The sequence below is a fragment of the Lissotriton vulgaris genome, chromosome 1_1 (assembly GCF_964263255.1).
Source record: "Lissotriton vulgaris chromosome 1_1, aLisVul1.2, whole genome shotgun sequence".
NCBI classification, from domain to species: Eukaryota; Metazoa; Chordata; class Amphibia; order Caudata; family Salamandridae; genus Lissotriton; species Lissotriton vulgaris.
The window spans coordinates 73598871-73743049 of NC_141685.1; the positions used below are offsets into that span (position 1 = coordinate 73598871).

The window sequence follows — 144179 nt, forward strand, 5'->3', positions numbered from 1 at the left end:
GGGTACCTGATAGAATAGTATCTGTGGTTGCCTCAGCGGAATTATTGACATTTCCACAAGCTTTAATTTGGGAAGGTTTAGATGACTGAGTCTTTGGTCTTAAACTAGAACTTGTTTGGTTTGACGTAGTTCTCATTTCCTTCTTGGCTTATATTTTGATTACTTTGTGGGGAGTAAATATTTTTATTAAGCAGCCCTGAGTAAGAGGATAGCGTATGCTCAATTTGACTCAGTCTGTTTTCCATTTGGTCCAGCCTTAACCTAAGATACATATCCAGCCTTTCTAGTACTATAGTAAGGGACTTAATATCATTATTTACACTAGCACGGCCCTTGTTGTGTGCCCCCTGAGCGTGTGTCGATGTTTTAGATATCCCTCCTTTCCGCTTTTCTTGTTTGGTGTGTTTCTTTCTAGGGGTTACTGCTTCTGTCTCGCTGTCTAGAGGAGGGGGATGTGCGCTTGTGTCGCTTAGGGGGTTCGTCTGGAGCGTATTGGCCTGATGACCCGGATTTTTCTGTTTTTTCTGTGGGGGTTGTTCAATAGAATCTGAATCGCTTAAAGTGATTCTATCATCGTTTTGCTGAACACAACCATTTACAAAGGGTTTTGTTGGTACTATCTGTCTTTGGTTCGATGACCTGGCCGATGGATGAAGTTCCAAAGAATTTGCCTTTATCTGTTCCTCAGCTGTACTAATCTGATTTTCTAGGGTGCCCATTGCTACCGTTAGGTAGCTTAGCAGTGTTTTTTGTGTATCCGCAACGGCCCTCCCCCTGTCCTTAGCATTGGGGCTGACATGCTTCGTTTTTAGGTCTCGCCTGTCGATGCGCATGCGCATCGAGCTTGCGAGACTATGGGGGCTTAAACACTCTTTAACTAACTTGCAAGGAATCGTGGCGATTCCTTGCAGTGCCCGTGAAATTCAAGCTCAATGCGCATGCGCATTGAGCTTGAAAGCGCGTGAACATGCCCCCAGCCGCCTGCCTTGCATGGATTTTCCCTCAGGCGCACTCCTCCCACACCCCCGCTCCGCCCCCTCCCCTGCCTGCCGTGTCGCATTTCGTCACTTCCCTCAGCCGCACTCCAGGCCCCTGCTCTCCTCCCCCCTCCTCCTCCTACTCTCCTCCCCACTCTCTCTCTCACAGCCTCCACCACGCTGTAAATAATTCTTTAGAAAGCTTCCTTTTAATTTGCGGGTCTTGCTTTATCTCCCCCAGCTCCGCCCCCTCACTTCTTGGTTGCACGGCCGCTAGGCCGTGCCTCCCCTACTCTCTTCCCCCCTCCTCCTCCTACTCTCCTACCCCCTCCTCTTCCTACTCTCCTCCCCACTCTCTCTCTCCCAGCACAACCTTGCCGCAAATTTAAGTATGTGAGACAGCATAAACAACCAGAAAGGGTGCAGACGCTTTGGCCAGCAGATGAGATGTTAACTACAGAAAGTGAGAAGTCATCAGTTTTAAAATGTCAACGCACCAAGAGCCTATTTACTGTTTTTTTAAAGTCTATATTTACAGACCCTCAAATCTTACTACATAGCAGCCTGCATTTTTTGAGGCAACTGTCAGTGCTCACAAAGTTCCCCGCCAAGATTATGTGGGTGCAAACAGCCCACCTGGGCCCATATTGCCCCCCTCATGCTGCACAATGAAATCCATTAACTTCAAAAGAACTGGCACTTTATCCAACGCGTGTTACAGTGTCTACAGCGTGCCGCTTCACCGAGCAAACAGGCAGTACAATTAGTGAAAGGTCACACCTAGCATCTGTCGAGGGTTCACGCCGGGCGCCTTCCACGCTGTAAATAATTCTTTAGAAAGCTTCCTTTTAATTTGCGGGTCTTGCTTTATCGGAAACGGAGGAGCTGTCGCAAACTGAATACTTTGCTTTCTGTGCGCAAGTTAATCGTGTAAAAAGGGTTGTTCTTTGTTAAATCCACCTTTATGTTTAAGCTGATCGAATTTCTTACAGGTGAAAGTAATCTGGATACGCTAAGTCTAGAAGTCATGATTACAAGGCTATCTGTGTGCCACTTATGGGGGCGCCTTGTCACTGCCAGGTTGGAGCCTGTACCACGGCCTTGCAGCTGGCAGCCTTATCACAACTCCCAGAGGCAGTAGCATCTCTACCACAGCGTTCACCCCCACCCCCGCTACTTTCACATAACATCCACCACCCCATCCACCACCACCACCACCGCATCCACCACCACCACATCCAACACCACATCCACCATCACCACCACATCCACCACCACATCCACCACCACATCCACCACCACCACCACCACATCCACCACCACATCCAACACATCCACCACCACACCCACCACCACTACATCCACCACCCCATTGACCACCACCCCATCCACCACCACCACCGCATCCACCACCACCACCGCATCCACCATCACAACATCCACCACCACCACATCCACCATCAACTCCAAATCCACCTCCACATGCACCACCATATCCACCACCACATCCACCATCACATCCACTGCCACATCCACCGCCACATCCACAGCCACATCCACCGCCACCAGATCCACCACACCCACCACCACTACATCCACCACCCCATCCACCACCACCACCACCGCATCCACCACCACCACTACATCCACCACCCCATCCACCACCACCACCGTATCCACCACCACCACCGCATCCACCATCACCACATCCACCATCACATCCACCACCACCACATCCACCATCAACTCCACATCCACCTCCACATCCACCACCACATCCACCACCACATCCACCACCACATCCACCATCACATCCACTGCCACATCCACTGCCACATCCACCGCCACATCCACAGCCACATCCACCGCCACATCCACCGCCACCAGATCCACCACACCCACCACCACTACATCCATCACCACACCCACCACCACTACATCCATCACCCCATCCACCACCACCACCACCGCATCCACCACCACCACATCCACCACCACATCCACCACCACCACATCCACCATCACCACCACATCCACCAACACATCCACCACCACACCCACCACCACTACATCCACCACCCCATTGACCACCACCCCATCCACCACCACCACCGCATCCACCATCACAACATCCACCACCACCACATCCACCATCAACTCCAAATCCACCTCCACATGCACCACCATATCCACCACCACATCCACCATCACATCCACTGCCACATCCACCGCCACATCCACAGCCACATCCACCGCCACCAGATCCACCACACCCACCACCACTACATCCACCACCCCATCCACCACCACCACCACCGCATCCACCACCACCACTACATCCACCACCCCATCCACCACCACCACCGTATCCACCATCACCACTGCATCCACCATCACCACATCCACCACCACATCCACCACCACCACATCCACCATCAACTCCACATCCACCTCCACATCCACCACCACATCCACCACCACATCCACCATCACATCCACTGCCACATCCACTGCCACATCCACCGCCACATCCACAGCCACATCCACCGCCACATCCACCGCCACCAGATCCACCACACCCACCACCACTACATCCATCACCACACCCACCACCACTACATCCATCACCCCATCCACCACCACCACCACCGCATCCACCATCACCACATCCACCACCACATCCACCATCACCACCACATCCACCGCCACATCCACCGCCACCAGATCCACCACACCCACCACCACTACATCCATCACCACACCCACCACCACTACATCCATCACCCCATCCACCACCACCACCACCGCATCCACCACCACCACATCCACCACCACATCCACCACCACCACATCCACCACCACATCCACCACCACATCCACCGCCACATCCACCGCCACATCCACCGCCACATCCACCACCACATCCACAAAAATAAAAGCCATTGTTATTTGTAATATCAATACATCTAAGTCACATAAATACAACAAACATTGCATTACAAATGCTATAGGTGTCACATTTGCGAAAGTTAAAACTATTGACATTGTAACTGACAAAGCTATTAATTTTGCTATTTTCAAAACCAACACATAAATAAAAAAGTGTCATTTACAATAACAATCGCTCAAACTTTCCTAATGCGAGACCTATTGCATTTCCAATGCTTGTTCCCATTCCTATGCTCTCTAAGTGTGGTCCTACCGTCACAAATTACATTTAGGGTAAGGTACAGGAAATAAGTATTAGCCAAGGGGAATGGACCAGCCCAGCCCCGGTCGGCCACTGACGGGCACAGACGGGCCCGAACTTGGCCCAGGCTTAGCCTGGCGCGGCCCGCACGCGGTCCCATGGCGCGGGGCTGTGCTCGATTTTAAACGCCTCCAGGCGTGGGAATGGCGATGGTGGCTTCCGCCGCGTAGGGTCCTGGGGGTTGTGGTCCCCCTCCACACTGCGGCCGCGAAAGAATGGAGGCTGCTGCGGCGGGAGGGAGACAGCCAGCGGCAAGGGCAGGCAACAAGGTCAGTGTCCAAATGCCCCCAACAGTCTAAAAACAAACACCCGCTCCACCGGGGCTGTGCTCGATTTTAAACGCCTCCAGGAGTGGGAATGGCGATGGCAGCTTCCGTCGCAAAGGAACCTGGGGGTTGTGGTCCCCCTCCGCCCTGCGGCCACGAAAGAATGGAGGCTGCGGCGGCGGGAGGGAGACGGCCAGCGGCAAGGGCAGGCAGCAAGGTCAGTGTCCAAATGCCCCCAACAGTCTAAAAACAAACGCCTGCTCCACCGGGGCTGTGCTCGATTTTAAACGCCTCCAGGTGCGGGAATGGCGATGGCAGCTTCCGCCGCAAAGGAGCCTGGGGGTTGTGGTCCCCCTCCGCACTGCGGCGAATTGAACCTTAGTCTTTGTCATAACTATTGGATTTAACTTTGGATTCTTTTTTATTCATTTTTCCCTCTTTCACTTGAGCACTCACTCTTTGCACTATCTACTGCTCCTGGTAGAACTCTCCCAACCTTTCGGATTTACTGAATTATGTATATATGAATATGGATTAAATTGCGAATTTATATTACTAAACTGAAATCTGTTATAGGTACTTTTTTGACAAAACCGTAAACGCATTTGGCTTGTTGTTTTTCTTCCTTTTTTCTTTCAGGATTAAGTCCTAAAATGACCATTCAGATGTTAAGATGAATATTGCATCTACATGTGTTAGATAAATTGTGTCTAGGACCACCTTACTTTCTATATCATACGATACCTGGGTCCTTTGACCCTCTCTGGGTTATACCCCATTTTCTTAATGGCCCCCTCCGCACTGTGGCCGTGAAAGAATGGAGGCTGCGGCAGCGGGAGGGAGACGGCCAGCGGCAAGGGTAGCTAGCAAGGTCAGTGTCCAAATGCCCCCAACAGTCTAAAAACAAAAACCTGCTCCACCGGGGCTGTGCTCGATTTTAAACGCCTCTAGGCGCGGGAATGGCGATGGCGGCTTCCGTCGCGAAGGAGCCTGGGGGTTGTGGTCCCCCTCCGCACTGCGGCTGCGAAAGAATGGAGGCTGCGGCGGCGGAAGGGAGACGGCCAGCGGCAAGGGCAGGCAGCAAGGTCAGTGTCCAAATGCCCCCAACAGTCTAAAAACAAAGGTGTCAATAGAAAAGGCGCCAGGATACATCCCTGCCTCACACCTCTTGAACAAGGGAAGTGATTTATTGTGTTCCCCTCTTCATTAAATCTGACCTGTGCAGCGGTGTTCTGGTGGAGCACTCTCAAGATATTTATCACGCCTGGGTCGACACTGAGCTGCCCTAAACATTCCCATAGTTTCCTCCGATTAACCCGGTTAAAGGCTGCCGTCAGGTCCATGAAGGCCAAGTACACCATCCCTTTACTTGCCAAGGTGTACTTGGCCACCAGGTGGTATAGATTAAGGCATTGGTCCGTTGTGGATCGGCCATTTCTAAACCCATACTGGGTTTCCGAAATGATGTCATGTTCCTCCGCCCAATCTGTCAGACGGTTAAGGATAACCCTTCCCAGGACTTTCACAGTCACGTCTATTAACGAGATCGGACGGTAACATTGTGGGTCGCTCCTATTTCCCTTTTTAAAAATCGGGACTATAGTGGCCAAGGACCATGACCTGGGCATCCCTGCTTCCACTGCTGTATTAAGAACTCTTGTGAGTATAGGGGCCCAGAGGTCTGTCTGGCTATTAAAGACATCTGGCGGGATCCCATCGGGGCCTGGTGCTTTGTTACAGGTCAGCCCGTCTATTCCTGCTTTGATCTCTCCCAGGGAAAAGATGATCTGCGTGCTGATTGTGTTTTCTACATCTGGGCTCATTGAGTCTTCCGAGCCAGCATAATTGTACAGGCCTTTAAAATGCTCCTCCCACAATTACGGGAGAATATGACAGACCACTTTTGGTTTATTTGATTCCTGGAAGCAAGGATCGTTAATTACTCTCCAGAATTTGTTCGTATCCCTGCGCTCTGCAGCATCTTTTAGTGTCTCCCATGCCTGATTCTGAAGCCTGGTCTTACGCTGTTTAATGCCCCTTTTACAATGTGCCCTGCACTCCACCACTTTACTCTTATATTTGGGGATGGTTTTAAGTGCTAGCTTCAGTTCTCTCTGAGCCAGGGTGCATTCATGGTCAACCCATCTAGGGAGCAGTGGGCGGGGTGATGCAGCAGAGATAGTTCTGGGGGCTGTAGTCTCCCCCCTCGGCGGTCACGTGGTGTTTCTGGCAGCGGGGGAGACCAGCAGCCGATGGCCAACAGTGTTGGCGGCGCGTCAATGCAGGTAGGAGGTCACCAGTGATCGAGTGCTTGCCCCAAAGAAATTAGAAACAGAAGCTCCCGCTCCACCGAGGGAGCACCGCTCCTTTGAGCACCTCCGGGCGCGTAAGTGGGCGGAGGTGGGCGGGGTGATGCAGCAGAGAGAGTTCTGGGGGCTGTAGTCTCCCCCCTCAGCGGCCGCGTGGTGTTTCTGGCAGCGGTGGCGGGGGAGACCAGCAGCCGATGGCCCACAGTGTTGGCGGCGCGTCAATGCAGGTAGGAGGTCGCTAGTGATCGAGTGTTTGCCCCAAAGAGATTAGAAACAGAAGCTCCCCCAGTTAGTAAAAAAGTAGCATTAGTCTTGGCTGCTTCTGCTGCACCCAGAGTCTTGTGGGTCTTTTCTGTCTAATTTTTCTGTCTGGAAAAAAATTGTGTCCTGTTTTTCTGCACCCGGTAAATCCAGGTGCAGAAAAGCCTAACAACTGATAATCAGGTGGGATATAATGAACACATGAAAGTACTCCTTAATTTCACTGCCCTTGATTCAAACTCTGTACCATAGTTGAGGGATAGGTCTAGGCATAGTCCTCGCAATACACAATAGATTTGTGTGCGGCAGAGGACAGAGCTCAAAAGTCAGGATACCAGATACAAGTAGGTGGTAACTCAGGGCAGGGGGAAACGCCTGTTGTCCATGGAGGGGAAATTCCCATCCTAGAAATCTACATTAAAAAATAATTAATAGTATTCTATTTTAAATATCTGTTTGGTGCCAGTCCATATGACTTTAATTTCTGCTTTTGGGATTCTATGTTACAAGTCCATAGGCTACATGTATCCTTTCTGAGCTTAATAAAATGTTGGAAATTCTTTACATCCTCACTCCTACATCCAAGTACTCTCAGGCTACCATTCTACACTCTACTCTGTCTGAGGAACAGCTCAACATTTTCAAAATTCTGCAATTCTGCATTGATATGGCTTGCAAATTACTTTTGGGGAAATGTACATGTATTAACTATTTAATTTTAATACTATAGGTGATTGAAATTACGGACGAAGAAAGCAAGATTGAATGTTAGTGCCATAAGAAGGATTATTTTGAAAAACTAAAGAACATCCAGCATTCTAAGTTTAAACAATTTCCAAAATCTAGATGTGGCGAGGAAGTGGGAGCTGAGGAAAGTACTATGCCTGTAAGTGAAGTCTCTAATTTTGCATTTCATTAACCCAGAGCAAAGTCATATATGTCCACACAGCATCAGAAATAATGCCAGAAAGACCAATCACCACATCCTCATCTGAAATATTATCAGAAAGACAAATTGCCTCAGCATGACAGAATAACGTTCATCTAAAGCACGCATGATCTAAAGCACCATGTAATTCCAGAGTGACAGCACACACTGCATAAAAGAAAGATATAACAAAAGGTTTCTTCTGCAAACCATCAAAGAAAAGAAACTGAAAGAAGACTCCGAAGCTGACACGCTAACAACCAAAAGATTGGAAAATCACATTTGTTCAACAACCGTTTTTAGCCAGTTACGCAAGTTTGAGGCTATCTGCCTCGGGATATAACACCTCGACCCACTCTGCTCACTCTGGTGAAAAACTTAAAAATTCACCACTTTATTGTGTTCATGACCATCTCAAATTGTTTCCTTTTTATTGTGTACTGTTCTGTAATTCTATGTAAATCGCCTCAAAATTATCTGTTGTGCAGGAGTGATATGTAAAACTGTTAAATATAAAAATGGATTGAGAGCACCGTTGCTCTATAGCTAATGTAAATAAATCCTCGTCTTCAGACATACAATCCTTAACCTTACACCAAACATAGAAAGGGTAAAAGGAACTGATGTTCTGCGACTGGTGAGCCACAATATTACTGTGCATGTTCTAATGTTCTCAGTTACTGCCATTACGCCAGTGCAAAAAGGTACTTCTCAGTTTAATCATTAAATATCAGACTAACACCTTATCACTGCATTGCTAAGAACCTATGCAAATAGATTTGAGAAAAACTTATGTCACAAAATAAGTTGCTGCCGGAGAGGCTATAACCAAAAGACTGTTATCTGCTAGTAACATTTCGACAGGTTTTAAAGGGCTACATTCAGACATATGTTGCTCAATTCAAGTGTTAAGAAGATTACACACAATTTCTTTTAGAGATAAATGCTGAACATTATCTAAACAAGCCCGATTCTACAATTGGGTTCACTCTTACCGTGGCATATAAGCAAGAGAAAACTAAATGTAGAGATATTAACTCTAGGAATACACCTTATAAAAACAAGGGCTGTGAGAACAAATTCAGTGTTAAAATCCACCTCAATCAAAGCAAAATAACCCAACTTGGGGAAAAAAGTTACCTGTGCCAAAAAAGATTCAGCCATAAATCTCATCTCACTGAATTTGAGAGAATGCACACTGGGAAAAACCTCTCTCAGTGCTCTGAATGCCAAAAAAGTTTCAGAGATAAATATTATCTCACTGAGCATATGAGAATCCACACTGGGGAAAAACCTTATCAGTGCTCTGAATGCCAGAAAAGGTTTAGTTTAAAAGCGAGTCTATATCGACATGTGAGATTCAGCCATAAATCACATCTCACTGAATTTGAGAGAATGCACACTGGGAAAAACCTCTCTCAGTGCTCTGAATGCCAAAAAAGTTTCAGAGATAGATCTTATCTCATTGAGCATATGAGAATCCACACTGGGGAAAAACCTTACCAGTGCCCTGAATGCCAGAAAAGGTTTAGTTTAAAAGCGAGTCTATATCGACATGTATTAACCCACTCTGTGGAAAAACCTTACCAGTGCTCTGAATGCCAGAAATATTTCAGTGAAAAAAGAGACCTTACTGTACATACAAGGACCCACACTGGGGAAAAACCTTATCAGTGCTCTGAATGCCAGAAAAGTTTTTGTAAAAAACAAAGTCTTTCTCAACATGTATTAACCCACACTGGGGAAAAACCTTATCAGTGCTCTGAATGCCAGAAAAGGTTTTGTAAAAAAAAAAGTCTCACTGAACATGTATTAACCCACACTGGGGAAAAACCTTATCAGTGCACGGATTGCCAGAAATGTTTCAAAACCAAAACCTGTCTCACTCGGCATAGAATAACTCACACTGGAGAGGAAGCTTATCAGTGCTCGGAATGCCAGAAATGTTTCATTGACAAAAACACTCTCACTCATCATATAAGAACCCACACTGGGGAGAAACCTTTTCAGTGCTCTGAATGCCAGAAATGTTTCAGTGTAAAATTCAGACTCACTGAACATACGAGAATCCACACTGGGGTAAAACCTTATCAGTGCTCTGAATGCCAGAAAAGGTTTTGTAAAAAGCAAAGTCTTTCTCAACATGCAATAACCCATTCTGTGGAACAACCTTATCAGTGCTCTGAATGCCAGAAATGTTTCATTGAAAAACGCTATCTCATTCTGCATATAAAAAAGCACACTGGGGAAAAACCTTATCAGTGCTCTGAATGCCAGGAATGTTTCAGTATAAAAAGTAATCTCACACGGCACATGAGAATCCACACTGTGGAAAAACCTTATCAGTGCTCTGAATGCCCAAAAGATTTCAAACGTAAATCACTTCTAACTGCACATGTGAGAGTCCACACTGGGGAAAAACCTTATCAGTGCTCAGAATGCCAGAAATGTTTCAGTGACAAAGGAAGTCTTTCTCGACATACAAGAACCCACACTGGGGAAAAACCTTATCAGTGCATTGAATGCCACAAAAGTTTCAGTGAAAAAATCAAGCTCACTCACCATATAAGAACCCACACTGGTGAAAAACCTTATCCATGCTCTGAATGTCAGAAATGTTTTAAAAACAAACTCCGTCTCACTCTGCATATACGAACCCACACTGGGGAAAAACCTTATCAGTGCTCTGAATGCCCAAAAGGTTTCAAAATTAAATCACTTCTAACTGAACATGTGAGGTTCCACACTGGGGAAAAACCTTATCAGTGCTCTGAATGCCCAAAAGATTTCAAACTTAAATCACTTCTAACTGCACATGTGAGATTCCACACTGGTGAAAAACCTTATCAGTGCTCTGAATGCCAGAAATGTTTCAGTGAAAAAAGAATACTCACTCGGCATACAAGAACCCACACTGGGGAAAAACCTTATCAGTGCATTGAATGCCACAAATGTTTCAGTGAAAAAACCAAGCTCACTCACCATATAAGAACCCACACTGGGGAAAAACCTTATCAGTGCTCCGAATGCCAGAAATATTTCAGCCGTAAATCTAATCTCACTGCACATGTGAGAATCCACACTGGGGAAAAAACATTATCAGTGCTCTAAATGTCAGAAAAGAATCAGAGGTAAATATAGTTACATGCACAATAAGAAAACACACCATCAAGAATACTTCAGGACTCCAAGTGCCAGAAAAGCATCAATTTTAAATGCAATCTCGCCTACATGAGCAGACGCACACAGGGAAAAAATATTACCAATGCTGTGAATGCCAGAAATTCCTATTTGATAGGCACAGCCTCACTAACCATAAGCAACTCTATACTGATGAAAACCTTATGAGTGCTCTGAATGCCAGAAAAGCTGCAGAGAAAAACGCTATCTCACCATGAGAAACTCCACACTGGAGAAAATCCTTATGCCATAAAAGCTTGAATCTTAAAGACACTGTTATGCTTCACGAGAGATCCCACTCTGGGGAAAAACCTTATGAGTGCTCGAAATGCAAGCAAAGTTTTGGTCACAAATGACTTCTCACTTGACATGAGCGAACTCACACGGGAGAAAAAAGCCTTATGTGTGTTCGGAATGTCAGATAAGGTTTAGTCTTGAATACAATGTCACTTCACATGAGAGAATTCACACTGGACTAAAGCCTTATACAGGAGGGGAAAGCCAGAAACATTATACTCAGAAAGGAGATCTCACTAAACATGAGAAATGCATCCACACCTGGTGAAAAGTAAGGTATATCTTGAGTTGCAGAAAAGCTTCTAACAACCTGACTTTACATGAGAGAGCACATATTGTAGTTGCAATAGGATTAATCAAAAAATTCTTGCAGGATAACTTAGGCTGCCCGCATGCAACCTCCAAAGAAATTTCAGGCCCTGAAAATGTTTTAATTGCATCAAAATCCACAATTTGACTATCTGAAAGTTACAAAACTCTCAAGGTTTTTACTTGACACAGAGAAGTGTTAGTACTTGCAAAAAACAACTAATTACCAAAAAATTCACAATATTAATGTCTTAAATTTTCTCCGCCCAAAAGGTTTCTACTCACCCTTGTTTCTTAACATATGACTTGAATCTAGATTTTCATGATAAGATTAGGCCTAGGCGGTGTTCCTCAATGAAGAACTCCGCAAAGTGTCAAAAAAACTCAACCGAGGGGGGCGTGGCCAAGATGGCGACGGAGTGAGTCGCTCTCTGCGTTCCCTCCGGCGCCGACTTCAACAAAGCACCGAATAGCACCCCCGGGACCGTGCTCTGACCGGTGGTTCTGCTGCCAGGGGGCACCGGAGCATGGTGGCTGAGTTCTGGTGGCGGCGCTAGTCCATTGGAGCGTCCAGCGAGGAGAGGCGCGCTCTCGGAGCGGGAGCGGTGGAGGGCCTGTCCGACGCCGGACTGGCGTAGGAGGGAAGCCGACAGGAAGTGCAGGAAGAGCGGACGCCGTAAGGAGATGGAGGTCGGCCCGATGCCTGGAGCGGCACCTCAGTAGCCGGCGGGATCTCCGGAGGTCGGCGTTTGCCCCGCTGCCCCCTCCCCGTGAGTCGAGCTGTGTGGAGCGGCGGCGGAACCAGGGGCTGTATGCGGATCGGAGGAGCGGAGGCCCTGCAGTACGGAAGGAGGTGAGCGCCTGGTGGCAGCCGGAGGGGGCTCAGGTCCGCGATTTGGCACGCGGAGGTCGCCGGCAGAGCCGGGCTGCTGGACAGGACCTGCGAGGAGGCGGCATTGGGCTCTGGCCGAGTGCGAGGACGGCCTGGTGCGGGATGGGCGGCCCCCCCTGAGTGGGCCCACTGAGGATTGCAGCCACACGTAGCCTACGTGTAAAGGGCACACTGCACGGCGGCGGCCTATGGAGGAAGGGGAGGCGAGGCTGCGGCCTACGACCTGAGTGAGGCTCGGCTCGGAGGGCCTGTGCCGAGCAGCGAACCTGGGCGCCATACCATCGGGGAGCAGTGGCCCGGGCCTGTGAGGCGCACTCTGGTCTTGGGGGACACGCGCACCACTGACCTGTGACCTGGTGGGGGCTATCGCAAGATCTGAAGGGCTGGCAGTGGAGTGGAGCGGACCTGCTATAGCGGCCCCGGCACCTCGGAGGAGGACACAGGGAGGTCCGCGGTGTGGAGCGGGGGAGGAGGGGGCCCGCCTCGGCCACCTCACCTCGCGGACGGCTATTGCGCAGTGGGTTGTGGTCGCCGGCGAATTGTGGACTGCTTGGGGAGACGCACACGACCGACCTTGTGATGGCGAACAACCAGAGGAGGGGGAAGACTAACAAGGATGGCCTGACCAGGGGCTCCCAGCTCCCGCCATCGCCTGGGGCGAGTTCCTCCTCCGCGTCGGGGGACGGTGAGGCGCCGGTCACAAAAGCATTCATGACTGAGCTGTTTGCCTCCATCAAAGATGACATCTCAGAGCTGCGGTCCCAGCTGGCGTCGGACCTTAGGGAGGTGAGGAGAGACCTGGATGGGGTTGGCGAGAGGGTAGCCACCCTAGAGGACCGTGATCTTAATTTGGCTAATGATGTCCATCAGCTGCAACAGGATGTGCTGTGTCTTAGGGAGCAGAATCTGAACCTGCAGTCCCATGCGGAGGACCTGGAGAACCGCTCCAGGCGGAACAACGTCCGTATTAAGTCGGTGCCGTGGGACGGGGAGTCCGGCGATCTGAGAGGCTATGTCCTGGCGCTGTTCCAGCAGATCTTGGGCGACGACGAACTCACTGATGTCAAGATGGACAGGGCCCATAGAGTTGGTCTTCCTAGGCGCGGGGGGGGCCCTCCGCCAGACATCCTAGTCTGCGTCCACGATTTTCAGTTGAAAGAGCGCATTCTGAAGAAGGCCCGGGAGGCTTCGTCTATCCAGTTTCGTGGGCACCACCCGCAGTTGTACCAGGATTTGGCGGCTTCTACTCTACAGAAACGGCGTGAGTTCAAACCGGTGACTGCCTTCCTGCGGGACCGCAATATTGCTTACTCCTGGGGCCACCCGTTTCGCATCATATTTCGTTGGAACAACAGGCTTGAACAGATCAGGTCCCTTCAAGTGGCAATGGATCTGCTGGGGATCGACGGACCGGAAGCTTCACATGGCGATAGGAGTCCCTCTACGAGGGGCCGGCGACGGTCCCCCTCCTGGCACAGGGTGGGCGGGGAGGGGGGGGGAGGGTGCCTGACAGGTCCACCAGCATGCAAGAACGGAACGACGCGGTGGCCTCGGTTGCCACCGCCACGCTGTCTGCCTCTCAGCTTGGTTCCGGGGCGGCGTGATTTCTGAAAAAGGATCTGGCTGGCGCCGGAGGGGCGCACCCCTGCAGGTATCGTGGGTTCGTATGTACTTTGTGAGAAGACGCCCAGGTACGAGATTTCTGGGGGACATCGGCCGATGTCTCCTCGCTATCCCATGGAGGACTCTTTTGGACTTTCGTTGGTTTGTGAGGGGGTTTCCGGGGGGGGGGGGTCTTGGGGGGGTTGTTTGGGGTGTTGGGATTGGGGGCGAGGGGGGGTGTTGGTGGTGACGCGGACGTGTTGTGGATAGTGTTGTGTGGTGGTGAGAGGGAAGCTGGGAGGTGCTGTTGGTATGGGAGATGCGAGGCGGGTAGGCATGGGACTCGAGGTTGGGACAGTGGGGCGGAGGGCTGGCGGGAGCCTGATCTTAACACGTGTTGTCACCAGGGCATCACTCGGCAGGGGTGGAGGGCATGCCCCCGAGATATAGAGGATTCTGTTTTTTTGTCTCCCGATGCCTGTTAGCATAGGGACCTGGAATGTTAAGGGACTGAACTCTCCGCAGAAAAGGCAAAGGGTGTGGAAATATATAACGGACCACCAATTAGATGTAGTGGGTCTGCAGGAAACTCACCTTACACGCACAGATGAGCTGCGTTTTAAGCATAAGGCGTATCCCCTAATTTACAGATCCTCTGCGTCCACAAAGCACAAGGGGGTGGCCCTCCTCTTCCATGCTTCGCTGCGCTTCCAGCCTGTGGCGATACGCACGGACAGGGAGGGCCGCTGGTTGATGGTGAAGGGGCTGGTTCAGGGGAGGCTCTGTACTTTTGTTGTGCTGTATGCTCCTAATACTGGCCAGAATAAGTTTTTGCAAGGTTTACTGCATAAAGTGGGGGATTTTGTTGAAGGGCAGTTGTTCCTCATGGGGGACTGTAATTTGGTGTGGGACGGGGCGCTGGACTGTTCTGGAGCTCGCAGGGCGGATACTGGTGTGTTCTCAGAGTTGTCACGGCAGAAAGTTACGGAAATGGGGTTGGTTGACGGGTGGCGGTTTCTACATCCAACGTCCAGGGACTACACGTTTTTTTCTCATGTACACCACTCATATTCACGAATGGACCACATATTCCTTAGCCAGGCTCTTAGAGGAGATGTCCTTGACTCCACCATACTGCCCCTCTCGGTCTCGGACCACAGCATGCTAGTACTTACTTTGCGCTGGTCGTCGGCGGGCACCGGGCAACGGAAATGGTATTTCCCGGCTTCGGTGCTTCGGGACGAAACCTCTAACAAGGCGCTGCGGGTGGCCATCAGGGAGTTCTTTGCCCTCAATCCGCCGTCTGATACCTCGGTACCCAACACGTGGGATGCCTTTAAGGCGTCCATCAGGGGCACTTGCTTGGGCCTTAACGCACAACTCAATAGGATGAGACGCAAGGAGAGGGAGGCCCTGGAGGCTGAATTGGCTTCTCTCGAGCAGGCGCATAAACTCAACCCCTCGAGGGTGACCCTCCGGCCTCTCACGGCGGTACGGGGGAAGCTGAGGGCCCATTACAGTAACAGGGCGGAGTTCACCCTACTGAGGTTGGGCCGACAGTCCTACTCTTGTGGCAACAAGGTGGGGAGGCACTTGGCCCGACAGCTTCGTGACAGGCGGGAACGTGAGTACATTGGAGGGATCCGCGACTCTGCTGGACAACTGCAGCATCGGGACGAGACAAAGGCGGCCATCTTCGGTCACTTTTACTCGGACCTCTACAAGGGGGAACAACTGGACGCGGCTGCCCAGAAAGAATACCTGGGACGTCTGCCCCTTCCGCAGGTGTCTAGAGAATGGAATGAGCTCTTAGGGGCACCGATTACCAGGGAGGAAGTGCTGGCTGCTATTAAGAACTTGAAGCTTCACAAGGCGCCCGGCCCGGACGGTTACACTGCTGTGTTCTATAAATCTTACGCTTCCGAGCTCTGCGAATTCTTGGTCACCCTGTTTAATGACGTGGCCGCCTCTGGTTCTTCCACTGGCTCCCTGGCAGAGGCGATGATTACGGTCTTGCCAAAACCGGGGAAGGATCCGGCACATTGCGCCTCCTTTCGCCCGATAGCGCTTCTTAACTTAGACGCCAAACTATATTCGGCGATCCTGGCACGTAGGCTACAAGACCTTATGCCGGCGCTAATCCATCCGGACCAGTCTGGCTTTATCAAGGGGCGCCAGACGCATGATAACACTCGTCGGGTGGTGCATCTCATAGAAAAAGCGGAACGATTTCGTATACCGGCAGTCCTAGTGGGCCTGGACGCCGAGAAGGCCTTCGATAGGGTGGACTGGGGGTTCCTATTCAATACCATGACTGCCTTTGGTTTTTCGGAGACCTTCATCACTATGGTGAGGGCTAATTACTGCTGCCCCCGGTCCCGGGTTGCGGTGAATGGTCATATGTCAGCGTTCTTTGCTCACACTCGAGGCACTAGGCAGGGTTGCCCTCTGTCCCCCCTGCTATTCGCGCTGAGCATCGAGCCGCTGGCGGTAGCGGTGCGGGAGCATGGCGGGATCCGGGGTCTGCCATTCGCGGGGGAACAGCATAAGATTTCGCTCTTCGCGGACGATGTCTTGTTCTCTATTACTGATCCGGAGAGCTCGCTCCCTTGCGTCAGGGAGGTCTTGTTGGAATTTGAGGGGGTGGCAGGCTTTAAGGTCAACTACAGCAAGTCGCACATCCTGAATCTTACCCTGTCGCAGGTCGAGAGGGACCGGGTGCGCCCACTGACTCCGTTGGCCTGGGCCACAGGTTCGATTGTCTACCTGGGGGTCCATCTGACTCCGACGGTGAGCGGGCTGTTCCAGGCCAACTTCCCGTCTTTGCTGGCGAAGTCCCGGGCGGAATTGGATAGGTGGAAGCCAAAATTTCTGTCATGACTGGGCAGAATCCACGCCGTGAAGATGGTCCTCCTCCCTAAATTCTTATATTTGTTCCAAGCCTTGCCTATCCCCATGGGCAGCGATTTCTTTCGACGGCTCAAGACTTCTTTATTGCGCTTCGTGTGGCAGGGGGGTCAGGCGCGGGTCTCCTATGCAGTTCTTCGTCGACCGAGATCGGAGGGTGGGGTTGGGCTCCCGGATCTGCAGTTATATTACAAAGCGGCGCAACTGAGAGTTTTGGTGGAGTGGTCGCAACAGACCTCCGAGAAACACTGGCTCCATATGGATCGATGCGTTGCCGGTAGGTCAATCTGGGACCTAGCCTGGAAACCGAAGAGGGACCGCCCTCTCAATGCATATATCAGCACGCCCACTAGCACGGTGTTGAAGGTGTGGGACTCACTAGCGGGAGATGACCGTTGGACCACGTTCCCTTCACCGTTTACGCCCTTGCATTACAACCCAGCTTTCCCACCGGCACTACATGAGGGGCCGTTTACGGTGTGGAGGGAGGGGGGATGTCGGGCGTTGACCCATTTGTTCCACGGCCTGGACACCCTCACTTTCGCTAACTGTATGAGAGATTATGGGGTCCCCCAGACTGAACGTTTCCGGCATGTTCAGCTGCTTCACTGGGCTACGTCACCTGGAGTAGTGGAGGCGGCTACGAGACCACCGACGCCGTTTGAAGCCTTTATATTGCGGGCGTCTGCCATGAAGGGGGCCATTTCCTTCATTTACCAGCTGTTGCTTCAATCGACAGTAGCCCCTCGACCTCGTTATATGGGGCAATGGGAGGAACTGCTGGGGCGAGATGTCTCGGACGCGGAATGGTCGGCGCTGTGGCGCGATTTGACGACCTTTAACCATTCCTTGCACTTGAGGGAGGCCCACCTCAAAACGATCATGCAATGGTATATGTGCCCGGCTAGGCTTCACCGCATTTTTCCGGGGACCTCAGATAGGTGCTGGAGGGGTTGCGGACTTCTGGGGGACTTCCGCCATATCTGGTGGGACTGCCCGGTGATCCGTCCGTACTGGGAGGAAATCCTCTCCCACATGAAGGACATATTGACTTATCCCATTGATGAATCTATGGCCTGTGTCCTGCTAGGGCTGCGAGACCCTGGCCTCGTTTATCAGACCAGGGCAGATAAAAAGATTATGTGGCTATGCCTCGGCGCAGCGAAGCTCACACTGGCTGCGGCCTGGAAGAAGAAGGAGGCCCCGGCGGTCTCATTGTGGCATGCGCGGCTGTGGAGGTTGCTCAGTCTGGAGAGAGTGGCGGACATCTTCCTGGGCCAGTATAAGAATTTCCGATATCAGTGGGGTCCTCTGGTTACGTTTCTTTCTAAGGGGTTACCCTCGGCCGTATGTCCGGCTTCTTTGAGGTCGATGCACCTCTTTCAAGTGTAATGTGGATATGATTGAGTGTTGAGTGAATGGCGTCACCACCGGGGGGGAGGGAGGGGGTGGGATGGGGTTGTTGGTTGTTTTGGTTTTTTTGGGCTGTGGAGGACCCGCGAATGGATTATTTGCACCGCCTGTATGGAACTTGGAGGTCTGGGGTCCGGCACATTGCGGCACTGGTCATCTTAGCTGGACTGACCTAATGATAAGCTGGTAGAACACTGTGTACAGTGGCCCTAATTGATATGTTGGCTCGAGCCTGGACTGGATATGCGTATGATATGATATGGTTTGGGTCATTGCTGATGTGCGTACAAGGAGTTTACCTTGCTTTTGTGCACTGTGCGGTTCCCCCGCAGCCCTATGTTTATTCTCCTATGCAACTCAAAAATAAAAATTTTACAAAAAAAAAAAAAAAAAACTCAACCGCTCTACGCGGAGTTCTGCGAGCAGCGGAGTGTGTTAGGGTCATGCCGTTCGTGGTGATTTTGATCTCCGATTGTTAGTCCCGCCCTGTAAAATTAATTGTGAATGGCACCATGTGCAGCGCAAGAGGGTGCAGCTGCTTCTACTCGAGCGGCAGCTTTGTCAATGCGAAGGAAGGTTTCTCAACGCGAGTGCTAGTGACCTGCCGCGACTACTCGCATTGAGAAATCCGACAACGAATCTCGCCAGGAAGTTGATTTTTGCTCGCCAACTAGACCTTGACAAGCGCGAGCAAGGAAAAATCCCATCAGGAGGTGGATTTTCCTCGCTCCAGTACATGGCGTTGAAGAGCAGGAGCGTGGAAAAAAACCTCGCTACGCTCCACAGCGCAGAGTTTTTAGGAACTCCGCAAGCTCCGCTGATTACAGGTAACTCTGCTAGCGGAGTTCACCACCCGGAATTAGATAATATACGACAGCAGGAAAACCTAACAAACCAGTTACTTGCCTTTCTGGTAGATACTCCTTTACCTGCAGATTCCTCACCTTGTGAGTATTTCCCACATGCCAGGATGGATCCACAAACTTTACAGCAGTCCTGCTGCACGGGGGCTCTCCCTCAGCAATGGGTGCCCTGCACAGGCAGGCGCCAGCATTCTCCTTCAGGCGGCTTCTCCGGCGGCGGCGAGCGCAGGACTTCTTTTCGAAACCGAAAGTCCCACCCGCTGTCAGTACGGTGCCTGACTTCCTGTTTTGCCGCGGGCTGCGGCGGTGATCTTTTCCAGCAATAAAAGGGGTAGGCTCCCTCATAAGTACAAATATACAGCGGGGTGGGCACCCTCATAATCAGGCAAAGTCGTGGGGTGGGCACCAGCGCATAAATTAAAAATAGCACGCTATGACGCAGGGTGGGCACCTGCACACCATAAATAACAAGATAAACGGGGTGGGCACCCACAAGGCTGAAGAGGAGAGGGGAATCCCTACGAGGGGGATTCCCTCAGCCCAGGCTGCAGCTCCACGCTGCTTAGACCCCAGGCTCTCCCTCGCTGGGGGCACTAAATCAAAAGCACGCCCAGTCTTCATATAAAGCGCAGGAAGGCTGTAGCAAGCCTTGGTAAAATCAGAACACAGAGCAATAGGTACAAGGAGTCCTGGGCATCAGGGAGGGCAGTGTAGGGCCCATGGGCCAGCACACAGGGCACTCCAGCAAGGAGACAGCCCCCATGGGGTCCCTCCTGGGCCCCACCAGCAGCAAGCCCCTCTCTGTCAGGATCCAAAAGTAGAAGGGTCCCCAAGAAGTCCTCCAGGAATCCAGGGGCAGGGCCCAGGGAGGCAAGTCTTCCCTTGGGCCCCAGCAACAGCACGCCCCTGGTAGATTCAAGTAGCAAACAAGAACATTTTCATGGGGTCACAGCCCCTTATTTATACAGCTAAATCCCTTTGTGACACTGCACAGGTCTAGGAGAGAACCAGTTATAACTGGTTCAGGAGCACTTGAGCACTTTGTTTTGCTCAGCTCCTCCCCTCTAGTCACAGGACAGGCCAGGGACATCAGACGCACCACAGGAGGTGGAGCCAGCATTGTGACGGGGAGGCCCAGCCCTATTCAGGTCCCAGATGCAACTCCTCCCTCCCATCTACATACAGATCTCCCTATTCACCACCGGGCAGACCCATCCTAGCTCCTGGAGCCAAGCACACCAGCCAGCTCGTGTCAATCACAAGCCAGACAGTCAATTCACATTCACTGCACACAGAAATCCCAACTTCTAAAAGTGGCACGTCTCCACTAGTCGCATTAAATCAGCGCACACCATTGCGTAGCATTTAATCTCTCGAGTCCGCACATACCATAACTTGCCCCTACACTCCTCTCACATCAGGAATTATCATGGACATTCATATCCCCCATGCATTCCTATGGGAGGGCAGGCCATTCTCACCACACGCACTCAGAGAGCGCACACACTTTACACTGGGCCACAGTGCTAAAGTGCGCAGAGGCCGCAAATCTACTAACATCAGGTCAGAGTTCAAGGCAAAAAGTTCAGGGGTGAACCTGCTTAAAGGGCCAAGTCCAACAGCTTGGCAATAGGGACAATGGTAGAGCAGGGGTCAGTTTGGGTGGGGGTGGCAGGATAGAGGGCAGCGCTATGGCAGAAGCAGACAGTGTAGCCATATAGTATTTTGAGGGTAGGTTGCAGTGTGGGGGATTAGTTTTAGGGCGAGCAGAAAGGGACAGTGTTTTGTGGGAACAGATGATGGCGGTGTTTTGGGGAAAGGGGCTATGGTTTTCAAGGTTAGTGTGGTGGGTTGGTGGCAGTGCTGTGGGGTAGGGTGACATGGAAAAGGGCTAGGCTATTCTAACTCCTATTTGTTCTTGTGTAGAGTCGTGGATGCTAGATTCTGCTGGTTATAGAGCTCTTGGGCTGTAACTACTATACTCTTGTTGCTTCAAGACTCCGGTCAGTCTGGGGTTCAATACACTTATGGGAAACTCAGAACCTTGTGGGCTGGATCCATATTTTTGAACTCCCACTTGAAAAGGGTGGAAGTAACATGTGCCCTCTCCCTTTCACAATTTGCATCATGCCTATCCTATGTTTCCTAGACAATTGTTGCAAGTGTAAAAATAAGCCCCCTTTCAATTGGCCCAATGGAAACTCTTTGTTTTGTAGCACATTTCTGTTTTTTTTGCATTTTTCAAATTATTTGATTTTGGGGATATTAAGGGCCCGATGTAGGTGATTCCGATTTCCCTACTCTTAAATACCGAATCATACCGATTCGGTATTTAAGAGTAGGTAAATTGGAAGGAGGCAGATGTAGGTGATTTTTATTTACCAATTACCGAATCTGTAAGATACGGTATTTACCGATTCGGTAAATACCGAATCCATATTTCCCATTGATTCCTATGGGCCTTGAAGCCCATAGGAATCAATGGTAAATACCGATTCGGTATTTACCGAATCGGTAAATACCGATTCCTGCAAGGGGGAACGGGGTGTCACTTTGACACCCTGTAGCACCCCAATTCCAGGCTTGTGTGCCATGTAGCACACATACATGCCCTAAGGGTATGTCTGTGTGTCACATGGCACAGGTGTACATGCACAAATGTGCAAGTACACCTGAATTCGGTATTTTACCACCCAATAGGATTGGGTGGTAAATACTGACTCCTAAAGGGCCTGTGGCACTCTTTGAAGTGCCAGCTACATCTGGAATTACAGATTCAGTAAATATACCGAGTCGGTATTTTACCGAATCTGTAAATTTACCAAATCGGTAAATTTACAGATTCGGTAAAATTCGGGCCCCCTATATCTAAAAAACCAATTACCGGTCGGTAACGGCCGAAATCGGCCATTACCGACTGGTAATTGGCGACCTACATCTGGCCCTAAGTGTTTACAACAGGGGTCTTCAACCTTTTCTGAAGTGAGAGCCACTTCTGATCAGTGAAAGTCTTGAGCTACTTAAGGCTAATCATCTCGCACATTGTTACCAGACAGTTTGTCAAGTAGGGCCTTTAGATTGAAGATTAACCATATGTCTGCGCCTTCCGCACCATGGTACTCCTATGATCTCGAGAAATGTAAAAGAAAATGTAGGCACCAATGACAATTTTGGAGGAAGAGTAACAGCCTATTGTTCAACACAGTTAAATCACTTTCATCCTTTGGTTATAAAAATTTAGTAACTCCCAGCCAAAAAGTTGTGATGAAGTAGCCAAATTCTTTTTTCCAAAGTTAATAAAATATTCCTAGATTTTACAATAACACCAGATAATCTTTAAGGACAGATACAGTGGAGGAACGTACGGTGAATAAACTAACTTACCATTTCCTGGTAATGAGTACATTCACCCCACTTTCTGAAGAGAAAGTATCTAATCTTATCAACTCTATGAAATGTGGAGCCCCTGCAGATTCTTGCCCTCCATCCGGTCTCATCTACCATTTCTGCTCATCTCATTTTGTTACTAACAATGGTGCTGAAGTCCGTCTTTTTTCCAGTTGCTTGGAAAAAGGCATCTATTTTGCCACTTCTAAAGACTCCTTCCCTCGATCCCTCAGATGTAAAGAACTACAGATCCAAATTGGTTTCCTCTTCCCGATGAAATTTTAGAAAAGGCCATGAATCAGGAGATCACCACCTTCTTTGAAAATACTGACTGTCTGGATCCTGTTCAACATTGGTTTAGACCTTACTACTGTACAGTCAACCTTATTGGCAGTAACTGAAGAGATCAGATCCATTGTGGATAGAGGAGATTAATGCAGCCTTGATCTTATTTGATCTTTTTGCCACATTTGATCAGGTTAACCATTTCTCTTTGGTAAGCCGTTTAGAAAGTATAAGCATCAACGGTACTGCTCTCAAACTGACCAGGTTGTTTTTGTCAAACAGAGGACAATTGGTACCTTTGGAAGATTTTACCTCTGCCCCATTTTCCCTTCCTTGTGGGGTCTCGGGGATCTTCAATAAGTCTGACTTAGTCTAATGCCTACAGCACTCCATTAATTGAACTAGTTCAACCTGTTGGTTCTCTGCATTCTTTTATCCCAATGATACCCAAATAGTGGTATCGGTTACTGCAGAACCTGAAAAAGTGGCAAAAGATTTTAAAACGAATATGACTAGCATCGCTTATTGATACAGAAGAATTTCTTAAAATTGGATACAGAAAAAACAGAGTTAGTGCTATTTTGTAAGGATTCCTCCTTCTGGAACACCTTTTGGTGGCCTCACAATCTCGAGCCTTTTCCACTCCCAGTCCAGAAGGCTAGAAATTTGGGTATTCGTCTTTGACTCAAAACTCACTTTTGTTGACCACTCCAATCAGGTAACCTCTTCCTGTTTCCCTATAATAAAAGATTCAAAGAAAATCTTGCCCTTCCTTCCCATGGAGCTTAGGAAAAGTGTCATCCTGACTCTTGTCGTATCTAAAATGGATTATTTTATTGATCTTTATATGGGCTCCCAGTTGTCTTCTCACTAAGTTGTAAACAGTCCAAAATGTGGCAGCAAGAGTGCTGAAGAACCTCCCCAAATTCTGCTCAGCCTTTGAAGCCATTTAAGACCTCCATTGGCTGCCCATTAGGACAAGAATTAAATTCAAAGCCTCATGCTGCGCCCATAAGGCACTGCATCAGGTTGGCCCTCGACTTCCTACAAGATGTTTAAATGATATTCCCCTTCTCGTACTCTATGGTCCAGCAATACTAGGCAGGTATGTTTACACAGAATAAAAAGTGTCCATTGGGTAGGAAGATGTTTCTCCTACTCCACCTCCAAATGGTGGAACTCTATCCAATCATTTGAGGTCAGCCTCAACTATTGAAGTTCAGGAAGGAACTTAAGACTTTTCTTTCAGCCCATAGTTTAATGTTCTCATCTAACTGCTAGGCAAATGTTTAGGTATTTTATATCCCGTACTGTCAGGTTTCAAATGACACTAGTGCCAAGATGCCTTTTTGGTAATCGTGCGCTTGGTTAAAAAAATTAACATTTACATTATCAGACTCTGCTAGCTGCAGCCTGATGATAATAATATAAATAAACACAGCCTTCCCTTAACTTTGAAAGGAAAACAAGACCTTGTTCTTATTTAAAAATTAACTCAAACCTGTGAGTTAATCCAGTGGTGTCTGGGAGCTACTGGTAACTCACGATTGACTGGTTGAAGACACCTGCTGCACATTTTATAAAATTAAACCAAAAGCCATTCCAAAAATGTAGGTGTTTGTTGTTTTGGGGTGAGGAGTCTGTTGTGATTTTGAGCCCATACATTCATGTTTCATCCTTTTTACATCAGGAGTTCTTATGCGTCCACTGTATTCCTGTTTACACTGTATTCCTTTTTTGGTGTTTTTAAAAACCTTTTCTAAGAACGTCCATTGACGAGGTTTCATTTTTTTCTCCCAGTTGATTTATTTTCTCCGTCCTTTGTGGATTTTTTGCAAACTGTTCAATTTTTTCCATTCTATGGCACCACCAGTGTTGCATAGTGCATAGGTTTCAGTATTTATTTCCCTTTTTTGCTGAGGGTGATTTTAGTATGAATTCGGACTTTCCTTACGCACTTTTGCTCTGACTTTTTCCTAATCCAGTTGGGTTAGCATAAGGCAGACATTGTATTTGAAATTCATTTTCCCCTTGTCACCTGATCTTATTCTCTGTTTTTTTTCTGACCGCAATGAACATCTCTGTACCTATATTTATACTCGGTGTGTACAAATTTGCTTCGAACATTTTTAGTTTCCCTTTCTTTGCCGGTGGTTGATCATCCCCTTTTTTTCATTTCTCTGTGTCTATGCAGCCTCATTTGAAAGAATGTAAAGGTTTCCATTGTGATTTCATATCTGTTGCTTTTTTTTTTTTAGTTGCACGTACTTTAGAGCAGACTTGGTTGCTTTTTAAAATAAGTTTTACCAGCAAACACAAGGAGATGATGGACGGAGTGCTGATACTTTTCAGAAACTCACCCCCAGTCACAGTTCTGGGTTGAGTCCGTCATCGTTCTTTAGCTCACTTCGCCACCCCCAGTTCAGACCGGGCCATATGCAAATCAGTCTTGACCCTGTGCCTCATGGGAACAGTCCAGACCGTACTGCCAAGCCAGGTCTTCCATGGACCGGAAACCAGCATCCTGGGACCGGTTTCAGATTAACACCCGTCATCAGCCAGGCTAGCTTGAATCCCAGGATGCTTGTTTCCAGTCCAGTTGAGACCTGACTTGGCAGTTCGGTCATGACTGTTCCCATTAGACACAGGGTTAAGACTGATTTTTATATGGCTGGGCTTGAACTGGGGTGGGGAAGTGAGCTTAAGAACGATGATGAATTCAACCCAGATCTGTGACTCGGGGTGAGTGTCTGAAAAGTTTCAGCCGTTCGTCCATCATCTCCTTGTGTTTGCTTTGTTTGCTCTAAGTTGGCAGAGTACGCCCAGACATGGGTCCCTGGCTTACTTTGCCACTGGATTCAAGCTAGCCTGGCCGATGAGGGGTTTTACCCCGAAACTGGTCCTAGGATGCTTCTATCTGAATGAGAGACTATTAGTTATAGATTCCTTACCTTAGAATTACCCCCAAGCTTCAGACTGGATCCAGAGAAATGTTTTCTTAGCAGTACACCTGTGCTTCAGTAGGTGGGGTCGGTCGACTCCGTGTCCGGCGGCGTAGTCGCCGGGATGATGTCGCAGCGTCTACTTAGACGCCACACTTGCGCGCTGACGTCCGTCTTTTTCCGCGCCAGCCAACCCAGATTGGGAGAGGGCGTGCCTTTTAGTCAGTTTTTGACTAAACCCTTTTTCGACTTTGGTCAACCTTTTTTTTCAGTCTTTGACTTCTGGTAGCATGAGGGATGTTCCATCGTCGGACCGGTTTCAAGCCCTGTGACTCTGGACACAAGTTGATGTCGGTCACTGCTCCGCATCTCTTGTGCCTTTGGTTCCTGGAGCGCGACCACAATGCAAAGTTGTGCTTCGACTGCCCAGCCATGAACCTGAAGGCTTTGCCCGAGCGGTCCCGAAGGCATTTGGAGGCCTGGCAGTCCACTCCGCGCAGCTCGAAGTCCCCACCGAGAAGAAGGTCGCTGAGTCATCACCATTTCTCTTCGAAGCCTTTGCACTCCTCAAGTAAGTTGATGCACAAAAAGAAGGCAAAGATGCATCATCGCTCTTCGCCTTCTCTCTGTCCGTTGGCCTATGCGTCTGCCTACGCGTTTTCTGGGTTTACTCTAAAGCGCTATAATAAACATATTCAATCCTTTTAGATTTGATCTGTTTGTACTGGTTTCTATTGCAGACAATAATCTAGATTTAGACGAAGGATCAATTCCACCCATGGCTTCTATTTTTCGAGGACCGCGTGCTGGGTCTGTTTGAATTCTTTTAAAATATGACATTTAAATGTCCAAAAGTTCAGGAATTCTAGTTTCAATCCTGGTCAAACCTAAATGAATGCTACACCAAATGATGCCCTTCTGTTCCTACATTTTATTGTGCACCATGATTCAGAAATGGTATGTTTTTGCTTTCGGAGGTAACATTCTAAACATATTTATTGTTGTTGCCATCCGAAAAATTATCACTAATTAGGAAGATAAAAACAAGTGGTCCTGTGATGCTTGCTGGAATGGAAAGTGTTTGATTAGAAGGTGGATTGAATTGAAGTTTAGGTGATAATTTCACAAAAATGTATGGATTTTGTATATATTTAAAATTGTTGATTTCCAAAAAGGCCTAAACCAATAAATTGAATTGAAATTCAAGTTTATCATTTGAATCCTATTGTTGGAAAAGATGTGATTTTGAACCCCAGGAGGCTGTTCCTTTCCAGAAAGCATTCAGGTTGTAATCATGAGTCAAATAATGCTGAGGAGGTTAAAATATTCAAATTGAATTCAAATTACACATAAAATGTTCGTTGTTCAATATATTCTAGTGTGCAGACTTTATTGCTTAAAAAAATAATTAGTATTTCTTGTTCTTTATGAACGTTTCTATTGTTAAACTTTAAAGATTACCCGAAAAATAATATTTGTGCTCTACATAACTTTGCTGTGTTACAGTATTTTGATTTTTATGTACAACTTTTGTCTCTTATGTGTATAGCAACTGATATTTTGTTTTGCTTTAATAATCGGCTTATGCTTATTAGGTTTTATTATTCAATAAAATGTTTCAAACACAACAAATGGTAGTTGATATGTATTTACAACTGCAGCATTTTTATTGTATGGGCAGTTTCAAAGGGGCCAAAAATATTGTCTGCTGGATGACGGAGGACGACATTGGCATCAGCAGGGAGAGGTTTGGGCAGGTGATTGAGGGTATATGTAAGGTTGGAAGTAAGGGGAACAAAGCATGTACATTGTGGAGACTGTGACTCCTGGAGTTATTGTGAGGGCTACCATGCTACCCTGTAAATTAATCCCCTAGTGATTATTATCAACAAACCTTATTCAGTTTTATAAAAGAAAATGATAAAAGTCATTTACAAAATGATAAACCATCTTCCAAGTTACAGATTTACAAATATAATATGTCTATGTTAATCAAAACCCAAGATAAAAATTTATGAATTACAGTACAGAAGTTTATCTCAGCTTGACTTGAGGCTAACAGCGACCAGTAAAAAGTTAAGCATATGCAAAACAGTGTCATTAGAGAGTAGTTATAAAAAGAAAAGAAAGGTCTTACCCACCGAAAACCCGCTTTTAATGTCTCGGCCTGGCGAAGGCTGCGCTTGGGCAGTCTCGCTGTCGAGATTTTATGTTTTTTAGTATGGGGGCTTGAACCCGCCCCTCTTCTACATTGGAAGGCTTCCTAAACGGAGGCCAGCCAATGGAGGAGAGGGGCATCACTCCGTTTAAGCCCCGTCTTTTGGGGATTCGGGGGGGGGGGGGGTGTTTTTTTACATCCTTTCTCTTTTCTTTCTTTCCTCTTCCCATTGGCTGGAATTTTATTTTCCAGCCAATGGGAAGAGGAGAGAACGAAAAACACGCCTCTGAGGCATTCCTGCTTCGCCTTGGAGAAACGTGGTGGTGTCATGGCGGAGCTCGCCCCCCCCGTCGGAAAACGACGGGGCTTATCCGCAGCTGCTGCCACCATTTTGCTTTTCTCATTTCCTGTTTTCCTATCTCGTTGCCATCCTTTCTTTCGTTGATTTCCCCTCTCCATATTTGCAACATTTTTCTCCTTCTGTCTATCCCATTACCATTGCCTTCATTCTCCCTCCATCCCAGGCTGCCCTTTCCTTTAGCAACGCACTATCCTCACCACTCATCTCGCTGCCCGTCCCCGCCCCCTCAGATCAGCACCTAATCAGCTGCCGCCAAGGCCACGGAGTGACAGGCACAGACAGACTCATCATCTTCCTCCAGGAAGGCTACCAGAGGCTAGTATCACCTCGCGACCCTGGGAACGCAGTCTGCCGCCCGGCGAGCCCTCGCCTGCACCCACACACTGCCGTCAGCCTCTATCCAGTACCCCCAGCCTACACAGACCCCCACCCTCTATGGAGGAGTGGTTTCACTCGCACCCACCCTCCCTGACACAGGCGCCCTGACTTGCACCCACATCACAAGTGAGACCCCCACTCCCCCTGGAGTCAAACCCTTCCAAAATCGAGGAAGGAGTCGCTCGCCTTCAGTCCATGGACTGAGTTTGGGAAGAAAACTCTCTCTCTCCTGAACAACATGTTGGTGGTCACGCACCAAGAAAAGCCCAACCGGATTGGCTACACGCAGGTAAAAAAAGACACACAGCACCAGACCGCAGCGTGAATACGGAACTGCACGTCATTTATTTTTTTCTGAAGTTTTTGTTGGTTGGCGCTATTTACGTTAGTTTGTGATTTGTGATTTGCTTTCGTAAAAGGTCGTAAGTTGATAGGTGTTTGAGACCAATGGGAACCGTGCCTGATGTTTCTGAGTGGTGCTGCGGCTGGGGTGACTGATGCTGGACGCTGGGGCTCTGGTTCCGGAGACAGGTCAGCCCAGCCCAGCACCATGCGACTCTGGGCAATAGTTTACTTAATCTTCCCGTGGCCCCCAGCACCAGGATGCCTTCGGGTAGCTGTGCGCTTTACAAAAACTCGATTTATATAACTACGTAAGACTGTCTGTAGCTAACCAAATGATAACAAGCATTGGCATAGCCAATAGGTCTCGCCTTTGGGACCTTATAAGTGTTTAGGCATGCAACACTTGATGTTGTTGCACCAAGGATATTGTGCTGCGTACAAAGGCTAAGACCAGAGCCACTGGAATTATACGGCAGAGCTAAGCAAATTATGTGGCAAGAGAAGGCTAAATTTCATCACGCACCACAACTCAAATAGGCTAGGTATTAAGAAAGGTTGATAAGCACAAGACCTCAAACACACATACAGTCGCATATCACAGCCTAAACAAAAACCCGAACAACACACACACATCTATGAAGGTAAACCAACCAAAACACAAATACTGTAATACAAACGCTCTCGAAGATAGACAATTATACATAAACGCACACACAAAAAGTTAGACAGGAAGACATACTTATGGGCACATAGTTGGACACAGACATATGTATGCACAGGGAGAGGCACCCACATGGGTGCCACAAAAGAGATAGTTGGGCACACAGCTATTCTATTATAAGTGCTTTAATTCTGACGTTAAAAACACATGCACATGTGCCACCACACATTTAGACAGGCTACAGATTTAGACAGGCTAATCACGTTGCCAACAGCTGTACATAGATGTAAATACACAGTTACACAACACACACCAGAGGCGCAACTAGTGCCAAATCCCGGGGGGCGGGTAATAAAAGATTTTGTGGGGGGGCTGAAACTAAACTTTAACAATAGGCAGAGAGTAGCTGCAGGGGCTATTAGAAGAGGTGAAACAACAACAAAGCCTCATTAACATGAAAATAGTCTTTTGAAGCCCAGTGAAGTGCTCGGGTGCGGCTGTGTGTGTGCCCGGGAAGCTGTCTTACCCCGGGCTGCCACACACGACGGGGGGGGGGGGGTTGAAGCCCTTTGAGTCCAATTGGTGTACGCGCCTGACACATACACACATGCAAGCCGTCTAACATTGCTCTTTGTAACCTGTTGTGTAGTAGGAGACCCCAACCACTCACACACGCACCCTGCCCGTGAACCACCAGATTGATAAGACAATTTGCTTTTCCAAACTGCTTAGGGTTGGGCCCAGGAGGGGCCAGCTGATGCAACATGGTGCAGTACAGCACCTCTCTGAAGGAAGCTTATATCAAAGGTGATTACTGAGTCAGGAGAGTTTAACCCCTGGGTTACCAGCCAGAGACAGGTGGGGGCAGGAGGGGTAGGGAAGGGCAACAAGATAAGGAGAGGTGTTTGTGAGTGTCGAAGAAAGAAAGAGGCAATACAGCATGTGGGACTGACAGAGCCAATAAAACGAAAATAAAGAACCAAGAGCGGGCAGCGGTAACAAGCACAATATCTCCAGCCAGGCGAAGGCGGCCAGGAGATTGCAGTCAGGGTTCACGTGCCTTGGAGGGGCGCCAAGCTTTTTCCAATCCATAATGCATTCACCTCAGAGGGGCGATATTTACTGTAACCTTTGGAGAGCGGCTCCTCCTACCTCAGTGTGATCTACTACACACAAACACCTTTTTGTGGGGTGTGTTCTCATATGAATACCAGTGAAAGGCAAGAGAACAGAAGGAAAACATGATAGGAGAAAGGAGCAAGGGCAGAAAGAGGGCGAGGAGCCACGGACGAGGAGAGAGGGAGGGTCAAATTGGAAAGATGAGGAGAGAGACAGGGGACGAAGTAAGGGTGGTGAGGCGTAGGAGGGAGAATGTGCGAATGAATGAAGTGACGCAGTATGACTGGGGATAGAGAAAAGAGGAGAAATGAAAGAATGTGTGAATGGTATAGGGGCGGGGTTTGGGGGGAGGGATGGGGCAGTGCTAACGAGAGAATATAGAAGGGGACAAGGGATTGGGGGTGGGAGCAAAATGCGAGAATACAAATATTAAATGTATCCAAGCAGTGCGTCAAACGCAGTATTGTTCCCTTTAAGTGAATCAGAAAAATAGGGAGTAAGAAGAGAACATGTGAAACTACCAGACATAAGGAGGCAGTAGCTAGAGAGGGGGAGAGGCAATGGGTGGAAAACAAGAGCGGAAAGGCGGGCGGGGAGCACAAATTGACAAAGGAAAGTAAAAGAGGCGAAAGAGAGTGGGTGAAAAGGAGGGGGGTGCGAAGAGAGGCTGTGCAGAGGAAGGAGGGACTCAGAAACGGGGGAGAAGAGAGAGAAGAAGGCAGGGAGGGTTAAGGAAAACAGAGTGGCGCTGGCTGAAAATACAACAAAGCCTGCAAGTGGTGCGCGCGTGAGAGAGAGGAGGAGCAGGAGATGAGCAGCAATGCAGGGGGAGGTATTTAAGCGGCAACCTGGGAGTGGTGGTGGGGCAGTCAACTAGCAAATACGTGCTTCTGTGGTACTAGAGAATTTCAGCACAGTGGGTAACACCCAGTACCTGAGATGGGAGCCGCTGATCCAGCCATTGGTGAGCCGTACACACAGAGCTCGTGGTCCTGGAGACGGGGCTCGGCTCCTGAGATGCAGAGGGGTTAGCTGTGGCAGTGTCGGTGGCCTCCCACACGGAGCTGATTTGAAAATAAAAATGCAAGTAGCACGCTGCTGTGTGGCACACGGGTGCCGGGCATAATTTTAAAAAGGCATGCATGTAAATAGGATTACATATGTGAGTTGCCGGCCACCAGCTTGCTATTAGGCGCACAAGCGCGCGCGATGTGCACAGCAAGCCAGATGGTAGCTGTGCACGTCACGTGCGTGCTTGTGCGCGAGATAGTAAGCTGGTTACCGGGAAAGTAGCACTTTTCAAAGCAGCTACTAAATGTCTCGGCCAGACTAGCACATGTGCTGGATCAGGCCGAGACCTAAAAAGTATCAGCTACCTGTATTTACTTTGGAACGGTGGAACTGAGTCTGCTACTGAAGAATCCTGCCATCCTATTTGTGTGTCCTCCAAGGCGCAGTAACACAACAGGACACAGTTAATTAGTCTGAATAGTTTAATCGTGGGAACAACAAGCCACTGCTCCTCTCACGACAGAAGAGAGGCACCAACTGATTCTTCATGGAACTTAGACACAGAGTAGATCCATGACAACACATGGGATTCTGTATGGAATCCAAAACAAGCATATCTAAGCATAACATATTACCTCTTTTTGTAAAGAAAACAAACAATAAAATGCATAGCAAATAATGAGAGAAAGCGGTAAGCATAAAAAAAACATTTGAAAAATACAAGAGTACAAGAAAAATCTTAATGCAGATTATGCACAAAACATAAACATGAGAAGCATGAAAAATGCCACAAAGTTGATCATAAACATAAAGAAGATTGCAAGTGATTGCTGAAAAGTTCAACGCAGCTTCCAGGAAAACCGTCTAACACGCATAGACATCCTTGGCACCCGACTTGTCGCATTGGTTTCAGATATCCAAACCACATACATTAAAGGGGACCCATGGGCAATTTAATGACCGGCTCTGAATACATGCCCACCTAGCATTAATCACAAAAGAGTAACAGAGGGTCAAGAGTGAGACAGGCTAATTATCAAAGACAGAGAAGGTGTAACGCTCCCACTAGCCATATGACTGAGAGAGGAGTGATGTAAAACATGCCAGATCAAGATCAGTGTCTGGTCTCTGGCTCCCATCAGTCACCACTCGGAACCGCCCTTCATCATTTGGGGCTCCGAGGACCAACATTATACTAGATCTTGGTTCTCTAGCAGAAAGGAATTAACCTTCCTGTTAGTTAGTAAGTGTTGGTGTTATGGTTAAGACCATATGTGTTGCTAAAGTAACTGACAGGGTTAAAAGGAGTGTGGTGTGCAGTGCAAGGAAAACCAGGAAGAGTATAAGGGGGTAAGTAAAATTGGTTTTAAGGAGCAAAAAAATAATAATTTAATAGGGTATAGCTCCTAGCACCAATATTAAAAAATAGCCAAGACAGGGTAAATCTATGACCTGTCTAGTGGTGTAACGTGGTCGACATGTTTCAGCAAAAACCGGCCAATAGCCTTGCTTTCTTCAGGACCTTAAATGTACAGCTACTGCAAACAAAGAAACCAAATGTGACAAATAAGTGAAATATCGTGTAGGAACGACACAGAAAAGTCACCTGAACCTCCAGGTGTGTCTGTTCCAGATCTTCTCACATAACCAGCAGTGGGCTGAAATAAAAAAGCATGGCATGAGCTAATCCCCCCATACCTGTCCGAAATAAGCCTGTTTGTTACACCTGTTGCAATCATCAACATAGGTGTAGTCCATGTCTCGGGATCTGAACAAACACACTGACCAGACTAGTGCAAAACAAAAATCGTGGAAATTGAACCATTTCAAGTTTCACAGGATGCTTCTTACCTGATTAGTAAGAAGTGTACACCTCACCCCGCCTGGCTACGGCTCAGGACTGGTGAAGCACCGCTCTAAAAAAGGTGAATAAATTCAAAAACAAGAATCATCCACCATATCGTGCCTGGACTTAATCAATGAGAGCTTTGCCAAAGACAGTTGTCAAGACTTCCTGGGGTGGCTGAATAGCAGGAATGCTTTTTTACGTTTCACCGTTGAGATTGGCGAAAACAAGCTAGCCTTTCTTGATCTTATGATTAAGGCAATTTCCACGGGTTTACAGTCCGAACTATACAGGAAGCCTATGTCCAGGAACTCTCTGTTGTTGTATGACAGTCACCACCCCAAGTCCTTGCGGGACAATCTTCCGTTTGGACAGTTCCTGCGAGTCCAAAGAAACTGTTCCACTGACACTGCTTTCAGAACACATTCCTCTGCACTTAAACACCAGCTTGTTGAAAGGAAATATCCTCCCTGCCTGGTACATCGAGCCATGAAACGTGCCAGCAACAACAATAGGGCAGCACTATTAGAACCTACCACTCCTAAAGCACCTCTTGAAAGGCTGACCTTTGTACATACCTTTGGCACATTGTCCCACAGTATTAAGAAAGCGGTCAAGAAACGCTGGTCCATTTTAAACTCAGGACCGCATTCCATTTCACAACCGTTATTCTCCTTTAAAAGGGGACCCAATCTGCGGGACAGAATGGTACATACCAGACCCTCTGATGAGACTCCGAGAGCAATAGGTACCCTTTGGGATCTACCCCCAGTGTCTGGCCACCATCCTTGTGGCACATGCCAATCATGTGCCCAAACGTCCAGAACAACAGAGATAGACATCGGGACTTCTAGGCCCTGGAGACAGCTGAAGTTCACGAACTGCAACAGCGATAAATTAATCTATCTCATAACCTGCCCATGTAAGCTTAGGTATGTGGGTATGACCACCCGTAAAATAAAGGTGCGACTATCTGAACACAGGAGTACCATCAATTGCAGGAGACAGGCCACCAAACTCACCAACCATTTCATTACACAAAATCACTCACCCACGTCTTTCAAATGGACGGTCTTGGAGAAACCGTTCATTCCATCTCATATCACCAATGTGAGTGATTTTTTGCATAAGATAGAACAGAAATGGGTACTGAGACTGGGGACCGATCGAACAGGGCTGAATGATGACATTCCCTGGTCCTCGTTTTGAATCATCTCCCTTAGGTGCACTTAACATAGCGTGGTAACTAAACTTTGATAATATGCCCCAGTAGCTTTTACATCCAGCAGATACACCTCTGTGAAACTGTGCTGTATATATTGATGCCAATACGACACTTTTGGCCTTCCATGCCTTTTACCGCATGACGAAGTAATGACCATGACCATATGACTTCCGATATGGTCGTTACAATCCTTGTTGCATGAGCGATACTACACATTCCGCTAGTTTGGCTAGTTTCTTACATCATGAGTTTGTAAGATGATGACCAGAACGCTGCATGCGCGGTTGCACCACCCCGGCTTTCAGCCGTTAATACATATAAATATAAAAATAAACTTCTATTACCGAAGGCTCACCCCACTGTTAGAGTTTACTGTTTACAATTGATCAAGCATGCCATTGGATAGTCGGCCTGGAAGCTGATCCAATCAGTGACTCTGTATTATTATGGACGCATGACGTATAGAATGGAGCGTCACGTGAGTGGCTGTGACCAATGAGGGCAGGCGAGATATAATCTAAACAGCAACAGACCGCCGGTACCTCCCCAGACGGCACAGATGCCGCTAGGAAGTACCGACGGATAGGTGAGTGCGCGCTGCAGTATCTGTTAATTCTTCCGAGCTGCAATACGCTATTTCGGCATGCGATCCGTTTTAAAACGGGATGTTGGTTTTTTGTTCTGCTGTTTGGTGGTCCTTCATCCACGGGGCACGTAGTCTTACTTGTCTGGTTAACGACATTAGATGGTCTTACTTGATTGCACAGCTCATTGGGCACTAGATTCTGCAACTGAAGGAAGTATGTAACAATAGCTTAACAACGTGATAAATCTCAAGTTTACAAGCGGATATGACATCTTCCACCGCTTTACACTAATTGCTAGCATCTATATATGACAAAGCTCTCATTGATTAAGTCCAGGCACGATATGGTGGATGATTCTTGTTTTTGAATTTATTCACCTTTTTTAGAGCGGTGCTTCACCAGTCCTGAGCCGTAGCCAGGCGGGGTGAGGTGTACACTTCTTACTAATCAGGTAAGAAGCATCCTGTGAAACTTGAAATGGTTCAATTTCCACGATTTTTGTTTTGCACTAGTCTGGTCAGTGTGTTTGTTCAGATCCCGAGACATGGACTACACCTATGTTGATGATTGCAACAGGTGTAACAAACAGGCTTATTTCGGACAGGTATGGGGGGGATTAGCTCATGCCATGCTTTTTTATTTCAGCCCACTGCTGGTTATGTGAGAAGATCTGGAACAGACACACCTGGAGGTTGGGGTGACTTTTCTGTGTCATTCCTACACTATATTTCACTTATTTGTCACATTTGGTTTCTTTGTTTGCAGTAGCTGTACATTTAAGGTCCTGAAGAAAGCAAGGCTATTGGCCGGTTTTTGCTGAAACATGTCGACCACGTTACACCACTAGACAGGTCATAGATTTACCCTGTCTTGGCTATTTTTTAATATTGGTGCTAGGAGCTATACCCTATTAAATTATTATTTTTTTGCTCCTTAAAACCAATTTTACTTACCCCCTTATACTCTTCCTGGTTTTCCTGGCACTGCACACCACACTCCTTTTAACCCTGTCAGTTACTTTACCAACACATATGGTCCTAACCATAACACCAACACTTACTAACTAACAGGAAGGTTAATTCCTTTCTGCTAGAGAACCAAGATCTAGTATAGTGTTGGTCCTCGGAGCCCCAAATGATGAAGGGCGGTTCCGAGTGGTGACTGATGGGAGCCAGAGACCAGACACTGATCTTGATCTGGCATGTTTTACATCACTCCTCTCTCAGTCATATGGCTAGTGGGAGCGTTACACCTTCTCTGTCTTTGATAATTAGCCTGTCTCACTCTTGACCCTCTGGTACTCTTTTGTGATTAATGTTAGGTGGGCATGTATTCAGAGCCGGTCATTAAATTGCCCATGGGTCCCCTTTAATGTATGTGGTTTGGATATTTGTGAGCAGTCGCTGGACTGCGGACCCTTGTTTGTTAGTGTATTGATCTTGAACAGACTACACTGTTTCCACCCACAGCTGGGTGGTTTTTTCGCTCTGTTAAGTGCCTGGACACGGTCTTTTGTTGAGCACATTTAGTCTAGCAATAATGGCGGAAAATCATGGTCTGTCATTTGATGATGCAGATCTCCAGTTGGCCTTGGCCGACTTTCCGGACTTACTAGATGTCACACCCCAAACAGTTGTGACTAGTGAAGAGGAATGGGGTAAGCTGTTAGGCCTTAAAAAATCCATGACTAGAACATCTTTACATGGAACCATCATGGCCCAGTACCTACGCAACGATTGTGCCCCCACTGGGCTTATAGTTACCAATGCCCCCAGGCTATTTCTAAATGACAAAGAGTTCTTGAAGAGCTGGGCAATGATTGCTTGGCGCTGCACGAGGGATTGGCTGATCTTGATCATCAAGACTTCCAAATCCGCAGCTGATGCCATATTGATCGAAATACAGATCACCGAATCTAAAATTAAAGCTACCCTCTCAGATAAAATCTTTCGGAAGAAAAAAGAGGAGTCTGACAAAAGCAACAGCGATTACAAAGACCATATCCTTTTTACCAAAATGGAAAAATTTAAGAAGGACCTTGAGAAATTCAAATTTGAACGAGTATATCCTTACACCAGCAAGTCTTATGTTCCGCCAGTGTACAATTCCAATAGTCGCAAAACAAGCTCCAACTATGGTACTTCTGATTCAGATGGTAGCACCACTGGTAGCGATTCTGGCAGTGATAATCAATCTAGACCAAGTAGAGGTCGAGGTAGAAGAAATTTCAATCAGTTTTGGCGAGGTAACCAACACAATCAGGGCCCACAGCAGTGGTGGCCACCGAACCCGTGGCAGTATGGGGCTCCTAATTTTCCTCCCAACCAACAGAATCCCTTCCAACCTCCTATGGGTCCCTTCCCTCCCAATTTCCCACCAGCCTTCCCCACCAACTTCAATGGGCAGCCTTTTTTAGGGTATGGCCACGGCAGGTCACGGGGCAGAAGGAGAGGCCAGTCCACAGCCAAAACACCAGCACAACCACAACCCCAAGTGCAGTTCAACTCTCCGCCGACAACGAGCTCGACTCGGAATTTACGGAGCACCACGGCCAGGAACAAAGAACAAACCCCCACGGAGACAGCATCGTGATTAATCTAAGTAGCCGCATTCTCACCCAGATTGAGCAAACGGCTCTCAATAGAGGATTGGGCTTTGTTCCTACATACAGGAATGAACATTTTGAAACCCGTGTGGAACTGGCCAAATTCATCAGAAAGGTGCGACTACACTTCTTCTTTATGGACAAAGAGAAATCGGACCAAGAAGAAGCAATGGCCAACACTGGACTAAGACCTAAATCAACTTTTAATCCACCTACTCATCTTATGCCAGCGAATGTCTTGGCTTTTGAACAGGCGATTGAAAGGGACATCGATGAGCTCTTCAAACACGAAGGAAAAACTTTTTGTAATCTACCTAAGGCTGAGCACCAGGCTCTCAAATCTTTATCAGTCGATAAATCCATAACGATAAAGCCAGCCGATAAGGGAGGAGCAATCGTCATCCTCGATACTGAGACGTACAGGGCTGAATGCCTTCGGCAATTAAGCGACGTCAGATCTTATCGCCTCTTGGACCAAGACCCCACAGCAGATCTTCAGAGGACGATTCGCGATATGACAGAAGAGGCAGTGAATGAAGGATGGGTAACTGAGCCAGAGGCCAGGTTCCTCAATACTGAACATCCTGTGACTCCCTACTTTTATATACTACCTAAAGTGCATAAGGAGAAACGCCCACCACCAGGTAGACCCATCATCTCGGGCATTGGGTCCGTTCTGGAACCCTTATCTACGTTTGTCGACCACTTTTTACGCCCTATGGTCCAAACTATGCCAACCTACCTCAAGGACACCACCGATGTCTTACGCTTATTACCTGACCTCAATTTCGACATCAATACGGACCTGCTGGTCTCGTTTGATGTAGAGGCGTTATACACCTCTATACCCCAGGACGAAACCCTCGAGGTCATTCATTCCCTACTTGACACCACCGAGAGAGACACCATCACTCCAGTACATTTTATCATGGCCTGTGCTACCTTAGCCATGAAGAAGAATTTCTTCAAGTTCGAAGATAACATCTATTTACAAGTGTCTGGAACCAGCATGGGGAGCGTTTATGCCCCCAGCCTGGCAAACCTCTACTTACACTACTTCGAACAACGGTTTGTCCTAAATGAGTCCAATCCATACCGTGAACAAATAAGAACGTGGAAACGATATATTGATGATATATTGGTGGTATGGCGGGGCTCCAAAGACAGTTGTCAAGACTTCCTGGGGTGGCTGAATAGCAGGAATGCTTTTTTACGTTTCACCGTTGAGATTGGCGAAAACAAGCTAGCCTTTCTTGATCTTATGATTAAGGCCACTTCCATGGGTTTACAGTCCGAACTATACAGGAAGCCTATGTCCAGGAACTCTCTGTTGTTGTATGACAGTCACCACCCCAAGTCCTTGCGGGACAATCTTCCGTTTGGACAGTTCCTGCGAGTCCAAAGAAACTGTTCCACTGACACCGCTTTCAGAACACATTCCTCTGCACTTAAAGACCAGCTCGTTGAAAGGAAATATCCTCCCCGCCTGGTACATCGAGCCATGAAACGTGCCAGCAACAACAATAGGGCAGCACTATTAGAACCTACCACTCCTAAAGCACCTCTTGAAAGGCTGACCTTTGTACATACCTTTGGCACATTGTCCCACAGTATTAAGAAAGCGGTCAAGAAACGCTGGTCCATTTTAAACTCAGGACCGCATTCCATTTCACAACCGTTATTCTCCTTTAAAAGGGGACCCAATCTGCGGGACAGAATGGTACACACCAGACCCTCTGATGAGACTCCGAGAGCAATAGGTACCCTTTGGGATCTACCCCCAGTGTCTGGCCACCATCCTTGTGGCACATGCCAATCATGTGCCCAAACGTCCAGAACAACAGAGATAGACATCGGGACTTCTAGGCCCTGGAGACAGCTGAAGTTCACGAACTGCAACAGCGATAAATTAATCTATCTCATAACCTGCCCATGTAAGCTTAGGTATGTGGGTATGACCACCCGTAAAATAAAGGTGCGACTATCTGAACACAGGAGTACCATCAATTGCAGAAGACAGGCCACCAAACTCACCAACCATTTCATTACACAAAATCACTCACCCACGTCTTTCAAATGGACGGTCTTGGAGAAACCGTTCATTCCATCTCATATCACCAATGTGAGTGATTTTTTGCATAAGAAAGAACAGAAATGGGTACTGAGACTGGGGACCGATCGAACAGGGCTGAATGATGACATTCCCTGGTCCTCGTTTTGAATCATCTCCCTTAGGTGCACTTAACATAGCGTGGTAACTAGACTTTGATAATATGCCCCAGTAGCTTTTACATCCAGCAGATACACCTCTGTGAAACTGTGCTGTATATATTGATGCCAATACGACACTTTTGGCCTTCCATGCCTTTTACCGCATGACGAAGTAATGACCATGACCATATGACTTCCGATATGGTCGTTACAATCCTTGTTGCATGAGCGATACTACACATTCCGCTAGTTTGGCTAGTTTCTTACATCATGAGTTTGTAAGATGATGACCAGAACGCTGCATGCGCGGTTGCACCACCCCGGCTTTCAGCCGTTAATACATATAAATATAAAAATAAACTTCTATTACCGAAGGCTCACCCCACTGTTAGAGTTTACTGTTTACAATTGATCGAGCATGCCATTGGATAGTCGGCCTGGAAGCTGATCCAATCAGTGACTCTGTATTATTACGGACGCATGACGTATAGAATGGCGCGTCACGTGAGTGGCTGTGACCAATGAGGGCAGGCGAGATATAATCTAAACAGCAACAGACCGCCGGTACCTCCCCAGACGGCACAGATGCCGCTAGGAAGTACCGACGGATAGGTGAGTGCGCGCTGCAGTATCTGTTAATTCTTCCGAGCTGCAATACGCTATTTCGGCATGCGATCCGTTTTAAAACGGGATGTTGGTTTTTTGTTCTGCTGTTTGGTGGTCCTTCATCCACGGGGCACGTAGTCTTACTTGTCTGGTTAACGACATTAGATGGTCTTACTTGATTGCACAGCTCATTGGGCACTAGATTCTGCAACTGAAGGAAGTATGTAACAATAGCTTAACAACGTGATAAATCTCAAGTTTACAAGCGGATATGACATCTTCCACCGCTTTACACTAATTGCTAGCATCTATATATGACAAAGCTCTCATTGATTAAGTCCAGGCACGATATGGTGGATGATTCTTGTTTTTGAATTTATTCACCTTTTTTAGAGCGGTGCTTCACCAGTCCTGAGCCGTAGCCAGGCGGGGTGAGGTGTACACTTCTTACTAATCAGGTAAGAAGCATCCTGTGAAACTTGAAATGGTTCAATTTCCACGATTTTTGTTTTGCACTAGTCTGGTCAGTGTGTTTGTTCAGATCCCGAGACATGGACTACACCTATGTTGATGATTGCAACAGGTGTAACAAACAGGCTTATTTCGGACAGGTATGGGGGGGATTAGCTCATGCCATGCTTTTTTATTTCAGCCCACTGCTGGTTATGTGAGAAGATCTGGAACAGACACACCTGGAGGTTGGGGTGACTTTTCTGTGTCGTTCCTACACTATATTTCACTTATTTGTCACATTTGGTTTCTTTGTTTGCAGTAGCTGTACATTTAAGGTCCTGAAGAAAGCAAGGCTATTGGCCGGTTTTTGCTGAAACATGTCGACCACGTTACACCACTAGACAGGTCATAGATTTACCCTGTCTTGGCTATTTTTTAATATTGGTGCTAGGAGCTATACCCTATTAAATTATTATTTTTTTGCTCCTTAAAACCAATTTTACTTACCCCCTTATACTCTTCCTGGTTTTCCTTGCACTGCACACCACACTCCTTTTAACCCTGTCAGTTACTTTACCAACACATATGGTCTTAACCATAACACCAACACTTACTAACTAACAGGAAGCTCACGCATTGGTTTCAGAGACATTACTTGGAGAAACATTTGCAGGTCCTGTCAGATAAGAAGATACAGAAACATTTGCAGGTCCTGTCGGAGAAGAAGATACAGAAACAGTTGCAGGTCCTGTCGGAGAAGAAGATACAGAAACATTTGCAGGTCCAGTCAGAGAAGAAGATACAGAAACAATTGCAGGTTCTGTCGGAGAAGAAGATACATTTGCTGGTCCCGTTGGAGAATTGGTATTGCCTGCAGACACATTAGTCAATCCAGAAGGTTTATTCACTACAGACTAAACTTTGACAACTTTTTTCCAGATTCCACCAATGTCCACCCCTTACCATAATGCACCACCACAGACTTTCTCTACACAAATGGGTTCACCAAAGGACATGCCACCTTTTCTTACAAAATGTGTGTTTTTATAACGAACCATGTCCTCAGGAGACAATCCAACTATCTTTGCAGATGTTTTCAGATTATACCTGCCAGACATCTTCTTCTGCGCTACTTTAACACGACGAGACTCCAAAGCAACATTATCCACACAACATGAAACTTTGTTAGAAACGGTTCTTAACAACCTAGCAGGATAAAGAGTAGAAGTAGGTACTTTACCTTTAAGTGAAACAAAAGGTGTAATTTTTGTAAGCGAATGTGGCGTTATGCGATAAAACCACAACATGGATCTCACTGCACCCTCCACATCAAAACTGTTGTTTAGCCCACTTGAAACATTCCACTGCTACTCTGATCATTCTCTCAATTAAACTGTTGGTTTGTGGGTGTCCAACAGAACTTCTTAAATGCTTCACATCGGATTCACTTAAAAACTCACTCATTTCCTGATTAACAAATTGCACACCATTATCTGAAACTATTGCCTCCGAAACCCTTCCCTCATAAAAATCTCTTTAAGGAAGAGTATGGCATTGCTAGAAGTGGGAGACGCACACAACTTGACTTCAGGCCATTTGTTGTGAAAGTCCATTAGTACAAATGCAAAACGTAAGTTGTGGGGAAGAAAACTGAATGGCCCAACCAAATCAGTGCCCACCTTAAGCCATGGCTTCGTAGGAAAAGAGATGGGTTGAAGAGGAGGTGTAACAACTTTCAAACCCTTTTCTGCTCCTCTACAGACAACACACTCCTTGACCCTCCCTTCTATGTCTTTGTCCATAGAGGGCCACCAATAGTGTAGTCTGAGACGTTTCTCATCCTCGTCGCCAAAAATTATGTTGTGTCCTCCAAGGCGCAGTAACACAACAGGGCACAGTTAATTAGTCTGAATAGTTTAATTGTGGGAACAACGAACCACCGCTGCTCTCACGACAGAAGAGAGGCACCAACTGACTCTTCATGGATCTTAGACACAGAGAAGCTCCATGACAACACATGGGATTCTGTATGGAATTCAAACAAGCATATCTAAGCATAACACTATTGGCCTGTGAAGGAAGAAGCCTGTTACACTTTATTTATTTTGAAAGTATTCTGTAGTGCAAACATGACCAATTCGGGTATCAGAGCGCTTTACAGTTTATATAACAAGAGGGGAACAAGCAATCAGAAACGGAACCAACAAAGCAAAAAATACACAATAATGAAGAGCCGAGGGATTCTCACCACCATAGAAGTTGTGCCACAGATCAGCAACTGTGGCCTCAGTGTCCTCTGGAATAGCCAGTCCAAAGCAGAGATTTCTTCATCAAGAGCCCTTTGATTTCCTTTTTGAAGAGGACAATGGAAGGATTCACCCTGACTTCAGGGGGAGGGAGTTTCAAATCTTCAGTGCTATACCCGAGAAGGCTCGATTGTAGGTTTTTTCTTCTTGAATTTTGTTTGTTTGAGCAATAGTGTGCTGGAGCTTCTGGAGGCTCTCGTACCGCATGTGAGCTCCAGTTTCTGAGTGAGGTACAGAGGGGTGTTGAAGTGAAGACTTTGTATGTCATGCATGAAATTTTGTAGTGTATCCGAGCTTCATATGGCAGCCAGTTCAAGGACAAAAGGTCAGGGGTCGGCTCAGTGTTATGAACTACTCTTTATGGGCAGTACTGTTGCTCAAATTTGGTTTTGAAGATTTATGCTCCTTTGATTTCACACTCTAATCCTATTCTATTCTGTGGTGGGCAGACTCTCACACCCAACCTGCACTGCAAATTATGGGCAGTGCAAAAGTTTTAGCCATCTCATGATGAGGCTTGGCATTTAATCTTCGTTTTACCAAAATATGCTGGTTGTGAAATCTATACTTAGCCTGGACAGTTTCCACAGCACAGTGGCATATCTATTGGTAAGAGGAGTTCCTGAGTCCAACCATCAGAACAACTCACAACCCCGTTGTGTAGTGACCCAGATGGAAAATCATTCAAACTAAACACTGTTAGTAAGTATGTGATGATAAAACTGCACTGTAAAACAATGATCATTTCATTTGACCCTTGGGGAGAGAACACCCAGTCTCATAATACACTCACTAAAATATGATGTAGTGAGAAAGTTGTGAATCTTGAAACAAGGAGTTCTCCTCCATGGTGTTGGTACTCCTGCTTCATCAAACTTTTCTGTAGATATTCAAATATCATCCTTACTATGTCTTTGTGCCCGTAATTTCCATTATTTTATAGAGGTGAGCGAGCCAGTGAAGGATGCCTGGCTTTAGCTCAGCTCGGAGTTTACTCGGATCCTCGGGCCAAAGCAAGCCAATCCATTTGTCTGCCTCAGGAGGCCTTCTTTAGGGGTGACTGGCGTATATTGAAAATCGTGTTTGACTTTGCCACACATGGTGAAGGCAGAGTTGAGATCAAGCAATTTACACTCTTCTGCATTGGCAGACCTCCTGTTTGTAATTTACTTGGGCTACTCAGGGTGGCATAAATAGTGCTTCAGGCCCTGGTGACCCCTTTAACACCCATGTCCTGGGTACCATTGATAACAGGTACTAGGGACTTATACGGGGTTAAAGTCCTTGCCAATTGGAGATGCCAATACACATATAGCAATTTCAGCCTGCTCCAGTGTACTTTCAGAGTCCTAACCAACAGTGTCTGGAGCAAAAAGTGTGGGGGTGACCACCCAAAAAGGGTACTTTCCTCCAGATGATGATGGAGACAGTCCTGTGGCCTGCATCCTTTGAGCTATCTCTATATTAAAGCATGGGGACAGCTCTCTGTCTGGAATCCATGTTTTAAACTAGTCTCCCCGGTTTGTTGTCCTTCTGTGCCCTTCGGCAGTCCCACCAGTGACAGATTATTTCTGCATGATCGGCCTTCTGGATCTTCCATGGAGTGTTCGAGGAGTTTTGTTGGCTTATTCAGTCTTCTATGGTCATCTAGTGGTGCCTGCCACATCTTCCAGGGAGGAAATGCGCCCCTTTGCCTCCATAGCTCACACGTATAAGTCATGTAAGCCTTGACGGAGGAGCGAGACCCCTACCCCATAAATCTTGTGACCTGCTGCTGTGGAAACTTTCTCTTCCTGTAGTTGTAGTAGGGGAGGCCCTGTGCTCCTCCCACTACTGACCAGCCATGTGCCACCGGTTTGGTGTATTTATCTATCTGTCCCTAGGCCCCTGCAGCCTTCTCCTTCACCATGGTAGCAATCCAATATCCAGCATGAGTATTTGCTGCCTTGGGTACTCACAGATCCTCAGTGTCTTCCCCAGGGCAATTGGTGCCAGTGTTACGGTGCACAGCCAGATCAATGCCACTCCCCAACTTCTCACCTCTGTGTCTGTCAGCAAGGAGTAGGCCGTCCTTATCCAGCGTCATCGCCTGGTTGGTCTTCTTCCCTTAGAGGCTCCCACAGTGGGTCAGAATTGGTGTGAGGGGAAGGCCGCCTCGCGTATAGAGGAGGCAAAAGATGAGAGAGGTGCCTATCCATATCTCGCAGCCCCAACAGAAGTATCATTGGGTGACTGCCACTCTCACGGTCTACTCTGAGGTCTTGACAGGTATTCTCAGCCCTGTCACCTCTCTCAGGGTAGCCAACAGCAGTGGGGGAGATAGCCGAGTTCGATCGCCAGTCCCCAGCTGCCGCAGCAGAAGTCCCTGTGGTGCGACAACTCCTCATCAATGTCTGTTTAATAGCTGCTGACCATGTTTTCAGCCCCTACTCCACTCATGGTGGGTCCAGCAGCAGGAAACAGTGATTGGGGGCAGGTAGTCAGCCACCAGCAAGGGCTGATCCCTCTCCAGAGGGGCAGAATACTGGAGGATATTCGGGGCTGGCACAGAGCCCGTTTAGATTGCAGCCACCAGGAAAAGATCTTCAATTAGTGTAGTGTAGAGACCACTGCTAAGTTTCCTATATTTGCCCATTTTGTCTTAGTAGGAGTTAGTAGTAGAGTCTGAGATGATATTTGATTCACTCTGGAGGTCTTGAGGGCACAGTTCAACTGCTGGTAATTTGGAGAGGTCGAATTCCTCCCGAAGAGTTTCAAATGTTTTTAGGCCCCCTCAGGAAGGACCTAGCTGCTACATTTGGAGACCAGGGGTGAGACGATCTGTTCTTCCCCAGTGGAGCCATCATCCAACAGTGGGAGTAATCAGCTGTATCATCTATATGGGTACAATCTTGAAGAATCGTTTCCCATGCCTGTGTGTGTCCTATACTCCTCATCCCCTTGAGCTTCGGCTTTTAGTATTGTTCCCTTGCATGTGGCCCATTTGATTAGGTCATTTCCCCACTCTTGGAGTGTGGGTCCCCTGAGGGGTTCCAAAAGAGGGTTGTCCAGCATCGTGCATGAACCAGGGCTATATCTGCACAGGAGGAAATCATATTGGCTTTAAGTTTAGGATATATGCCTAGGAGGCAAGCCGCTGGGGAATTGTATGTTATGCCCTGGTGCGACATTAATGTAACTTGTCTCTGTTTCCCAACTTTTGGTCCAGTTCATTTTTTACCTGGAAACTGCTGTAAAGTCTGATATGGTGGACATGAGTGCTGGCAGCAAACGCTCTGGGGAGGCTAAAGGGAGGAGTTTGTTGTCCGCTTACAGCATAATTTCCAGGTTTCCGGCTTTGGTTTCAGTTCCCCAAATGTTTTCTGAGCAGTAAAGGGTGAATGTAAGGGTCTCCAGGGCTATCAGGAAAAGTATAGGTGAAAGTGGACATCCCTGCCTCATGCTAGGTCCAATGGAGTTATTTCTCTTTCTTTCCAATCTGCTCTTCACCACTTATGTTCTTGTCTGCCATCTGTTTGTTCTCATCCAAGTGCGCAATTCACATTATGTGTTGTATGCATGCTCAGAATTTAGATTTTCCTGAGTGTAAAGATTCAGAAAGTCTCAACTATTATGAATTTCATCCCTAGCTTTATCAGCATCTACGTTAAATCCAGTTACAAAATGACTGCACTTCCCAGAACCCATTGGAATGCATGACTACAGATAACTGCACCTGGTGACCGTCATGGCACACTAGGTCTCGTTGTTAATCCTCCTGTGCGTGCAGCAATTCCTCTTCTCTGATAATGCACATTGAAAACAAGGTGCATAAGCTTTTCTGGTTTCAGTTTCTATGGGTTCTAAATTGTGGTGTTTTTTTCAGTGTTTTACAAACTTTTAAAACATTTTTGCTCTGTAAAAATTCACAGGGGCAGTGTTTATCCAAAGAATGTTGAGTTTATTGCCTTCTCTTGCTTGTCCCTAGTGCCATTTCTAATATCCATCTATCTTCTCCTAACTCCTAACTCTCTTTTTTGACTTTGCTCTTTCAGGTGATGTTTCATTGATTTGTTCGCCTCCAAACCTGTCTCATTTCCCATTGATCGCTTTCCAGCAGTCTAGTCCCAGGATGTGCAGGATGGAGGAATATTTGCATCTCATTTTAATTTTGTATTCTTTTAAAACATCAACAAGAGGAAACTCAATTAGGGATACAGGTTACAGGCAGCATCAATGACATAATATATGTGACATATGTAATCACATCATGGTTCGGCAGCATTGCCATTTACATCAATGTCGGAGCAAGATCTACTAAGGAAAATGATGATCACAAGGCGAGGAGGAAGGTGAGGACAATAAAACATGCCAATCCTAATAGCAGACAGTGCATCAATAAAACAATAAATGATAAGGAAGTAGGTGTAAGGGGGAGGCTGTCGGGAACAACTATGGGTAGATCCACATAATGTCTAATTCATGACTTCTGCTGGCACAGCTCCCAGCCCCACTGTCCAGAGGGGAACAGAGATTGCATGAACAGGAGTATATGCATCATACTTCGGTACAATTGTACAGAAATTATCCATTCTTGTGGTCCATGACATAGTTCCTTCACGGTGGTCGAATATCGTTATTGGCTTCTATACTAAAGATATACCTATCACAGTCCCCCTCATCCACTCTACCCACTCCTCTAGGGAGTAGCTTGTATAGTGCATTGGCCACTGCAAGTGTACAGTGCAGGAGAGTATGAAGTCGCCTCTTAGTGTCCAGCACAGAGGCCGCTTTCCAAGACATTTCTATTTGGCGCTTCAAAAGTATGTATGCAAGGTCTATGAACCGGTGTAAGTGTTTGCCCCCCTTTGCTTTAGGGTGAAGGCCTAGCAGGCAGGATTCAGGAGTAGGTGACCATGTATGGTCTGCGAGTTCCGCTATGGTGGCTGTAACTTCAAACCATAACACCTGTAGTGATGAGCACTCCCAGACCATATGTCAGAAGCTGGCGTCGGCTAGTTTACAGCGCGTATGCCTTGCTGCACCGTTGTCGCATTTGCTGCTACACGAGTTACCTGCCAAACGAATAAACAAAAGTGTTTTCGAGACCTCCTAAGAATAGAAGATCTGATGTTGGTTTTACCGTGCTGCGATTGTCAACTCATTTAAATGAGTGACGGATCTGCTACTTGTACATATCGCTACATTTTGTCAAGGATTGGACTTTGTGCCCCTTGTGTTGTTCATAAAAGGTTCTATATCCTGCACAAAATCGACTGTCCTGAAGATGGTCTCATAGATTGAAACGAAAGAGACCGAAACGTCGACAATCTCGTCAACTCCATGAAAAAGTCACCTTCTTTAAGCAATAATTATTGACTTTGAAGATAATATCTGCTTACTAAATTTCTGGAGCTGATGTTTTAGTTATACACTGTATGCCTAAATTCAGTTGTACATCTGTGTCATAACTACTGTTGCTGGTATCAACTGTGTTAAAACTGTACCCTTCTCAATTTCTTCAAGTGTTGGTCAAAATCATATAAAATTTTATTTTTATAACTAGACACTCTCTGTGTTTTGTGTACTCTCTTCTTTTCTCTTCCTCCCTCCCCTCTCCTATTTTTTGTAATTGAATTACTTGTGTTTGTCCAGTTGGACACATTTGAGTCTGATTACCTTAACTGACTCTGGATTTTTGTTAAAATCACTCAAACAATGTTAGATAGGCAGTGAAATCCCTTGAAGACACTTTCACTTTGATTTAATTTATTGCCCAAGCCTACAAGGGTCTATTGGGTTTACCATTTTTCAAAACAGTTTACAGCGCGGGTACTCTGGTGTCCAATCAAGAAACATGCGCTGGATACGGTGGGAGGGAGAGATAACTGTGATGTGTGTAGTTAAACTATGTGAATTGGAATCGCGGGTTCAAGTAACCCTTTGCAGCATGTTGTAGCGCCCGCATGCATGACTTGAGCGGTTGCGGGAGGACAGCGTTCCATCTAGCCAATGCAGTCCCCCATATGCAGCTAGTGAAACGTTAATGGTCGGCATTTAACACACCTTCCTGTTGCCCTGTTCTTCAAACAATCGTTAAAGATTGGCTGAGGTGGGGTGTTCAGTGCTGTGCTATTGGAAGCCAGCGTCCTACTACCCAGTTCTTTATCTCAAAATACTTCTGGGCTATAAATGTTTTATTTCTGTCTGATCTGGGCCTGCACCTGCTCTACCTGTCATAGAGGAGAAGCTGCTGAAGAATTTTCACACATGCTGCTAGTTTCAGGCTCTTCGATCACAATGCAGTAACAATCCAGTATCCAGCTACCACACCTATCACTCGTTGACTCTGTCTTTCCCTTGGACCCGATAGGGAGCTCTCTTTCTTTTTGGTTAGGTTTGTGCTGTACAAATACCAAATAAATAACACCTTTTTCAAATGAAGAACACTTTGGTGACAGCAAACTTTTCTGCTGTAGGAAGCAGCTGAGATAGTAAAGACCCTTGTGGCCTGCGGCACGCTTTGGATCATTTGCTTGTGGCTTTCACTCCATGAATTAATGTGATCTTACATTGTTGAGCTGTGCCTATGGCATTTTGTGTGTATTTGAAAAGCAGTGCTAAGCATGTGGGCCTCTGTAAAAGCTGTGTAGGGGCTGTGTATTTGCTGGGCATGTGGGAGAGTCGCAGAGCACACTTTATCTTTGTGTTATGTACAGCATGCACTGTTCTGGTGCATTTTCCATCTTCTGGAAATAATGAGGTTCTACAGCCACCAGGCAAATCCATTTTTTGTGCAAAGTACCTTGGGTGTTGGAGTGTATGGCTTTGTTTGTCATGAAAGCAATTTAACAATTAATTTGGGCCTCGTAAGGGATCCAGTTTAGTGATTTCAAATAAGGTATGATGTGGTTATTACATTTAGATCCAGTAATGCGTCTTCAATCAGAGTTAAGGGAGGCTCTAATAGGGGCAACTTTGATCTAGGAAGGCCGCAAAGGGTTTATTTCCGTAGTCCAGCCTGGAAATCACTGGGGCTTGAGCAACTGACTTGAAGTCATCGAGGGGAGGAAGGGTTCGATTTTCCTTAAAATCCCTATTTGGAAGTAAGCCCCATCCTGCTATCCAGTAAGTCAAGGAGGCTGTCATGTTTGACTGAATCAAATGCTGATGAGATGTCAAGGACGCTTAAAAGGCAGGATTCATTTTGATCAAGCATTTTTAACACATCGTCAACGATGTAAGTCAGGGCTGATTCAGTGCTGTGTCCCTGAAGGAATCCAGATTGGTATTGGTTTAAGAGTTGGAATTGCTCTATGTGATTGCATAGCTGGGTATAGGCACATTTCTAGAGGAGCTTTGAAAGAGTCGGGATACTAGAGATAGGGTGGAGGTTATTTAGATCAATGTGGTCCGCTCTGTTTTTTTTAAGAATGGCGCTTACCTGTCTAGACTTGGGGCAGTCTGGTATAGTGCCTTGAATAAATGAATCATTTACTATCTTAGTTCAGAGTGGGAGAAGAGGGGTTTCAATCTCAATGAAGAGATTTGAAGGAAGCGGATCGCTGAAGTGGTTTAAGTGTTGACAGGGTTTGCCGTATGGTCGTTTCATCAAAGGTTTTGAATGAACACCACGGGCAATATATTTGGGTGTGTGTGCAGGATGCTCAGGCCACATGGGTGGGTGGGGCTGACGTGTGAAGGCGCCGAGAGGCGATCCAATGAAGACTTTAAGTCAATTTAATTTTTTTTGTCTTTTCCAGGAAGAAGGCAGCAAGTTATTTGCGGTTAGGCTGCAGATTAGACCCAGAAAGCAGGCTGGGCTTCCTGTTAGATTGCAATTTAACAAGTTCCAACAGTTTTTTAGGTCGGTTCCTGGCATTGTTTTGCAGTTTCCTAAAGAAGTTTGCTTTTGAGCTATGTATGCGCTTGTTGTTAATGTTGCTTACGTATCTCAGGTGCTGGAGGTGTTCGAGCGAGGAGGAGAATCTCCATGACCCTTCACTCGATCTTTCAGCGTTTAGACTACCATTGTACCAAGGCTCGGAGTCTTTGGTGGATACTCTTTTTAGTTGGAGGGGTGCCATAGAGTCTAGAATGTTAGTCATTGAATTAGTGTAATGATCAGTAAGGTCCTGGACATCTGACATCTCCTCGGGAGGCGTTAGTATGTAATTGCTGATAGATGTCCCTTCATTCAGGTTTATGTTTCGAGGGTTCATTTTCCAGTGTCTGTTTTTTTTTATTTGAACCTTTTTTGAGGACAGCGATTCATTGATGAGCAAAGTGATGCAGTGGTGGTCTGTCCAATCACATGGAATGATAGATTCAAGTTGAATGGAATTAGCTTTAGAGATAATTAGATCCAACGTCGCTTCCAGGTTCTGGGTAGGACTTTTGCATATTTGGTACAAGTTTAGGTCAGCTAGGAAGGTTATTAGGCTAATGACTGATTGGTCATTTGGGTCAAAGGGATAAAGCCCCTGAAGACAAGCAAAGACGGTGCCAATATCTGAGCCAGTACTTGGAGAAGAAGGCTGGCTCCATCTCCTATGCACAGGAGCTGTGAGAGGGCAGGAAGGCCTCTGAGAGGCAATTTGATGAACAATGTGGCTGCCTATCAGTTCCACTGTGAGGCATAACCGCGGTTGTTAACTGACCTTACGTTTCACCTGGCTCAGACGTATAACGCACTGCTGACACCTGCTCTTCTCAAGGAGCTTCTCTGGGGCCAAGTATGATCTGAACTCCCATTACTCAGTGGAGGACCAGAGGGATACGCTCTGTGGACGATATAGTAGGGGACGGTGAGTTGGACCCCTGTGGTACTCTCATGCGTGATTATGGGATGCCACAATCGCATCACTGACAGTACCGACAGCCTATGCATAGTCTGCGACACATGCGACTGTCCCAATGTTGCGTAATACTCTGATGTGGAAAGGATACAAAGACACTATGGGCCCGATTCTGATGCGGTGTGGACAGCTTCCCAGCTAAATGGGTTTGGGAATGGTTTCCAACCAAATCGGATCGGGAGAGTCCAACCGACCGAGTATGATACATCTGGACGCTTCCAGATACGATTTGGTTGGACTCCCATTGACTTCAATGGGAGCCTATGTTCCTAACCGCATCGTAATTGGGCCCTAGGTGGGAATGCCTTCATAACTGCATCGTAATCGGGCCCTCCGTTGGAAAGACACGTTCCCGATCCTATTTGGACGTAGCAAATCTCGTTAGGAGGCCTTCCTAACCACATCAGAATCAGGCCCTAAGGTGGGGTGGTATGTTACAGCTGCGGACAGCCTTTTTTCAAGCACCACTTCCTACACTTTATGCTGTTTGTTGGAGCAGAGGCTGGGCCTCCCACTCTCTGAGTTGGTCTGGCATGACCTTTAGAAAGACCAAGGCATTTCCCCCAGGAGGTCAGGTTGAAATTCAAGTTCCTACACTACTGGCACTGAACCTGGTTCTTACCTTTCCGATGTGCGCTCCCTTTGAGCCACTTCACTTTGAAGACTGCTTTCCTAGTTGCCATCACCTCTGCCAGGAGAATGAGTGAGCTCCAGGCTCTTTCTTCCAAACCTCCTTTCCTTTCCGTCCATCCGGACAAGGTTGTGTTGCGAACGAGACCCTCTTTCCTGCCCAAGGTAGTCTCAGCCGTCCACATCGGGCAGTCCATTATCTTGCCCACCTTCTTTCCACCTCCGCATCCCTCAAAAGAGGAAGAGCGGCTCCATCGTCTGGACCCAAAACACGCGCTTTCATTATATATGGATCGCACACGCCAGTTCGCGGTGGATGACCAACTCTTTGTTGGTTACGTGGGTGCTAAGAAGGGACAGGCGGTGCACCAACGAACCATCTCCTGGTGGGTCGTTTTGTGCATCAAGGCATGCTACTCCTTGGCTAAAAAGGAGCCTCCTGTTGGGCTGAGAGCCCATTTCACTCGGGCCACGGCGGCTACTACTGCCCTTGGTCGGGGAGTCCCCTTGCAGGACATTTGCCAGGCAGCTACGTGGGCCTCGCTGCACACATTTGCGAGACACTACTGCCTGGACAGTCAAGTCCGGAGGGATGGCTTCTTTGGCCGTTCCGTCCTCCAGGACTTTCTGGTGTGAGTATTAGTTTGCAGACCCACCTCCGGGGTTGGTATTGCTGGGGTATCTATTCTAAGGTAAGGAATCTAATACTAACCTGTTTCTTTCAGATGAACAAGTTACTTACCTTCGGTAACGATATATCTGTAAGAAACAGTAGTTAGTATTAGATTCCTTACCGCCCCACCGATCCTCCCCATTCTGCAAACTGATACCTAGGGTTAAGGTCATCCCCTTTCAGGGGCCTAGTTTCAATGGCACCAGTGTTGGTTTTTTACATGGCTCTGCGTTTCTGGCACGGAAAAGCTGTGTATAAGAACTGACGCCAGCGCGCGAGGGCGACATCTAAGTACTCCGGCGACGTCATCCCGGTGCCAAGGACGCCGACGACGGACGTGGAACCGCAGACGACACCTACCGACGTGCAAGGGTACTGATACGCAACAGTTTCCGGATCCAGTCTGACGCCTGGGGATATTCTAAGGTAAGGAATCTAATACTAACTACTGTTTCTTACAGATATATAGAGGTAAGTAACTCGTTCTACTAGTGCCGTCATATGCTGCATCAGGTGCGTCACCAGTATTCTACTCAAGACCTTATAATCTGTGGTCAGCATTGATAATGGTCTGTAAGCTGTAATATCTGCGCCATCCTTTCCTGGTTTCAACAGCGGGATAACTAGTGCCTCCCTCATGGTATTGGGGAGATTGCCCAGCTTTCCCGCTTCATTGTAAACCTCCAGCAGTCGGGGGGCCAGTAGATCAATAAATTGTAGATAAAATTTTATTGGTAACCCATCTACTCCTGGATTCTCATTCCGAGCCATATGCTTAATAGCGCTTCGTATCTCCTCTAATATGATTTCCTTGCCCAAGCATTTTGCCTCCTCAGCTTCCAACTGTGATAGGGGAACAGCATACAGAAAGGCTTCTATTTCCGATTCCGGTGCTATCAGGTTGCTTCCATACAGTTTTTCATAATAAACTAGAAACCTGTGTAGAATTTCCCGTTGCGTAAATACTGTGTCCCCTCCCTGATCTGTTAAGGCCAAAATCGGGGAACCCCGTACTGACGGGTTGGCTAGCCGTGCCAGCAACATTCCTGCTTCATCCCCTTCAACATACATTTGTGCTGCATACTCCTTATAATCATAGCTCCTTAACCTTTCCACCTCCACTGCTACTGCTTCCCTGGCCGTCAACAGCTCTGCCTGCCTATCTGGATGGCCTGGGCGGGCCAACTCAACCGTCCTCAGCTTGTCCTCAGCCTTTTCCACATCTTGCAACAAAATCTTCCTGACCCCCACGTGTTTGCTGATACAGACCCCCCTTATCACTAGTTTAAATGCATCCCACTCGACCGCCCTCATGGTGGCTGTGTTCTCGTTTTCGGTGAAATAGTGTGTAATTCCCTCCTCAACTGCGCTGCGAAAAGCCGTATCCTCCAACATGTCCGGCCGTAGCCTCCATGTCGGAATAGCCGATCGCGTCGTCATCCAACGCAAGTCAAATAGCAGTGGGTTATGGTCCGAAAGTGTTTGTGTAAGGTCTTCTGTGTAAGTTATAGATGGAGCCATCTGCGGTGAACACAATACTGCATCTAATCTAACATGTAATTCATGTACTGCTGAAAAGTAAGAATAGTCTTTTTCCTGAGGATGCTGCGTGCGCCCTATATCTATGAGTCCCCATCTAGTCTGCCAATCCAGCCTACCCCTTGCCGTTCTATGCACCGGGGTGTCTAGTAAAGGCGAGTGTGATCTATCCAAGGACACATCCACAATGGAGTAAAATTCCCCCCCCCCTATTATCTTTGGTCCTGCAAGATAATGCGCTAGTGTGCTCGATAAATTCTCAAAAAAGGTACCCTGTTCAGTGTTTGGAGCATAAATACTGCATAACGCAACTTCCTGCCCCCTCAGTCTCCCTTCCACCGCTACAAATCTGCCCTCAGGGTCGATAATATGTTTTGTGACTTGAAACGGAACCCCCGCCCTTATCCATATCAAAACCCATCTCGCAAATGCTGAATATGCCGTACTAAACACCTGCCCTCTCCATCTACGTTGTAAAGCCAGTCCCTCCTCCTTTGTAAGGTGTGTTTCCTGGAGCAGTGCTATATGTATACCTCTCCTGACCAAATAGGCATGTATCTTGTGTCTCCTAGTCATCGTGTGCAATCCCCTCGCATTCCAGGTAAGACATTGTAAATCAGGCTTTGTCCCCATTACTGCTCAGTACCACCTGCATTATCTCATTGCTTGTATCCGACACACCAGAGTCCCCCCCTTGAACTACCCATCCCCAACTATCCCTGCCCCTCCCCCTCCCAAGAACAGGACCTAGAACAGCATTGCTAGCCCCCATCCAAACCTGTGTAACAACTCAGTCGTCACTTAAACCACCAGTCGCCACTGATGGTGCGCCGCAAGGGCAACAGAGGGTGCTTGGTGCGAAACTGCGGTCATTTAGTGTCCTGCTTCTAATCTCGTCAGAAACCCCCTCCTGAAACACTTGCTTCCCTTCCCCCATCACCCCCTCCAGATGTTATATCATCCTTCAGGACGCTTTGTACTCGTTGGCCCCCTCGTGCCTGTATCGCATCTAGCCTCACGGACCGCAGTGACCCCTATTTGATAAGGTCCTTATTGATCCAACATTTCCACCCATTCAACACTCTCCGCTCCCCACATCCCCAAGCCATTCAGTCAATGTCTAGTGCTACTCATCCAGAAGCTCGTCTGCTGTTCCCGAAGTGACCCTCTGCGCCTGTACACTATCAGCACCTGACGAGTTAGTGTCTGAATGTTCAGCATCTTTCTCAGCATCCGTGTCCTTCTGTGAGTTTCCTAGTAGTTCGCTAGAGATTGCCGTCACCGCTTTCAGGACCACCTGCCGTTCCACCTCTGTTTGTGACTGTGTTGGTTTCTGTAGTCCTCGCCGTCGACGTCGTATCCTTTGCGATTTGCGAAGGTGTTGGCTTTCCCCAAGATCCACTGTCCGATGTTCAAGGCCATCCTTGCACGCTCTATAGGACTCTAACCAGTCCCATGCTTCCTCAGGTGTTTCAAAGAAGTGAGTCCTGCCATTGAGCACTATCCTCAGTTTAACTGGAAAGAACAGTGAATACTGTAGGCCTTCCGTCCTCAGTTCTTTTTTGATCGACTGAAAGGACGCCCTGCGTCGTTGGATCTCATAGGTGTAGTCTGGGAACAGGGTCACTTTGCTGTTGCCTACATGAAAGGGGCCGTCTGCTCGGGCCTTCTGGAGCAACATATCCCTGTCTTTGAAGTGTAGCAGCCGTGCTATCACCGGTGTGGGCGGCCTGTCTTGTAGTGGCGGTTTCGCCGGAACCCTGTGCGCCCTTTCTAGGGTGTAATAATTCGACAGACCTTCAGGAGCTACCACCGTCTTAAGCCAGTTCTCCTAGTAGCCTATCATGTCTGACCCTTCCGCTTTTTCCGGCAGACCTACTACGCGTATGTTGTTCCTTCTATTCCTGCTTTCCGCATCTTCAGATCACCTTTCCAACACTCTGATGCGCTCCAACACGTTGTCCACAGTTGCTTTTAGCGCTTTTTGTGTGGGTGCCACCTCCTGAATCGTCTTCTCCACTGCCTCCACCCTGTCCTTTAATTTGGAATGGTCTGCTTTCCATAGCCCCAGGTCTGTCGCCACTTGAGCTATATGTTGTTGTAAAGCTGCTCGGGTGTCTGATATGGCCGCCAGTATCTTATCCAACTGTGATTGAATTCCGGACTCCTGATTCGTTTCCGGCAATTCCTGTTCATTTTGTGACTGGTGCTCTGCATCAGAGTGTTGCTGCGATTCCTCCTTTTTTGCTCTCGGTTTACCCATATTTGTTTCAGCATCCAGGGACACAGTGCCGGATATCACACCTCGGGCCTCCCAGGCCTGTTTCGAGACGACCTTCGATGTGGTGCAGATGGCCCTCCCTAGTCCTTAAAGTATTCCACAATCACCGTCTCCCCCTTGTCTCTGTGTTCCTGCTCCACTCTTGCGTGCCTGCCGTGTGTTGGAGACCTATCCTCCTAGTCCTCCATGTTTCGTTCAGCTCAGTGTGCACTTCGCCATTTGCCTCCGATCTCCTCCCCTGTTTCCGGGAGGGTTCACTTCGGTGCCTCTCACTCCCAGTCACCTGAGCAGGCCCGCCGTTTGTCACACAGCGCGCTTTCCTTTTCCGTGACCGTTCGACGTCGTGTTGGTCCCCCTCGGCTCCGACCTTCAACGGCTATCACCTTCCCGGCTTCCGTCTCGGCCGACCTCCTCACCCGGGTGACGCCATTTTCTTCGGCGCTTCAGGCTCCGACCGTCTCCTTCCTTTTTGATCCGAAAACCCTTATGTAGCCACAACTCGGCTCAGAGCGGTGACCCAGCTCGGTCCCTGCGTCCGTTCTCACCGTCTGGAGAGGTTTTGGGTTCGATTCCATCAATTTTTGTCAGGATTTCGACGGGGTTTTCAGCGGAGCTCAACGCTCATGCTGCCATCCGCATCGGCCTCCAAGCCACGCCCCTCTTCATTGCAGTTCTTGATGTCTTCCGATCGGTTGCTGCCGTGCTTGCGGGGGTCCAGGGTGTCGGTGCAGGTGGTGATCAATTCATTGCAGTTCTTGGTGTCTTCCGTTAGCTTGCTGCTGTGCTTGAGGGAGTCCAGGGTGTCGGTGCAGGTGGTGATCTATTCCTTGCAGTTCTTGACGTCTTCCGTTAGGTTGATGCTGTGCGTAAGTGGGTCCAGGGTGTCGGTGCAGGTGGTGATCCATTCATTGCAGTTCTTGATGTCTTCTGATCGGTTGCTGATGTGCGTGAGGGGGTCCAGGGTGTCTTTGCAGGTGGTGATCGATTCATTGAAGTTCTTGATGTCTTCCGTTAGGTTGCTGCTGTGCTTGAGGGGGTCCAGGGTGTCGGTGCAGGAGGTGATTCTTTCATTGCAGTTCTTGATGTCTTCCGTTAGGTTGCTGTTGTGCTTGAGGGGGTCCAGTTTGTCGGTGCAGGTGGTGATTCTTTCATTTCAGTTCTTGATGCCTTCCGTTAGGTTGCTGCTGTGCTCAGGGGTCCAGGGTGTCGGTGCAAGTGGTGATCCATTCATTGCAGTTCTTGACATCTTCCGTTAGGTTGCTGCTGTGCTTGAGGGATCCATGGTGTTGGTGCAGGTGGTGATCCAATCATTGCAGTTCTTGACGTCTTCCGTTGGGCTGCTGTGCGTGAGTGGGTCCAGGGTGTCGGTGCAGGTGGTGATCCATTCATTGCAGTTCTTGATGTCTTCCGTTAGGTGGATGCTGTGCGTGAGGGGGTCCAGGGTGTCGGTGCAGGTAGTGATCTCTTTATTGCAGTTCTTGCTTTCTTCCGTTAGGTTTCTGTTGTGCTTGAGGGGGTCCAGGTTGTCGGTGCAGGTGGTGATCCATTCATTGCAGTTCTTGATGTTGTCTGTTAGGTTGATGCTGTGCGTGAGGGGGTCCAGGGTGTCAGTGCAGGTGGTGATCCATTCATTGCAGTTCTTGATGTCTTCCGTTAGGTTGATGCTGTGCGTGAGGGGGTCCAGGGTGTCGGTGCAGGTGGTGATCCATTCATTGCAGTACTTGATGTCTTCCGTTAGGTTGATGCTGTGCTTGAGGGGGTCCAGGGTGTCAGTGCAGGTGGTGATCCATTCATTGCAGTTCTTGATGTCTTCCGTTAGGTTGCTGATATGCTTGAGGGAGTCCCGGTGTCGGTGCAGGTGGTGATCCATTCATTGCAGTTCTTGATGTCTTCCATTAGGTTGCTGGTATGCCTGGGGTGTCCGGGGTGTTGGTGCAGGTGGTGATCCATTCATTGCAGTTCTTTATGTCTTCCGTTAGGTTGCTGGCATGCTTTAGGGGGTCCAGGGTGTCGGTGCAGGTGGTGATCCATTCATTGAAGTTCTTGATGTCTTCCGTTAGGTTGATGCTGTGCATGAGGGGGTCCATGGTGTCAGTGCAGGTGGTGATCCATTCATTGCAGTACTTGATGTCTTCCGTTAGGTTGATGCTGTGCTTGAGGGGGTCCAGGGTGTCAGTGCAGGTGGTGATCCATTCATTGCAGTTCTTGATGTCTTCCGTTAGGTTGCTGATATGCTTGAGGGAGTCCAGGTGTCGGTGCAGGTGGTGATCCATTCATTGCAGTTCTTGATGTCTTCCATTAGGTTGCTGGTATGCCTGGGGTGTCCGGGGTGTTGGTGCAGGTGGTGATCATTCATTTTAGTTCTTGCTGTCTTCCGTTAGGTTTCTGTTGTGCTTGAGGGGGTCCAGGGTGTTGGTGCAGGTGGTGATCCATTCATTGAAGTTCTTGATGCCTTCCGTTAGGTTGATGCTTTGCTTGAGGGGGTCCAGTGTATCGGTGCAGGTGGTGGTCCATTCATTGCAGTTCTTGATGTCTTCTGTTAGGCTGCTGGTATGCTTGGGGCAGTGTGTGTAGGGGGCAGAAGCACAGTCCTTCTCTGAGATGTTCTTCCAGAAGCAGCAGGACTTCCGGTGTTAGTGGGTCTCTTGTGGTTTAAAACAGTGTAAAACTAGTGTCCCATAAACCCAATTGGAATGATATGAGTTAAGGGATTACCTGTTCCTATGCATTACTACTGGCAAACTGCAGTATTAAATATTGTAGCTTGTGTGCTTATCCGGAATCAATTTGCTATTTTTCACCTGTATCACTCAGGAACATAGTCAGAGTGTTTAATGCTGGGGAAACTGTCTCTGCTTGTGGCAGAGGGGGAGGTCCTGTGCTTCTCCCTCTACCGCCCACTGATGTGGTTTATCTATCTATCTGTCCCTGGCCCCTTGCAGCCTTCTCCTTCACCATGTTGGCAATCGAATATCAAGCATGAGGATTTGTTGCCTTGGTCACTCACACATCATCAGTCTCTGCCCCAGGGCAATTTGTTGCCACCTATGCAGTGTTATGTTATGTTATGTTATGTTATTTATTCTTTTGTATAGCGTAACGGTTACTCAAAAAGAGTGTCCCGGCGCTTTAGGTAAGGAGAACAGATTTCAGAATAACACAACACAGCTAAAAGAGGTTAAAAAATAAACCGAAAAAAAGCAGAACTACAGGCAGGCCTATTGGGAAAACAGCCAGGTTTTGAGACCTCTTCTAAAATCAAGGAGAGTAGACGCCCCCCGCAAAGGGAGCGGTAATGAATTCCACATCTGTGGGGCCAACAGACTGAAAGAGCGGCCCCCGAGGAGAGCCCTCTTCACACGCGCAACAGCCGCCAAAAGTAGAGATTCTGACCTCAACGAGCGAGTCGGATGGTTAAAGGTCAGTCTCTTTTGGAGATGTTTAGCTCCCACAGCATGGAGCGCTTTGTAGGCCAAGGTCAGAGCCTTAAAGGCGATCCGTTTGCGGATGGGTAGCCAGTGTAACGTCACCAACAACCCAGAGGCGCTGGTGCGTCTACTTAGGCCAAAGATGGCCCTGGCCGCCGCGTTCTGTGCAACTTGAAGCCTTTGCAGCAGATACTCTGGCAGGCCCAGGTAGAGAATGTTGGCATAATCCAACCTGGAGCCTATCAGAGCCTGCACCGTCAGCCTCCTGTGCTCCTCGGACAAGAGAGGCAGAAACCTCCGCAGCATTTTAACAGGCCGAAGCAGGTGCTGGTAACCCCCAAGATCTGGGCTTTCATCGTCAGCCCCTTGTCCATCTTAACCCCCAAGTTTTTAGCCATGGGAGAGGAGCCAGACGGAGGGAACATGTTGATGGGCCACCAGGCCTGCCAGCTAGGCTCCGTATCGCAGCCAGTGCAGGGCCAGATCAATGCCACTCCCCCCACTCCTCACCTCTGTGTCTTTCAGGAAAGAGTAGGCCGTCGTTATCCAGGGTCTTCGCCGGGTTGGTCCTCTTCTCTTTGAGGATCCTACAGGGGGTCAGAATTGGTGTGAGGGAAAGACCGCCTCGTGTATAGCGCAGCCTCAGCCGCTGTATCAGCAGCAGTCTCTTCGGGCATACCGCACTCCATACTTTCTGCCTTGCGATCGATTCCGATATTGTCAGCCTCGTTCCCTTGGGTTGCCAACAGTAGAGGAGGCAAAAGATGAGAGAGGTGCCTATCCACCTCTTGTGGCACCAAAGGAAGTGCCTGTGAGTGACTGCCACCCTCATGGTCCACTCTGAGGTCTTGGCAGGTATTCTCATCCCCGTCTCCTCACTCAGGGAATCCAGCAGCAGTGGGGAAGAGAGCCAAGTTCGATTCCCCTATCCCAGGTATCGCAGCGGGAGTCCCCGTGGGACGACCGCTCCTTCTCAATATCTATTTTAGATATCTGATATAGAAAACAGTGGTCCAAAAACCAATTATTCGTACAGTGAAAAAGTATTTCAAAATCAAACTTTTGTTATGGAGCAGAAATAAAGCTAATGCTCCTATTGGGTAACCTTACCCCAAAAGTACAGTATTTGCGATATTTGACACTTCAATACATACAATAAATTAAATGTAATATCGGCAAAAAGAACAATTTCAAGGAAAAAATCCAAGGGAAAAAGTCAAGGAAAAATTACAAGGAAAAAATTGGATGTGCAGAGCCTTAACTTAGGTTAACAGTTAATCATCACATTTATTTTAGTTCCCAATTTTTTTTTAAACATTTCATCATGAGAAACAATGGTTGCTCCGAGGGTAACATGCAAAGAAACGGTGCTCAAAGGTATGAGTGAGTGGGGGACTAATCCCAACATGAAGTCTTAGAGGAAAAAGTAGATAGATTTAAGGAGAGATTGATCAGGCGTATCAATCTGGCTGTCCTGGCCCAATTGTATAGTTTACATGGTCTATTTACATTGGTTGGTACAATCACAGATTGTAGTCATCTGTGACACATGATCGTTAGGGGGTTAGTAGGTCCAGGTACAGGGGAAGTATTCGCCGACGTTTCGACTCGACTTGTGGCATATGGGACAGTTGGACCTTTGACTGTGAGTCTTCCTCAGGACGGAATTTTGGTGGGTAGGGAGGCAACCAGGCAGTGGTTTAGAGACCTCATCCGCATTAGAATTCTGTCGGGAAAGGTAATTGAATTAATCATATAGTTCCAAAACTTCGGCTGCCCAGGGGTCAGTCCGGTAGGGCAACTGGATAATCCAGGGTCTGTGATTCAATCCGAGTCACGACTAAAATGGCCATGGATAGTCCAGGGTCTGTGATTCAATCCGAGTCCCGACTGTCATTCTCTTTCCAAACAGAGAGAGGGAAACTGTGCGTGTGCGTTTTAAGTCTGGTGTATGTAACGATTCCTGGTGAAAACCGATAGACTCTTCACTATACCTGACTGAAAGCACCTGTACTTAACTATTTATCACAAAATAAATTTATTGGGGGCGGCGGGGCTAACACCCCAAACACACCTCTGAAGCTACGGCCCAGTCCCTATTTCTAAAGAATACTTTCACTAAGTACTCCCCAAAAAGAACACTGAGTTCTGCTTCCTCTTTCTCCAGCTCTAAAAACCAGACTGAAGAAATGGGGTGCCAGAGCCTTCATAGTCCAGGTTAACCGTGAAAGCAATAATAGAAACTCTCTTCTCTTTGGGTACCAGTGCCGAGAGACTCCATTGAGCTTTGACAGTTTTGCTGTCAATAAATCCTCAATAAATAAATAAAATGTCTTCTGCCATGTTAACATGACCCCCTATGTTTACGCTCTTTGGAATTAGTTTATATTTCTTAGCCTATGTTTACATTCTTTTCAAATGTGTACATTCTGGTGCCAGTTTTAACATTATTGGGTTTGTATTTCAATTTGCTATTGCCACAAATAAAGGGTACAGACACACACCGTACTTGTTTGGTGACATTAGGAAGGATATGTCTGAGGACAAGTCTGAGACGACACACAAATAAATATTGGTGCCTATTCCATATGCCGTTGAAGAGGTCGCTGTAATTAAGACATAATAGTATTTGTTGCACAAAAAAATATGATATTTAAACAATAAAACCACTAACATTTCCCCTGTCTTATTATTGTATGATCACTTGGAAGGCAGCGTACAGAAAGCGGACACTGAGGTGAACGTGTGCAAGGAGTGTGGCAGAAACCAAGAGGTGTTCAGCAGCTCGACGTGCTCCATTCGCCAAAAGGCTGCCAGGGGCTATCAGTGGATACCCCTAGAACCCTAGATGCCCCCCTCCCTAGACCTAGAGTGGAGGCCTGGGGCTATCAGTGGACACGCCCAGAATCCTAGACACCCCCCACCCTAGACCTAGAGTGGGGGCCTGGGGCTATCAGTGGACACCCCCAGAACCCTAGACGCCCCACACCCTTGGCCTAGAGTTGGGGCCTGGTGCTATCAGTAGACACCCCCAAAACCCTAGACGCCCCCCACCCTAGACCTAGAGTGGGGGCTATCAGTGGACACCCCCAGAATCCTAGACGCCCCCCACCATAGACCTAGAGTGGGGGCCTGGGGCTATCAGGGGACACCCCCAGAACCCTAGACGCCCCCCACCCTTGACCTAGATTTGGGGCCTGGTGCTATCAGTAGACACCCCCAGAACCCTAGACGCCCCCCACCCTAGTCTTGAGTGGGGGCTAGGGGCTATCAGTGGACACCCCCAGAACCCCAGACGCCCCAGACTGTAGACCTAGAGTGGGGGCACAGAGGCCTTTGTTCCCGCCGACCAAGATAGGCCAGGGAGAGAAGGAGGAGAGAGAGGAGAGGTGCGTGGTCACGCCCGGAGTTTGCAGCTGGTGCAATTCGAGCCCCTGCCGCTTTCTGCTTCGGAACCGGTTCATCCCAGTAGGGGTCAGCAGCGGCCAAGGTCCAGAGAAGCTGTTGTTTTGCCTCTTTCTTTTTCTGACCCTGCGGTGCGCCTCAAGACCGCGTCCTAGCCTGCTGAGACCATTTTGGCGGTGACAAAAGAAAACGGCAATGCCAAAACACGAATTTAGCAATATTGTGCAATACTGCAAAACTGCAGAGCACAGTAACAAAGTAATACGTACATCAGAGGACCACGGCCCCAAGGCGCCCTATTTGTTATTGTAATTTGGTGCAATCTTAGACACCATTAGCACCCATGGTGCTATCAGGCACATCAGAGCAGCAGGTCACCGGAATTATCAGCCACTGCACCACCCTTGTTCCTGGGAATATTCAAAAGCCAAGCATGTTACTGACTTTTAGTGGAACAGTGGGAGTAGGCACAGAGGAGTAAGGAGTGCTTGGTGAGTGACAGGAGCATGTACTAACAAGCGGCAGGGAAAGCTTTCGCTTTCACTTCTGCTTGAAAAAAAAAGCCTGCAAGTGGTACTTGCGCGCGTGCCACTGCGAACAATGGCCTATTAGTGTCTATTACGTGCACCAAGCCGTAATAGACACTAATAGGCCGTGGGCGGAGCAACGCGCCTGCCTTTGGCCAATTGCGTGCAGTCTTTTATTAAAAGACGCATGCAAAGTCCAATCGCGTAGCACAATAGGAATTGCACACGCTCGTGCGTGTGCGATTCCTAGGTCAGCTTAGATTCCCCATTTTTTACTCACTAAATGTCTCACACTGCGCGTGCACTGCTGCATAGTGCACCGCTAGACGCGAGACCCAAAAAGACTGCACTTCCCAGAGCCTATTGAGATGCGTGACTACAGAATACTGAACCTAGTGCACCATCATGGCACACTAGATCTCCATGGGCGTAACATAGGTCCTCGTATCCTCCCAATTACAGGGGGCCTCCTCAGCACAGTAGCGCATACAGTACTGCACTCATGACTGACTACACTTGTTGACAGCAGAGGCTGTGACATCCGTTCCTGACAAGTTTTAAAATTATGCTCGCCGCCTCGCCTTAGGGGTACCAAATGTCAGCCGTGCATGCCACTCCTGCCGAACCATGTTTGACACCCAGACTTAGGGGTGTCGTCTTAAAAAACCCTGGTTAGACTGGCAGTGGGTTTGGGTTGGAGCTCTAACGAACTTAAGAAACGGCTCTGAAATGAGCTGCAAACATGAAAGGAGTTACAGGGCTGGTTTTGATATGAAGAAGTGTAAATAGGGTTCTAAGAGTCCAAGAAATGCTCCTGTAATGTGAGCAGAAGGGGTATTTTTAACAGGTTAAAGTTCAAGACAAGAAGAGTTATTTCTTATGGTATGGATTCTTTAAAGAACAACGTTCTTGTGCTATTCCATGCTCTTTGAACAATGTTTTTGTGCGTAGTTGGTTCGCAGTTCCATAAGGCCCTTTCTGCTAACTGAGTGAGAAATAAGCATGAGCGGAAAATCCTTTCCGCTCGCGGATTTAGCGGATTTTCGGTAAATCCGCAATCCACGAACTCCCGCGAATTTACCGAAAATCCGCGAATCCGCGAGCGGTGGATTTGGGGGGCAAAAGTTCAAGCTTTCAAGCTTGAAGTTGTAACTATTTTAGGATGGTGCCGGCAAGCTGCCAGCGCCATCCTAAAATAGTTACTAAGATATCTTCAGTTAGCTTCATCAGGAAGCACTAATAAATAAAATAAAGCAGGTGCTCGAGCACCTGCTTTATTTTATCTATTAGTGCTTCCTGATGAAGCTAATTTAGTAACTATTTTAGGATGGCGCTGGCAGCTTGCCGGCGCCATCCTAAAATAGTTACAGAATGATGGATGGGAATGGGATGGACAGCTCACTCAAGGGGCCCCTGCGCCCTTTGGGGCGATTGCATAGTAACACACACATTGTCGCTGGAATTAGTTGAAGCTCAAATTCAGTGTTCAGTTCAGTTCAGTTCTTTTATTTATTTCGAAGGTTAAAAACCATCATAAAAATACATAGTAATACATGATCGCATAAAACCATACTGAACAATATGACATTTTAAAAAGAGCAACAAGTTAAAAAGGGGTTTTTGTAGATAGTCAAAACAGAGTGCAAATATGACACAAGGCCCCATATGACTTTTTAGTTTCCTCCCAATCCCACCAACTTTATTAGCCCCTTGTGTTTCTTAGTTTAAAAGCAATTTTAAGGAAACTCATGGTAGCAAACAGAGTACGCATTTCAGTGGCTCTTTGCAAGAACAATAAAGCAGATTTAGCATGGATAATGTTTGAGTCCTTTAAAACATCCACTAAGAATCTTTGACGCGGTGTTTTATAAAAAGAACACAGTAATACAAAATGAAGGGTGTCCTGCGGAGACCTATTGTCGCAGCCGCAGACACCCTTCTGCTCAATTGTTTGAGTAAATCCAGACGGATAAGCTAAAATGTGGTGCAACAAATTGAGCCTAAAACGAGTCATTAAAAACCTCTCATGTTGACTGTACATTAAAAAGAGGTACGGTTCCATGCCCACTCCATTGCAAACAAGCGAATGAGCAACTGCCGAGGGTTTAGTAGAGTCAAGCTCCCTCCTCCTACCATCATATTTTTCCAGTAGTTGCTTTTGTACAGAGTGTCTGGAATATATGTCCACCGTAGAGGGGTCCAGAAATAGCCCTTGCTCGTCAATATCCCCCAATGTGTCTTAGACGTATTTCAGCCAGGGGATTTGGAGCCATCTCTCTTTCAGCAGGCAATCCTGGATGATCTGTCTGGACAATTCCGCATTGGGGTTTGACCAAATTTTAAGCCAGGCCAGTATAGATCTCAGTCTGATCAGGTCGGCTATATATGGGGTACCCAACTCTTCGTGTGTTATCGCTGCTGGGATGCTCAACAGAAGCTTTAACAGTTTTTTTAGGAATTTGTCTTCCTCACTTTGTATTGGTTGTGCATCCCTGAAACCCCACACTTCAGCTCCATAGATGGTCTTTGAGATGCTGACCGACCTATACAATGTCATCACCTGCTCTGGGGACCAACGTCCCATTCGACGGGCAAAGTTTAGTATAGCTCCATTAGCTGAGACTAATCTCCTAGCCCTCTCCTCTATCAGAGGGGCAAACTTAAACTTTTCATCAAATAAAAGGCCCAGGTACGGAAATGATTTGACAGTGTCCAAGACATGATCCCCTAGTTTGAACACAAATTTCTTCTGTGGTTTCTTCCCCACTACCATGATGAAAGATTTTGTCATGTTGGCGGAGAGGTCCAAATTCCTCATGAAGTCAGAGAAACCCTTGATTAAGAGCTGCAGGCCAACTGCCGTTCGTGCTAGGAGGACCGCGTCATCAGCGTACAGAAGTACCGGCAGATGATGCGCGCCCACCTTGGGACAGTCAGTTCCCAGTGCTATCAGGCCACTCTCCAGGCCATTTATGTAGAGGGAGAACAAGAACGGCGCCAGTATACACCCCTGCCTCACCCCGCCAGAGCACGGGAAGGGATCGGTACTCACCCCCCCCGCACTATAGCGGACCTTGGCAGTGGTGTTCCAGTGCAGCTCCCTCAGAATGTTAATAAGATCCGAGTCAATTCCCAGGTTAAACATGAGTGACCAAAGTTTGGCTCTATTGACGTTATCGAAAGCAGCTGCTAAGTCCATGAACCCCATGTATATGGTCCCATCGGTCGTCTTGGTGTACTTAGCCATGAGGAGGTATAGGTTGAGGCATTGGTCACTAGTTGATCTGCCTGTTCTGAACCCGTACTGGGTTTCCACCAGGATGTTGTGGGTGTCAGTCCAATCTAATAAGCGGTTGAGGAGCGCCCTCCCGAGTACTTTGGCAGAAACATCAATCAGCGAAATAGGTCTGTAGCACTGCGGGCTGTCCCTACAGCCTTTCTTATATATCGGGACAATCACCGCAGTGGACCATGATCTCGGCAGGCCCGATGTGATAGCTGCATTCAGTACTCTCGTTACCACTGGGGCCCATAACTCGGTGTTACTGAGGAATAAATCTGGGGGGTGCCATCCGGGCCTGGGGCTTTGTTTCGTGTCAGCCCTAAGATTGCTTTAAGGACTTCTTCCAGAGATAATTCAAGTTGTTCTGCCCTTGGCCCCCTCCATATTCCATCACCAATGTCTACCTCCTGTTGGTTATACAAGGATTTGAAATGAGCAATCCATTGTCCTGGTAGAATATTAGAGCTGATGACTGGGGAGCTTGAGTCATGGAAGCATGGTCTGTTTATGATTTTCCAGAACTGTGCGTAGTCCTTATTTTCACCAGCCTCCCTTAGGTCAGCCCAGACTTCTTTTTGAAGGGCCAACTTCCTTATCTTTACCTGGGTTTTGTAGTTCTGTCTGTAGCGGGTGATTTCAATCTTGTCCCTTGGAGTCTTTTTTAAACTCTGCTTTAGGTCCCTTAGCGCTCTGGAGCAGTTTGAGTCAAACCATCTTGGCGAGGATGACTGTCTTACGGGCTTCCTAGTTTGTAATATTCCTTCCACAATTTTGGTTAAGGATTCTAAAGCCTCTACCACTCCTCTACCCTCTATTGTGGGATCTAGGCAGGTCTCTATATGGGCTTTCCCTTCGCCCACTAATTTGACGTAAAACTCTTGAGGATTAATCAGTGACCACCTTATGCATCTCCCTTGGTCTGTTGGTTGGATATAGGTTTCATGGATCACCCCGGGTCTTTTCTAATTACATCTTTACATTTAATTTCTATTAAAATTGGGTTGTGATCACTAAAGGGGCTCCACTCTGTTCTAGTATATAGGATCTGTTCTCTAGCACAGGCAGAGATCGTTATATAATCTATTATGGACCCACCGCCTTTTCCCTTGAATGTGGGTGTTGGGGATTCCCCTGCTTTAACTGCAGCTAGATCCATGACGTGAGTGAGTGCAAAGTTATCTAATAGCTTCATCAGAGTTGTACCCTCTTTATTGTGTGTAAAATGGGGACCCTTTTCTAGTGGGCATGCTGACCAGTCGGAAGATAGAGGAAGTAGCTTGGGGCATAGATGACAATTAAAATTCCCCATCAACAGGACAGTTGGTTCTGGCCCCTTCGTCCTTTGATCGAGTTCCTCATTTAGTCTGCTCTCCAACTCTGCTAATATTGGAAAGTTCCCCTCCACCGGCCCAGAATTATAGAAATTTAGAAACAGTAGACTCTCCCCCTGGTGTTGTAGTGTAACTACTTGTATGTTGTCTGACATCCAGTCTGGGTATGATCAGGTGCCATTCAGGTCTAAATCTACGTATATTACTAGGCCTCCTTTTGCTCTTCCAGAATTTGTCCCTTGGGCAGGTCTAAAGAAACACTTATAGCCCTCCAATTGACAAGGGTCCGAATCCCGTGCCCTTGTTTCTTGGAGCGCTATAACATGAAAGCGCCTTATGAATTCTAACCACTCCTTACTTTTTAATTTGGCTTCCAGCCCTGCAATATTCCAGGATAAGATGGTCAGACCCTCCCTCTTCTCTTTACCTCCTACTATGTGAGTTTCATTTGTTCTAACCTCCCCCACCACAGATGTATCTTTGATATTTACTTTGTTTTCCCCCTGACTCGAATGTGGGTCTAGCCTCCCTGGTTGTGTGTTCTCCTCACTCCCACGTTCACCCCCTATTTCTGGGCCCAAGCGTCCACTAATCGTTGAACTGGCTGCAGAATTATTTTCTGTAGGGATCAGTCAATCAATGTCCTCGAGTGATTGAATTGGGGCAAATCTGTTTCTCCATTGTGCATAATCTCGAGGGTGAAAGGACTGTTCGGGGTGGCTTACTGGTCTTGGTCTATGTATACGTTGTGGTCTTCCAAGAATCCACCCTCCCTCATCACCCGCATGGTTAATATTCCGGCTCCTTGGGTAAAAATACCCAAGTGGAAGTGCACAAATAGTGCTGGTTTGATTCCTGTTAGAATTCTTCAGGATGTAATCAACCAGACTGGTGTCCCTAAAATTTGCAACTATACAGTCCCCTCTTATGTCTTTATTTCTCCCCCCAATCCAGTTTACCCTTCTTACGTGTACTATCTCTCCTCTTTCCCCATTATTTAAGGGTCTGTGGATATTCAGCCACTTGGAGATTTTGGAGAGTAATTGATAGTGTGATTCTCTCTCATTGGGCCTGATTTCTGGTACCCCTGCAAAAACTATTACAAATGGGCTTGCCTCAGGAGGAAGATCTATATGTGAGGCGTGATTGCTAGTAGTATGAAAGGGGTCGGAATCTGTATAACAGTGGTCGTAATTCCCTTCCCTCTGGGGGCGTTCTTCCTGTCTCCATTGCATTAATGGTTGTAAAGTGGGTTTTTTCCAAATTTTTGTTGTTCGCACTTTGATTGTGTCCCCCCCTAGAACTGCCATTAGTACCCCCTTTTTGATTTTGAGCAGTTTTTGGGGCCTCGTGTATCTGGACAATTGCTGTTGTTGTTGTATAGCTTTATTTCGAAATGTTTCATTTCATAAAAGCATTACAGTAAAATCAATGTGAGCATAAAAACAGTTATACATCAAAACTGACAAAATCTCGAGAAAATGCTAAAAGTATACAACCTAATAAAAACATCCTATCTAAAAACATTTGTGCAAGTATACAATTATCTGTTTCTGAGAGGAATGATGTTAAAAAGGACACATACAGAAAATAACCAGGCCACTTGAATGTAAATTGGCATCCTTACTGGAGGAGCTTCCTCCTCGCGGTTCTTATCCTCCAAGCCCACCCCAGAAATTTTGCCAGACCACAAGCAAACAGTGGGTGAGGGTCAGATCTTAACAGCTGTAAGGCCTGCAAATGTGACCGAGTGCCCAGCCTTGCGCAGAGCGGTTTCAACCATCTGCGTCGGGGAGCAGCGTAGGCTGGGCATTCGAATAACAGATGGGGAATAGATTCGACCCTAGTAGTACAGAAAGGGCAAGTTTCCACGGTTTGCCATGGTGGTTTCCATTTAGCTGTCCTTGCGCTTACAGGCAAAACCCCGGCCCTGAATTTAAAATACAACGCCCTATCTGATGGATTCAAGATCACATCGAGGTAGGGTTCTCTAAAGGGACGGGATTTGCTAGCCAAGAACTCCTCAGCTGATCTACACAGATTTGGTTGGGAGACTCTCTCATTATCCACCCACAGCCAGAATATTTTCTTTAGCAGCTGTTTGGTGGCGCAGATCTGCTAGCCCAAGCATCACCCAGGCCTAATTCGCAAAGGAGGCGCTTTACACCAAGTAGCCAACCGATCTTATGCCAACCCGGGGTTGAAAGAAGCTCACTTAATGCATCAGCATAGCTTGAAAGTTCAGGGACATTCCATATACGGGCCCACAGAAGGAGGGGACGTAGCTTGGCCTGATCAGCTATGGATCGTGTGCCTGTATCGAGTAGAAGGGGTAGGGTAGGAGAGCTATGAGGGAGCCGCATTAGATCTTTGTGGAACTTATTCTCCAGATAAGACAGAGTGTCAGATTTCTGGGTACCCCACAATTCGGCCCCGTATAGTGCCACGCTCACAGCCTTTGCCTTGTAGATGTCAAGTATCACCCCGATGGGTTTAAGGGGTGAGGCGCGATGCTCTTTTAAGAGGGCACCCGTAACCCTCCTGTAAGTCAAGATGGATTTTTGGTGATGCGCCTTCCAAGACATAGTATCACAAAGTCTGATTCCTAAATAATCAAATTCCCTGACCCTTTCTAAAGGTACTGCATCTATTGTTGGCGGGTAGACTGTCTTCCTGGGGGGATTCAACACAAGGAACTTGGTTTTGTTGATGTTAATAGCCAAGCCCCTTGTGTCGCAGAAGCCCTGGAACCTCGTTAGCAAAGTTTGGAGGCCCTTCGGGGATTTCGATATCAGCAGGGTGTCGTCTGCGAACAGGAGCGTTGGTATCTTTCTACCCGCCAGGGAAGGAGCATCTGCTGACAATTGAAGAAGGTGCTCTACCACTCCGTTTAGATATAGGGAAAACAGAGTGGGAGCTAGCACACACCCCTGGCGGACGCCCCTGTCAACAGGAATCCGAGATGTTTTTTGGCCCTGCTGACCCCATCTAATTTGGGCAAAATTGCTTTCGTGGAATTTGATGGTTAAGGCTAACAAATACGCGGGCATGCCCATGCCCTCAAGTACAGCCCAGAGTTGGTTACGTGGAACAAGGTCAAAGGCAGTCCGTAAATCGATGAAGGCGAGATACAGACTGCCCTTGCCCAGTTTGACCACTTTCCAATAAAGCAATAGGAAACGGAATGTCTGCTCAACCGTGCCGGTTCCAGATCTGAAGCCGGCCTGAAAGTCAGACAAAACCTTCATTTCCTCGGCCCACTGCAAGATCCTACCCAAAACTACCTTCCCTGCTGCCTTCTGGGTGGAATCAAGCAGACTTATGGGTCGGTAGTTGGCCGGATCGTCCCTGCAGCCCTTTTTGAAAATGGGGACAACTTCCGCACCCCTCCAAGAATCCGGGAAACCGCCACCCACCATTGCCTCATTCAGGAGTTTAGCAATGTATAGGCTCCAAACATCGACATTGCTACGAAGCAAGTCTCCAGGGACTCCATCTGGGCCTGCCGCCTTGTTGGGGATGATGCACCTGATTGCTATCTCCACCTCCCTAGATGAAAAAATGGGGCCAAGATGAGAGTTGTCAGCTGGTACTATATGGCTAGTACTCCTATTGGGACCCGATGCCCCCGGGGAGTTAGAGTATAGTTTAGAAAAATGGGCCCACCAAACCTCCCCTGTTATATTACATGTAAGGAGGGAATCAACAGGCCTATCCCTACCTCTAATCAGAGCCCAGAAAGCCCTTGAGTCCTTTCTAGAACCAGCCTCCATTAAATCGCTCCAGAAGTTGGTTTCATGAGTGACCTTTGCCGCAGCTAGAGTCTTCTTGTAGTTTTTCCTAGCTTGTGAAATCAAAGCCTGATCTTTAGCGCTGACCGCCATAATTAGTTCACTTTTTGCTTGGCGACAAGCGTGGGAATACCATTGATCTCTACCCTTAGTCTCGTTTCTCCGCTTGGACCCCCCCCTCCCCTCAGGAACCAGAAAAAGATTGCTAAGTGATACAATAGTCTCCACAAATGGCACAAGGATAGGAGAGTCACAGTCCAGCGTGCCTGCGATACACTTGGCTTCCATCATTATGGACTGAACTTGGGCCATTCTTGGAACATCAGAGGCAACCTTAGCCCACTTTAGTCGCCTCCCGCAGTTTGATGGAACAACTTCGTGGGATGATTTCCAGGTTGGCCGAGATGATGCTGTGGCCCCTAGATCCCACGGGAGAGCAAGCGAGAGAATCAAAGGATTGTGGTCACTATCCGTGGATTGATGGACAACCATATCGAGGGCATATTCCCACAGGTTGAAGTTTAACAGCACGTAGTCGATTCTGGAGGTGTGTCCAATCCTGTTATATGTGTGTGCACCCCCAGTATCTGACTTACAACGACCATTAGTGGCTCTGAGGGAGTATTCCAAGCAAAGTGCGTTGATATCAATAGCACTCTGTGTCCATTTCCTGATGGGGTTGAGAGCAAGCAAGGGAATGCCTCTCTTGGCATCGTCCTCCCATGTATCCAAAATATCATCGCAGGCCAGAGGCTCAAAGCAGCAATTGAAATCCCCGCCCAGGATAGTGAGGGAGTCAATGTTGCAACCAATTAGCTCATCTTCAACTCCAGTTAAAGACAAAGGGCTCAAGTTCCCAGCCCTGGCCCCCCTTAAGTACATGTTGAAAAGCTCTAGGGTCTTGCCCCCCGGGCATTGCATAGTGAGTCTCAAAAGATCTGGGGGTGGTGAATTTATTTGTTTTACTGTAAGCCCCAGTGATACACTTATCCAGATGAGAAGGCCACCAGAAGGACGGCCTTTACTGCCTTTAGACCTGGAGGCCGGCACAGAGTAGGTGGTGAAGCCGACCCTGTGCACGGGCTCCAGGCACCAAGTTTCTTGTAAGAGGCAGATCCCGAAGGGCTCCATAAAAGAGATCCAATCAGGTTTGTCAAAATTCCGGGCAAGCCCTGCCACATTCCAGCTTAATATTTTAAGCAGGGGAACACCTGTCAAGGTCTTACCAGACTGTGGCTCAGAAACTGGAGAGATGACATGGATGTCGTCGACCCTGGAAATTTGGAGAGAAGCTGCAGGTGACGAGATATCAGGGGCAATCAGGTTTGCAGCTAGGGGCGTAGTGGGAGGACAGACAACTGAGGAAAGGTGCACCAGATCCTGTGTAGGGGGGGCCTGGATTGGGGACTGGGTAGGAGAGGAAGTACTAATCACACCCACGGTGGCCGTCAAGGATAATCTCCCCATCCCCAATATGAAACCATTGGGATTACTTGGTAGTACTCTTGTTGGGGGCGTTAGGAGTCAATCGACATCCTCCAGGCTGCCAAACCTATCTGGAATTACATTTCCAGGCCAACAACTGTTTGGGTTAAACACAGTGGGAAGAAATTCCCAACTAGGCTGTTGGGGGACTGTGGGCCAAGAAGCCCCCTGCGGACAGACAGCACGGGGGGGATAGAAGAATGACAAAGGCCTCGGGGCAATAGAGGAACCCCAATCTTGGTTCCCAGGGGACCAGATGTGCCTGGCCGTATACACATCGTCAAAAGTTACGACTATACAGTCACCGGGGGTCAGTTTCCTCGTAGTGCCCACCCATGGAACTCTTCGTGTCGTTAAGACTCTACTCCTCCTTCCGTTGGGAATAGGTCTATGAATATTAAGCCAGTGCATAACTTTATTGCGTAGGGAATGCTGATCTTCATATTGGCCATTCTCCAATTCCGGGACACCCGTCAAAACCACCATATAATCATTTGCTTCAGGAGGAAGGTCGATATAACCTCCTCGAAAATTGCTCCTGGTATGGGGACCCCTAGCAGAATGAGTGGGGGGTTTATCCCGGTGGGCCTGGACGGGACGGGAACTAGTGTTAGCTGGATTCTGAACTCTCGGTGTGGCTGGTGTAATGTGGTTCCGAGGCGCCTGGGTAGGGCGGGAGCTAGAGCTAATTGGGTTCCGGGCTCTTGGTGCAGCTGATGTAGTGCCCGTATGAGATTGTGTTGCTGGAGCATTTAAGGTGTTAGCCCTGGCCTGGGGGGGCGGATTTGCAGTAATGAGACTCCTGGTGCGGGGTTTGGGAATAGGGTGGGAAGGACAGGGCAAGGTGGGATTAGGGGGCAAACCAGGGATAGCTGTAGGAGGTGGGGTAGGAACCTCTGTAATCGTATTACTATCAATCAACCCCTGGCGTTCAAGGCCTCTCAGGCCAAGAGTGGCCAAGGCGATAATACTTTTCTCCATTTCAAGGAGATTGTTCTCTATACGGGAAAGCCTTAAATCCAGGGGAGATAGAAGATTTTTTAAAGACTCCCAAACCACTCCTATAAATTCCCTCTCCCTCCCGTCCTGGTTTGTCCAGCCCGTGTCTGATCTCTCAGGTTGCGAGGTGCCTCCAGAATCTAAAGGGACTTGCCCCCCAGTATTTTCGCCACGAGGAGCCAATGGGGAGAGGAAAGGCATGGCCGGACTGGCATCAGCTATTGTGTTATCACTGATGGGCAAATTTGCGCCCAGCATTGGCAGTTTCTTCCGGGGGGAAGTTAGACTGGGAGAACGTTTTCTCTTATTGGGATTCCCCGGAATGTTATCGAGACCGCCATATGAGGTGGAGGCCAGGGATATATCAAGTGATTGTGGGGAAGAAATAAGGGAAACAAGAGGACTGTCCTCGACAGTGAGCGGGCCGTCGGGCAGAGCAGGTAGACCTAGAAGTGGAGAAGGAGTGGGCAGAGCAGGCATATCGTGGACATCAACCACCGCTATAACACCCTCCCGCATGCCGGTGTGATTAGGGGAAATAGCAGTGGCTATGTGTCCAAGGGAGGATTTCTTATGGGAGGCAAATTCGAGTGACAGCTTCCTGGCCGCTTCCAAGTCCAGGGACACTCTGGTTTGCAGTTTATCAATTGCATGGTCTATTGCCTTGGTTGTCCGCGTAATAAAATCGTCCATAGGCCCATTATGGGCCAGCCCTCCCTTGGCCGCCCTATTGCGTGTAACGCGGGTACACATGTGGACTTACTGTGGCTAACAACCCGGACAACAAAATAGGCAAACACAAAGTACGAGGCAAGAGTATAAGAGAGGGGGCCCAGACCAGACCGCTCAGACCTCGAACGGCCTCAAACGGTCCCGCCCTTGTCCCGGGCTTCTCCCGGCGCCCTCCCGCGCGCTCCCGCGCAGCGGCACGTATAGCTCCTTTTATGATGATGGGGAGAGTTTATGGGCGGGGTGGGCGGGGCCAGCAGGGAGAGCAGCCCAGGTGTTGCGAATAGGGCTCGCAGGGACTCCTGGTAAGGCGAGTCCCTGCTTCCAAGCTCGCAGCCCTGCCGGCAGCTCCTCACGCCCAAGATGACAGCTCCTCTCCCAGGAATGGCACAAGCTCCAAGTGCGGCGCTGCGGGACCCGCGTAGCGGGTCCGGCGAGGTTTCTCTCACACACGACGGAAGTCAGAGGGGCAGCAGGTCAATACAAATCAGCAGCAGGAATGGCCAGGAAACAACAGGCTTGAGGATCCCGTGAAGGCAAGTTCCTCTCCCGCTTTTCACTCCGTGGGCGGGTGGGCGGGGCCAGCAGGGAGAGCAGCCCAGGTGTTGCGAATAGGGCTCGCAGGGACTCCTGGTAAGGCGAGTCCCTGCTTCCAAGCTCGCAGCCCTGCCGGCAGCTCCTCACGCCCAAGATGACAGCTCCTCTCCCAGGAATGGCACAAGCTCCAAGTGCGGCGCTGCGGGACCCGCGTAGCGGGTCCGGCGAGGTTTCTCTCACACACGACGGAAGTCAGAGGGGCAGCAGGTCAATACAAATCAGCAGCAGGAATGGCCAGGAAACAACAGGCTTGAGGATCCCGTGAAGGCAAGTTCCTCTCCCGCTTTTCACTCCGTGGGCGGGTGGGCGGGGCCAGCAGGGAGAGCAGCCCAGGTGTTGCGAATAGGGCTCGCAGGGACTCCTGGTAAGGCGAGTCCCTGCTTCCAAGCTCGCAGCCCTGCCGGCAGCTCCTCACGCCCAAGATGACAGCTCCTCTCCCAGGAATGGCACAAGCTCCAAGTGCGGCGCTGCGGGACCCGCGTAGCGGGTCCGGCGAGGTTTCTCTCACACACGACGGAAGTCAGAGGGGCAGCAGGTCAATACAAATCAGCAGCAGGAATGGCCAGGAAACAACAGGCTTGAGGATCCCGTGAAGGCAAGTTCCTCTCCCGCTTTTCACTCCGTGGGCGGGTGGGCGGGGCCAGCAGGGAGAGCAGCCCAGGTGTTGCGAATAGGGCTCGCAGGGACTCCTGGTAAGGCGAGTCCCTGCTTCCAAGCTCGCAGCCCTGCCGGCAGCTCCTCACGCCCAAGATGACAGCTCCTCTCCCAGGAATGGCACAAGCTCCAAGTGCGGCGCTGCGGGACCCGCGTAGCGGGTCCGGCGAGGTTTCTCTCACACACGACGGAAGTCAGAGGGGCAGCAGGTCAATACAAATCAGCAGCAGGAATGGCCAGGAAACAACAGGCTTGAGGACAATTGCGTGTTGAGTGTGACTGACCCAGTTGTTATTTTGCAGTCTCTTTGTGTTTGCATTGTCATTAGTGGCTGCTTCAGTTATCTGAGTTGGGTCAGTAGAAGTTTTTGCCAGTGTGTGCTCTAGTGCCTTGGAATGTTTAGAGAGCTCGCACATTATTTTGTCCACCTTGCTTATAATAGGCTTTAATTGTGCTGCAATAAAGGATTCTAGCTGTTTTTTAAGATCTGCGACTAATGTCTCGATCCACCCTGGTGGAATGGTTTCTACTTGGGAGTTATTTTCAACTGTTATATACTCTTGTGTGCGTGTTGGAGGATTGTCTCTTACTAGCACTTTCCTCTGTCTCTGGGGCCCCTTAATCCTCCCCTGTCGCTTCCTTTTTCTCTGGTGGGTCGTTTCGTTGGGCTCAGAATTTTCTTAGCCCGGGGTTTGAGCACAGGGGACATCCTCTATATCATTGTTTGGTTGAGTTATATTGCCCGGGATATTTGGGCTATCAGCTATTGATAAGTCTCTGGTGGGTGTTTGGGTGATGACATTGAGGTTGGGTGAGGAGGATAAACTCCGTTCCATGCGTTCTATTTCCCCCGTGACTTTCTTTAACATTAAGTCAATTGCTGTAGGTTTGTTCCCCTTCAGGAGGGCACCCTCCTTTGTTTCCACTCGTGTTTGTTTAGGGGTCACTCTTTTGTTGGATTTGTTCCCAGCCGAACGTGTGTTGGGATGGTTAGACATTTTTCCCTTGTGGTCTCCCACTCAGTCACTCTGATTCTACCCAGCGTGGGTTTCTAATAATCCTCTTATATGCAGCTGTCTAGTTAGTTTTGTGGAGGGCTTCAATACAGTTTGCGAGTTCCATATACACAAGATGCAGTACCTGGGTGAATTGGTAGAAGGTCGCAGGGGCCAAGGGGGGTGGCCCGTCCCGTCCCTCGTCGTCCCCGGACGGCCACAGACGGCCCGCCCTCTGCCCGGGCGACGCGGAGGAAGCGTCCCTGCTTTATAGCGCCTCCGGGCGCGAAGTAGGCGGGAGGCAGGAAGTGCTCGCAAAGCTCACTGGGAGCTGTAGTCTCCAGCCGCCAGGATGGAGCAGCGGCGGCGAGACACGCAGCGTTCCCCACCCAGGAGCAGGAGCAGGAGCAGGAGCAGCGTGCAGCGTGGTCTCAGGAGTGCGCCTGGCCGGTAGGTGGTTGACCCTCGCTCCACCGAGGGAGCGTCCCTGCTTTATAGCGCCTCCGGGTGCGAAGAAGGCGGGAGGCAGGAAGTGCCCGCAAAGCTCACTGGGAGCTGTAGTCTCCAGCCGCCAGGATGGAGCAGCGGCGGCGAGACACGCAGCGTTCCCCACCCAGGAGCAGGAGCAGGAGCAGGAGCAGGAGCAGCGTGCAGCATGGCCTCAGGAGTGCGCCTGGCCGGTAGGTGGTTGTCCCTCGCTCCACCGAGGGAGCGTCCCTGCTTTATAGCGCCTCCGGGCGCGAAGAAGGCGGGAGGCAGGAAGTGCCCGCAAAGCTCACTGGGAGCTGTAGTCTCCAGCCGCCAGGATGGAGCAGCGGCGGCGAGACACGCAGCATTCCCCACCCAGGAGCAGAAGCAGGAGCAGCGTGCAGCGTGGTCTCAGGAGTGCGCCTGGCCGGTAGGTGGTTGACCCTCGCTCCACCGAGGGAGCGTCCCTGCTTTATAGCGCCTCCGGGTGCGAAGAAGGCGGGAGGCAGGAAGTGCCCGCAAAGCTCACTGGGAGCTGTAGTCTCCAGCCGCCAGGATGGAGCAGCGGCGGCGAGACACGCAGCGTTCCCCACCCAGGAGCAGGAGCAGCGTGCAGCATGGCCTCAGGAGTGCGCCTGGCCGGTAGGTGGTTGTCCCTCGCTCCACCGAGGGAGCGTCCCTGCTTTATAGCGCCTCCGGGCGCGAAGAAGGTGGGAGGCAGGAAGTGCCCGCAAAGTTCACTGGGAGCTGTAGTCTCCAGCCGCCAGGATGGAGCAGCGGCGGCGAGACACGCAGCGTTCCCCACCCAGGAGCAGGAGCAGCGTGCAGCGTGGCCTCAGGAGTGCGCCTGGCGGGTAGGTGGTTGTCCCTCGCTCCACCGAGGGAGCGTCCCTGCTTTATAGCGCCTCCGGGCGCGAAGAAGGCGGGAGGCAGGAAGTGCCCGCAAAGCTCACTGGGAGCTGTAGTCTCCAGCCGCCAGGATGGAGCAGCGGCGGCGAGACACGCAGCGTTCCCCACCCAGGAGCAGGAGCAGCGTGCAGCGTGGCCTCAGGAGTGCGCCTGGCTGGTAGGTGGTTGTCCCTCGCTCCACCGAGGGAGCGTCCCTGCTTTATAGCGCCTCCGGACGCGAAGAAGGCGGGAGGCAGGAAGTGCCCTCAAAGCTCACTGGGAGCTGTAGTCTCCAGCCGCAAGGATGGAGCAGCGGCGGCGAGACACGCAGCGTTCCCCACCCAGGAGCAGGAGCAGCGTGCAGCGTGGCCTCAGGAGTGCGCCTGGCCGGTAGGTGGTTGTCCCTCGCTCCACCGAGGGAGTGTCCCTGCTCTTATAGCACCTCCGGGCGCGAAGAAGGCGGGAGGCAGGAAGTGCCCGCAAAGCTCACTGGGAGCTGTAGTCTCCAGCCGCCAGGATGGAGCAGCGGCGGCGAGACACGCAGCGTTCCCCACCCAGGAGCAGGAGCAGCGTGCAGCATGGCCTCAGGAGTGCGCCTGGCCGGTAGGTGGTTGTCCCTCGTTCCACCGAGGGAGCGTCCCTGCTTTATAGCGCCTCCGGGCGCGAAGAAAGCGGGAGGCAGGAAGTGCCCGCAAAGCTCACTGGGAGCTGTAGTCTCCAGCCGCCAGGATGGAGCAGCGGCAGCGAGACACGCAGCGTTTCCCACCCAGGAGCAGGAGCAGGAGCAGCGTGCAGCGTGGCCTCAGGAGTGCGCCTGGCCGGTAGGTGGTTGTCCCTCCAATTTAGTAACTATTTTAGGATGGCGCTGGCAGCTTGCCGGCGCGATCTTAAAATAGTTACAGAATGATGGATGGGAATGGGATGGACAGCTCACTCAAGGGACCCCTGCGCCCTTCGGGGCGATTGCATAGTAACACACACATGGACGCTGGAATTAGTTGAAGCTCAAATTCAGTGACTCATTCATCAGCCCAAAAACAATTGTGAGCGTCGTCGAGGCTGGGCAGGTGTGCCTTCTTCCCAAATCTACCGTCGAAAATCAGCTGTGATGCTGGATAGAGGCCTTTGCATCCCCCCATTTAAAAAAAGTCCGCAAAATCCGCGAATCCGCAAGTTCGCGGATTTTGCGGATCCGCAAATTCGCGGATCGTGGATCCGCGAAATCCGCCCATCCTTAGTGAGAAACTGCATATTACTCGCTCAGATGTTTCTTTTTTACCAAAAGGAATAAATGTACCTAAAATGCCAGTGAAGAATTCATGAATTAAAAGGAGTGTGCTTCCTTAGCGGAATGATCCTCGCACTTCGACTGTGCAGAGAACAGTGGCCATATTTATGGAAAATTATCATTTAAGGGTATTTCATAACCATGTCAGATTGTCACATTGCCCGCTATTTCCTCTTTGCAGAGAATGCTGCCTAAATACATGCATGGAGAACCAAGCATGTAAACATGTCACATTCCTACTATTCCCTCTTTGATTAAAATAATGCCTAGATGCATGAGGATTCAATTATATATTTGTATTCCACTAACACATCAGACTATCACATTGCCCGTTACTTTCCTCTTTGCAAATAGCAATACCTACATGGTTGTATGACAGGACAACGTAGATAAAAACATTGCATGACTTTAAAACGTATTTTTTTACCCCGCATTTTTTAGCACTTCAGTGGCGTCACAATAGCAAAAACAACTGCAGTGCATGGGCCCGAGCTCCAGAAGTCCCCCTCCAGAACTATGCACTCTCTGGCCTGAGAGCTCATGAAAGGGTCTGGAACGAGGGGCTCCATCTACTATGCTGGGGGGCCCCCTCAAGTTTTGTTATGCCACTGTAGATCTCTTGGTTAATCCTCCTGTGCATGCAGCAAGTCCTCTTCTCTGATAATGCACATTGAAAAAAAGATGCATAGGCTTTTTTTTTTCTGTTTCTATGGGTTCCAAATTGTGGTGTTTTTTCAGTGTTTTACAAACATTCAAAACATTTTTGCTCTGTAAAAATTCACAGGGCTGGTGTTTATCTAAAGAATATTGAGTTTATTGCCTTCTCTTGCTCGTCGCTATTGACATTTCTAATATCCATCTATCTTCTCCTAATTCTCGTTTTTGAATTTGCTCTTTCAGGTCATGTTTCAGTGTTTTGCTCACCCCCAAACTTTCCCGTTGATCTCTTTCCAGCAGTCTAGTCCCAGGATTGCCGGATGGAGGTATGTTTGTATCTCATTATCTCACAAACATTTGATTGCAGCTCATGAAAGTTAGTTACATTTTAATGCATTTGTTATTCTTTTGAACAAGACAAGAGGTAACCCAATGAGGGATACAGGTTGCAGGCAGCATCAATGACATACTACATGTGACGTAAGTAGAGCACATCATGGTTGGACAGCATTGCCGTTCAGATCAGTGTCGACGCAAGATCGACTAAGGTAAAGGGTGATCACAAGGCGAGGAGGACGGTGAGAACTATAAAACATGCCATTCCTAATAGCATGCTGTAAAACAGAGAAGGTTTTGGATCCAACACCTACCCAGCCTGGATCTCGACAACAAGGAAAACAGAACGAAGTGGCTGGACAGGGAAATTTGACAAAAACAAATTACAATCACGTAGTTAATATCATTATCTACAAATATACAAAATTTACAAATGTACAACACTTACAAAAATACATCAAGCAAGATAAGTGAACAGGACACACCAAAACAATACAAAAGTCAATAAACAAGATCAATTGCCGTTATATACAATGAAAAAACTTTCAGGTGAAAAGCAAATATGTGACCAGTCCATAGGAATATGAGACCATGGGACAGGCGGAGGAGATGGAATGAAATGCCTGCCTGTCAACCAATCCTGTGGTTAATTGTTTATAACAGGTTTGCACAACTAGGATCCAGAGTGATTGATAAAATTCTATCCTAGGGAAATAGTCGTGGTGTCAGTTAGACTCAACCAGGGAGAAAATATTCTTGTAAATTTTGTATATTTGTAGATAATGTCATCATGAATTCACTGTCGTAACATTTGTTTTGTTTGTGCCCGTACTTTTGAATTCTGAATTTCAGTCAAAAAGAAAAAATAAATTTACTTTGGGAGTTGTACCCGGTGGTCACGTGGTATATATTAACTACGTGATTGTAATTTGTTTTTGTCAAATTTCCCTGTCCAGCCACTTCGTTCTGTATTCCTAATAGCAGGCAGTACGTCAATAAAACAATAAATTATAAGGAGGTAGATGTAAGGGGGAGGTTGCAGGGATCACATATGGGTAGACCAACATGATGTCTAATCCATGCCACCGGCTGGGGCTGCTCCCAGCCCCACCGTCGACAGGGGAACAGATATCACATGAGCAGGAGGATATACATCAAACTTAAGTACAATTGTACAGAAATTATGCATTCATGAGGTCCCAGACATAGTTCCTTCATGGTGGTCGAATATCGTTTATTGGATGTACGACATTACAACGCATGCTTTTACATCGCATGCTTTTACAAAGCGGGTTTTACAACGCATACCATTACAACGCATAGTGCTTTGGGGCGCTGGATAGTGAATAGTTTAATTTACTATTCCAACTCCAGTCCCCGCGGATAGTAGGGAAGGTGTTGGACAGTAAATTAAACCTATTCCCTATCCTAGAGCGCCCCCCCAGCGCAATGTGTTGTAATGGTTTGCGTTGTAAAAGTTGCGTCGTAAAGGCACTGCGTTGTAAAAGTTGCGTTGTAAGTGATGTTTCCCATCGTTCATGGCTTCTAGGTTAAGGATATGCATATCCCAGTCCCCCCCCATCCACTCTCCCCACCCCTCTAGTGAGTAGCATGTGTAGTGTGTTGGCCTCTGCTCGTGCACAGTGCAGGAGAGTATGCAACCACCTCTTAGTGTCCAGCACAGAGGCCGCTTTAAAAGACATTTCTATTTGCTGCTTCAAAAGTACGCATGCAAGGTCTATGAACTGGTGTGCTTGCCCCCCTTTGCTTTAGGGTGAAGGTCTAGCAGGCAGGATTCAGGAGTAGGTGACCGTGTATGGTCTGCGAGTTCCGCTATGTTGGCTGTAACCTCGAGCCATGACACCTATAGTGGTGGGCACTCCCACACCATATGTCAGAAGCTGGCATCAGCCAGTTTACAGCGCAGGCACTGTGGTGCTCGAATCAGGATACACGCGCTGGATACGTTGGGGGTGAGAGATAACTGATGTGTGTAATGCGTAACACCAGGAGAGATCATAAACCACCGGAAGTGCAGCTGGCATGGGGAAAAATGATGCAAGACATAATGGGGCACACCACACAATCCACACATGCAAATGAGGAGCTGGCGCCTCCCACAGGGGGGACGGCCCCAGGTCACAGTGGGCAGACGCAAAGGGACCCAGTATAGATGATTTGAAGTACAGACCTCGAGGTACCCAGACCTGGCGGGGGAGAGGAGGAGGGTAGGGGGGGAGTGGAGGTTTGGGGGGAGAGTAGGGGTGGGGGGTGGTTAGTTACAGTTATGTTTTTGGGAATGTTTATAAAAATGAGAAGGAATAAGAGTCTCCTCCACTGGCTACATCAGTGGTCTAAATCTTGATTTGTACTGATATAAAACAATGTTCCACCTCGGCTGAGGTGACAGAGATTGATGCTGATACTTGTATGTAATCCGTTGACATGAAGGAACACCTAATAAAGAAATATATATATTTTTCAAACTGTGATGTGTGTAGGTAAATTGTATGAATTGAAATAGAGGGTTCAAGTAACCCTTTGCAACATGTTGTAACGCCCTCATGCATGACTTGAGCGGTTGCGGGAGAACTTCCTGTTGCCCTGTTTTTCAAACAATCATTAAAGATTGGCTGAGGTGAGGTGCTCAGTGCTGTGTTATTGGAAGCCAGCATCCTCCTACCCAGTTCTTTATCTCAAAATATTACTGAGCTATAAATATTTTATTTCTGTCTGATCTGTGCCTGCATCTGCTCTACCTGTCGTAGAGGAGAAACTGCTGAGGAATCAGCACACATGCTGCTGGTTTCAGGCTCTTCGGTCACATTGCAGTAACAATCCACTAGCCAGCTGCCTCACCAATCACTCGTTGACTCTGTCCCTCCCTTGGACCCGATAGGGAGCTCAGCTGCTTTTTAGTTAGTTTTGTGCTGTACAAACACCACATGCATAGCACCTTTTTCAAAGGAAGAACAATTTGGTGCCATTAAGCTGTGCTGCTGTATGACGCAACTGAGATAGTAAAGACCCTTGTGGCCTGCGGCACGCTTTGGATCATTTGCTGGTGGCTTTCACACTGTGAATTTATTTTACATTGTTGAGTTGTGCCTATGGCATTTTGTGTGTATTTGAAAAGCAGTGCTAAGCATGTGAGCCTTTGTAAAAGTCGCAGAAGGCACTTTATCTTAGTGTGCTGTCCAGCGTGCACTGTTGTGGTGCATTCTCCATCTTGTGTCAACAATGAACACACTTCAGTATTGTTCTATTAAATGTGGCCACGCTGGTTTGTACAGGTGATGATGCAAAGCGTGAACAGGGGAAGAGACCTATGGAAAGTCATGGGAAGTACGTGGTTCGAAAATCTTGTTCACAGGCTTAAAGCTGGAAAAGGAATGTTGAAAGCAGGAATATGCTAGCGAGGTGCAGATGAATAAATGTAAGAACCGGTCCTACCTTTATGGTTAAAAGCGTGGAGAGCAGCCGAGGTATAGGAAGTCTGGACAGAGACATTTGACTAGAGTGTTTTGGGTGCTGGGCATGGTCCATGAGTGAAAGGATGCTAACAGGCTTTCGGCCACCAGCCGTGCACTCGCTGCACAGATGCACCACAGCTTTTAACTCGTATGCAGCCAGGCTGGTGTGCTATCTCAAGCTCTAAAGTTAGAGATGCAACAACTAAACGACAGACTAGCCCAGCCTCAAAACTGGCTAGCTAAAACTAGCTAAAAAACATTTGAGAAAAGTAAAACCAGAAAGTAAATAAAATCAATAAACTGCTGCTCTACAGCATAATGTGGAAGTAATTTATTTATTTAAAGTTTTACAAAGTGCAAACATGACTCGGGACGTTATCAGAGCACTTTACAAATTATCAGGATGCGAGAAAGAGGCAAGGCCCACAATAATAAACAATACTATCAATCACAGTAACAATACAGGAAGTAGCAGTATCCAAGCGGGGGAAGAGCGCCTATTAGTCCAAAATAGCGCTACTTAAGCGATTAGGGTGAGAGAAACCAGTGATGGCGGGGAAATGTGTGGGGCATAAAATAAATATAATGATAATAGAAATGTGCGCAGGGAGCACTCCAGTTTTGATGAGCTCAATCTATCTTAATCTAATGGTGCTGTGACTATTAAGGGTTGTCACTCCTTGATTAAACATTAGTTAAGACTAGCATGAAAGTTAGTCAAGTCACGCACTGTTCACACGGTGTTATCCCACACCTTAAATAATATTCAAAATATTCAAAATTCAATCAATAGATTGTATCAATCACTTTTCATACATTTAATTTTGTTTAGTCACATCAAAACCATTCATGTTATAAATCACATGTTTTGAATCAATGCCAAATATATTTTATGACCATTATTAATTCACAGAGACTCAAATATCCTAATATTTAGTTTCAAAAAGCTTTAGAACATGACACATCTTTTTAGCGAGCCGGGTGCATTTCGGTACTGAGATGGTACCTTCTTCAGGGGCCATTCTAAAATGGAAACATAAGAAAATAATAATATAACTGTTATATATGCCCATGGTTGCTGTTGTGTTATCTGTATAAGATGTATGTAGTCGTACCTGTTGTCAAAGGAATTGATATACTGTGCTAAACTTCTGCAATAAAGAAGAAGCCCAAATATGGCCAAGTACAATGTTCTACTCTCAACGCGTAAAACATTAACATTATTATGTGTTTGGTTTTTTGTTGTTGTTAAAAAGATTCTTACCCGTGGTTTCTAAGGTAAGCCAGTAGTGTTCACTGTGTATGAAAATAATCTGTCAATGTCCGATATATATTCGATTAATATTCACAAACTGCTTCTAAAAATCTGTGATCCAACTCAAAAACCCATAAGACATACCTGCTTATGAAGACTTATGACTTTCAACCTAAAGAGCGGTAGAAAGTGATACAAAACCATGTCAGTTACTTGTCTGCTGCTCAATCAACATTGCTCTTACTACCCCAAGGGTCCGAACATATACCTTTAATATGTTCTATTCCCGAATCTGAAAAGATTGAGAGATGCAAAAAGCTGACGTAAGTGTTTTGTTACAAGACTGTTGAAGGTCTAATAAACCGTAATCTATTAACAGACTCAAACATACCTCAATATTCCGTGACCGCGCTCTACCTTCAATTCAAAATTTCTTCGTGCCTGTCCGTCTTCCGCTTCCCATTTAGACTTTAGTGCTACGTCACTTACGTTCATAACATTAACGACGGACTATTCCCGGAGCGCTCTATTATCCGGATATCACCACGGACGCCATATTGAGTAAATGACTTTTTCCTGATTACACACACCCAGGAAACGAATTAGCCACATTTGAAAACTAGGTGAATCTAGGTCCTTCCAGCTAGCCGTGAGTATTATTCTACACACTGCTGTACCAATAAAAAGAGAGGATTCCTCCTCCAAACTTAGTTCCAAAGTACTATCATAACCTAGCATATATAGGGTGGGAGATTCCTCAGAATTCTGATATCATTTTCTTTAATAGTGTTAATTTGTTGCATTCATAAAACATGTGTATTAGGGTAGCTGCACCTATACCACATCTTGGTCATTCATCATTTATCCTTTTACCCCATGCGTGCACCTTTGCAGGAGTGTAGTACACATTACAGATAGTTTTATATAACTGGGCTTTAAGGCTAGATGATAGAAACAGGCGTGATGTTAATAATAAGTTCATGTTGATATCGACATTTGGATTATCCAGCTTACCAGCCCACAATACTTCAGTGTGCTCCAGGTCATCTTGTAGTTTTTCCAGAAGCATCCCATATATTGTACCCATTCTGGTTGGGCTTCTACAAATAATCTCTAGTAGTGGGACCCTTTCCAATTTAATGCTAGAAGATTTTAACCTTAAAATTGTGTTAACTTGAATGAATTTGAAATAATCACCATTAGATATGTTGAAATTTCTCTGTAAATTCGAAAACTGGCTCGCATATCATCCCTCAGAAAGTCCCGTACTGTAATAATCCCCATGCCTTCCCATTTTTTAGCGATGTTATCGTTATCCTGCATAGGCAGCCAAGAGGAATGCCACAAAGGAGTGTATCTATTACATCTAGGAATTAACATGTATTTAGAGATTTTCAACCAAACTCTCCAAGCGCTAAAAATACCTTTAACTTTTACTTTTTTTTAAATAGCTTGGATCTAATTGTCTCAGCAAGAGGCCATTGGCTTTTCTCCCAAATGATAGTTCATAGTTAGAAGATATTTCTATGTCCCCTGCATTCTCAGTGGAAGGAGTGGTGTTAAAAAGTGGTGCCATTTGTTGGAGAAAGGCAGCCCAAAAGTAGAGCAACATGTTGGGAATTGCTAGGCCACCTCTGTGTTGTGGGAGCGATAGGTATTTCAGGGACCTCCTAATTTTACCGTATTGCCAAACAAACTTGGACATTTGAGATTCAAGGGACTTAATAATATTATCCTCAATAATCATGGGGATAGCGCGAAATAAATATAATACCCTGGGAAGTATATTAATTTTTAAGAAGTTCCCCCTGCCGATAATTGACAAATGTAAGCTGTTGACTCGTGCTAGATCTTTTCTTATGGTGTCCATTAGTGGTTCGTAGTTAAGTTTAGAAATGGTTTGGACATCTGGACTTCTGGGATCGATAAAATCAGAATTATCGGTACACAGTATAATCGTTTTGTCTTTATTGAGAGAATATCCAGAGTAGTGACCATATGTCTGTAATAGCTTCTATTTCTATAATTGCTTCAGTCGGGTTGGGTGTTAATACTGCGACGTCGTCAGCGTACGCTAGTATTTTTGTTTCATATAGGCCAACCACCACAGGTTTAATTGCTTGACCTTCTAGAAGTTTCAGAATAAGGGGGTTAATATAAAGAGCAAACAAGATCGGGGAGCCGGGGCAACCTTGCCCTGTTCCTCTTGAAATTTGAATTGTGCAGGATTCGAGACCCATTACTTGGAGCTTGGCTTTCGGATATTGGTACATTGCTCTTATTGACCTTAAAAGTTTAGGCCCAAAGTTGATATACTCCAAGACCGCCCACAAGAACTCCCACAAAACACAGTCAAAGGCCTTCTCGGCGTCTAAGAGGGTCATCGACATCTGGCCCCCCGTCCCGGACATGATGTCAAATAGTGAAATAGTTCTACGAGTGTGGTCCCTGGTGCCCTTTCCAGGGATGAAGCCATGCTGCCAGGGGGAGACCAGATGTTCAACAACCCTCCCGAGCCGATTGACCATGATTTTAGCATATAGCTTGGAGTCCAAATTAATTAGTGAGATTGGGCTGTATGATGATGGAAGATCAGTGGGTTTGCCCTTTTTGGGAAAGATAATTATATTTGTTTCTTTCCATGATTCAGGTGGAATGCCACTCCATTCTGTACCCAGAAATAGATCAAGTTGGAGAGGTACTATAAACTCCCCCAAAATTTTACATAGCTCTAGAGGAATTTTATCGGGCCTGCTGCTTTCTATGAGGCTAGGCCGGAAAGAGCGATTTGTAGTTCTATAATAGTGATTCCTTTCTCAAGGTCTTCCCTTGTTATAGCGTCTATAGCCTTGCTCCCACCTATATCGGTTGTAAATTCCCTTAGAAAATTTATAGTTTCTTCCATATCGGCCAAGCTATCCTTTTGGTAGAGCTTTTGGTAAAACTGTTGAAACACTTCAACTATATCCTCTGTTTGTGTATGTACGTGACTTGCAGACTTAATAGATGTAATCACACTGTAGGACATTTTCTGGCGAGTACGCAGGGCAAGTTGTTTACCAACCCTCTCCCCATTCTCATAAACATTTCTTTGGTGTACTCTATAGGTTTCTGCAGCTTTCTGGGTCAGCCTGCTGTTTAAGTCTGTGTTTAATAATAGCATTCGGCGCATTATGTGGTTCTCATCTTCCCCTCGAGCTATTATTGCGATATGTTCTTCTTCTACTCTGGCTAATTCAATCATCCTTAGGTTGTTCTCGCTATCATGTTGTTTTTTGATTCTAGCTACATAGCTAATTGTCTCCCCCCTAAGTGCAGCTTTAAAACAGTCCCATACCACACCCCTAGGGGCACTAAATCGATTTGTGTCAAAGAATCCTTGAGCCCGGTAGTTATGTATTTAATATAATCACTACTAGCCAAGAGTTTCCTATCGAATGTCCAATTCGAATGTTGTCTACTAAATTTAGCTAGGTCAATTGTGAGAATTAGGGCAATATGGTCAGAGATTACTTTGGGATATTTAAGAACTTTGGCTTGGTTAGATAAAACCCTTGTTAAGAATATGTAGTCAATTCTGACATACCTATGGGGATGTGAAAAGTATGTGTATCCCGGATCGGGCTGATTTTTAACATCCCAAATGCCCACAAGGTCATAGCTATCCCTAAGCAGGCTGATAGCTTTAAATACTCTCGGTTTGCGGCATGAATATCTTTGTTGCCTCTTTTTGCTAAATGCAGACCCAAGTGAGATATTAGAATCACCACAGAATACAAGTGATCCTGACCAGGAAGCAAGTTCAAGTTCCAGATTTTCAAAAATAGAGGGGTCATCATGATTTGATCCGTAAACTGAGCAAATAGTTATGCCCAGAGCCAACTCGACAATAATCCACCTGCCTTGAGTATCTGCTGCCTTACGTGTTTCTTGACCTATACTGTTTTTAGCTAAAATAGCTACACCACTGATATTTGTCGTTTGAGTAGTACATGCCAGCAGGTTATAACCCCTAATTTTCAATAGGTCCTTCTTATCCCAGGGCAAGTGAGTCTCTTGAAGACTTATTATATCAGCAGAGTTATGTTTGATTATTTCACTCAGACGGACACGTTTATTCCTATCAAGAAGACCAGCCACATTCCATGTGTAAATCGTTAATCGCCCCATAAAAGTTTATTGATTGATTCCTTGAACTCTTGTGCTACTAGCATTCTAGCTACTTTTACTTTTGTGCATGCTACATGATACTTTGATGTATTTTTCAAAGGAAATGTGAAATTAGTTATATCACTAGTTATTTCCATTTTCAAACTGAAGTTGTTTTTTTTTGTTTTTAAATGAGTTTACCCCCTGCCCCCCTCCACCACTCCCACAGCCCTCCCCCTCCCACCTCATACCCAAAGCGAGGCAAACAGACTCCGTGAGAGTCGGGTTTTGATGAGCATGCAACACATTATCAGTGCCCGATCTAAAAAAAATGTCACTTGTATATATAGAGAAACCGATCAATACATATCAAATCATATATATTAATACATGAATAAGGTCTAATCCCCTGTGAAGACACAAAAAATACAAAAAAAAACATACAATTAGGTGCTATTCATTTCACTTCACTCAAATTCTCTAATACCCATCAAAAATGTATATATTTGAGCGCGGCTATCTTATCTTATCGCATCCAGATACTCTTTAGCTTTGATTTCGGAAAGAAAAAATTTTGTTTGGCCCCCGTAGATCACCTTAAGCCGTGCAGGATTGTTTAGATAAGCCTGTGCTTTTTTTTCTTGAAACGGCTTAATTAACTGGTGCAGCCTCCACCTTCTTTAAACGGTAGAGCGGCCAAAATCGGGACGCACAAAATAAGAGATTCCTTTGCTAGTGCGCTTGGCCTCGGGCCTGGCCTTCTCAAAGATTGTCTGTCGAAGCAGAAAAAGACCCAAAAAAAACAAAATAGCACGAGGGTAGGCCCCGGGTTTCGTCGGTAATTTCAGAGTAAATGGCATACGATGGGCGCGCTGGACCTCTACATCCCAGTTCCAGCTCGATAGTTCTGGCAAAGAGTCATGAAGGAGGTTAATCAGAAGTGAGCGAGTATCTTTCCCCTCTGCTGCCTCAGGAACCCCCAAAATGTGCAGGTTATTTCTGCGCTGGCGGTTTTCAAACTCCTCGAGTTTCCATCTAACGTCCGCCAGCTCAGATTTGTGGGATTCAACCCGTTCCTGATTCGTAGCGAGTTCTGATTCATTAGAGAGCATCCTAGACTCCAACTCAGTCAGTCGATCCCTAAAAGTACTGCAAGTTTTTGTTAGCTTTCCCAACACACCTTGTACTTTACGTAGGGCTGCCTGTGCTTTGCGCCCGTCATGTGATGTTTTCTCCTGGTGGGATGCAATAGCTTGGAGCACCGTGTCAAGAGTTGTGGCTGGCGGGCCTACGGGTGACGGGTGATCTGATTATTGAGTCAGATTTGTAAAAGAAGAGGGACGAGTGAATTGGTCGGTCGGGGTATAGTCCCAAGCTAGGTCCATCCCCCCATAAAGTTTCTTTTTACGTTTCAGAGCTGTTTTAGGTTTAACAGTGGAAGCTTCAGCTTTGTCTCTGCTAACGCTAACGCTTTCATCTGTCAGATATGACGTAGAATCATCTGAATATTCTGCCTCTACCTCTGCTTCATCAGAAAAAGAGAAGAAGTCACTAGGGTCTTTTTCAACAACGGTATTCACCTTGATATCACCTTTGTTCAAATCAGTCATTTTTGTGTTTGTAGTGCTAATACTGCTTAATTCTAAATTGAGGTTTAGTGCCACAGACTGAGGTGTTTGTAGATCGGGGGCCGACTTTTGTGAAGTCTGCTCCAGGATAGTGTTACACGCTAGGCTAGTTATATTCCCCTCATCAATTATGCCAGTGCCATTGTCAGTGTCAGTTTCAACAATCATTAGAGAGGGAGAGGGTCACCTACCAGAGTGTGTCCCAGTGTTTACTTCCTGAGGGGTTGCTGGTGCTTCATCGTGGATTCTGGGGGCCTCCGCGGCATTGTTTTCACCCGATTTCGTCTTCCCCTGTCCGGGGCCATCATTCAGCGTTAATCCGTTTACGGCAACGATCATCTCCGCAGCCCTCTGTTCGCTGGTGGTTGTGGTCTGACGCTTCCTCTCATGCTCCTGAAGCGTTCCCGTGGTCCTGCGCAGCAGGTCGACTATCGAAGGACCGGTCGCATTTCTTTTCCGGGCCGCAGCTCCCTGCTTCAGCGACCCAGCACCCACAGCATCCGAGGCAGCCTTCTCTACAACCCTCTCCGGATTGCCGCCGCCGCTCTGGCCAGACCATTCAGCGATCTCGCGCTGAGCCAATCTGGCAGCCCTTACTCTCGCCGCAGCGGACGCTGAAGCTGCAGCAACCTTCGGGGCCATATCCGCGCTGCAGCCAGTCTCGTTGGGATTTACGATGGGATTTTCAAGGTAGTCACAGGTATCCGCTTTGATTTGTACGCTTGAAAGTGGCCTCAGCATATACCTAAGAACGGCCCAACCGATCACTGTGTACAGGGTAGTAATTTGGTTAAGACCCGGTTTCAGCAGCTTCTGGTGATCCTCCAGCATCACTTTGCTCTCTATTTCCTCTCCGATTGCTTTAAATCATAAGCACTGTGTCATCGGGGTTGGTCGGTTTTTTCAGCCATGAGCCATCGGGAGCACTTATCCTGTGTGTGCACTGCGGTTACTGTCAAACCGCCATCTTGCATCCTCCAACCTGCAATCAAGCGTCGGGAGGAGATCCAATGCAGTCTTGTCACTTTCAATCTTTTCCGCCTTTCCCAGGAAGAAGGCGGCAAGTTCTTCGCGGTTATGCTGCAGATTAGACCCGGAAAGCAGGTTGGGTTTCCTGTTAGATTGCAATTTAACGAGTTCAAACAGTTTTTAGGTTGTTTAGCTGTTTCCTAAAGACGTTTGCTTTTGAGCTATGTATGCGTTTGTTGTAAATGCTTCTTAGAGATTTCAGGCGCTGGAGGTGTTCGAGCGAGGAGGAGAATCTCCATGACCCTTCACTCAATCGTAGATTGCATCTTTCAGCGTTTAGACTACCATTGTACCAAGGCTCTGGGTCTTTGGTGGAAACTCTTTTTAATTGGAGGGGTGCCATAGTCTAGAATGTTTGTCATTGAATTAGTGTAATGATAAGTAAGGTCCTGGACATCTGACGTCCTCGGGAGGGGTTAGCATGAAATTGCTGATAGATGTCAGTTCATCAGGTTTATGTTTCAAGGGTTCTTTTTCCAGTGTCTGTTTTTTTTATTTGAACCTTTTTTTAGGACAGTGATTCAGTGATGAGCAAAGTGATGCAGTGGTGGTCTGTCCAGTCACATGGAATGATAGATTCAAGTTAAATGGAATTAGCGTTAGAGATAATTAGATCCAAGGTCGCTCCCAGGTTGTGCGTAGGACTTTCGCATATTTGGATCAAGTTTAGGTCAGCTATGAAGGTTTTTAGGCTAATCACTGATTGGTCATTTGGGTCATTCCAGTAGAGGTTGAAGTCACCAAGGAAGATGTGGGCGCAGTGAGTTGGTTGTGATGATTTCCATAATTTGTTCAATGGAGGGGAGGTTATCTCCTATAGGGTGGTAAAACGCATGCAGTTTGTATCGAGGCCTATCTTTACTCAGGATATCGATGCCTAGATATTCACACGAGATGAGAGTAACGTTTTGTGCTTGCTTCACACAGAGATTATTGCAGTGAGTACAGGGGTTACCTCCACCAGGTCTGTTTCGTCTATCTAATCTGATGATGTCGTAGCTGGGCGGTGCTAGAATGTCGAGCGTTGGTGTGGACGAGTCATTTAGCAAAGTTTCAGTCAGGACTATGAGGGCAAGATCATAAGTAAGGCTAAGGTCAGCAATATCCCCCGCGTGTTTAGATGCCGATCTGCAATTGAGCAGTGTACATTTGAGGTGGGGTATGGCGACAGCGGAGGCAGCCTGAGTGATGGGAATTTGCTTGAGGATCTCTATGTGGATTCGACTGAAGTGGGAGGGAGTAAATATTGTTGTCCGATAGAGTATCTTTCATCCTGATGGGTCGGTGGAGGCGTGGGGGTAGGGAATTGTCTTCCAGGTCAAATGAGGAGACATTGTGATTGCTGAGATCCCATTGGATGTGCGGGGTGACATCTGTCTAACGTGGTTGTTATTGGATCCCCTCTGTGGTGGGATCAGAAACATATTTAAGTCTGGTAAGAAACACTTCGTATAGATTCTACTTAACAAGGCTAAGATTTGGCACACTATATTATATAAGAGCATTCTCAAGAAAGGAAATATGGTCCTATATTTCACCATCTGCCCTTGTAATGGAAAGACCCCCCCAGTCCACTATGCACTTCCTACTGTTTTGTACCTTTTATGAAGATATCCAGAGAATTGTTATAAAACCACTTTTTTAACCAGTAGGCTTTTCCATTATAAACATGCTTTTAACTTTTTATGTACTATGGATAATGTAAAAACTGTTTATGCTGTTATTAATTTTATACCAAGGGCGATTAGGAAAAGAAAGGATTTGTCACATCTGAATGCATTAATATCTGAAAAACCTGATGACTGCCTTTAGTTGTGTTATTATTGCGTAATGTTGATATAATCTATCATCCTAATCTCAAGTATGTGTATGAATAATTTTTTTTCTTCCCCTTTTGTTATATGTTAGGATTTTGCACAAAAATGCTCCTTTTGTACATGTGCGATTTTTGCACTAATAATTATCAGAGTACTGTATATTGAATAAAGATGTAATGCCTGTTATGAAATACTGTTTTTTTAAAGATGTAAATATTTGAAAACTGTTTTTATTCATGTGTATATAGTACCTTCTGTCTTGTATGCTTTATGGTTGTATATTTTACACCGAATAAAGCTGGTTTGACTTGACTATTGGATTGCTAAAGGGAGTGTCTATTCTTACCCATCGGCCTGGTGGGACAATTAGCGAGCTCTGAGGTGAGGGATACTAGGCTTTAAACCTCAGCCGTAAGTTGATAAAGCTCTTTAGAGAGATCTCAGTGAGTTTGGCGTCATTAGTAATGTGGGAACAGGAGCTCGTGATGTGGGCAAGGAGTCCAAGTGAGACTGCTGCGGTTTATGGTGTTAGGGAGAAGCTGAGTTGGGAGAACCAGGGAAGGGGGCAATAGAGCTGGAGTCATGATTGAGGAGTGGGGGTGTTGGACTAATAAACTGATCGATGAGTCGATAGGCCCCATGTTATTGGTCATGTTAGGGGGTTCATAGATAGCAAGTGTCAGGGTATTTCCAGAAAGGGTGTCACAGATGCATCAGTGCTTACAGCGGGGGCTCAGCACTTTCACCCATTCTTTATAATCTTCTCATGGAGCCCCTGGCAAACACATTGAACTCGGCGAACATTCTATATCACCTATATGCAGACGACGCCCAACTGTATATTAAAATCTCCTCACCAGAAGACTTCATCTCCCTCAATGCTATTCCACAGAATACTCAAAGTTAGCTCACTGGCAACCACCTCTTGCTTAACACCAAAAAAACTGAATTCTCCGCACCCAATCACACACCCAAGATAGACTTATGGTTGAAACATCTAACTTCCTTTGACTGTGCTCTACACATCATTGACTCCGCGAAATTCCTGGGAGTCACCACAGACAAACACCTGAACATGCAGGCACAAATCACTAATGCCACCAAGGGAGCTAATCACCAGATGAGTATACTAAGAAACTTAAACCCTTCCTCCCGCAGACTGACTTAAAAATGGCAGTACAAGCCACAGTGCTACCAAGATTAGACTATGTTATGTTATGAAAAAGGGTTAACCCAAACAAAGTCAAAGGGACCTGGGTAGCAAATTGTTATATCTAAAGGGGTCCCAGACTGAAAAGAGGGGACAGAATTAGAAGGAAATAGGTGTGAATAATCAAAAGAGGTAAAAGATAAGATCGTACGATGTTTTTATTCACAAGGTACACAGCAACCATAAACTAGGTTAAGCATAACAATGTTTTCAATATTTTTAGTAGCATTTGTGTGCCCACATGCACAACGCGAAGGGAAGGGATAGTGCTGTGAAGGGATTTCGGTGAAACAGTGCAAAAAAGTGTACTTGTTCTTAACAAACAATTAATTTCAATTCTTTAAGTTTAGTAAAAACATTATTCCACGTGGTTCCCCATCGCGGGGCCACAAAAGACAGCAATAAGTCAAGCAAATTCCAAGACCAGGCTCCTATTGTAGCTCTATTAATCTTGCTTGGGGGTAGAAGCTGGTACGGGTGGAATGAGTAGTCTACGTTTCGACCCTGGATTGGGTAAGGAAAGTTACCCTTACAGAACGGGTCTTCCTCAGGACGGAGGGATGTGGTGGGCAGACTACCTAAAGGGAAAAGTTAAAAAGCAAAATTATACTCGGGGTCTATTGAAAAGATCCCTACATTGCCCTGCGCATGTAAACACCCGCTTGGGTATAAAATGGAGAAATTTCACATACAAAACCAGAGTGACTAACAATCATTGGACCAGGCGTGTGTCGCCAATCGTAGATAGAACTGGGCTTGTATTTGAAGGACATCATCATTGGAAATAAGGGTTTCTGGGCGAAATTTGAGAAGCCTGTGATTGAAGTTCTTGAACACGCTTTTAGATAGTTTATGGGGTATATGATAGTGTAGGAATTTCAGGCATATGAAACTAGTTTGGAGTCTAGTGATCTTCGAGAAAGGGAATCCATGGCTAAGGGCTCCACATTTCCAGTGTGGAAAGAGGGGAGAGACCGGAGTACTGCATGCTCACGTGGGGGGAAGTGGAGGGGAGTTGAGGAGAAGGGGGTATGGTCAGATGAAGGAAGGAAGGGATGGAGCAAACCATCGGGCGGCCGGAGGAAAGTTCCATGACTCCGTTCTACAAAGACAGCCCATTAAACATTATCATGACAGAAGATGCCAGGAGAGAAGAAGGTACTCCTTCTGTTTTGGGCTTCCCAGCGTTATATGCATGCGATTACTAGGTGGTAAACAGCAAATCCTGAAGAGAGGGCCCAGCTGCAAATATAAAAAAGGGAACTTGGAATACATCAGGTCAAACTAGATTAAGCAATTAGGAAGACAGAATCCAGATTAGAGGGATGGGGGTATAGGATGAAGAGTTGCCTAGGATGCACTTGGAAATTCGGTAGACCGAGCCAGTCTGGAAATCTAAGCAGAATTAGTAAACAACATCATTCTAAGATGGGCCGCCACTGTGGAAATACTTTGAAGCTATAGAAAATGATAGTCCTTCTTACATGTCCATAAGAAGGACATGCTAAGTCCTATGCCAATATCTAGATTCCTAGAGTCTTATGCCACAAGGGCCCCAAACACTATCAGTGCACAAAAGGCCCCCGTAATCAAGCCTTGAGACAACATCGAGGGGAACCCTCCTGAAAAAAGACTTAGTTGTGAATAAAACCAGGCACCTCCATGAACAATAAGATTTGATTTGTGGCACAACATCCTGATGTCCACCGTGCTGTCTTGAGTCTTCCTGATCCATCTCTTACTCCAAGAGCTGTTCGTGTTCTAACAAAACCTTGACCATATGCATCTACCAAAAGCTGTAACTATATATAACCATATCAAAGATTCAAAGATTCAAAGATAACTTTATTCGGTATTTGGCAAACACCATAAAAGCAAACAATACAAGGTACATTCAAAAACACAACATTAAAAACTTGATAATTAAAACGAAATCACTGCAACAAATACACTTTGTTACATTTATCAATCAATTAATCTAATCTTACAAGCCATAAAATCTTTTCATAAAAATATGTTTGGTAGGAAGATAAGTTCATTGGGTTGGTAGAACGGTTGAGGTAAATATAGCATATTTATGTATTATATGGTGTTATTAGGCACAGAATAATACTCATACAAACCCTCAGCCTTCTAATCACTTCTCATGGTTCCTCTACATTTTATAATGAACGACAGAAATTTTATCACCACTACAATAGTAAGCTCATCTTGGAGCAAATACAATCTATGGAGGGCAGTTTTACAACTTCTCAGGCCCCACAGCTTTAATAGTGGTAGCAGGTGTTCTTTCCTCCCCCACTGGTAATACTGGCAGAAAAGAATGCAATGTATATTGGACTGGGTGGCTACTCCATCACACGGGCATTTTATCAAATTCCCAGACCAGTCATTTGGAGCAGGGAACGTTATTAGCCTGAAAAAAGAATCCGTCCTCAATCGTGCTAAAAGCATTCTATGATAACATGAAAAATTTGGCGCCAGATAGGGATGAAGGCCATGATCATGGAGGATCTGGCGATGGGCTACGATGGTAGACTTATTCCCATCTAGATAATATCTCCTCTCCTCCAGTAGACCAAGGCATGTCTCTTTTAATACTTTTTTTGACATTTGGGCACATGAGGTTGGGTTTGAAAAAAATTCTGGTTGGCCGATGGAATTCAAGAATTTTTTAACATAGGCCAGCCATGGCTGCTTAGAGCCCTTGGCTTGCTGCAGGCAATCATGAATTACTTCCCTATTGAAGGTCGTGTCCTCGCATGTCCAAATCTTGTACCACAGCATGACTGGCGCTATCTTTATCAGATCACTAATATGGGATCTGTCAAGTTCTTTGTGGCATATGGTAGTAGATGTGGAACGCGGGACTCCTAAAAGATACCTCAGGAAAGCATTTTCCACCCTTTGGATTTGAGAGCTATCTGCAAGTCCCCAGATCCCCGCCCCATACACAGCTGTAGACACGCATTTTGCTGCATAAATCTTAAGTAGTGTGTCTACCGGTTTCCCGCCGAGTCTTTTAGCAAATTGCTTGACCGCCCCTATTGAGCGGGCAAAGGCCAGGTTCCGGGAGGTGATCGCTGCGGACCATGTCCCCCTATTGTTAAAAATAATGCCCAGGTAAGAAAACGTTTTAGACATAGCTATCTTTGAATCATTAACAAAGGTTTTGCAATCAGGAACTTTTTTACTGGTGGTGCATGACATCGTGAATGTTTTCCCCACGTTTATTTTTAGGCCTCTAGAGCTCATGAAGGTTGCAAAGCCCATTAGTGCCTTTTGGAGTCCCCGCTGTGTGCGGGCCATGATCACCGCATCATCGGCGTATAACAATAGTGGGACTGCGAGACCATTTATCTTGGGATAGTCCACCTCCAGATCATGCAAAGAAGCTGCTACCTCGTTGATGTATAGGTTGAATAGAAATGGCGCAAGTATGCAGCCCTGGCGAACACCCTTTCCTAGGTTACATTTTCTAGTTTGCTCGCCATTTTTGCCAAATCTCACCGTGGCGCCTGCATCTCTATACAACTCCTGGATAAAACTTAAGATATTTTTATCTATCCCCATTGTGGTCAGGGTTTTCCACAGCATTCCATGATCCAAACAATCAAACGCCGAAGTTAAATCAACGAATGTTAAAAACAGATTCCCTTTTTTTGTTCCAATATATTTGTTCATTATGAGGGACAGGTTTAGACCCTGCTCTATGGTTCCCAAACCCGACTTAAAACCATATTGGAATTTTGAGAGTATCCCATTGCTCTTAGACCAGGTTTGTAATTTGGTTAACAGCACCCTGCCTGCTACTTTCATTAGGTTATCTAACAGGGAGATGGGGCGGTAACATTTTGGGTCTTGTCTGTCCCCTTTTTTAAATATTGGGATAACTATTGCTTCATTCCATGTGTTGGGAAAGCCTAGTTTAGTGTAAGCATTCAATACATTTGCTAGTAAGGGGGCCCAAAGATCTACGTTCCCTTTAAACAAATCAATGGGGACTCCATCAGGTCCAGGGGCCTTTAAACTAGTGCTCTGGCAAATAGCTTGTTCCACGTCTGCAGGGGTAAACATTACTTTTAGTGGGAAATTTTCCTGAAGCGGTGAAAGAACCCCTCGCCCCGCATCCATCTCATCTTGTGGGATCGAAGCAAGTGATTCTTTCTTGTAGAGGGAGGTAAAATAATTAACCCAAACATCTTCTGGTATGCCTATTTCCATGGCGTCTACCTTCCTATCCAAAAAGAAGGGGGCATTAATTTCTTTCCAGAACGACGTGTTGTCCCTTAGAGCGCTTGCCTTTATCAGGGCTTCCCAGGCTGCGTTTTTGAGTTCTTTCTGTCTAGTTCGAAGGGTCTGCTTATAAGCCTGTCTCGCCTCCTTAACCAGGCCGCTATCCCTAGGGACGGTCTTTAAGGCCTGTAAGAGGGCTTTGTGTGCTTTAGTACAGGCTCGATTGAACCAGCCATGTAATCTTGTGTCTTCCCCTAACTTTAATTTTTTAGTTAACTTGGCGTTTATTGTGGCTTTAATCCCTTCATACGCCTGTATTATTAGCTCGGGGTTGGTACTTGGTTCCAAACAGGTGGCAAATTGTCTAGATTCTTTCCGTACCAGGTCTTTTAGAAAGTTTGTAGGTTCAAATTTTGCCCATTTAATGGCGTAGCCATTTTTTCTGGCCAGCGCCACTGAATGACCATGAAGTATATTCATAGTACTTGTTTTTTGGGTCCCCGGTTTCCCTAGACTAAGGGAGGTGCTGATAGGAAAATGGTCGCTTATTGCTAGATCCTCCGTATCAAAACCCCCCACCCAGCCTTGATTCCTGTTAGAGACTAAAATAAAGTCAATTACAGTGCCTGCCCCATGGCCAAAAAAAGTTGTCTGGAACGCTACAGGTGGCTGACAGAGTACATTTGCGAAGGCCAAATCCCACTCATGCATGAGTTGATTTAACAGGTTGCCCCCTGTAGAGTGTTCAAAGTGCGTAGTAGGATCCCCTTTTAAGTCAAAGATGCCACAATTTTTTGTTTGACTATAGGGGCATAAGTGGCAATTAAAATCCCCTGCTATGAGTAAGCAGTCTGCCGCCTGCCCACCTTTCTTTAACAGTGAGTCCAACTCCGCTATTAGGGTTTTAACCTCAACTTTTGGCGCGTTGTTATAGAGGTTGATCAGGAAAAAGGAGCGCCCGTTCGATTTAATAAACAGGCCTTGTAATAAGCTCCTTGCGCCTACTTTCGGTCCGCTTGCCTCATACATGCTCTGTTCTATATTACAGAGGTTAGAAGTGAAAATACACAGTCCCCCAGAGCCTCTGCCTCGGTTGCCCTGAATCGAGGGAACATAGAAAGTGCTAAAACCCTCGATGTGGGTCTCATCTAGGTCCCAGCACTCCTGTAGGCAGATTATGTCCTGCCTTTCCATAAAAGTTAGGAATAACTGGTCCCGCATTTTTTTTGCCAGCCCAGCAATATTCCATGATGTTATTTTTAATGAACATTTCCCCTCATTGGGTGGACTGGGTTCTTCCTGACTAGTTAGTGGGACAATGCCCACGGGCAGGGCTCCAATCTCATTATGGATTTGACTCTTAATCTTATCTACTGTGCTCAGATGTGAATGCATACAACATCATTCTAAGATGGGCCGCCACTGTGGAAATACTTTGAAGCTATAGAAAATGATAGTCCTTCTTACATGTCCATAAGAAGGACATGCTAAGTCCTATGCCAATATCTAGATTCCTAGAGTCTTATGCCACAAGGGCCCCAAACACTATCAGTGCACAAAAGGCCCCCGTAATCAAGCCTTGAGACAACATCGAGGGGAACCCTCCTGAAAAAAGACTTAGTTGTGAATAAAACCAGGCACCTCATGAACAATAAGATTTGATTTGTGGCACAACATCCTGATGTCCACCGTGCTGTCTTGAGTCTTCCTGATCCATCTCTTACTCCAAGAGCTGTTCGTGTTCTAACAAAACCTTGACCATATGCATCTACCAAAAGCTGTAACTATATATAACCATATCATATGCGTGCTATGCGAGCGCCCTTTTTCTGTTAAGTTACTCTATGAACACCTTTGCTGAAATAAATAAGATGTGGCGTATTCAAAGGAACTTTTATGCAAAGATCTGTGTATGGTTAAATGTGTCTTAAATATGTCTTCATATGTTTCAATAGTAATAAATGAGATGCTTTTACAATCAACAAAAAATTGTATATGCACGTTCTGGTATTTTCCATTTAAGTAATTTAAATCTCTTTACATCCGACAGAAAACTATCCTTGACTGCACAAAATGTTTAAGAATGATGAAGATAATACTGTAAATCTGCAAAAGCAAAGTCCGAAACATTGAGTTCCAGTATTCAGGAAAACATAAGAGCCCTCAGAGGCAGCCGAACCTGAACATAAACTGACAGATCTTGGAAGTACCGTCAAGGGCAATTTGGTGGTTCTACGAGTCTCAGCTGTGCACTTCCGTGCCCCAAGATGAAGAAATTACCTCTAGAAAATTAAGGAAACACTGATCAACCACTTCTTGTGTAAACATGTCCAATATCAGCTCTGATCATGAGGTGGTTACAGCACTACTTTGCTTCCTAAAGTGATATCGGACCACCATTCAGTGCTAGAGGTGTATTGTAAACTCCTTCAGGCCATTCCACGGCAACCAGCGAAAAGCACAGTTAACTGAAAGTTAAAAGAAATTGGGGTTCTGCTATATAAAACACAGAGTATATTTACCAAGCCTAAAACTGCATCACATAACACACACAGGGGAAAAGCTATACAAATGCAATAAATGTCTGAAGAGCTTTAGTCAATTATCAGGCCTTAAAAAGCATCAGCGAACACACACAGGGGGAAAAAAACATATCATTGCAGTGAATGTGGAAGTAGTTTTACGGAATTATCTAAAGTCATGAGTCATCAGCGAACATACACAGGGGAAAAACCATTCAAGTGCAATGAATGTGGGAAGAGCTTTATATATTTATCAGACCTAAAACTGCATCAGAGAACACACACTGGAGAAAAACCATATCCTTGCAGGGAATGTCTGAAGAGCTTTAGTCTATTATCACACCTAAAACGGCATCAGAGAACACACACTGGAGAAAAACCATATCCTTGCAGTGAATGTCTGAAGAGCTTTAGTCGATTATCACACCTAAAAAAGCATCAGAGAACACACACAGGGGAAAAACCATATCATTGCTGTGAATGTGGAAGTAGTTTTAGTGACTCGTCAACATTAAAGGGTCATCAACGAACACACACTGGAGAAAAACCATATCATTGCAGTGAATGTGGAAGTAGTTTTAGTCACTCATCAACATTAAAGGATCATCAACGAACACACACTGGAGAAAAACCATACCATTGCAGTGAATGTGGAAGTAGTTATAGATCTTCTTCAGGATTAAAGTATCATCAACAAACACACACAGGGGAAAAACCAAATCATTGCAGTGAATGTCTGAAGAGTTTTCATAATTTATCGCACCTAAAGAAGCATCAGAAAACGCACACTGGGGAAAAACCATTCCAGTGCAATGATTGTGGGAAGAGATTTTGTGATTTATCAAATCTAAAACTGCATCAGCGAACACACACTGGGGAAAAACCATACCATTGCAGTGAATGTGGAAGTAGTTTTAGTGTATCTTCAACATTAAGGATTCATCAGCGAACACACACTGGAGAAAAACCATACAATTGCAGTGAATGTGAAAGTAGTTTTAGTGAATCTTCAACATTAAGGAATCATCAGCGAACACACACTGGAGAAAAACCATACCATTGCAGTCAATGTTGGAAGAGATTTAGTCTCTTATCATACCTAAAACAACATCAGAAAAGACACACTGGGGAAAAACCATTCCAGTGCAATGTTTGCGGGAAGAGATTTAGTGATTTATCAAACCGAAGACGGCATCAGCGAGCACACACTGGGGGAAAACTGTAGTGTGGCCCCAAGGGCCACGCTATTCTTTGCTAAAGTTAGCCTTAGCAACTATTTTAGCTGCGTGTCTTTTTATTTTTGCGCACTCTGTATCTTCTTGTGCAAGACGCCTTTGTGCCCTCATGAGCTCATATTGTTATAGTTTGCTCACAGCGTACAAGGTTGAAAATCAAGCCACTGTGCTTTCCAGTTCTGGTCAGTCCGTACTACCTAGACATAACATTAGGCACTTCTTGGCACGATTGAGAAATGCTTGCATTATAGTAACACGCAGCAGCTTCCTCAAGACAGATGGAAGACTAGAGCCTTGCTGAACCTATGATGTAACTTTACTCCTACGTTCTATGGTGAGGGGTTCCCCAGAATTGTCCCAGAGATCTTCTTTTATATAATATACATAATTCTACCAGGGGAGGGTGGTCTAGGCGCTATAGCCGTAATATCCACTGGTCATTCAGAATTATCTCCCCCTTCTTGTTTTATGGTATTGTAAATTTGATCATTGTTTTTATCTTATGTATTATTCTGCTGGTGCTGGCTTGTTTACTGCATTATAGAACAACGCACAGAGTTTGTTAGTTGAAAAATAAACATTTTAAACTTTACATAGACTCTGCATTATTTGGTGTGGACAAGCAAAGGTGAGTGACCAAAAGGGTGTGCATTGCTACCGCGACTCTGAGAGGTCGGGAGTTCCGTGTTCTGGGTTTGTCTAAGCATTAGGTATCTTCGGAAGGTCTGGGGAGCTAATGAGACACTATAGCTAGTCAGTCTAGGGATTGTGGGTTCTTAGGTGTAAGTGCAGTGCAACCAATCTTGCAGCACTCCACCATCAATGAAAGTGTCTATTCTGTGCTATTGTTTATTTCTCTACAGCTAGGAAAAACATGGAATATCAGGAAACCTATTGGGAGACTAGAACAAAGTGGACTAAAAGTAAAGAAACATTGCTGGTTTTTGTTCTGTGAGAGTTTTAACTAAAGAAATCCAAGCACACCTGGCCATGTTACCTGTAAAATCAACACCATGAACAATGCTTGGATTGAAAAGGGTACTTTCAGCTAATTTTAAAGATTAGTACTAAAACATATAAACCCAACACACTCAAAACAATTTAACAAGCACAAAATGAAGATTCTTCAGACCTGGCTGTGGTTTTGGTCATTTTATGCATCATTAATGGTTCCATGACAGCGCCCAGAGAACTGTGTAGAAAAGCAGAAGTGAAAGCAGGCAAATGTGAGCTGCAGCTCTCTGGGTTAACCCTCGCAGTGTGTGACATTTACCTCTGAAGCAGGAGAATGTGAGCTGGAGCTCTCACGGTTAACCCTCGCAGTGCATGACATTTACCTCTGAAGCAGGAGAATGTGAGCTGCAGCTCTCCGGGTTAACCCTCGCAGTGCATGACATTTACCTCTGAAACAGGAGAATGTGAGCTGCAGCTCTCTGGGTTAACCCTCGCAGTGCGTGACATTTACCTCTGAAGCAGGAGAATGTGAGCTGCAGCTCTCTGGATTAACCCTCGCAGTGCATGACATTTACCTCTGAAGCAGGAGAATGTGAGCTGCAGCTCAATGAGTTAACCCTTGCAGTGCATGACATTTACCTCTGAAGCAGGAGAATGTGAGCTGCAGCTCTCTGGGTTAACCCTCGCAGTGCATGACATTTACCTCTGAAGCTCTGATGTAGAACAAATGAGGACACAAAATTCTTCAGCCATGAAAATAATGATTACGTTTTAACTGTGAAACTATGTGACAACAATTGAATTGATGTTACTCTTTTGGTCTGTCCTTACGATGTAGCAACTGTTATACAATTATGTTAAAAATTAGACAGTGCGTCTATATAGAAATAGGCAATGGATGAATGTGGAAGCAGGCCTGTATATCTTCAGTAGGGACCATGCACCAACTAAGTGCTGAATATTGATCATCTCCATCACAATTGCATTGTAATGTTTTTTTGATACACTGATTTTTATATTGAGTATCTGTCTCCGTGATACATTGTTCTCTCAATTTTTCAAACAAAAAGATAAAATTATATATAAATATTATAAAAAAATAACATTGGTACAAATAAACATGTATTTTATTTTTGAAAACTCATTATACTTGGTTGTTCACAATTTGTCTTTACCTAAAGGTCCACTTTGTTATTATATTTCCTAACTGTTTTTTTCACGCTTGTAGGACAAATGATGATCAGAGTCCGAGTTTCCGTCTACGAGCCGTACTCGTCAGTACATTACACAACGTCACATTTCATTAGCGACAAAAAAGTTAAAATCTCAAAGAAACTTGGTCCTACACCTGGTTAGGAAAACTCCAGGCAACATAAGTTCATTTAACAACTACAAGCAAGCACAAAAAGCCTTAAAATCATCTATATACAGGGACAAACAAATAGCGTCTGATCAGTTCTGGCTGAAGCTGATTCAGGCAAGCAAGAACTCCAACACAAAAGTATTCTGGTCTCTAGTTAACAGGGGTCCTTTAGGTAGAAGTGGGCATGGTAGCGCAAATATAACCTCAGAAGAATGGACTCAGTTTTTATCTAAACATTTCCGCGACCACTCAAACAGGGGCGGTCATTCTAGCCCTCCCGCAATCAACTAATTTAGAGTTATTACCTTTTGAAGCCAAATGCGGCGGCGGAGTGGCAATTATTTTCAAGGACACACTCACTCTAACGTCCTCGGCTCCTACCACCATCCCAGGCGTAGAAGGGCTTCACTTCTGCTTTCAAATTAACCCCCAGCTATCTCTAGCTGGCTTGATTATCTATAGACCCCCGGATTGTCCCTCCTCACGCACTGATGAACTTCGTGATTTAATTACCCTAAGCTCCCTAGCTCACCCACACTTTATTGCAGTGGGCGACTTCAATGTCCATGCTGATAGGCCTGACTGCCCCCAGACCACTCAACTCATTGCAACGTTGCAAGCTGCCAATCTTACCCAGATTACCTCAGGACCGACGCACCGGGCTGGCCACATGCTAGACCTCATTTTCTCCAACATACGGGATTCTACAACTCTCCCACCACTACCATTAGTATGGACGGATCATTTCCTAATTCCCTTCTCCATCTCCCTCCCATCCTACTCTCAGAAATCAGGCAAACGCTCGTACATGCAAAGGAAATGGGATAAAATATCTGAGGATACCCAAGCCCGGCGCTGGCAGCCGTCCCCCCCAACTGACTTCAGACGCTAACGCTGATGCAATGATGCCAAACCACTGGATAGGTAGCACAGTGGAATCCATTGCTCCTGCTACTTCTCGAAGAGAATCTCCTACCGCCCCCTGGTTCTCCACTGAGCTGATGGCAATAAAAAGCAATTGCAAAAAGCTGGAGCGCCTCTGGAGGACAAATTATTGTGTAGCAGCTAAAACTCGCTACAAAAAAGCCCTCCGAGGTCTATATCGATCCATAAAAAAAGCTAAAAAATCGTCAACAAAAGGATCACCTTCCGCCTCCTCACCCACGCACACAAAGCCCTACACAACCAAGGCCCGAGCTACCTCAACAGCCGGATCAACTTCTACGCTCCCAAACGCCACCTCCGATCAGCCAACCACGCCCTCGCCGCCGTCCCCCGCATCCGAAGAGCGACTACAGGAGGAAGGTCCTTCTCCTACCTGGCCGCCAAGACCTGTAACTCCCTCCCGACCGACCTGCGCCTGACCCAAGACCACCTCTCCTTCAGGAAGAAGCTGAAGACCTGGCTGTTCGAGCAGTAGCGGCACCCCCCCTCCCCAAAGCGCCTTGAGATCCTACGGGTATGTAGCGCGCTCTATAAATGTCTTTGATTGATTGATTGATTGATTGATTGATTGATTTTATGCGACCTCCATTCAACAAGCCGAACAATCTAGTAAGGAAGTATTTAAGATTGTTCAATCCTTCCTCAAACCGAGGGCCATCGAGACTGAGATTACCCCATCAGAGAGACTCTGTGAGGACATCTCAGATTTTTTTTGATAAAAAAATCGCTCAGGTTTATGAGTCCTTCTCTACCCCGGTGCATACAGAAATGGCAGTCACAGAAATAAAAGTCTTACCCCCTCTCCCCCTAACACAATTCCGTCTTATCTCTCGCGATGAGGCTCTGAACAAATTAAATAAATGCAAATCAGGAGCCCCGGACGAACCCTGTCCACCAAAACTTTGGAAAATTATGTCGGATGTGATTGTAGATCCACTCCTTCATATATGGAACACATCCATTGTAACTGGCACGTTCCCAGATTGCTGGAAACATGCCACGCTTCTCCCCCTAAAGAAAAAGCCCAGTGGTGCCTCTGACGACTTGAGCAACCTCCGTCCCATCTCCCTGCTGGCCGCTCCAGGAAAAATGCTCGAAAAACGGATTCAGCGTCAACTGAACAGTTTTTTCGAGGACAACGGAACCCTACTCGAAACACAATCAGTTTTCAGGACTGGGTTTAGCACCGAAACGGCCCTCATTGAGGTTGCCGAGTCGATTAAATGGGCTTTAGACACAGGGGCATCAGCTATGCTGGTGCTCCTGGATCTTTCGGCCGCTTTCGATACGGTGGACCACGCAAGACTAATGGCAAGGATGCAGGACACGGGCTTGGAGGACAAGGCACTATTTTGGCTTCAATCCTATCTAACAGATCGCTCTCAGAAAGTCGCATTGGGTGCCTTCTCCTCCAAACCAAAACGCCTGTGGTGTGGCGTCCCTCAGGGGTCGGCACTCAGCCGCTCCTTTTTAATGTCTACCTAGCCCCTCTTTTCACCCTGATCGCCAAATGGGGGGTCAAGGCAATCTCATATGCCGACGATACACAACTAGTTTTCCCCTATGTTGAAGTATCGGAGGCAGCTTTCAGCCAAATAAGGGGCTGCCTTCAAGACGTGGCCAAGTGGATGAATACCAACAAACTTAAGTTGAATGCATCCAAAACGGAGGTTTTATTTTTTGGGAAAAAAACGCATCCTCCATCAGACTTATGGTGGCCCTCCGAAATGGGTCCTGCCCCAGTCCCTGGGACCAATGCGAAGAATTTGGGGGTAAGATGGGACGTGAATCTCTCTTTCTCCTCGCACGTTCAGCAGGTTACTACTGGATGTTTTCACAAGCTCAGGAACCTCCGGAAATTTCTGTCTCTTCTACCTGCTGAATGCCGCAAAATGGTGGTACATGCGACAATCACGTCCAGACTGGACTATGCAAACGGCCTTTACCTTGGCCTGCCCAAATATTTGGTGCAGCGCTTACAGATCGTGCAGAATGCTGCTGCGAGATCAATAAAACCAATTCCTTTCAGACATCATATCTCTCCGCATCTGCGCGAACTGCACTGGCTTCCAGTAGCAAGCAGAGTTAAATTCAAAGTTCTTACCTTAGCGTTTAGAGCATTGAAAGGTACCTGCCCTACCTACTTAAAACTCAGACTCCCCCGCTACCATCAGGAGAGACATTTACGCTCTAATTCTCGGCTTCAGCTAACTATTCCACGAGTTAGGAAGGCCAGACTTGGGGGCAGATCTTTCTCCGCTGGCACGGCGAAACTTTGGAACGCCCTGCCTCTGGCCATTCAATCTGCCTCGAAAGAAGCAAGCTTCAAGAAGCTCCTAAAGACCTGGCTTTTTGTGCAATAAACTTAAACCACTTAAACCATCTCACCTAGCTTCCTCCCAGCTGAAAGCACTCTCTTAGCGCCAGGACACCTCCTTGAGAGGTAGCTGCTCGCGCTCTACAAGCATCTGTATTATTATTATTATTATTATTATTATTATTATTGTTGTTACTTGCACGCTTGGCCGCACGGCGTACCAATTTCACAGGGTAGTCCCTTTCTACCAAGTGAGATGTAAGTTTCTGGGCATGTTTTCGGAAATTGTCTTTAATGGAACAATTCCTGCGGATTCGCAGGAACTGGCCAGAGGGTAAATTATCCTTCAGAGCTCTAGGGTGATGACTATTGTAGCTCAAAAGGGAATTCCTAGCCATAGGTTTAGTATACAGTTCAGTCTCAAGGCCACTGGGAGAGGCGACGATCAATAGGTCCAAAAAAGACAGCTTGTGTTTGTCAACCTTGACCGTGAATCTAAGGAAGTTGTTACAACTATTAAGACAAACCAAAAAATGGTTGACACTGGTGACGTCACCTCGCCATATGACCAAAATGTCATCAATATAATGCCTCCAAAGGCGTATAGACTCACGGTAAGGATTAGATTCATTAAGCGCGTGCTCCTGTTCGAACCCATCGACATACAGATTCGCCAAGCTGGGAGCAAAAATGCTTCCCATGCTCGTACCTGACGTCTGGAGGTAGATCGTGTCTTCGAATCTAAAAAAGCTGTCTTTCATCGCAATTTGTGCACAGACCATAATGAAAATTGCCTCATGTGCTGTTATCCAGCCTTCACTCAATGCCTCTTACACCATAGTGGAGATGTTACTCTTGATTCTTTCAGTAGGGTCTTCTTTCAGAGGGCGGTAAGCACTTCTCACTCCTGGCTGTCTCAAACATTCAGTCCGATAAGTCTCAGAGTCTAGGAGGACTATTGCGCCGCCTTTGTCAGCCAGTTTGATAGTAATCTGAGAGTCTGACATAAGCCTGCGCAAGGCTATCTGTTCCTTTTTAGAAAGACTAGAACATTTCTTCTGATCTTTGTCAAGAATACGGGAACTATCATCACTCACTGCCTTCTCAAATGTGAGCACCTGTGATGGCACCATATGTGTAGGGGGATAGCAGGTGGACTTCTGTCTCAATCCAGTATTGGTATGAATAAGCTCCACTTCCTCATTCTTATCTTTAAAGAAAAAATGAAGTCTCACCTTACGGAAAAAGTTTGCCATCTCCCAGTTTGTCTTAAAAGGATCTCCATTTGTTGTTGTGACAAACCCAAGTCCTCCATTAAGAACCTTTTCTTCATCTACACTCAGTACTTTAGAACTAAGATTTATAACTAGTCCGACTCCGTGCTGGGCCCTGCCTGTCCCACTTGTTTCTTCTTGGAGCTGTGAAGAGTACGGGGAGATGGTGGTGGGTTCCAATGTACCTGAGTTCTTTGATTTCTGCGTCTCCCCCTCAGGTGTCCCCGGCCAAACCCTAAAAAAGGCTAATTTGGAAAATTCCCTGGATAATTGGGTTGAAAAGGCCCCATTGGGCCCATAGGTCCCATCGGGCCTGTGGGGAAAGAAGGTTGCCATGGGTTTGGTCGCCACCATTGTTGGTAATGATTAGGTGGACCCCCAGGCCATCTTGGTTGATAATTCTTGCCTCTCCCTCTACCCTGTTGACCACTCTTCAAGGATGTGTCTGAATCGCTAGAATTTGATCTATCTTCCGATGAGGATGAACCATATGTGGACACTAGCCTGTGTCCTTTATTGTTATATTCAGGAGGGACATAGTTATCACTAGTATATGGATACACCTTATCGAAGGCAAATATAGCGAGATCCTTCTTACATTTTTCAATATGAGTAAAGAGAATGTTGTCCTTAAATTCTCTATTACTTTTGTTTGTTTCATCTTGATTTTTCTTAAAAGACGTTGTGACGGGGCACGGGGTCCGGAACCTCAGACTACTGCCGAATGGTGGACAGCCACACCTCTTTTACCCTGCCCCTTGTCCCCACAGAATACCTCAGCATCGTGGAGCGACGAGGACGACTCAGGTTGGATTCCGATTAGTAATTCGGAAGGTCCCTTTAAAACTTCTGAGCCGGGCAACGAGTCTCCACCCCCTGAGGGCGTAGCGGAGTCAAAAGCCGGAAAGGCAGAATCCTCAACGGACGGCGTTTCCCAAGGAGCGGAGGCCCACGTGGAAGACGACGGGAGATTCCAGGACTCGGAGCAGAAGGAGAACGACACTCCAGGAGGCCAACGGTTTCACGCTTCGCCCCGCCACGTTCCCACGGGAGGAGCGTGGCTCCAAGAGGTACGGGCCCGGGTAGCGGGATGGGTCGGGCGGAAGAAACAGTAGTGAATGTTTCTGTAGAAAAGCCCTCTATCCTCTACCCCTGCACAAGCACTTCCTTTCCCCACCTGTTAGGGGTAGATTAAGTAGTGCACGAACTCACGACGGTTATTCCCTCACTCCCGGTCCCTTGAGAACGTATCAAAACATTATTTGGTCCTGACCCTTGTTTCCTTTCCTTTGCCAGTACCGGAGCGGAACCAAACGACGACTCCCGGTGTGGACCTCGACCACCTGACGTCCCGAAGCCAAAGAGTCAACGCCGGAGGATTATTTTTTCTTTGTCCCAATTCTAAAGACTGTGTTTCATGAAAAAGACTTACGTCCCAATAAATCCTTCGTTAAAACCGTTACTGAAGGCGCCTGTGTTCCTCTTTTCCTCAGCCCCACCTGTAGAACCAACAACCCCCAGTTCAAACCCAACGTCCCATCAACCTCGGGACAACTGGTGTCAGAAGTGGGATCACCATCCGTCTGTAAGGAAAAGATGGAGGCCCTAATTGACCATATCATTAAAGGACAGGAGAAATTGGAAAAAGCGATAGAAAACCAAATGACGTCCGCACAGGCAGACCGGGACATGTTCACTTACACGATAACAGCTCAACTGGAAAGTCTAAAGAGTATAACTCCTGCGCCACAAGTCGTCCAAGGGGAGGTTAGAGTACATACCCCCCATCCCCCAGGGGTGGCTCTCCAGAAATATGTTTCAGGTGAAGATCCGGACACCTTCCTGATTAATTTTGAAAGGGCGGCACGTGCACTGAGTTGGCCAGAAGAGAAATGGCCGTTTTTTTCTAGCACCTCTTCTCACCGGCGAAGCCCAGTCTGCCTATCAAGCTGCTAATCCCCTCGGTACAACCCCTTACGCCACCATCAAAATGGTGATCCTGGACCATTTAGGTTTGGATCAGGAGGCCTATCGGGTGCGATTCAGGAAAGAAAGAGGCATTCCCGGGGAGAACCCAAAGACTCTTTTTTTTAGGCTAAAGATGTCAGCCGACAAATTGTTGCGCCCGGACCTCTGTAGTAAAGAGGACATTCTAAAGAAAATCTATTTGGAGCAGTTCATGGAAGCCCTGCCTTACGCTACACAGCATTGGTTGCGCCAACATGTGGGACTTACTGTAGAACACGCAATCGAAATGGCTTCCCAATATGCTAGAGCTCAACCAAAAACCCTCACGTGGGAGCCGGAAAAAACTCAGAAAGTGCTTCCGCCATCCAAACTGGAGAAAAAACCTAAGGGCGGAGTAGAACTGCCCCGACTGCTACGCCCCACAAGTATGGTCCTTCCACCAAACAAAGGTCCTCAGTGCTTCGAATGCGGAGAGTGGGGCCATATCGCAAGAATGTGTCCCAAACGTAAGCCACCAGAGGAACCGATGGAAGTCGGCTATCTCCTGAGGACAGTGATGTACTACGCCGAAATGGGCAGCACCTTCTACGTGAGTATGAGGATGAATGGTTACTCTGTAAAGGCATTGCTAGATTCAGGGTGCAGGCAGTCATTGATTCAAACCCGATTTGTTAAACCAGAACAGATGAATCCAAAGGGGCCCGTTTATATAAGGTGTGTCCACGGAGATGTAAAACCATACCCCGTAGCATCTATTACGATAGCCCTTCCAAATAGGGAACCTTGTAAGGTCTGGGTAGGGGTGGTGGACTCACTTCCTGAAGACATGATCTTAGGAACAGACAACCCTGAGTTCTTGTCCCTTTTTAAAGAGACCCTTTCCCAAACAAAACAGAATAGTAGCCTTCCTGCATACCTGTCCCCTGAACCCTGGGTTATTGATCGAAACTTCTGTTTTGCTCAGAGTGTGGACAGGACCTTAGTCAATGCCTGGGAAGCTGCCCATACTGCGGGTGATCTAGCCCCTTCCTCTTATCCGCGTTTTGTGATAAAAAACGACCTACTGTATAGACAAAACAGAGCGGAAGGAGAATTACAACTGCTGGTACCCCAGTCCTTTAGAGAGCAGGTTCTTTACTTTGCGCATGCACATTTGACGGCCGGTCACGCAGGAAAAGAAAAAACTACTGACAGCATAACCAGACATTTCTTTTGGCCCGGGATATATAAAGACGTGCAGGAATATTGTGCGAAATGTGAAGTGTGTCAACGACAAAATACACGTCGACCACCCATGGCTCCCCTACAAAAGATGCCCATTATTGGAGTGCCATTCGAAAGGGTCGGCATGGACATCATAGGCCCCTTGCCAAAGTCGAGCCGAGGGTACCTGTATGCCCTAGTCATAGTTGACTACGCTACCAGGTTTGTTGAAGCCTTCCCGCTGCGAACCACCACCACAGCAGCCATCGCTGAAAAATTTGTAGAATTGTTTTCAAGAGTGGGGTTTCCTAAGGAAGTACTGACTGATCAGGGAACTCCCTTTACTTCCAAGTTAATGAAAGAGGTCTGTGCTTCCCTTGACATAAAACATCTAAACACCTCGGTGTACCATCCACAGACCGACGGTCTGCTCCTCCTTTGAACTCCTATATGGAAGGATGCCACGTTCCTTGTTGGAAATAACTAAGGACATGTGGGAGAGTGAGGAAGTAGAAGAACAGAAATCAATGTTAGAGTACACAAGCAACGTAAGATCCAAGCTGGGAAAGCTACAAGAGCTAGCCTATACTAATCTGGAAGCCCAGCAGAACAGGTACAAACAAACATATGATAAAGGAGAGAAGTTGAGAACACTGAAGAAAGGAAGCTGGGCCCTTGTACTCTTACCTTCTAGTATGAGCAAACAAAAACATGAATGGCAAGGACCCTATCAGATAGTTGATACCATTGGACTTACTACCTACAGGTTACAGATGTCCCCATCCAAGACACAAACCTATCACATTAACATGCTCAAGGAATGGCTAGGACCAGTGCCACGGGAAGGACATTTGGTCGCACAAACGGGTGTGGCCCAGACGTCTACCCTGGACCAGTTAGTTGTAAACACAGAGCTGACCAATCAAGAAAAGGAGGAGTTAACAGAGACACTGAAACCCTTTTCTGACGTCTTTTCCGACTTGCCCGGAAGAACTAATCTTGCTGAACATCGCATAGAGACCTTACCGGGTAAAGTTGTAAAGCAAAGACCGTATAGGATCCCAGCTGCCCGAAAAGATGCGGTCCGCAAAGAAGTCCAAGATATGCTACGACTCGGTGTCATACGGCCATCCCAGAGCCATTGGTCTTCACCCATAGTGATGATCCCCAAACCGGATGGGTCCAAACGGTTTTGTATGGACTTCCGTGCTCTAAATGCGGTGTCGCATTTCGATACCTACCCCATCCCAAGGGTTGATGACCTGATAGAAAAGATAGGTGATGCCCGTTACATAACCACTATCGACCTCACAAAGGGGTATTGGCAAGTGCCCCTTCGGGAAGAAGATCGGAAGAAAACGGCCTTTGTAACAGACGATGGAGCTTACGAATTTACAGTGTTGCCCTTTGGGTTGCATGGGCCCCAGCAACCTTTCAACGTTTAATGAACCTGGTGCTACAGCCCTACACCGCTTTCAGCTCTGCCTATTTGGATGATATAGTCATTTACAGCGGAGATTGGAAAGAACATCTTGTGCATCTGACAACCATCCTTTCTGCTTTGAAGAAAGCGGGACTGCACATTAATGCAAAAAAATCAAGAGCCGTCTTTCATACTGTAAACTACCTGGGGTATGTCTTGGGGGAAGGTTCCATAGCTCCCCAAAGTGAGAAAGTAAGAGCAATAGCGGCCGTACCTTTTCCTTCTAACAAAAGAGACCTACAAGCTTTTCTGGGACTGGTGGGGTACTACCGCAGGTTTATACCTCATTTTGCGGAGATAGCAGCCCCTTTGACCGATCTCCTTCGCAAAGACACCAGGCCTAGCGTGTTTAAGAAGCAGCCCTCTCCTGAGTCAGTAAAAGCCTTTCAGTTCTTAAAAACCACCATGACTACGGCACCCGTATTGACCTCTCCTGATCATGCTAAACCCTATATTCTAGCTACAGATGCCTCCAATGTGGGTATTGGTGCAGTTCTGTCCCAAGTCAGTAAAGATGGTATTGAGCATCCTGTGTTGTATGTAAGTAGGAAGCTGTTTCCAAGAGAATGCAGGTATTCCACTATCGAAAGGGAGGCCCTGGCTATTAAGTGGGCTGTAACGAAGCTTAGATATTATCTCGAGGGAAAACCATTCATCCTTCATACAGACCACGCGCCCCTGAGATGGATACATCAAAACAGTAGCCATAATCCCAGAATCTTGAGGTGGTTCCTGTCTCTTCAACTGTATGCCTTTACCATTCAACACCGTAAAGGAAAAGACAATGGTAACACGGACTTCCTTTCAAGGGTGTTTCCTCTCCCCGAACGGGAGAAGCCAGGGGGGGAGGAATGTGACGGGGCACGGGGGCCGGAACCTCAGACTACTGCCGAATGGTGGACAGCCACACCTCTTTTACCCTGCCCCTTGTCCCCACAGAATACCTCAGCATCGTGGAGCGAAGAGGACGACTCAGGTTGGATTCCGATTAGTAATTCGGAAAGTCCCTTTAAAACTTCTGAGCCGGGCAACGAGTCTCCACCCCCTGAGGGCGTAGCGGAGTCAAAAGCCGAAAGGCAGAATCCTCAATGGACGGCGTTTCCCAAGGAGCGGAGGCCCACGTGGAAGACGACGGGAGATTCCGGGACTCGGAGCAGAAGGAGAACGACACACCAGGAGGCCAACGGTTTCAGGCTTCGCCCCGCCACGTTCCCACGGGAGGAGCGTGGCTCCAAGAGGTACGGGGCCGGGTAGCGGGTTGGGTCGGGGGGAAGAAACAGTGAATGTTTCTGTAGAAAAGCCCTCTATCCTCTACCCCTGCACGAGCACTTCCTTTCCCCACCTTTTAGGGGTAGATTAAGTAGTGCACGAACTCACGACGGTTATTCCCTCACTCCCGGTCCCTTGAGAACGTATCACAACATTATTTGGTCCTGACCCTTGTTTCCTTTCCTTTGCCGGTACCGGAGCGGAACCAAACGACGACGACCGGTGTGGACCTCGACCACCTGACGTCCCGAAGCCAAAGAGTCAACGCCGGAGGATTATTTTTTCTTTGTCCCAATTCTAAACACTGTGTTTCATAAAAAAGACTTACGTCCCAATAAAGCCTTCGTTAAAACCGTTACTGAAGGCGCCTGTGTTCCTCTTTTCCTCAGCCCCACCTGTAGAACCAACAACCCCCAGTTCAAACCCCAACGTCCCATCAACCTCGGGACAGACGTGCTGATGGTTGTTTTAATTTGTGATTCTAGCACTTGAATTTCGATCAGGATGGTGTCTGCCACACGCTTGCCTGTTTTGATGATTAGTATAAGACAGTCGCGTGTGCATCGCCACGCAATCATTGACCAGTCCTTTAAGAATTGTTTATCCTTAAGGAACTATCTAGGGGCATTAGTCACCACAAGACCTGCTGGGGCACAGTTCCCTCTTAAGTACTCTGCCATTGCAAGGCCATGGATGACAGTACGTGAATCTGACTTTTTCAAGCCTAGGACTTTATACCACTCGTCCTCATTACTTGTTGCAGTCGATGGAAGACTATCCAGAATACTGGGATTAAGGGATAAGATGGACTGTAATTAGTCATCATCGTAAGCCAGACCCCAATTTTCTGCCATGATAAATAAGAAATGTGTGAGAGTGAAATAGCTCTACTGTGACAAAAAACAAACAAAAATGAGAAAACGGAGCGAAGTCGCAAAATTCGAGTAATTCCAAACAAGGTCCAGATACAATGCAAGACCTATAACAAAGACCCACAGCCGTAGCTGAACAAGAACATAATATACTATACTTTGGGTAGGGTCAGAGGCCAAAGTTTAGAGACTCGACGGGATACGCAGCCCCATTAAAACACAACATATATCCCGGGGTCTAGTGATAGGGAACACAAATGCTCTAACTATCCAAGACTAGTGGAATATACAAAAATTGTATGGATTCCCATCACTCACAATTCCAGGTAACATGCTTCATCATCTGGGTCTCCTTAAATAGGGCTTCAACTCCACCCTAATGATGGAGGAGCCCAAGGGTGTTTTAGATGTCAATACAGATGTGAGCAAATGTTTTTATAGAGATTATGGGAAAGTGCAGTGCAATAAGTGAAGTGAACTTTAAAATTGAAGCGTAATCAGACCCCAAATTTATTATTGTCTGATACGATCAAAGGTTAAAAACAGTGTTATTAGAATCACTTTTCACTATTGCAGTAGCATTAATATTAAATAGGTTCTGATGAAAGCACTAGGTGTACATCTACCTTCAGGTGCTGAAACATGTTGACCAATTGATTATTTACGGACAGCTATCTATCGAAACTGTTCTTATATCCTTGGGCTCCTCCATCATTAGAGTGGAGTTGCAGCCCTATTTAAGGAGACCCAGATGATGAAGCATGTCACCTGGAATGGTGAGTGATGGGAACCCTAACAATTTTTGTATATTCCACTAGAGTCTTGGATAGTTAGAGTATTTGTGTTCCCTATCACTAGACCCCGGGATATATTTTGTGTTTTGAACATATCAGCTCAACATCCAAAATGGCAACAACATTGAAAGGGCAACGGAAAGAAGACTGGGCACGGAAATAGAAAAGGTCCTCACACTCTTGAGTGTAATTACAAGACAGGCTCAATGTAATTAATTTATAGGGAAATATAAGACCTAGGGAGCTAAGAGGACACAGCAACGACAAAGAGAGACAGGTATTGTCATTCAAGGTATTGTCATTCAAGTGAGGTCACTTTTTTTTTTAAAATATGGCGGGAACCAATTTAGAATCAACAGGCACAAACTCCTTTATAAAAAAATACCCAACTAACCTATCTAAGAACGCAGAAAAAAAATTCAAACACAACCTAATTAAAACAAACACACAGATACGCTGATTTCTGACCCCTACTTCAACCTAAACAAAGGCATAATTATTAATGACTTGATATTTTTACCCAGAAAAACAGCTAAATGGTGCATTGTTTACGAAGATGTTCAACGTAAAAAACACAAACAACATTCCATATGGCACAAAATTTATGATCATCCCGTCACCAAGACTAAGAGTGGGTTCATGCATTACTATCTACAAGAACAGCATTGTACTTATACAAGCAACTAACAATGAGCTAGAAAAGTTCGACAACCTATTTTCAATGCTAAAATAATGGGTAGATAAATCAAAACTCAACAACGGACCCTACAAGAAGCCACACTACTGACCTCCAACAATACCGCCACAGATGTCGCAACAATCAGAGACCCTCTAGTTCCACAAACTACAATGATACAAGGAGGCACAACGTTAACAGGAGGATCTTTAGACAGAAATGAGACTGAGACAGGTGAAAACGCTACACCATATGCCATTACCGCCCCAACGCAACCTCAGCGAGTAGAATCAATGCCTCTATCGCAGGTGTTGACCTCTACTACATGTAGGACAGTCAACGGAAACCTCCTTCCAGAAATCAAGGTTTTGAAAGCTAACACCCCTCTCATACCCCACTCAACAGCATCACAAAGTACATCAAGGACCTTATGAAACTCATATCCTCAGAACCTAAGACCGAAAGCCCAGGTCTCAGGAAGCGCATCCCACCCCACAAATATAGGAGACGCTATCTCCCAAACCAATGACAAAAATAAGTAAAATGAAGAAAACAAGCTCTAAAACATCAGGACACAAGCAAAACTCGAAACTGGCAGACGCATACTCCCAAAATATCTTCACAACCTCAGAAAGAAATCGAAGCTCTTCAAACAAAAGTGGGTAAGATGTCGCAGGACATTTCAAACGCATTACAAGCCTTGGAAACAATACTGGAAATCACGGTAAGCACCCACGCCAAAGTCGAACGCATCCAAAAATTAGTGCATAGCTCTCAAGAAAAGAGTAGAGAGACACTCATGCCATTATCAAATAGACATAACGGATCAGACAGAAATCTTAAATACCTATTAGATGATTATATGAGCCGGAAACTAGCAGCAGAGGGGAAGTAATTAAGTCAATCCCGATGGATGCCAATAGAAAACCCTGGCCCAAGAATAGGAAACCCAACCTTAGCAACCTACAACAAGTCCAGTTCACCGCCAACACTCGAGAAATGAACTCTAGTAGCGCAGGGAAACCACTACTATGCCTACTGCTCAACTGTCGATCTGCAGCAAAACATGCCTCGGACATCGATGCCCTCATCGTTAGTAAGGAAATAGACATAACGATCCTCAAAGAAACATGGCTTATGGAATCATCTTCCCTGTTCATGGATCTTCTGGTGCCCCCTCATTATAACATTGTGAGATTAGTCAGACAAAAAAAGAAAGCAGGCGTATAGCATGCATACACCGATCGCATATAGAGATCAACCAAATATAGTCAGACCCTCTCGAATCTTGTGAATACCTAGGACTCAATGTAAGAACAGCAGGCAATCACAGATGCAACCTGTATGTGCTTTACCACCCACCAGGCAATAATGCTTCTTGCATATAACAGTTAATGGAGATCCTCACGGCTAACTCTAACAGTCACACTAATAACATATTCCTCGGCGACTTCATTTTACACTGGGATGACAATAATGACAAACAGATGAACACACCTAAAGACTTTTGAACAGATCTAAACCTCACTCAAACCTGCACACAACCAACCCACTTGAAAGAGGCAACCTTAGATTGGATAATTTTAAGGAGCAAAGATGTTACAGTCTTATCAATTGTTCCTTGTGATTGGTCAGATCATCATACCATAACCTTCCTGATACCCACATTAAAAAAGAGCAAAACAGGGCAGCCTGTCAAACTGAAAAAATGGACCAAAGACATCAAAGATCCTAATATTGAGCTACTAATAGCAAGATGTGAGAAGGAACTAAATCCGCCTAACAACTTGCTGAACGCTAACGAACTCACTGAGCACTACACTAAGTCAATGAGGAATATAGTCAACTCCACCATGCCACTAAAACAAAAAAGAATATCTGAGAAGGATAAAATTCCTTGATTAAATGAGACACTGAATGAAGATAGGCGTAAACTGAGACTTTCAGAAAGAAAATGGAGACAGCACACATCATCCCCCCACCTTCAAACACTCAAAGATCAGAAACGAGTACAACAAAAAAGTACTTAACTCCAAGAAGGAATTCTTTAGATCGGAACTAGACAGCGCCAAAAACGGACAGCAGAAACTATTCGAGATGTTAAAGCAACAATCAAATAAGCAGGCCGTATCCACACAAGAAACTACTAAAACTCAATTGAGCTGCGAATAATTCTCTACATTCTTCACTGACAAGGCCAACATGCTAGAAAGAGAGCTCAGGTTTGCAACCGACAACCTTCATAGTCAACTACCAACACAAAACAATGATACCTCGACAAACGATCATGATAGATTGAAAAACAATGCACAATGGGCAACCTTCAAGCTATATGACCAGAATACTATTGACAAAACTCTCTCGCATATCAAACCTAACAACCACTAAAAAGACCCCCTCCCCTCTAAATGCTTAAAAAGAATCAATCATGGGGCGTGGCCAGCAGCATGGCCGGCTAGGACGTGCCTTGCCGGAGCTCCTGCCGAGCTGCATCGAAATCCGACTAAAAATTGTACCCCAGGAAGCACAGACACTACCCAGCGGAGCCCAAGACGCACTAACAGCTGGAGAGCGTACCGGGACAGCGGAAACACGCTGGGGTTAGCGGACAAAAGAGAGACAATACACCGGGACCGAAGAAACCCTATGAGCCCAAGATGGCGGCCGCGATGCCCGGCTGATGCAGAGGAGCCGAGGAGCACACCCGCAGCCCTAAGGAGCAGAAATCCGCAAGCGGAGGCACAGCAACGTGCAGCCCTGCCCAGCGGTACAGTATAACCGCGACTGGAGTGCCCGGAGGGGGATCGGAGGTTCCGCCGAAGACCGGCCGCCTTTACCAAGATGGCGGCCAGCACGATCGGTACCCAGTGATGGGAGGCGGGGGCCGTGCGCTGCCGTCCCCACATTGAGGTGAGTCTGGGGGACGGCGGTAACTGAGAGCGGAGGAGCGGTGGTGTGGCCCGCAGGTGGAGGAGGCGACCAACGGAGACCGCGGTGAGAGCCTTTGATTTCGCCCTCCGGCTTCACCCGCCTCACTCTCCCCCCCCCCCCCCCACCCTCCCCCCCGTCATCGGGGCGCTGCACCGGCAACTGAGCCCTTGGTTGAGGGGACACCCACAGGAATAGCGGGAAGAACGGATTTTGGAGGGCTTGGGCGGCCGGTGACTGAGAGAGGCGGTCACCGCGGTGCACGGAGGGGCATCCAGCACGACTCAAGCGGTGCAGAGACTCAGGACAGAGATCACGGTATTGAGGGGAGGCACGAGGCAAAGGTTCCACTGTGAGGAGGCTCCGAGGGACACCATATTGCACCACACTACGGCTCAAGGTGCTGAAGGACGGACAGCCGCCGCCCCCTGATTGGCCTCAACCACGCCTTGGGCATTCCGGAAGTTGGTGGCCAGCATCCCACTGCGGGAACCCTTCCCAGAACACGGGCAGCCATGGGGAAAAGAGACCCGGTACCTATATCCACGAAGCAGGGCCCCATGGATAAATTTGCGGCGCCACGACAGGCCGCGGAGCAACGGTCGGTGACATCCGGAGCGCAGACGGATACAGTGATGTTGCTGGCTGCCATCCAGGCGTCCAGGAGTGACATCCAGGAATCTCGGGCGGCCCTGGAGGTGAAGATTGGAGAAGTGGGCTCCGAGGTTACATTGCTGCGACAGGATTTTCGGAATCTGATGGACAGGGTGGCAGCAACGGAAACGAGAGTCAATGAAAACGATGCATCAATATCATCCCTGAAGAAAGATATGGCGGAGCTACAGGCCTCACACCGTCAGTTGCAATGGAAGGGGGATGATGCGGAAAATAGATCGAGGCGCAACTACCTTCGCTTTGTGGGCTTTAGGGAAGGAATTGAGGGGAAGAACATGGCCTCCTTCCTCCACGCCTGGCTGAAGACTAATTTCCCAACAGCGCAGTTCTCCACGTGCTTCATTATTGAGAGGGCACACAGGGCTCTTCTGGCCAAACCGCCGGAGGGGGCGAGACCGCGACCAGTCATAGCGAGATTCCTGAACTATGCGGACCGAGATTTAATCCTACGAGAAGCCAGGAAGCTGGGAGAGATCCATTTGGAGAATACAACCATTTACCACGGATTACAGCCAGGAAGTCTCGAAACAGCGCCGCTCATTCGAATCCGTGAAGGCCAGACTGAGAACCTTGAACATAACGTACATGCTCCTTTTCCCCGCAAAGCTCAAGGTGCTCTACAAAGACAAGTCCATATTCTTCTCCCACCCAGAGGATGTGTGGCAATGGCTTGAGGAACGTCCTATCCTGAATAGCAGAGAGGCGGCCGGAAATGAAGCACTGCGGGAAAGGTCGAGATGGGAGCTTCTGAAACCGCAGCGACGGAAAACTAGGAGGATAAGGAAACAGACACCGGCAACACCTTATCAGACCCGTGGTACAAGTGACAGAAGGGGAGGCAGATCAACTTCGCCGGGAACTGACTCTGTGGCGGGCTCCAGGTTCAGTTGTTTGCGGAATGGCAACCGTTCGGAAGGAGATGAGGAAGACGAGTCGGAGGGCCGTGCCTCCGGAGGAGAAGAGGAAGATGGCGTTGGAGACTCAGTGCACCCGCTAGTCAAAGAAATCCAACATTTGGAGCAGGACTCATTGGGACAGGTGCCCACTATGGACACACAGGACTCGCACTCATGAACGATGGTGCTCTGGGACCAGGGAGATTGCAGCTCGACTAAGGGGAGCACGCAAGTTGACACGCCCTTCAATGTTTTTTTAGTTTCATCTACTGTTCTTTGGTTTGTGATGGGAGGGAAGTGTGGGAGGGCGACAGTCCTTCTCCCGTGGATAGTTTGGTCCCACGTTGGGATGCGACTGGAAGGGGAGGGAGGTGGGGAGGGGGGTCGGGGGGGAAGGTTTTCGAAATCCCTCGATTTGGGGCCAGAGAGGGACAAGGAGGGGAGGGGGGGACAGTTAATGAGCAGCAGCAACGCACCTTGATACACCTTGTAACTCTTCCACCACAGGGACTCACTAGGGAAAAGAGTCGCGTTACACAATGGCAAGTACACTAGACACCCCGCAATTGGGTGACAAAGGGGTCACCGTTTTAACATGGAATGTGAATGGCTTAGGGTCGAATATCAAGAGGGGCCTGGTGAATGCCTACCTCAAGAGAGTAGCGCCAGATATCATCCTTCTACAGGAGACTCACCTCAGGGGCAATAAGTGCGCGTTTATAGCGAGAGGCCGCCACGTAGTACTAGCGCATGCAGGGTACACATCGGATTCCAGGGGGGAGGCGATCCTCATAAAAAAAACGGCACCATTCAGTATCACCCACACCTGGCTGGATCCCCAGGGGACTTACGCAGGCATGCAAGGGACATGGAAAAGGCGTAGGTACACTATCATTTTGATATATGCGCCTCCAAAGCTCCAGGCGCGCACCCTCAAAGCAATCACCTCCATTCTCATGGATACCGCAGATACCGTACAAATAGTGGGTGGAGATTTTAACGATGTTATGTGTGAAGCACAGGATCGGACAGGGACGGCACGTAAAGTGGGGACAAGTTCGGCCTTAGCACGACAGATGAATGTCATGGAACTCACTGATGTCTGGAGGTGGCTCCACCCTACATAAGTGGCCTACTCATTCTACTCAGGGGCACACAGGGTCTTTTCAAGACTAGACTACATATTCACATCCAGACAGAACCTTACCTCGAGTGACATAGCGGAATACAAAGCGAGGGGATTATCAGACCACTCTCCACTATATGCACAGTTGGGGAGGGAGAAGGGAAGGGGGGGGGCTGAATGGCGCCTGGCGGCGTGGGACCTCCAAACACCGGAAATACTGCGGGGCATCAGAGCAGACATCAGGGTCTACGTGGCCGAAAATGAAGGTACGGTCGACTCAGGGGTCACCTTCTGGGAGGCGATGAAGCCGGTCTTGAGGGATCGAATACAGAGCAGGTTGGGTGAGGTACGGCGAACACAACAGGCCGAGGTAGCTAGCATGGAAACGTCTATTTTGGCCCTAGAGACGGAATACCCGCAAAGGAAGGAGGAAGTTTTACTTAGACAACTGTTAGATGCACAAAGAAATAACAGGGAGGTGGTCGCTGATGAGGTACGTACTCAATCATTGGCAACCCTCCACCGATTGTATGACGTGGGGGACAAGTCCAGCAGACTCCTGGCTTGGCTTGGCAGAAAAGAAAGGGCGGCTAGGTGGGTGGATCGGATCACATCGGCGGAAGGTAGACAGGTACACACAGACGAGGCCATAGCACTCGCCTTTGCGTCCTATTATGAGAGCTTCTATGGGGCCAGGGACTTGGGTACGGGTGAGGACGCGCAGGGCTACATAGGTGACACGGAGATACCGATACTGTCCCCCGAGGCTAGCACGGCTTTAGAGGCGGAGGTCACCCTGGAGGATATATCTGATGCCATAGTCTCCCTGAAGCCGGGAAAAACCCCCGGGCCAAATGGCTTTCCGGCAGAATTTTTCAAACGGGCTACTGATCTATTGCAACGCCATTTAAAAACCCTCTTCTCAGAGGCAGACCAGGCGGAGAGCCTACCACCGGACCTCGCCTTGGCCACTATCGTCCCGATCTACAAGGAGGGCAAGCCAAGAGACGAATGTGCCTCATACCGCCCCATTTCCCTCCTCAATATGGAGGTAAAGATCTTGGCCACTATTCTAGCTAAACTCCTGCGATCGGTTATAACGGATCTCATACATATGGATCAGTCAGGGTTCCTGCCAGACAGGGCGACCAAGTTGAACCTCCGCCGCACACATAATTGGCTGCAGGAGGTTAAGGGGAAGAGTGCGCCCCATTGGTTCCTCTCCCTGGACGCGGAGAAGGCCTTCGACGCGGTACACTGGCCTTTCCTAATGGCGTCACTACAGAGGTTTGGGTTTGGCCCTAAGTTCCAGAAATGGGTTCGGCTCCTATACACAGCTCCGAGGGCGTGGGTTCGGGTTAACGGGAGGCTGTCCCGCGAATTCCACATCGGTAGGGGCACACGCCAGGGCTGCCCGCTGTCCCCCCTTCTATTCACACTCACCATAGAAATCCTAGCGATAAAGGTCAGACAGAACCATGGGATTCGGGGCTTTTCCTGGGGAGACTCTGACTCTGCACAGGAAAAAATATCCTTATACGCTGATGACGTGCTACTGTATATCACCGAGCCGGACACAACAATCCCAGAAATGTTCAGGGAGCTGGATGGCTTTGGTGCGAGGGCAGGCCACGCCATTAATTGGCACAAATCAGTCCTTTATGACCCGCAGGGTCTGGAGCGAGGGAGATGCCTATCCGGGGCAGCTAATGCATACCACGGAGGGCTTCCAATACCTGGGTATATACATTACTCTAGACAGGGAACTCTCCTTTAGCAAAAATATAGCACGAATCGTAGACAGCGCAACAACAGAGATGAACAGGTGGCGGCAGCTCCCGCTCACTCTACTGGGCCAAGCGGCAATATACAAAATGATTATCCTCCCGAAGTTTTTGTATGCGCTCCAGAACGAGTATTACCAGCTGCCAGCGAAAAGGATGAACAAAATTCATGCGGACCTTCGGGCCTTCCTGTGGTTAGGGAAACAACCGAGGCTGGCCCTGTCAACTCTACAGCGCCACCAGTACAGCGGAGGAATCTCCCTTCCTAACCTGGAGGCATACTATTGGGTGGAGCACCTCGCTCCAATCAATGATTGGTTACACGCAGCAGCAGATCACACTACCTATGCGTTGGAGAGGTTTAAAATGTCCACCAAAAACCTACTGTACTATTTATAAGGGGGGCGGTGCGGGCATCACTTCTACCGGCCATGATGATCACACTGACCGCATGGAACAAGGCCACTAGACGCATGGGGTGGGACGAGAGGCCTACCCGACAGACGCCGCTGTGGCACTGCAAATGGTTGAGAGAACTCAGTAAACTGCGAGGCTTCAGGAGGTGGGATGATATAGGAATCTCAACAATTGGAGATGTGATTGCAAGGGGGGAACTAAAGTCCTTCCAGGTGCTTAGAGACGAATTTGGACTGCACAACACTCAGTTCTACAAATATGCACAGTTGAGACATGCATGGAGGGTACAAAACATCACGCTCACAGATATTCCAGAGTATGCACCGTTGGAGGGTAGGTTGCTTCAGGAGCAGGTCATGGGTCGGGCGGTATACCCCACGTATAAAACACTGACAAACAACATCCTAGGTGCCCTGACAGGGCTACGGAGAGTGTGGGATGCAGACGTGGGAGGGATGGAAGATTTGGACTGGGAGATTGTACTCATGCACCCCCGTGAGGTGGCGATTAAATCGAGGCTACACCTCATCCAACTGAATGTGCTCCACAGAACCTATGTTGACAGAGTCGCCTCCTTAAAATGGGAAGGATTACAGACTCGGCGTGCCTTCGGTGCCGCCACCAGCGAGGTGATTTTTTCCACACGATGTGGGCGTGCGACGCCATACAAACATACTGGGGACACATATTCACAGAGCTGGATGAGGTCTTGGGAGTGGCTCTAACGCGCGACCCTAGATTAGCTTTACTATGCATGACAACCGAGGTGGACTTGACACGCCCTCTGCTTATCTTTTTGGTACTCGCATTGGTGGTGGCAAAAAGGGACATTGCAAAATATTGGGGGGCAACGGAAACACCAGATATAGAGGAGTGGAGGAGGGGCCTGAACTTGTATATGGCCGCCGAAAGAGTGACTTATAAAGCCAGAGGATGCCCCAAGAAGTTCCGTAGAGTGTGGGCAAAGTGGAGGCAATATCATGGTTTGGAGGGGGGCCAATACGAGAGGGCTTAGAGCGCAGTGGATCTGTCAGAAGTAACTACAGGGGCCTTATGATAATTGACTGATCAGGCTATGTGAGAGGGATGGAAGGATGCCTTGACTAAGGGGAGGTAAGGTGGGTCCGGGGGAGTGGGGGGGGGAGAGGAAGTGTATGCTGCAGTTTTTGGGGTTGTTTTTATATGTTCATGTTGTAGATATACGTGATACACTGATAATTGTGGAACCAAAAAGTTGCGCAAATAACGGACAGTGGCGGAATGTTGACGCCCTGCCGACTGCTGATTTTTTTTCATTGATTATGCTTTCTGATGCAACAATAAAAATAATAAAAAAAAAAAAAAAGAATCAATCATATTGTCGTCCTAGTATGGACAAAGATAATAAATGCCTCACTATCTTAAGGGATCCTACCAGATTGCCTAAAAACAGGTCAAGTCCTCCCCATTATCAAAAAACCTACAGCGGACCCGGCAAAGCCAAATAACTTTTGCCCAGTTACCAATATTCCTATACTTGCCAAACTAATCGAGAAATGTGTACAAAATCAACTGAACAGCCACATCGCCAATTTCAAGCTGCTCGACGACTGTCAATCCGGATTCAGACCTGGCCATAGTACAGAATCAGCAATCCTACACATAGTGGATGATGCACTGCAGGCCCTAGACCACAATCAAACTTGCCTACTAGTATTTCTTGACCTGTCATCTACCTTTTGACACAGTAAACCATGAAAAATTGCTAGCCAGGCTGCAAGACAGGATGGGTCAATCTGGAATTGTTCTGAAATGGTTTGAATCCTTCCTCCAGAACAGAACTCAAAGATTCCTAGTCAACCAGACGCTCGCCCCGTCTTAACCAAATTCAATTGGAGTCCCTCAAGGATCAACACTATCCCCTTCACTATTCAACCTCTATGTCGAACCCCTCAAAGAAATTCTCCGAGATGACACTCAGATATACATCAAGATAACGTCACTGGAAGACATAAAGAAAATGAATGAGGCCTTGAGAATGTCACTACACTGCTAACTAGTAATCATCTGAAAGTAAACGCACAAAAAACAGAATTCCTATTAATATCACCACCGGAGAAACCCACAGAAGTGAAAGAATGGACCAACCTGATCACAGCACTAAACTGCACCCCTACACTAGTTGAATCCGCAAAATCATTGGGAATCACGCTTGATAAGAACCTAGACATGAAAACACACATCAAATCAATGACAAAAAGTGCCCGGCTTCATCTGAACTATATTAGAAAAATGAATCCACTCATCGCTACGGCGGACCTCAAACTGGCAGTCCAGCCCTTAGTTATCTCTAGGATTGAATATGGATGGACAACTCTAGCAGGTCTCCCAAAAATGTCCACAGCTCCACTAAAAGCATGTCTAAATGCAGCAGCAAGACTCATTACTGGATCCAGAAAATATGACCATATCTCCCCTCACCTGAAAGCATTAAACTGGGTACCTTACGAAGCCAGAATTCAAGTCAAACTGGCATGTACTACACACAAAGCGCTCCACTACAAAACTCCAAGGTACCTAGCTCAGAAAATAGAGCTCTCAGGGGGAAGCAGACCAGCTAGGAGTGCCAGAGAACTGCTGCTGAAACTACCCATCTTTCGGAAGAAGAAAACATATGATAGAGCATTCTCTGGAGCAGCCCCCAGAATCTGGAACTCACTGCCTCCAAACTTTAGAAAAATTCCAAACATAGCAACTTTCAAGAAGGAAGCAAAGAACTTCCTAATGAGCAAGTTCCTTCCATAAGTCTAGATTGCTCTTTAGCATTTTAAACCCGGTCCTGTGGTAGAACTCACGGAAAGCACTACAGAACCTTGTATACAAAATACTATTACTTTGCTGAAACGGATAAGAATGTCTTGTTCAGGAATATTTTATATAGTAAGGCTCCTGTTTTTGCTGAAACTGATAAGAAAATATTGTACAGGAATTGTTTATGTAGCCAATCGCACTGTATCACAAATGTTCCATATGTAACTGTGAAGTGCTCTGATACCCAAGGGTCATGCCCACGCTATATAAAACTCTACAAATAAAAAAAATAAAAAAATGTGGGACATATCCCAACTGTACGGGGGAGACTATTTTCTCTAGTAGGAGGGATAGCCGAGTCGCATCACCTCAAGCAAGAATTTATTATCACTGTTAAGTAGTGACAGAGGGCGATAAGAGGTACACTTAGCTGGGTCTGTTCACGGCTTGGGGAGAGCTGATATGATTGCGTCACTTATAGACGGCAGCGACACACCACCCTTGAATGCCTCGGCAAACACCCCCAGCGACGTGGGACTGGTATTTGTTTCTAAGCTTTGTAAAACTCTACACCTGACCTTCAGATGCCGGAGTCTTTCCCCCTGCTAGGGAATCTATAGCTGCAACGATTTGTTGCCCAGAGATCGATGGCTTATGACTGGATGTCCGAGCCAATTTATATAGCGCTGCACAGTTAGTTCGGGATAGATAAGTCCTGGCGCTAATATAATCACATAAGTATCAAAATCACACAGCTCCTGAACACGAACAGAAAGGTTTGAGTTGTTTCCAGGTACCTGCAGTCACCACAGGCAGAGAGCAGCATCTATTCGGATTTTCCTAAACTTAAGAGACTTTACGCAGCAAAGCACAGTGGGCTCTCACCCCTCGGCCAGCTAATACCAGGTAAAAAGCGAAGACATATGAATGAACCCCCTGACTGTAGAGCGTTTATGACATCAAGTGCTATAAATTGACATCTTTTCTGGACAGGAAGCCGGTGCAATTTGGCCAGTTTGTTAGAGATCGACATTGATTTTTTTAAGCCCAGAACCAGCCCAGCTGCTGTGTTTGTAGCGCCGGTCCCTGGTCGGAATGTAGTGTGCCAATTGCATATATGGCGATAAAGACTCACAAATTCTTTATAACACTTTGAGCATCAGCCGAACTCTGGGGCCAAACCCACAGGAATCTAGAGCATGAATCTACTGCCACCAAGATGTACTTGGAAGCCCGTCTGAGTATTAGGAACCATAGTGATCCAAATATACACACGGGAGAGGTTTGTCTGAGATCAGTAAATGTGTTTCTGGAGGACGTTCTATGGTGGAGCCCTTCATCTGCCAGTAGAGGTCACATTTGAGGACAAAGTCATTGGTCCGCATAGTAAGACCAGGCCACAAATAGCACTGCTTTAATAGTAAAACTGTACCAATGATCCCTGCATGGGCTGAACTCAGACCCTCATGTGCAGCTAGTATCAATCCCAATCTGTGATCAGTGTTTGTTATTACTCTATTGCCCACTCCTATAATTTGAGAATATGGAATATTCTTTTCATCTAACTTGTTGGAGTAGTTGAGTGGAAAGCCTTTCGGAAGTGTCGAGCTCTTGTGTGTGGAATCGACAGCTATCATAGTTGCTCCATCTATCCTTGTACTAGAGGAAATTATTGCAGTAACTGCAGCAATACGAAGTGTTGCCTTGGTGGCCTTATCCACCATTGAATTCCCTTCAATGTGAATGCCAGCACGTTGATGACTCAAAGTATGAATAACATGAGCCTGTGGCAGGCCTTCTTTCAGCTTTGCCACTTGTACCCAGAGCATCTAGTACTTTAATGCTCAACATTTGGAATCCCTAAATCTATTCTGCCCCAATAATGTAAATATTAGTTATGAAACTTGACACAATACGTTGAGTAACACACTATAAGTGTGGGTAATTCAGGATCCATATTTTATAATGCCAGTATTAGGGCTTTTAGTTCAGCCAGCTGTGCCGTACAGTCTCCTAGAGACCGTGTGAGTGTTTTCCCAGAAAGAAATTTCTATCTTGCATGTGCCTTTTCACAATTGCACATGCCGCAGAATATTGCTGTTTCATTTCTAAGGCTGCATGGGCAGATCCCTCGGTAAAAATGTTATATTTATATCTGTCTAGAGGCATTATTTTATTTGGCAGAGGATATTCTAGTTTGTACTGCAGGAATATGTTTGTAATGTCGAATCGAATCTGTAATCTATGTCTATTGCACTGAGAGAGTTAGCTCATTTAATCCATCTTGGATGTAATGCTTTAGCATTGGGATGTTTGCCTTTGAAATGACCTCCATGGTCGAAACCAGGGTCAAGACAATTATGTTTCCCCTGCGCTAGTGCTCTCTCTCTCTCTATCTCTATCTCTCTCTTATCTCTCTCTCTCACTACAGTAGTTTGTACTGCTATGAGTATTTTTTCAGTGGGTGTAAAATGCATTTCAGCTTTCGTGTACAAATGTGATTTGTATGCTAAAGGGACTGTATCACCTTCACTGAAAGTGATGTAGGTGTACCCGGTAAGCAATGTATATAACAAGGACCCCCTGAACAACAGTTAGCTCAATTCCTAGGTCAGGGACACTTATTTATGAGAAGAAACACACCTAGGCAATTGTATTTTCTTGTCTACACAATGAGACATGGGAGAACTGTCTTTAATATCAAGATTTTAATGGTTTTAAAAAACACTTTTTGTTGTACATATATCAATTAAAACATTATATCAACATACAATATGAAACAAATCAAGCATAATATTATAACAAACAGTTCATTAAAAACAAGATCACAGGTATAAATAAAATATAAAACAAAAAAGAGGAAATGTGGCACAATAATAATCTCGACGCGCGTTTCAGCGAACCAGCGCCTTCAGGAATAGCCACTAATTGCCTAAGAAAAAAGTATATAGTAAAATACCTTTATTAGAATAATGTTACATTCAATGTATCACATAATAACCATAATACTCTCTATTAAAAAGATGCATGTTCTATTAAATCAGTTATAACAACATATCGACAGAACTCATAATTTGACAAACCAAAATTATATTCTCCCAACAATGGAAAAGAAAGACTTATAAACAAATCAAGTCTATATATGTGGTGTACTGCAATGCTCATCTAGATCCGTAACCAAATATTACTAACATGGACAAAGGGTCAGGTTGCTACCAATTTTTACTCTGAGCATAGATAATACCCTATCTGGATTATAGGGATAATTAATACAATACTTACTTATGAGACAATTTTGATAATTCAATAAAAAACGATTAAGATTTGCAGGTCACACTCATGATTAAATTATCTGAAATAAAGAAAAAAAATGTTTTTTTCAAAAATAAACCAAAAGAGAAAACAAAAAGATATATTCAGTAACCATAGGAGTATTTCGATTTTTACTTACTAGAAATTTTTCAGATTTATTTTTGTTCTAGTTGCATTACTCTGTTGTGAATTGCTGTCTAATTCGTGATGTCGAATGTGACAGAACAGAAGAGGAAATATTGTTCACGTATTCCTTATCTATTAAAAAGAATTAAATATAATTCAGAAATTAGTTTTTAGTAATTTTTGTTTGTGATGAATAATAATTACTTGTTACGGCTAATACTAAAGGATATAATCAGGTTGAAAAACTCCAAAAATAATACATTTTAATATACTGTAATTGATTAGTGTAGATCAGATATCCACATCATAAGTATACTATATTGTTAAACAGTAGAAATGCCACGGATTTAGCAAACGCAAATTTATTGTGGGCATTGAAGACTTGTAAAGTTCAATTTAAAGACTAAACTGTCTATAATTCATATTGGGCGAAAACCTGAAACATTTCAATATTCCAAAACATTCGTCCACAGAATCATGGAAATAAGGCATTAAAAAATACCTTATTATTGAAAATTTACGAAAATCGCATGTTAACCAAAAACTGGATACGTAAAACTGGCAGTGAATAGCGAATTAGACTCGCACCGTAGGAGAGTAATACAGTTGGACATCCAAATAAAGAAAATATATACCTCGCATTGATACAAGTAAACAATAAAGGCTTGTTACATTTGATCCGAGAGACTAAGCTGGTTTAAAATGCAACACTGAAACATGCATAACCAATGGATACTACTCATTCCGGAAGTACCTTTAGAATTTCAATGTTGCGACACAGTCGTCTATACGATCATGCAAATAAAATGTAAAGATGTGCCTTGTTATAGATTCTCGCAAACATGGCGTGATAACGGAATCTAAAAAGAAAATAACGTGTATAATTAGAGATACATAGTAAAGGCGCAATACAATTAGACACCCAAATGTAGACAAAGAGCCTCGCTTATTTATAGGTGTCATTACCTAGCCGGCCTTGACGACGAGCATAGCCTTCGATTTTTGAATGATAAAACTCAAAGCTGTAGAGAGGCAAAGAGGGAATATTTAGGCAAAATGGTTGACAAACGGTCAAACTATCAATCTAACCCACTAATTAGTTACATATACAAGAATCAGAGGAAGCCAGTTCAAACGAGGCCCACCTGTACCCGGTAAGTCCAGTGACTATGCAAATAACCAAGTTAGTCGTGTTGACGTGTGTGTAAATGTCAGCGAATACAGAACATAGGATATCAGTATGTTTCTGTGTCCAATGGTGCACTGACAAATCAGATATAATTAAGTAAAGGTTCTAACCTTTCTGCATAATCCAAAATGTATGTCCTGTCAAAATTCAGGAATCCTAAAATGGATTGTAGTCTTCTCAGAGTTGTAAGAGGCTGGAGTAGGGCACATATGTCTAAAGATTTTGCCACCAGGCCTTTTTTTTTTCACTTGACAATTCGTACCCTACAAATAGGACACTGACGTGGGCAATTTTTTATTTTTTTGATTCAAGAACTTTTGGGTTTACCCTAGACAAGTGTTCCATTCATTCATTATCCAGCAGATGTATTTCATCTACATAAGAAAAGCCTCCTTATTACAATTTTGAAGTAACTCTGTTTTCCTGGCTGCGAACAACCCAGGGCTATTCTTATACACCTGGGGTAATCAACAAAATTGACAGTGAGAGCCTAGCGCTGAGAATACTGTCAAATATCTGCCTCCAGGGCTATGTTTTGGCAGAAAAATCCATTTGAGATATCTAGAGTTTTTCGACACAATGTTATTCATTGGTTCGACATTGTGTGCATTTCGTACTGTAAATATGTGTGTACGTGTTTTAATGTTTGTAATCTGTGTCCATGAGTTTCAGCCCTAGATCTAAGGAAGGCTCTGCCCGATACTCATTCTGAATCTGTTTCAGTACATCTGGTATAACTGCTATTAAAGGGGTACCATGTGTTCTGGTTTATACGGCAGAGTAAAATGTACCCCAAGTGGCACAATCTTCTAACTGGGGAGCCATCCCCATTGGCAAGCAAATTGTCAATATTCTGTGTTTTCCTGCGAGCCTGTGTGGGGAAAAACTGCTTCAAGCTGTGCAGTTTTTTGTGCTATCTAGAATAGGATTTTCTCCTGGGTTGGGAACTTTTCCCATAATGGCATTTAGTGTTTGTGGGCTAATACCTGTGGTAGCCATGTGTAGCCAGAGCAGCCTGCAGGTTGGACTGCCAATGTTTTCATTATGTATTTTGTTTGATTTCTGTATATTTTTACTAAATCTCTGTAAAGTTTCCACATTCCTGCTAATGGTAAAGCATCAATGTCTGGATGGGGTGTGAATTCCATGTGTGGCTCAATTCACGACACCAAGATATCAAATTGACGTCACAGTAAGTGCCAGTGAAGCGAAGCTAACGGACGTAATTGTACAAATGTGTGTGACTACTTTTAGTCAACATACTAACCATTTCAAACGCATCATTTTAAAAACTTGGCATCTACTAGAAACTTTGGAGTATCCCCTTGCTAAACCAATTTTCGCAATGCGTAAGAATACGAGCATAGGGCAACAGCTCATTAAAGCGGATAGCTACATCCCGCCACAAAAAAGTGATTTGATAACACAGTGGAATTTAAAACCAATATGTGAGCACCACAAATGTGGTAATTGTGTTTCTTGTCCAACCACTATTGAAGGCAGTGTGTTTATCCACAATGGCATACAGTGGAAACACCAGATATTCACAAACTGTAAGACAAAAGATGTTGTCTATGCTGTGGTCTGTCCGTGCGACAGAGTGTACATTGGCAAAACGAGCCAGGCAGTTAATGTCAGAATAACCCAACATCGTTCCCGAATTAAAAAGAAAGTGCTGTCCGCACCAATGGTTGACCATTTTTTGGAAAAGAATCACAGTGAAAGTGAGTTCAAGTGGACAGTGCTGGCCAAGATAGACGCGAAACATCAGTCCGAGGTTGAGAATATGCTGCTACGCAAAGAGGCATATCTCATTCTAAAATTTGACAGTGTCAATAAAGGTTTAAATACTCTAAGTGAAATAAATAGGGCTTAAGAGACAGGGTCCAACTTGGGAACCACAATTCCCACAAGACACCAGTATGCAATCAGGACCGATATGGCCCTGATTGGCTAACTAAGAATCACACCCCCGATGTATTCAATCCAGGCACAGCCGCGGACACCCACATCCAGAGCGGGCTGTGCAGTAGTGTGAACGAGAGACGCCTGAATTCGAACATCGCCGGTAAGCTTTGGCTCCATAACACGTTCACCTCCCTTGCCGTAAACGCACACATTTGGCCAGTGCAGTGACCCTCTCCCCCTTTCTATCGAACAGATAAAGTTGCAGGAAATCGAAGTAGACTTAAAGCGCCAACGGAGAACAAGAAAAGTAAGTCCCCCGATTGCCTGCCCAAAAAACTTTGACACTCTTGCGGTTCAGACCCACCAATTCATTGGTCCGTATTTAAATTTAAACCCACAGACAAACAACTCGGACCGAGACAAGCGCAATCCGGACAAAGGCAGCCCTGCCGCCGGACTTAGATATTTCAAGGTAACAATGTTTCCATTGCTTAAAACTAGGCAACGTATTTCTGCCCCTCCAAGAATCTAGTTAAACCAATCTCTCGCTCTGTTGCAGCGCGGGCCCACAGCATAGAACATCTTCTTCCACGAAATAAATGCAACCGTGGCAATTCCCACCTAAGGTATGCCGCCTCCCGCTATGCTATTTAATACAACAAATGGCTTGAGGAGCATTTTAATTAAAACAAACTTTCCCTTTTTTGTTTTGTAAATAGTGTCCATGGACTAGAATTAAACTGCCCTGAGGAGAATCCTGTGAATCAGCAAACAGGATTCGAAACGCGTCGGCTTTCTATTTTTGACATTTATTGCATACTATGAATTTGTAACGATTGATGCATTCGAACTGTTCAGCTTTTCTGATTTGGTCATTTTGATTGGCCAGGGGCTATATGTAAAAAGTGTTCACCCTTGAGCCCAAGTATGGATAAATGATGTATCTCTTCCAAATCTGAAGGTTAATCCAATGTCCATGTTTTTGTCATAATTATGAACACTCTGTGATTTAAATGTTTCCACGTATGTTTGTGTTTTATTCACTTTTTGTAAATATTCACATATTTGTAATGTATTTCACATATGGCTATATGTGAGGTTGATGGCAATCTTCTTTTTCTGTGTATAAAAAGATAAGATAAATTGACATAAATCAAAGACAAAATCGACTGTCTGGATAAACAAATAAAGTTGTGTTTATCCAAAGAACATTCAGTGTTTGAATTCATCCATAGAGGCTTAGGTAAAAATCCTTTTTTTTTCATTATATTGGCCCTACCTACCCTCTTTCCCATAGGGCCAAACCACCCTTGTTTCTCAACCAGTAAGGTAACATCTCCATTTGTCGCCGGGAGGCCATGTTGTAACAATTTCATAGTAACTGCCTCTCTGCAATTTTCTGAAATATATAGTTCAACTATCTGTTCTTAAATATTTTCATCCTGTTCAGTCATTGTCACAGCATTAGTATTTAACTGATATTTTATAGAGATTGATGTTTTACAATGCAGGAACTTTAAATCCTCTAAGCTTGATTTAACCTACAGTCAATATATAGGATATACCTACTCAGCTGAGACGGATATGTTTCCCTTTCCACTATGGGCGAATCCGGTTAAAATGTGAGTAGGGATCTCTGAGAAGCTCAACAGAACTACTCAGATTTGACCATTAAATAAGAGCCTAACTGATGTAGATGGTGCCATTTTGTGTAGTTCCTACCAATCTGTAGGACCCGCGCGTTGTTTGGACAACATGAACTAAGAGTAAGTTGTCAAGACTGATTCCGGACACCCCCTCATGTTTGACTATAGACCAGCTAGCTCACAGTGCCACCGTAAACCTCCCTAACCTTACCAGGCAGCGAATGGTTTCTGGTAACCACTGAACATGACAACCTTGACTCCTCAGGGATCATGGAAAGAGTACAATACCTTTCACTCAGTCACTGTTGCTTACTTGTTCTCAGAGAAACATACAGAGAATACATAGTTTGACATTTTCAATAATATTTATTGAACCAACGTTATTCTTGCATAAAATATGTGTGCTGCAATGATTATGACAGAAGTAGATAAACGTGATTACAAGAACCAAAGGAGAAAATAGTAGATATAGTTCTACCATGGTGCTAAACAATTGTATATATGCAGGCATATAAAAAAGGCAGTAAACTAGCATACTCCTACTATGTGAACACTACTCTAAGTGTACCTAAAGTGTGTGTAGGTCTAGAGCCAAGAATACCCCCAAGGGATTATCCAACCCATTACCTGAGGGGATAAGGTGAAGGACTCCATGGGGGCGTGGCTTGTCGCCAAACATGTGGTCGTACTGTAGCAGAGCTCCCAGCCGGGACTTGAGTCATCCTGATATCCCCGTTGACCCTGAGAGTCTCCCTGCTGCAGAAGCTGTCTGCCAGCTTGCGGAATCCACTTGGGACTCCTACCTGTAACGACGGGGCTGCAAATCCCCAGGACGGGTGCGATCTCCATTTTTGGACGTTGCCAGCTGCCATCACTGCCTGCCCTGAAGGCGACCGAGGACATGCGCCTGGACTCACATTGCTACAGCGGGGGATGTGGATTGGCATTGGACTGGGGTCCCCGGAGACAGAGGGCCCCAGCTTCCACATGAGGGCCTTCTGATTGGCGGAGTGCCGACTGCCCTGCTTGCGGGTCTTTCTGGAGAGGTTGGAGTGGCATGGGGTGCCTTGCTGTGCGGCCTCCGCGTCTGCCTTCTGCGAAGGTGCTGTGCCCTGGGCCCCAACCGCTGGCTGGCTGGGTGTGTGGCAGCCGCGCTGCTTGTTGGCTGCGTCACTGAGAGTGGCTGCGGTGTCCGCCCTGGGGCTGCTGTTGGTGCTCCCAAGGCTGCGTGGCTGGAGCCACTCTACAGCATGCTGAAAAACCCCTTTGACCCTGGACGAGGGGAGGGGCCCGCCAGCTGGACTGGGGCTGTAGGTGCGGTGAGCAGGCTCTGTGGTCTGATGGTGGACTAGATGCACGCACAGCCGGACGGCCGTAATTGAGGACACGTGTTGTGCTGAATGTGACCCGGGCCCCACGCTTGTCCCCCTGCATGGACGCGGACCCACAAAATGGGACTGGTCACAGAGAGTACTGCTAGCGCTCTCCCTGAGGTCTGCTTTTGCTCCTGGCTGGAGTACATCTCCTCCCCTGTTTGCGGCCTACAGACTGCTTCCACGCGGGCTGCCCACTTGCCCGGTTGTACATAGACTTCTTGTTGTGCTGGGTGCACGACTGCTGCCGACGCCTGTGGGTCCTCTCACTTCCTCTTCTCGCCATTGTGCTCTTTGCCAAGGGGCGCCAGCGGGGGAAGCAACTGGAGGGGCCCGGCACTGAGGAGCCACATCAGGGACTGCAGACTAGGCCTCCCAGTCAGCTGCTTATTTTTAGGTATAAACAAATCACCTGCCGTTCCCCCTCCTTCCATCTCTCTTTTTCTCCCCCTTTCTTTGTCTCTCTTGCTCTCTTTATCTCTCCCCTTCTCTATCTCCCACACATTCCTGTTACCTTCAGCTTCATGAATGTCACTGCCACTTCTGGCATCTATACGACAAATCCTTCCGAACATTTGAGGACAAGGGACAATCAGTGTGAAAGACGAGTTGCTGGGAGTGCAACTGATTGTCCTAGTCCATATATGCCTTTGATGTGGGATTTCACTTTTTCACCACATTCTTCAAACAGAGTCTGATTCTTACAGTGGCTCAATCCTGGTAAAAAGAAGAGTTTGGCAAGGCACAAAATGAATAGGGAGAGTCAAGTTGGAGAGGAGCCACAGGTCACACTTTGTTATAAGGTCCGAGGCACAAGCTGATCCATTAACCAAACACAGTCTGTAAAAGATGCAGCAAACGTTACTTAAAAACAAGGTATATACTTTTTCATATCTAAAAATAGGTTATTTCTTGAACACCTGTGATTCGCTTTAGTTCATTACATATACTGCAGTGGCATTTGTTAATAGTAATACATACATTTTACCAATGAAGTTTCCCATCTCCAGAGCTGTGACAACATATCCACTCTGGGTGTGTTGGGTTTGTAGGTTTTATGAAAAATCCGACAAGTTAGCTGAAAGTACTGTTGTTAGTCCCAGTATTGTTCAGTGTTGCTTTTAGTGGTAGTGTGATCAGGTAGGACAGAATGTTTTTCTTTATATTTCTTCTTCACCAAATAAAAATAAAGAATGTTTATTTTCTTTTAGTCCACATGGTGGCTTGTCTCCCACTGTGTATTCTGGTGCATCATGTCACCCTGCTATGTGTACGTAGTGAACAATCACTGGAAACAAACACTTCTATAATCCTGCAAATACTGTTATCTGTTTTTCTTCTTTACTGCTAGTCCGGTCTTCTATCATCTGCTATTTCAATGTCCCACATAATTAGAATGTTATTTTTTTCCATAATTCATTCCTCTCACAATAACTGCACTGTTCTGCTCTTGTCTATGTCCTCACAGGGGTTAATATCATTTTTGATGTTCTTAAGATATCTCCGGAGTCTCTGCATCTCTAGGATTATCTCCATGTGCGTTAAATGAAGAAGTGTATTGACTGAGGGCTGTGTGGGATCGAAAATTGACAAACGCCCTTCATACTTTCAGTGCCCTTATATGTTTTCCCCATGTGTGTTCGCTGATGACTTTGTAGCTCTGATAATTGACTAAAGCTCTTCCAACATTCACAGCAATCTCATATGGTTTTTCCCCTGTGTGTATCCGCTGATGTGTTTGGAGGTTTGATAACTGACTTAATTACTTTGCACATTTACTGCCCTTGAATGTTTTTTCCCTTGTGTGTGTTTGAGTATGCGTTTGAAGGCGAATTAACTGACTAAAGCACTTTGCACATTCACTGCACTTGAATGGTTTTTCCCCTGTGTGTATTCGCTGATGTATTTGCAGGTTTGATAAGTGACTAAAGCACTTTGGACATTCACTGCACTGGTATGGTTTTTCCCCTGTGTGTGTTCGCTGATGTCTTTGTAGGTTTTCTAATCGACTACAGCTCTTCCCACATTCACTGCACTGGTATGGTTTTTCCTCAGTGTGTGTTCGCTGATGTCTTTGTAAGTGATATAATCGACTAAAGCTCTTCACACATTCACTGCACTTGAATGGTTTTTCTCCTGTGTGAGTTCGCTGATGACTTTGTAGGTCTGATAACCTATTAAAGCTCTTCACACATTCACTGCACTTGAATGGTTTTTCCCCTGTGTGTATTCGCTGATGTATTTGGAGGCTTGATAACCCACTAAAGCTCTTCACACATTCACTGCACTTGAATGGCTTTTCCCCTGTGTGTATTCGCTGATGTGTTTGGAGGCTTGATAACCCACTAAAGCTCTTCACACATTCACTGCACTTGAATGGTTTTTCCCCTGTGTGTATTCGCTGATGAGTTTGAAGATTTGATAAGTGACTAAAGCACTTTGCACATGCACTGCACTTGAATGTTTTTTCCCCTGTGTGTATTTGCTGGTGTCTTCGTAGGTTTGATAACCTATTAAAGCTCTTCACACACTCACTGCACTTGAATGTTTTTTCCCCTGTGTGTATTCGCTGATGTGTTTGAAGATTTGCTAAGTGACTAAAGCACTTTGCACGTTCACTGCACTTGAATGTTTTTTCGCCTGTGTGTATTTGCTGGTGTCTTCGTAGGTTTGATAACCTATTAAAGCTCTTCACACATTCACTGCACTTGAATGGTTTTTCCCCTGTGTGTATTCGCTGATGAGTTTGAAGATTTGATAAGTGACTAAAGCACTTTGCACATTCACTGCACTTGAATGGTTTTTCCCCTGTGTGTATTCGCTGATGTCTTTGAAGATTTGATAAGTTACTAAAGCTCTTCCTACATTCACTGCATTTGAATAGTTTTTGTCCTGTGTACGTGTGCTGATGAAGCTTGAGTAGTGATGACAAACTAAAGCTTTTGCTGCATGCGTATGATTGTTCTTTCTTGGTTAGTGTCTGCGGGTCGGGTATATATTTGTCTACATCCCATGACTGTATTTCCTGATGGGCCAACATGGCCCATCACTGTGTGCAGTATTTTGCACGTTTGATTTGTGTTTTAACAATACATTGCAATAGCCACCAAATATTTGCCACACTATAAGGTGTCTTTGTAGGTGATTGTGCCTTTAGATTGGATTATGGCTATGCACGCAAATTGGGGCAGTCATTTGTATTGTAGATAGAAGAAGTCCTCTTTACCCATCAGTTGTCCGGCTCCGCTCTTTTGGGCTTTTCTCTGGTTACTGTGGTCTGGCCAGAAAGAGTTTACAATTCACCTAGAGCATGGAAAGATAGCTTGTCGTCATTTCAGAAAACAGAGCACTGCGATATTCACATCATACCGCTCCCATGATCAAAGCTGGTTTTGGACACTTGTTTATAAAGGAGGCGGTTTGTTATTGTTGTTGCCTTAATTTTCCTAAGATCATTTCTTCATCTCGTCGCATGGAGGTGCACAGCTCAGCCTCTTGCAATCACTAAACTGCCCTTGATGCTTCATCCGGGATCTGTCTGTTTATGTGCAGGTTCCTCTGTCGCAGACTGCGCTG

At 46.6% G+C, this 144179-nt stretch overlaps 2 protein-coding genes across 7 annotated transcripts in view; one reads left to right on the forward strand and one right to left on the reverse strand.

Moving 5' to 3' along the window:
- Nucleotides 1-9137: 9137 nt before the first annotated feature.
- LOC147737368 (uncharacterized) lies at nt 9138-105532 on the forward strand. Of its 6 annotated transcripts, XM_086925849.1 has the most exons (4): nt 9183-10692; nt 10777-11037; nt 85024-85035; nt 104257-105532. In XM_086925849.1, exons 1-4 carry the CDS (start codon nt 9183-9185, stop codon nt 105303-105305), a joined length of 2832 nt encoding a protein of 943 aa, XP_086781975.1. In that variant the 3' UTR covers nt 105306-105532. The 6 variants fall into 6 exon arrangements, with proteins under 6 accessions (XP_086782131.1, XP_086781975.1, XP_086782058.1 ...); XM_086925932.1 differs by lacking the exons at nt 85024-85035; nt 104257-105532 and having other exon boundaries at nt 9183-10151; nt 10230-10451; nt 10536-11102; XM_086926005.1 differs by lacking the exons at nt 85024-85035; nt 104257-105532 and having other exon boundaries at nt 9138-10524; nt 10693-11102.
- A 28353-nt stretch (nt 105533-133885) lies between these two features.
- The window catches only part of LOC147737369 (uncharacterized), a 10334-nt gene continuing 40 nt past the window's right edge, over nt 133886-144179 (reverse strand). The window contains exons 1-5 of the mRNA XM_086926881.1: nt 141585-144179; nt 135454-135509; nt 135242-135347; nt 134501-134619; nt 133886-134401 (exon numbers count right to left, since the gene is read on the reverse strand). The exon at nt 141585-144179 is cut by the window's right edge and continues 40 nt beyond it. Coding sequence (XP_086783007.1) covers nt 142366-143643 — 1278 coding nt within the window. The 5' untranslated portion in view covers nt 143644-144179 and the 3' untranslated portion in view covers nt 133886-134401; nt 134501-134619; nt 135242-135347; nt 135454-135509; nt 141585-142365. The remainder of the gene's footprint in view (nt 134402-134500; nt 134620-135241; nt 135348-135453; nt 135510-141584) is intronic.

Coding starts and splice junctions, on each gene's coding strand:
- LOC147737368 (XM_086925849.1), top strand. CDS start 9,183: ATGCACACTGGGAAAAACCTCTCTCAGTGCTCTGAATGCCAAAAAAGT. Junction 10,693..10,776: donor GTGCTCTGAATGCCCAAAAG/GTTTCAAAATTA, acceptor AATGCCCAAAAG/ATTTCAAACTTAAATCACTT.